The sequence below is a fragment of the Hibiscus syriacus genome, unplaced genomic scaffold (genome assembly GCF_006381635.1).
Source record: "Hibiscus syriacus cultivar Baekdansim isolate YM2019G1 unplaced genomic scaffold, ASM638163v2 tig00112079_pilon, whole genome shotgun sequence".
NCBI lineage: Eukaryota > Viridiplantae > Streptophyta > Magnoliopsida > Malvales > Malvaceae > Hibiscus > Hibiscus syriacus.
In genome coordinates, this window is record NW_024063250.1 from 355,329 (window position 1) to 499,507 (window position 144,179).

General features: G+C 34.5%; 5 protein-coding genes, 1 long non-coding RNA gene and 5 pseudogenes across 6 annotated transcripts; 4 read left to right on the top strand and 7 right to left on the bottom strand.

Annotated features, from left to right (window-relative positions):
• The first annotated feature begins 14,473 nt into the window (after positions 1–14,473).
• Positions 14,474–16,498, top strand: LOC120174403 (probable WRKY transcription factor 13). The gene is made up of 3 exons (XM_039181265.1): positions 14,474–14,860; positions 15,171–15,392; positions 16,268–16,498. Exons 1-3 carry the CDS (start codon positions 14,553–14,555, stop codon positions 16,440–16,442), a joined length of 705 nt encoding a protein of 234 aa, XP_039037196.1. The 5' UTR covers positions 14,474–14,552; the 3' UTR covers positions 16,443–16,498.
• A 3,704-nt stretch (positions 16,499–20,202) lies between these two features.
• LOC120174419 lies at positions 20,203–24,440 on the bottom strand (annotated as a pseudogene).
• A 352-nt stretch (positions 24,441–24,792) lies between these two features.
• LOC120174411 lies at positions 24,793–31,770 on the bottom strand (annotated as a pseudogene).
• A 28,258-nt stretch (positions 31,771–60,028) lies between these two features.
• On the top strand, positions 60,029–64,621 carry LOC120174400 (ribonucleoside-diphosphate reductase large subunit). The gene is made up of 17 exons (XM_039181264.1): positions 60,029–60,349; positions 60,426–60,487; positions 60,579–60,666; positions 61,117–61,380; positions 61,486–61,726; positions 61,803–61,879; positions 62,002–62,172; positions 62,246–62,338; positions 62,433–62,582; positions 62,673–62,759; positions 62,873–63,037; positions 63,124–63,243; positions 63,327–63,529; positions 63,611–63,760; positions 63,857–64,004; positions 64,103–64,186; positions 64,266–64,621. Exons 1-17 carry the CDS (start codon positions 60,122–60,124, stop codon positions 64,353–64,355), a joined length of 2,421 nt encoding a protein of 806 aa, XP_039037195.1. The 5' UTR covers positions 60,029–60,121; the 3' UTR covers positions 64,356–64,621.
• Positions 64,622–69,868: 5,247 nt separating this feature from the next.
• On the bottom strand, positions 69,869–88,678 carry LOC120174420 (annotated as a pseudogene).
• A 152-nt stretch (positions 88,679–88,830) lies between these two features.
• Positions 88,831–92,491, bottom strand: LOC120174421 (annotated as a pseudogene).
• Positions 92,285–93,856, bottom strand: LOC120174422 (WD repeat domain-containing protein 83-like). The gene is made up of 6 exons (XM_039181275.1): positions 93,726–93,856; positions 93,406–93,508; positions 92,758–92,865; positions 92,579–92,661; positions 92,398–92,505; positions 92,285–92,312 (listed from the first exon to the last, which is right to left on the bottom strand). The coding sequence occupies exons 1-6, from the start codon at positions 93,854–93,856 to the stop codon at positions 92,285–92,287; spliced, it is 561 nt and encodes a 186-aa protein (XP_039037206.1).
• A 459-nt stretch (positions 93,857–94,315) lies between these two features.
• Positions 94,316–94,702, top strand: LOC120174424 (egg cell-secreted protein 1.4-like). Its single transcript, XM_039181276.1, has one exon. The coding sequence runs from the start codon at positions 94,316–94,318 to the stop codon at positions 94,700–94,702; it is 387 nt and encodes a 128-aa protein (XP_039037207.1).
• A 1,449-nt stretch (positions 94,703–96,151) lies between these two features.
• LOC120174410 lies at positions 96,152–98,219 on the bottom strand. Its single transcript, XR_005521171.1, has 2 exons — positions 98,114–98,219; positions 96,152–96,567 (listed from the first exon to the last, which is right to left on the bottom strand). It is a non-coding gene; the product is annotated as an uncharacterized LOC120174410 (long non-coding RNA).
• Positions 98,220–99,017: 798 nt separating this feature from the next.
• Positions 99,018–106,813, bottom strand: LOC120174399. The gene is made up of 3 exons (XM_039181263.1): positions 106,399–106,813; positions 103,965–105,453; positions 99,018–100,332 (listed from the first exon to the last, which is right to left on the bottom strand). The coding sequence occupies exons 1-3, from the start codon at positions 106,769–106,771 to the stop codon at positions 99,174–99,176; spliced, it is 3,021 nt and encodes a 1,006-aa protein (XP_039037194.1). The 5' UTR covers positions 106,772–106,813; the 3' UTR covers positions 99,018–99,173.
• A 22,282-nt stretch (positions 106,814–129,095) lies between these two features.
• LOC120174406 lies at positions 129,096–131,148 on the top strand (annotated as a pseudogene).
• Positions 131,149–144,179: the final 13,031 nt, after the last annotated feature.

Here is a 144,179-nt window from a genome sequence, read left to right on the forward strand (position 1 = left end):
AGAATTTGCGGATATGCCTCATCTCGGTGACTATGGATATTACTCATCAATAAATAATTGTGAGTTATCTTTAGGCATGGAGTTTTCAAGCAAAGAAGAAGCGGTGATGGCTATAAAAAATTACAATATCCGTAATTATGTTCATTCCAGAGTTAACCGATCCACACCAAAAAAATGTATGCTACTGTGCCCGACGCGAAAACAGATGCAATTGGATGGTTCACATATCAAAAATGAAGAGAAAAAACAACATATGGGAACTAACAGTATACAACGATCCTCACATATTGTGCTGGAAGGGTCAACCAAGATCATCCCAACTTGGACTCTGAAATGATATGCCAAGCCATCATGCCCATGGTAAAAACAAGCTCTCATGTAGCTGTTGCAGTGTTGATTTCAGTTATATAATCGCAGTATGAGTACACTGTCTCCTATAAAAAAGCTTGGTTGGCAAAACAAAATGCCATTATCAAACTTCATGGCGAATGGGATGCATCTTACAACGAACTTCCAGGTTGGTTTAGGCTGGTGCAGACGTTGAATCCTGTGACAATTGTGGACTTCGAAACCTCCTATGCATACCATAATGATCGAGTTCTTCGCGATCGATGCCAATTCTACCGGGTTTTTTGGAGTTACCCACAGTGCGTTAATACTATCAAATACTGCAAGCATGTGGTCCAGATCGACGGGACTTTCTTGTATGGAAAATACAATCAAGTTTTATTAATGGCAGTTGTCCAAGATGACAATCGTAACATTCTTCCAGTTGCTTTTGCTCTTGTCGAAGGAGAAGATACAGATTCTTGGGCTTTTTTCCTCCGAAATTTACGTGCACATGTTATCACGAGGGAAAACATCTGTGTCATTTCAGATCGCGGAGCTGGGATCAAAGCAACAATGGAGTCTTTGGATCCAATGTGGCAACCACCCTTTGTCCAACATATGTATTGTCTCCGACACATTGCTGCGAACTACCATGGAAGGTACAAGAAGAATGACGAGCGTAATTAATTGTGTGCATGGGTAAGTGAAATTGATATAGTTTGTTTTCTTTCGATCGTTTTAATTTTGTAAAGAAAGCAAGTTAGTAAGTTATACATTTTTTGATCAGGTTACGAACTACTTCCTCGAATGTTTGAATCAATGCTTCAAGATTTGTGGGCGAAGAACGAGGAAGGATACGATTACATCAGCCTCATCGATAAAGAAATGTAGATGAACGCATATGATGGTGGATATCGATATGGACATATGACGACCAACTTGGCAGAGGCAATCAATTCAAACTTAAAGAGTGCACGTCACTTACCAGTAGCGGCTTTGGTAAAGACTACATATTTTCGTTTGGGGCGCTTTTTGCGAAGCTCGGGAGACAATCTCAAACCTAGATGCAAGGCGGTCATGTCTATCACCCTAGATTAGTTGCAGATCTACAGAAAAAAATTTATGCATCAAATGAAATGTCTGTAACAAGCTTCTCTAGAAGGCATGAAATGTTTCATGTCATAGAGTTGCCGCGACCTCTTTAAGGGATTGAAGATATGTCGTTAAGAGTAAATCTAAGGGACAGAACGTGCGACTGCGGGTTTTTTCAAGCTCTGAAGTATCCATGCTCTCATGTGAAAGTAGCTTGCTTGCATACACGTTAAGACTATAATCATTTTTGGATCCGTATACCTACTATCTGAAGTTTTTAAGGTATACAAATTTGAGTTTCCCCCTATAGGTAATGACAAAGACCTGATGAGGTTCAAGATTGGCTTCCAATTGTACCAAATCCGAGTTTATTGAGGGAGCGTGGTCGTCCAAAATCCAATCAAATTCATTGCGATATGGATATTCGAGAAAGATCTAGATAAGACAGAAGATGTGGGCATTGTAGAAACCCAGAACACACTAGAAAAACATGTCCACTTCTGTTGCCATAAAGTAACAATTGATGAGGAAATGATGTATTTGTTTATCAAATAATAATTCTTGTACTTTAATTTGCATTTACTTCAAGTTAATGTCATTCGATAATCGCTAATGAAGATTAAAAAAATGATACAATAATATGAGATTGGACATTTGCTTTATATATGATTATAATAAAAGAGATCATAAGTGACAAACTTAATAAAGTTATCGAACACAATCATTAAATTTTATCAAACTAATAACAATTTGGTATTTCAAAATAATTTTAAATACAACAAACTTACAATAAGTATTAAATGGTAAAGGATAACCAAATTACAATAACTGATATTAAATGGTAATAAACAAAATTAACTGAAATACATTAAAAAAAGTCCAACAAATTTAACAAAATAAAATAAGTATTAAATGAGAAATAATAAAAAATTACAATTAAAAAGTCTAATAAACTAAATACAAATATAATAAAAATTAAATCTATCGATGTCTGCAACGCGAATGTATTCCGCAGGGCGGTGGCTGTCGTCTCGAGGAGGATTTCTTCGTATCACTGGTTGTGACTCCTTGTTGTCATCATCGTCGTCGTCGTCCTGAGTAGGTACATTAGGTTGATGAGGAGCTGATGACGATGAAGCACCTCCATAGAATAAGGACCCTGGAGGTGTATGACTGATTATCCATCAGCCTGCGAAAACTGGGAAAACTCATAAAACCCAAACATCACTGAGTGTGAAAACTGTACAGGAGGTGTCTGTGCTACGGCCATGGGTGATGAGGCTGAACCCGCCAAATATTCAGTATATGAACCCCAAGTCAGATCTACAAACAAAGACTCATAATAGCCTCCAGGAGGGGTCATCTATGACGGTGGCGGCGGCGGGGTCATAAAACCAAGTGAATGCGGCAGCGGCATCTGGTAATGGAAAGGCGGTGACAGCATCATATATGGTTGCGGTATGTAAGTCACTGAATACGGTGGCTTCTGTGAAGGTCCTGCTGGTGAAGCTGAGGATGAACCGGAAGCACCTGCTCTCCGTTCACGAGTCGGGGGACGATGTTGTTGTGTCGGTAAACGTCTCTGTCGACGTCGCGAAAGGTCTGCCCACGTGCATCCTCGGGAAGCAGAAACAGTTTCCCGTTACTGTTGAACCACTCATAATAACCATCAGTAACTATCAAGAGGTCAAGTAAAATGGGCTCTCTACGGGGAAGGCACCGATATCGATCCTCCCACAATACGACCCACTAATGATGCCTCACCAGCCAATCTGTATTTGTCTTGCTGCGTCTATATGTGCTATGCAACTTGTCCATATTGCGAGGTGCTTCCGGAATTAGTTGAAAACAACCAAATTTCGGAGCACGCGATCAGTGGAGTGCCACTCGACGGTCACATAACAGATCAAGGGAACCATCTCCATCCAAACATCTGATGGGACCCTCAACTCAGGTGGGATCACCGCCTTCACATCATCAGTAGAATATGTCACCCATTCAAACTAAAACAAATATATATAATTTTTATCAAAATAATAATCTAATTATATAACTATAATCTAAAATCGATTTTTAAACATTAAAATTCATACATGTATGCCAGCCTTCTGATCGATTAGCACCCTAATTTTTTCTAAATCATCAGGTAGCTCTTGTTGATTTTTCCTATCAGTAGACCACCTATTCAAGGAAAAAAATTATTATACGCTTTATAAAATTATTAATATACGAAATCAGTTTTATAATTACCTCAGGAGTAATGGAAATACGAATGGGTTCTTCACAACGGGACATAAAAAGGGCAATCGATAGCATGCCCAAGACTGAAGCAGCAGGAGACATCCGCCGATAGCATTACGCCTATAGTCAGTGGCTCGACACATCTCCCTGTAAAGCAAAGCCAAAAATGCAGAGCCCCAACTGAATGATTCGGCCAGATGAAAGTCGCTCAGATGTCGCAACCACATGCAGTGAACTTGGTTGCACGATTTGTCCGGCATTAGCAACCCTCATATCAGCTGCAGTATGCATGCTCGTGCATACATTTTAACTCATCCTCAGACGCGTCCTCGCTCAACTCCTGAAAATTGGCATCTAACCAATTTAAAGGTATCTGACCATCGTTAAAACTTTTCGGGACACTCCTAGATTTTCCCGGCACAAAGTAGTCCAGGAACCCTGCGCGATCCCTGATATAATATCCCCATCCACCGGAAGCCCCAGGTGCATAGAAACATCCTCAAGTGTTATCGTGCACTCTCCGCACGAAAGATGGAATGTGTGGGTCTCCAGCCTCCACCGCTCTACTAAGGAATAGATAAGGTCTGGTTCTATCTTACAGTGACCCTGATATCTACCTATGTAACCAAATCCAGCCTCTACTAAATACGGCAAGACACGGCTAGGTATCACTAACTTAAGGTTCCTAATAAAAGGATCTAATACATGGTCCTTCTCCTAAAAATAAATAATTACAAAAATTAATTCTTAATCTAATAATCATGCATTAAATAAATCAACAAATTATTACTAATAATTTAAATTAAATTAAAACGTTAAAATGTTACTGTATCAGCAAAGTGTCGAGATATATGATTTTCATCCAAGCGAAGTAGACTGCCTTCCATTATATATCTGCAAAAAAATTATATAAGTAAAATATTAAATAAATTAAAATACTTAAATAAATTAAATACAAAATATTAAAAATATAATAAAATATACCTTAAACAGCGAATATAAGAGTATTTGAGAGAAGTTGAGATAATTTGAGATAATTTGGTGTGCTGAAAGTGATTGATGATGGGGGTATTTATAGGGAGGATTGGGGTGTGAAGCGTCGGGGTATGGGGGTAATTAAAAATATAGTGTGGGGCAGGGGGGCGCCTTTCTGATGCGTGAAAGATACACAGGTAAGGCGCGGCCCCTGATCCGCTATGCCCACGTGTATCCCATGTCAGTATATAGCGTGGTGCAGGGGGCGCGCCTTACCCACGTGGCTCCAAATCAGCATATAGCGCGGTTCAGGAGGTGCACTTTACTACTAAGGGTGTTAGATCAAAAATATAATCTGACAGGTGTTAGATCGGTAAATATACCGGTCACTGGTGATTTTTCGAGAAAAACGCCATTAATTGAAAGAGTAAATTAATAAAATTCTAAAATATAAAGATTTAATTAAATGAAAAATGTTCATCAACTTAATTATTTTTTTTAAAAGGTGAATGAATTTTCAAACCTTTAGTTTTATAATACATAAATTTTAAAAGAGAATATAACCTCAGTGACCAAAAATGCCTTATAATATACGATTTTAACCAACTTTTTTTGGATTTGCCAAAATGACCAACTAAATCGCAATGCGATCGATAATTCGCAACGCGATCTCCGGTATCGCAAATTAGTTTCCAGATTCGCAACGCGATTCTGACTATCGCATTGCGATTTCCCAAATTCGCGTTGCGATTTTCCTAATTCGCAATGCGCATACATAAATCGCAATGCGATTACGTAAATCGCAATACGAATCTGTAAATCGCAACGAGATTCTGACTATCGCAATACTGAATTTCAAATTCGCAACTCGATTTCTGAATTCGCAACAGGTTTTAGTTTCGCAACACAAATGTTTTGGGTATATAACTACACAGCAACTCATAACCTAAATCCCTAAATCGCAACTCATTCCATCTCCATCTATCACTCTCTCCGGCGACATCCGTTCCTATATCCAACGACATCCTTCCCCATCCGGCAACAGGTTTTAGTTTCGCAGCTCGTTTGTTTAGTAAATTAATTTACAATAATGAAATCATCTAATGTTGATCATGTTTGGATAGATTTGTGTTTTGGTGGGTAATGGGAGAATGTTCATGGTGTTTTACAATATATGCCTTTACCCATGAATCTTCAACTAAAATTGTCATTAAAAAGTTAACTTATGAAACTCTAATATTACGTGTTGCAAATAAATTGAATTTAGAGCCCCTAAGTGGATTTAGGCTATCTTATCAGAGAAATGATAAAGTTTATTTGTTAACCGACAATGAAGATGTTGAACGATTCATTGCTTACATTAGTGTTTCAAGTGATGATGTTACATTGTATGTTGTTGAACCTAGAAGAAGTGAAGTTGGGTCAGTAGCGGGTAGTAATCAACTAAGTTTTTCAACCCCAGTTTATGGTGCTCAAAATTTAATGGTTCCACCACAATTTCATCACCAAGCAAATTTTGTTTCACCACATTTCCAATACCAAACGCAATCTCAAAACCCACAACCTTTCCCTAATCCAAATCTCAATCAACTTTCAGCACCAAATTCCGGTTTTCGTATTGACCAGTTAGACGATGATGAGCCAACAGAAAAAATTGTGAGTACTAGTCAGTATTCGAAATTTGATCTTGGTCAATACCCGGACTTTGATCTTGGTCAATACTCAGATTTTGATGATTTTTCAGAAGAAGAAACAGACCATGTGTGTAATGATTTTGATATTGGTCAATACCCGAATTTTGATGATGAAACAGCCGTTGCCGAGAAAGATGTTGTTGATGATAATAAGGAGGAAGTTACGACTGTAAATGAATATATTGAACATCCATTATGTAATTCATATAACACTGAAGAAGAAAAAGAAGAAGAAGAAATCCCCAAAGAAAAGTCCCAAAAGAAAATGCCACGGGAGTATAACTGGAATATGCCAGAATTACTTCAGATACCAGAAGAAGTATTGGTAAAGATAGCAGTTGATTGTTACACAAAAATTATTCGTATCAAGAAAGATGATTGTTTTGATACAAAGGAAGACTTGAAGATAGCTTTGTATACGAAATGTGTGGAAGATGGCTATCATCTAAAAGTTAACAAATCAAGCAAAGATCATTTCGAAACAAGGTGTATGATTGAAAAAATGTACGTGGCGTATGATTGCAAAGAGGATAAAAGATTGCGAAATGTTTCAAGTTAGGACTTTTATTGATAAACATACATGTTCAAGAACCCAAGTTTTTCCTCACCATAGACAGGCAAACAAAAAGGTGTTGGGTGGTTTTCTGGCTGAGTTAATGTTTTTGAATGGCATGGTATATCGGGACATGAAATTATGACTGACATGAATGCTCGGTTCAAGATTAGTATCTCATATTCTCAAGCTTGGAGAGCCAAATGTTATGCCTTGGAATTGTTGAGGGGGTCGCCAGAAGCATCGTTTGCCCAACTGTCGGCTTATTGTCACAATTTAAAGCTGAAAAATCCTGGGTCGGTAACTCATATCAAAACAGATAGAGATGGACGCTTTGAGTTGTTGTTTATCGCCATTGGTGTTACGGTTAGTAAATCAATATAATTTTGTTGACTCATTTTTGTTAGTTACATGCATTTCACATTTAAATGATTATATTTCTTGTGTATATGATTTTGTAGATTCGTTCGTTTATTAATTACATGCGCCCAGTTATTATAGTTGACGGAGTACATTTAAAAGTCGATACCTTAGAGTAAACTTATTAGCAGTAGCCATGGATGCTAACAATGGGATACTGCCAATAGCTTACGGGGTTGGCAAATCTGAAACCTCTGATTCATGGACATGGTTTATGGGGCATCTTAGGGATTGCATAGGTCCTATTAGCAATCTGACAATCATATCCGATAGGGCAAACTCAATTGACAACGTTGTTAGAAGGTGTTTCCCATATGTTTTTCATGGACTTTGTGGTGTTCATTTGTATAGAAATCTAAAATCAAGGTCTGCTGGTATAAAAAATCACAAATTGACATACTGGAAGGCTGTAAAAGCTTATCTGGAAGTGGATTTAATAAGCATATAAACTGTTTAAGACGTGTTTTGCCTCAGTCTGCTCAAACACTAGAAGATGTCAGGTTTGAAAGATGGTCAATAGTACATCAACTTGGAGCAAGATATGGTTTCATGACGTCTAATAGTGCAGAATCAATCAACGCTCTAATTCATCATTCTCGGAAATTACCCATTACTATGTTAATGGAGTTTTTTCGAGCCTCTATTCAACAATGGTACTACAAGAAAAGAAACCATGCAGGTATTATTTCTTTAAATTCGTAACTTATCATATATTTTACTAAGTATTATTTATTTAAATTTACAGGAACATTGGAACATCATGTTACACCATGGACAGAAAAAAAATAACGAAACGTGTTGTGAAGTCAACGTCATGGAGAATTGAACCATGTTCAAACACTTTGTTTGAAGTACTGGATAATAACTTAAATGGGCTTGTCGATCTAAATGCAAAGACGTGTAGTTGTATGAAATGGCAAACATCTGGTTATCCGTGTGGCCATGTTATAAAAGTTTCTCTTCATCTAAACCAAGATGATTCAAGCGCATACGCTATGGATTGCTACACTACAGAAGTATATCGACAGACTTATGGCGAGATTGTCTACCCTATTCCACATCCTTCTGAGTGGGACATACCAGATGACTTACAAACAGTTTTGCCACCAACCATGGACAGAAGGCTACCTGGCCGACCAAAAAGTCACGATCGTATACCGTCTAAGGGTGAAGAGAAGAAGAGATCGACATGTAGTCGGTGCAAGGAAAGTTGTCATACAAGGTTGACATGTGGATCACCAGTGCCATCACAATCATCTTTTCCTCTACCAAAATATGGATCCTCATCAAAATCCCAATCACACCGGCTTCACCTTTTGGGACTGTTAACTTAGGTGATTTTTAAATGCAAACATTGTATTATGTGTATATTATGTGTGAACTTTTAACATTTTCAGTTAGGCATGTATTAGTAACTTGAGTTTGAACATTGCTATGATATGTTAAGTTGTTATCACTTATTAGACATTCATTTGACTATCGCAACGCGGAAATCGCAACGCGAATATGACTATTGCAACACGGAAATGACTATCGCAACGAGAGAATCGCAATGCGAAATGAAAATCCCAATGCAACATGAAAATCGCAATGCGAAATGAAAAGCGCAACGAGTGAATCGCAATGCAAAAATGAAAATCGCAACGCGAAACTAATTTTGCGTTGCGATTTTCATTTTCGCATTGCGATTCACTCGTTTCGCTTTTCATTTCGCATTGTGATTCTCTCGTTGCGATAGTCTGTTTTGCATTCAACATAATACAGATTGAAATCAACAAATCAACTATTACATTTCAATCAATTAAACAAGCACAAATATTATGTACACATCAATTAAACAAATCAACATTTACCAATCATCTTTTACAAATCAATTAAACAATCAAAAAATAATAATGAAATCAACTTTTGCACCCATACATCCATTTCACGAAGCTCACTTCAGGATTAACCTACAGAAACCAAACATTGAATCAACAACACTTTCTACACATCTAAAACCTACAAACAGCAAATTATTGAATTCTAGCTACTTAACCAAACATTTTCAAACCAAAAAGAGTATATATGTTTAACAACACTTGCATTTGACTTACAAATTGTTTATGGACACTTAAATAACGCGGATGCAGGTAGACAGCGTCTCGCATATATCGCTCTAGCCATAAAATGTCGAAACCACAAGCCTACTACACCTCTATCTCTATCGGTGTGAGGTAGAAAATGTGTACTTCCTGTCGTCAAACGCTCCAAGCACATGCATACGAGAGGACCACAATCCCCTCTGGCTTCCTTCGTTTGTTGTGGCGTTGGTCTCGTCTCTGATAACTGTAACATTGAACTTCTTTGGCTTCTTGTTTCCAGACTTAGTCCAATAATTAATTGCATCCAAGAATTTAGCCAAATGAGAGCTCCATCCCTTAATAGTATCTCTCAAATCAGACAATGATATGTAATTTATCATGTGTCATATACTATTGTCTTTAGGGATGGGAGCTGAAGCTCGACAAGAAGCCAATGAGTACGGTCCAAAACAGGGATAAACACCTGCATCGAAATGTAATAATTCAAATTGCGCACTTATTTATGAACACCTTTAAAATATTTAAACAAATATACTAACCTTATCGACCTCCCACCATGCAGGATAAAGTTTAGCTTGTCCATTAGCCAACACATATGATTCCTGTCGTTGATTCTTCAAGTGAACTACGTGAAAAGACGTCGGCATAATTGTATATCGTTTTATATTTTTCTTCAATTTCCTTACAATTAGAAGACGTGTCACCCATGCATCAATATGTTGTTTTACAAAAAAAGAAATATATTAGTGAATTACATAAATTTAAAAAAAATTAATCAAACTGAAATATAAGACTTACCCCACATCGAAATAGCCGTTGTCTTCAACCCCTAATAATACACCCCACCAAGATCGTTCAATCAACAAATGTATATCATCGTTGAGTTTGTATATGTCAGCGTAACACCTTTGGCTCCGCTCATGTAGATAAAAATCAACTGCGGTCTTAGCCCAAAGGGTATTATCCAGAATTGTTTCCGGTAGTTGTTTCCTCTCCACTTCATCTGCCGGAATGGTACTGGCCGGTAACTTATACGAAAGCCAACAGTCATCCATCATGTTCGGCACGTGAGGGGGCTTCTCAATAATTCGATATATTACGCCGTGTGAATCGGCCTCTAGAATGTTGGGAGGGACCTCTTCAACGATGACAGTGGCCTCTTGAACGGTGGGAGGGGACTCTTGAGGGATGATAGGGGCCTCTTGAACGATAGGGGAGGCCTCTGAACGATGACAGGTGAGTCGGGCTTTTTCTTACGGATTCTTCGCACTATTGGGGTGAACAGAGACGTAATGGCACTTGCACGCCGTCTGATGCGTGAACTCCGTCTTGCAAGAAAAACCCAACGTAGAGCATCCACCTTAGCGGGCCACTAAAAATAAATTAATACATAAATCAGTAAATAAACAGACATGATATTAAACAGTGAAAACAAATACAAATATATTTCAAACTTGCATGGTATTCACCCAAGTCATTATTATATCATTGTTCACAAAATGCATCAAATAACATTCCAGAAGTAAGCACTTATATAAATATTTAAAAGGACAACATATAGTTTAGTGCAGGTTCAATGACAACATAAAGAGTAGTAGTTTATTCTTGAAACTTAAATTTTCAACACTGTGAAGTTAGTATTTGTCTTTTGGTTGAAGTAATGCAATTCATTCAAGTTTCAATTTGCAGAAGGAGAATAGAATCTGAAACTTAAAATCGCAACGCGAAAATGACTATCGCAACGAGAGAATCGCAATGCGAAATGAAAATCGCAACAACAAAATCGCAACGCGAAAATGACTATCGCAATGCGAATTTGACTATCGCAACGAGAGAATCGCAATGCGATTTTTATTTCGCATTGCGATTCTTTCGTTGCGATAGTCAAATTCGCATTGCGATAGTTATTTTCGCATTGCGATAGTCATTTTCGCATTGCGATTCTCTCGTTGCGATAGTCATTTTCGCGTTGCGATAGTCATTTTCGCAATGCGATAGTAAAATGTTCTTCTTCTGCAAATTGAAACTTGAATGGATTGCATTACTTCAACCAAAAGACAAGCAAAAACAAATACTAACTTCACAGGGTTAAAGAATAAACAGTTAAAAAGTATTGGCAGCAACCGAATGAATTTACTAAGCAATCTAAGTGAAATTACGAGTAAATTTATCATCAAGTTAAATATGAAAAATATTAAACTTACCTCGTTGCGTAGAGTATGAACCTCATTCTGCAACGATGCTACAATCTCACGTAGAGCTGTTACCTCACCACGTAAAGTAGACACCTCAACATGCCATGCACCATTGTCATCGAGTAAAGTACTGACCTCCTCACGCAAGGCATTAACCTCATTACGTAACTCCCCTAACTCATCCCGTGGAGGTAGAGGTGGAGGTGGAGAACAGGGAGATAAACGTCGTGGCATCTTTGACGGTCGCCTATCATGAGGTGATGGTGGAGAAGAGGCTCGATGATGTGACAGAATAGGTGATGACTCTCGTTGTGGAGGTGTATATTCGGGTCGATCAGGTGATGGCTCTGGGTGAGGTGATGGCTCTCGAAGTGGTGGCTGCTCATCATCCGTGCTATCAAAAAAACACTTATTAGCTTGTCACCAATCAGTGGCAAGCTCAGCTTCCGTGGATGTCAGCCTCTGTAATGGAGTGTTGGCCTCCTAACAATATAAAAGCTCAAACAAAGTTAAACGTGTACTAGTAATAACTTGTTTATAAACATATGGTAGTATTTGTGTTAACTTACATTATTTATTGTAGTATACGGTAGTAAATCTTCCCGTTGCTACAAGGACCGTTTCCTCTTCCAAGAAATAGCCCTAGGAATGTCATTAGAAGTTTTTAATGCATATGTCTGCATGGTGGGAAAGGCCTCAAATATCCAAATCTACAAACAATATAATAACAAACATTAGTAATTGTTAAAGAATTAATTATAATTTTGGAAACATTATATAAAAATTATTACCTTAAAGGCCCAAATAAAGCCTGAAAAAGTGTATTTGGAACCATAGCCACGCAAACTTTTTCGATCATCAAAGGCAGACGACAACTTATTCCATGTAGCTCTCCATAGATACGAACCCCACGGAAACAGGTTCCATGCATTTAGGTCCTCTACCATTTTAATTAGATCATTAGGAATAGGTTGTCGGGCCTCTCTGCCTAAAAAGTCGGCTTGCAAAAGTATTAGAAGGCATACTCGGACAACATCGACGTCATCCATCCGAGTAAAACCATTTTTCTTATTCAATAATCTCGTCAAGTCTTCCACGTGTAAATTCGGATTCTCCGTTGACAGCTCAGGAAAAACCCGGGAAAACCATGATAGGCGGGTAATATGTCTAGTGTACCGATCTACATCATCGTGTCCGAAGCGTAGACCGGTGATTAAGCAAAACTCCTCCCGCCCAAAACACGTATACGCCGGTGGAAAATCAAACCATATCTCTTCATCACGACGTTGTATAGTCTCTGGTAGATCGCTAGTCATGGTTTGAAGAAACACATGGGTCAACATAGCATCTCCACCCGGATGTTGTACTTTCAGCCATGGCCCGAAGCAAGTATCCTCAAATATTTTTCTTTGTGCAGGTGAAAGCTTCGACGCAATTGTTTTGGCCAGGCTTACTTTATTTCTTAAGGTCAATTGAGCCGAATAAAAGTTATGCAAAAACAATAAACATACCAATTTAGATATACCAAAACCTACACTGTGAAGATATAACAAGAACAATAAACATAAAGAGTAGTAGTTTATTCTTCAAACTTAAATTTGCAACACTGTGAATTTAGTATTAGTTTTTGTTTTTTGGTTGAAGTAATGCAATTCATTCAAGTTTCAATTTGCAGAAGAAGAATAGTTTAGCAAAACTTTAAATCGCAACACGAAAATGAAAATCGCAACACGAAAATGACTATCGCAACGCGAATTTGACTATCGTAACGCAAGAATCGCAACGCTAAATGAAAATCGCAACGACAGAATCGCATTGCGATAGTCATTCTCGGTTTCAAATACTAAAATTGAAAGAAACTTGAATGGATTGCATTACTTCAACCAAAAGACAAAACAAAGACAAATACTAACTTCACAGGGTTAAAGACTAAACAGTTTAGCAGTATTGGCAGCAATCGAACGAATATAATAAGCAATCTAAGTGAAATGGTTAATCTATTATTGAAAACACCAGTAAACTTATCAATTTCAATATAAAAAACCTAATAATAATGCAAAAATTTCAAAATAAAAATAATTAAAAAAACTAACACTCGGTGGTTGATTTGGTTGATTTTCCATTTCTGACCGTGAATGATTTCACCGGAGATGGAGACTGATATCGTCGTGGGGACTGATTTCGTCGGAGATGGGGATGGATGTCGCCTTAGAGAGTGAGAGATGGAGATGAGACTGAGTTGTGATTTAGGGTTTTAGGTTATGAGTTGCAATTACGGGATATACTGTGGACGGTTCAGTGTTCCAATATATTAATATATTCGTGTTTGGAATTTGAAAAAAAAATGCGCGTTAATACGAATGGCGCTATGTAAATCGCATTGCGATTTACGTAATCGCATTGCGATTTACGTATTCGCATTGCGATTTTCCAAATTCGCGTTGCGATTTACGTATTCGCATTGCGAATTAGGAAAATCGCAACCCGAATTTGGGAAATCGCAATGCGATAGTCAGAATCGCGTTACGAATCTGGAAACTAATTTGCGATACCGGAGATCGCGTTGCGAATTATCGATCGCATTGCGATTTAGTTGGTCATTTTGGCAAATCCAAAAAAAGTTGGTTAAAATCGTATATTATAAGGCATTTTTTGTCACTGAGGTTATTTTCTCATTTTAAAAAGGTAAGAAAAAAAATAAAAACCAGACTAGATTTGTGGTTGGTCACATTAAAGGTATCTGGTTACTAGTTTCATTTCCTAAGAATACTTATATATATATATATATACTGGCTGTGCATCTGCCCTTGAAGTTTTGAGAGAGACCACCCTTCGTCCAGTTGTTTCAATCTAGACTGTTTCTATTTGTGGTCGATCATTTGAAATCCCCACCTCTACCCCAAATCTATTCTCCTATAAAAACGATTCAAACCCTAAATAAATCAGTTACTCATCACCTTCAACCAGCATGTCTTCTAGCTCAGAAGCCATGCTAAACCAGGGCTTGTTTGAGGAACAAGAGATGCCTACACACATGGGTTTCTTTACTGCTTTTCCTCAGAACTTGACTTCATGTCCTCCATTAATGGCTTGCCATCAGTCTCTCAAAGCCTTCAATATCACAGCAGCTGCTGCTGATGCACTTCCTAATTCTTATCCTAATCTATCTGAAACCCTAATCTCATCTCTTACCTCTCAAAAGCATAGGCAGCACCTTGCTTCTGAGTTTGGAGGTCCCCAAGTCCTTTCTTTGCAGAGATCCAGTGCAAATTTCTGGTAAGAAAGTGGTGATAATTATAATGTATTATTTGTTCAAAATTTATTTAATTGGTCATTAATAATATAACTGCTCGAATCTGAGACATATATATAAGAACAAGAACGAACAACACTTTCTTTTCACTATTGAGATGATCGTACTTTTATATGAATAATCATGCAAATATTACTCAGTATTGTGTTTTTCTTCTTTCCTTCCTTTGCATGTAAAATGGAATAGTAAATATTTACCAAGTCTTGACAGATGAAATTTTCTCTTCAGGTATCTTGGTAAATAATGTATGGATTTGTTTTGATATGGTTTTAGGACATGGGGAGAGGTAAACGAGTGTTTGGGAAGCAAGAAAATGGGTGTAGAACAAGGTCACCTGGGAGTTTCAGCCATGAAAATGAAAAGGATAAAAGCAAGAAGGAAGGTAAGAGAACCCAGGTTTTGCTTCAAGACCATGAGCGATGTGGATGTACTGGATGATGGATACAAGTGGAGGAAGTACGGCCAGAAAGTGGTGAAGAACACCCAGCATCCCAGGTAATATTATATTAATCACACACTTTCAAAAAAAAAAACCTTGAAATTTTCTCTCTTTTTGTTTTTATGCTTTTAAACAATAATACAAAATCTTGATGAAAAGTTACAATGTTCACATCAAGTTTTTAGCCTTAGTTGTACCCCATACACATGCCATGTTTTTTTTTTCTGTCTTGTAATTATACTTGTGATGATGATTTTTTGAGGGCTTTACAGGCCTGATACTGCATGAGATCTGAAAGGGTAATTATGAGGATATTAATCATGAAAATTACAATCAATTTTAAGAACGAAAAAGCATAAATTATTGTCTTCAAAAGATACAAAATCACAATGTGAAGATGAAAAAGGGATAAATAATGCATACAACAATTGATCAATTATAATGCACCATAAAAAGGAAGCTACAGAATCTTTTAGTATGCCAATAACTAGGAATATGTATATATATATATATATATCAAATTAACAATGCCAGAATATCATACCTTGTACATATAGAATAAAGGTTCGGTATTTATTTGAACTTGCATTGTATGTTAATACCTTGAGGAAAGATAGAAAGAGATCCAGCTCTCTCGTCTAGATAGCTCATCCTCTCTTTTTCCTCTTATAAAGAATTATTGGCTAACAACCTTCTTTGCACCGACAGTGTCTCTCTCGTGTCTCTCCGCTCAAATTAAAAGGGTGAACCGTCAACCATCAATGATACAAACTTGTTTCTATCAATAAAATACAATCATGACATGAAACAAATCAAAACGTAATTTCCCATGCAATCTTTTAAACTCACTCATAACTCTATATTAGTAAATTTTACGTTTTGAAATGTGGAATTAGGACTGATATATGATCACATGCAAATGCAAATGCAGGAGCTACTATCGGTGTACCCAAGATAACTGTCGGGTGAAGAAACGAGTGGAGAGATTAGCAGAGGATCCACGGATGGTAATTACGACATACGAAGGCCGACACGTACATTCTCCCTCGCATGATCTCGACGACTCCCAACCTCCTAATTCTCAACTTAACAGTTTGTTCTGGTAGTCATCACGCCTTTAACATCTATCGACCGATCTATCTATCTATCCGCCACATATATAAGTAATCTGCTTGAAAATATTCTTCCTTCTGCACTAATCTGAATCAACTGTTTCATATAGTTTGGAGAAGCATTCAAAATAAACCCTTTCTTTTTGATCATGCTTCTTTCTACCATCTTCTTGCTCTTTATGCTCCATGCTACTATAAAAGAGAACAGTGACTTTATTTTTTTCTTCTGTAAATTTTGCTGAATATATAATGTTGCATGTCTAAGTTTCGCTGGTTTTGTTAAGTATATTTGAGAACAACAAGGTTTATGTTGTATCGTTGCTTATTGGTTTTTGCGAATTGGATGAGATGATTTATGTTAAGCTTATAACTGGCAACAAATGTTTAAGTTGGGTTAAATGCTCACTTAGGGTGTAAAATAACCGAAAAACAATGGGGAAATTTCGATGGACGAAATCAGAATTAAATATTGAGATTAAACATAAATAGTAATAGGAACTAATAAAATGAGAAAATGATCATTGCTAAATTTAATTTCAAACTGTATACACTTACACGTCAAAACAGAGCACGTTTCCTTTTTATGTCACGAAAGTAGTTATTATTTTTTTTTTAACAATTCCTACGAAGGGAAAGTAGTTATTACCATCGCAGGCGTTATCCAATTGGCAAAGCAAGGGCTCTTGGGATTATGAGTTGGTCTTATGTCCTAGGTTCGAACCGCGCTGACTGGGAATCCTGGAAAAAAACGTGGGACAGAGTAGTGGGTTCTTTGAGCTCCTCCGGAGGTTGTCTTGTAGGGTCGGGTTCTTTAGGCCGACTTTGGGAGGTCCTACGTTATCAAAAAAAAGAAAAAGAAAGAAAGTAGTTATTATTTTTATTATTCATTGTTTGAGTAATCAAATCCATTGGGAATTCTTTCTTATGGCTCTCTGTGTCTTTCTCAAGCGTTTGCACTTTTTGTGTTGGAAAATTTTTAATTTCTTTTGTTTTACAAATTGATTTAGTTCATCGCCTAGGTCCGCGATTTGTTTCACAACTAGTTTCTAACATCATTAGTATTTGTATTCAACCGCAAAAATCAACCCTATAATACAGGTAGCGATAAGTCAGGTAAGGTCGAATTTTCAATCAATCTGATTCAATTTAAAAACTATATCTTCTCCTGTCGAATCTGATTTAATATGTATATGAAAAGTTATCATTCGACCCAAAATTTCTGCTAAAATTTTGAGATAAAAATACACATCTTACCCAAACCGACACAGGTATAAAGTTATTTTTCTTATTTTTATTCGACAAAGTAAGGACCTAACATGAAAGTAATTATAGAGAAGTATTATGACAATTATCTCTAAATATATATAAAAAATTATATTATAATCTCAAGTTGGACAAACCCTTTAAAATCAAATCAGTTCAAAAACTCGTTAAATTCATATCAAATTGGCATCCATATCCTACATCCAAAAACGAAAGAGGTATATCACAAATTTTCCCATTTTGAAGATTCATTTATTGGATTTGAGTAGGTTTGAAAATGGGCCCCATCTGGATTTGGATCTAACTAGACCCAGATCCATACCCATTTTCACATTTGGATCCATACCCGCCTAGGATGCGGGTTTAAAAAATTGAGATCCAGATTCATATCCAACGGATTCGGGTCTAAAACAGGTCTAAAACATGTATGTTAAAAACAACCATTCGACTTATTTTTTAACGTAATAAAATTATTATTGACTAATTTCACATAACATCTCTAGTAGAGGAAAATTTAATTTCAATACAACTAGTAACATAATAAAAAACTATAAACTAAAGTCTAAAAAAAACTCCAACACAAATACATAAATATCTTTTGAATAATACAAACATTAAAAAAATGTAATCATGAAATATTCTATTGTCATAAATAAATAAAAATTACATTAGAGAATAATGAAAAATATAAAATCGAAGCAAAGGAAGAGAAATAATATAACTACTAATAAGTATAAAAATCAACTCTATAAGAATTCAAGTGTCTCTCTATATTTATATATATTTTAAAACTAAAGGCGAATTTTTTTATATACGGGTAAACGGTCCAGACTAATATTTAATATCAGATCCAGGCCTAATTTGTACTTTAATTAGAGGATCTAGATCCGTCGGGTCTAAAATTTTAAATACATCCCTTATAAAACGGATATAGATCTATGGATTCGGATGATTGGATTCGGATGATCCATAATTCATTGTCATCCCTTGATATGAGAACCGCTAAAAGGATACAAGGAGTTCTTGTTAGAAGAAAAAAAAAGTCCAATCAATCAGAGAATTCCCCCATCTTATTCCTCCATATATACCTAACGTAAAATACATCAGTATTTACTGAGATGCTTTTAAGTGTTCCAATTTGTTAGTCCAAGTACCAAATCAAAGGTCAAAATATATCTAAATTAATGGACAAAATGGACAAAGGCTTGTATTATAAGTAGGGGTGTTCAAAAAATCTGATTCGAATTATTTGATCAGTCGATCCGATGACCGGATTAAAAATTATCAGTATTTATAATAAAAAGACTTGAATTTAATGGTCAGGTACTTGACCTGTATTTTTTTCCGGGGTTTTCGGATCGAATCCGGGTCATGAAATTTCATGTAAACGGGTACCCGACTACCCGGTTATCTTTCATTTGATTTCAACAAAACTATCGTATTATTCCCACCCAAACGAATATTCCATATTTTTAGATTTTGAAATTAAAATCAATATTCTACGAAATACTGAATTGTAGTGAATAGTCAGTTCATGAATTAAACTTCTGAGTAGTTATTCTTCAAATGTGTCCAAAATTATTCAATGCTACATTTCCGTATATAGTTTCTTAGTTTTCTATTTTCTTCAAATAGAAATCTCTGTCCAAAATTCATTTCTAAGGCATTGTTTGATTCTGTTCAAATAGGGAAATGAATTACCATGGTTGAGATCTTTATGTCGGGATGCTCTGGAAATTCTTTGTTCATCGTTGGAACACAAAGGTCTCTTGTTTCGTGGGTTGTGATTGTCAATCGGTGTAATTATCAAAGCCTACCAGTCATTCGACGAAATGTCTGACCATTTTTCTCGCTTATTTTCCCGCCTTTTTAATTATAGTCTTTCGCCTTTTCAACATAAAAGAATAGACCCAGATATGAGATGACTATTTAGCTTCTATATCGTTGTTCCCAAACAGAATGATCATTAAAAATCCATATTAGGAGCTTTCTGGGTTTTATGCTTTTGGCTTTGTTGTGAGAGAGAGAGTGAAGAAGAAATCAGAGGGTAAATGAGTAAATCATGAGTCGAGACTAGTGGAGTGGGTACCCAATTACCCAAATTAACGGGTACCTAGGTTCTACGGGTACCTGGGTACCTGACTTTTACGGGTCGGGTCACGGGTTGAATTTTTAGTATCCGAAAATTTCAAGTACCGAACATTTCAGGTACTCGAAAATGTGAGTATCCGGATATGAACACCCTTATTATATGCCAGAATAAAGAAATAAATTACTATAACAAATCTTATTAGTGGGCGAAAATACTGCCGACTTTAGAAGGGATTTGCTCCCTCCGCCAACAGCGCTCTTTCACCTGAATAAATTACGGGAACAAGAAAATGAATTAACCATCACGAGTTTAACAATAATTTGGATCCTCGTATGTGTCAAAATAACTCAGTTTGTATGTATCTTTTCCTTTGTTAAACCTGTAATTGATTCTTCTTTTTTAAACCTTCTCGTCCGTTTTAGTGGAATCCAATAAGTTGTCCTGTTTTTGTGACTTGCTGCTTGGAGCTGGATAAATCCGGCGCTCTTTTCCTCCAGGCTTGGAGGAGGCATTACCGTACAAGATCATTCCTGCTACTGCAATGACCATACCCAGAAGATTGAGACCTTTACCAAAGAAAGTGAAACCTAAAATCAGGACGAGAATAGTCTTCATATGACCAAGCACTTGGAACGATACGGCAATGGTTGAAGGTTGAGGTTGGTCCCCACGGCAATGGTGCAAGACAGGATTATGAAAAACTGCAAGAAGAGAGCATCACATATTATTTACAGCAGTCATGATTACCAGCATGCAAAATCTATTAATAATCCATATGTCAACTTGCACTAGCACATGAACTTCAGAATGGAGAGTTCATGTTCATGGTTCTCCAGTTATGAAAATAGTACAGGACAACATTAAAAGTAAGTAAGATGGTTAAATCTTCCATGTCTTCTTGATCATGAAACCTAGTTAATGACCAGATGCAAGGATGGAAATTAGTTCTCCGTACGCTCGATACAGATGAAGTATTTCTGATAAAATACCAATACAACTTGAGTTAAAATGATGTATCATAACCAACTAAATTCTAGTAAACTCTGATAAGAACCGTACCATAGATATGGCAGTGTAGTTATACGCATAAACCTTTTTCTCTGTTAACCAGTAGTCCACAAAAGGACCAGAAAGCAGCAGGCTTGCAGCTTGTACCAGAGCAGTATGTCTCAATAAATCAAAAGATCCTAAAGAATGCTTGCGTTGAAGATAATGTACATACTGCAAAATGATAAATAAAATCAAAAAACAAAAAAGGACCCAAAATATCAATACAAGTACAAGATTAAGGAATGGTCGGTGCTTCATTTATGGAATGGATCAGGCCATGACAAACAAATAGAGAACCTTGTTCAATTATAACATTAGTTGAAATTACTATCTGAAATCTTCCAACTTAGGTTACTTACATACTGCTGGAGGGCTGTGCTCCAGACTGCTATAACAGCAGCTACAAAGCCCTTGATATTGACACTCACATCTGTAACAGTACAGACAGCAACTCCAAGGAGTACTAGTACTATGCTAAGCTTTGTATCCCTTGAGTAATGGACCTTGTCGAAAACAACTTCCAGAAAGCAAGATACTGGAATCATGCTAAGCTTTGCTATCTGAGAATAATTCCAAAGAAAACAATGCAAAAATAACTTCCAAAATGATCGAATATAGAAGATTGTGATAATCTGTCACTAAAACTGACCTGATAAAAGCCCACAGAATTCCACATCAAACTCACATTCATTCCAACAATAGAAAAGTTTGCAAACAAGACAAACTTGAGAAGATAGGGTAATGGAAGAGAAGAGGCCTGAATATAACCAAACCGTCTAAGAAGAACAGTCAACAATGTCGTAGTGGCAAAATGCAAACCCGTTAACGTTGTAGCTGCGGCACAGTAACAAATGGGACAGAAAATCAAAGTATTTCTTAGGTGAAAATTGTTAACTTTTGACTTGCACCATCAGAATTAACATAGTCATAACAAATCATATTTTTCAAAAAGATACTTTTTAATATTTAAGGAATTTAAGACAATGGTAGATAACTTTTTAATATTTTTCAGAATTAACATAGTGACCCCTCGACAACTTCTCATACACAAGCTGAAGAAAACAATGCAGATCAAAGTTAACTCCATTGTCTATCTACCATTAAAATATTCTGTTCACTTCTTAACCCTCATCTATTCGTAAAAGCTCTCAAAGGAATATGCCAAAGCACATTAGAAATGCTAAAGTCTGGTTTGCAATCTTCCAATCAACTTCTTATGCATGTGTATCCACTATATTTGTACAATATTTGTTTAAAATATATTTCGGTTCATTATGCATAATTGCATTGACAAAAAAGCAACACATTACAACATCTAACTTCAACCACCAATATTAGTCCAGACAGTTCTCAAGTAATATCAAGCACTATACTTCTCTACATAAATTCTATCTCTAACATTATTTTATTGTCTTATATAGAAAGGTTTGACTTACATATTCTTACATTGTTCACTTGTCTGTTCATGTCTATAAGAGTTACAAGGCCTTTCAAAAAGTTAGGCCTGCTTCAATTGGAAAGAATTTTTAATTTTTCATCTCAACTTTAACTCCAAATAAGATCCATGTGGAAAAAAAAGAAAACAAGTAAAACTCTAGAACCCTTGTTTTCTTCTTCTTCTTTTTTGGGAAAATTGAGAATATTATTTTGGATGATATGTAAAGGTAGACTTTTCACAAATATGGAGCGTGTCCGTCGCCACCTTGCAGATGATCCGAGTTGTGTGATTTGTGGTTCGACAGTGGAAGATGCGTCCCACATATTTCGTGAGTGTACCGTTGCAAGAGCAGTTTGGTCAAAGGTTTAGAGAGACTTGATGAATTCATGTCTGGTAATGTCACTGTCTGGATCAGGTGGAATTTGCAGCACCATGAGTACTTCCCGGAAAATAGTGAGGACTGTGATCTACTTTTTGGTTCTATTATTTGGTGCCTTTGGACCCGGAGAAATAAGGTAATTTTCGAGGCGGAGTTTAGAGAGAGCGAGAACATACTTCAAAAAAGTTTCCGCTTGCAGCAGGAAATTCGATCGGCTTTGTCAACCAGGAGTGATTTGCAGATTGTCCAGCAGCAGAAGGTATGTCGATATGGCAAATGGAAGACAAAGATGATACTCTTTTGAGATAAGTCGATAACCCATTTTCATCAAAAACGCTTCATTATGCGTATGAATTCGCTTCAAACCAATACCTCCACTTCCAACGGGTTGACAAAGTTCCTCCCAATTCACCAGATGAACCCGCCGCTTCTCCAACGAATCGCCCCACACAAAGTTGTGGATTATCCGCTCGATATCATCGCAAATTTTCTTCGACAGGTAGCTAGTTTGCATGGCACAAGATGGAATTGCTGCAAGAACAGCCTTTGCCAATATAACTCTCCCTGCAAATGACAACAGATGCGTTTTCCAACCAGCCAAACGATCACGGACTCTATCTACAATATATCCATACGTGGCATAATTAACCCGATTATGCAAAAGCGGAACCCCCAAATACCTTCCAAGATCATCAATCCGAGTAAATTTAAATCCTGTGCTTATGAGCTGTGTAGTATTTTCATCCACATTACCCGAAAAGCAGATATTTGTCTTTGCCAAACTCACCTTATGTCCAGAAGCGATGAAGAACTTTTGAAGAATTTGATTAATGACGGTAAGTTGGGAGACTGAAGCTTCCGCAAACAACACTAAGTCATCTGCAAAGAATAAATGAGACAAGTATCATCTCCCAAATAATTTATCTCGTCTATATGATTAATTTCTTCCTTGAGCCCGCATACAAAGCTGGGAACAAAAAAATCATCTCCCAAATAGGTATTTTGTTGCAGTATGGAAGGTTTAATCTTCTCAAACCTTTCCTGATAATCTTCCACTAAGGTCTTTTGCATTAATTTATTAAACTCCTCAATGAAATCAGTGACAGTTCCTTCACAAAACTTGTTATTAACTTCAAACTAATGCCATGTAACTAATATAACTACCAACCCGGGTTTCTACCCTACTCATAAGATACACACACGTCATCCCTAATCTTTGCTCCTCTGGAATACCAAAAAGATTAAAATGTTTTTGGAATTTCTTCAGGCACCCCTAAGGTCACAGTCATCAAAGGTCTGTAATTCCACTTTTGATCCAAGTATTACGGTTCTTGTACCACGAAAAGAGGGATTTTGAAATTTTCAGGTGTCCCACTGGTGGTAGTATTTTTCATTGTATTGCCCAGGTTGTTTTCCAGCTTCAGATTCTATTGGTTTTGAGATGAATTTCGAGGTTGTGATGCTTTTGTATTGGTGACTTGGTAAGGTGACATATTAGGTTTAGTTGATAATATCTTAGTTAGGTTCATTAGATTGGTAAGATTACTTTTCCTTATCGTATATTACTGTGATCTGCATAGATTTCTTCTTCCCTTATGACTTGGTTAAGGAAGCATTGTTTAACTGATTAGTAATTTTCTGAGACCTCTCCGTCCTCATTTGTTCTAGCCGTCATAATCGACAATATTCTTTCCATATGAATTTTCCCTCATTTTCGTTTCTACTGTCTACTTTACTGCACTTCTCACCATTTAGGAGTTTCTGATTCATCCTTGGTCTATGCTAGCTTGACTTTGAATATCCTCCATTTACTCGGAGCTTCTGGTAATTGGCAGTGATAAGATACTTGTCATCAAGAGCTATTTCATCACTGGATTAAGATGTAGGCAGTGATATTAACTACATATATTATAAATTACACCGATACGTTATATCTAGATAGAATAGAAATATTATGTATTTGTCCCGTCTCCAAAAATGAAATTGGCAGGCTCTTTAAGCATATTACAGACCAAACCAAAAATGAAAGTAAACAAATAACATTTATGTCATTGTGAACGGATCCAGAATAAAAATAAAATTCTGAACTCAGTCGTGACCATGATCCGAGACAATTATCCTAAATAAATGTATGCATTGCAGCATAAATTAGGCAAAAAGAAATAAAAAACCCATATTGAAATATCCTTGCCACCGATTGTGAATGAAGGGCGTTGCTATTCAATCATCCTTTAAACCTTGCTTCGTACTCATGGGGTTGCTGCAACAGTTGATTAACTAACATAATTACTCCCTTACGCTAAGACAATCAACGCACGAATAGCAAACATACTACCAAGAGAAATTAGAGACGATGTTCATTCACTTCAGTCTAGATCAAGTAGACCATAAAAACAGAAAGTACTAGACTGGAAAGCAAATGCTGAATATTTATTACCATATACAAGGCTGATATCGATCGGCCTGCAAACCATCTCATGTGCATTGCACGTTGAGCTTTACCTGCTGCTTCTGTGGAATCAAATCGAAGATACACACAACCAGCACTGTTTCTGTAGGGGGAATTAAAATTAAATACATGTATATGTTAAAACTGCAGCCGAGAAAAAGAAGGAAATCCTTTCCTCATAACAACTTTCAGTTATTAGTAGAATATGAATAGGGAAATCAGACATTAAAATGGTAGAGCAGAAAAGCCTTCTTTCCTCGGTACAAAAATAAGATGTCATTCCTCATTGATTCTCAGCTACATATACTAGTCAAGTTTGGTGAATGACAATTGGAAGTAGGTGAATTTCTTCTACTTTGAGTTCAAGAAAGTTCAAATGCCACCAGACCGTATAATCTACATAATTTCTTAAAACGGTACTAACATATTAATAGATGTAAAAACTGTGACTACTTGCATCGGAGAGTCCTAAGTTTCCAGTCTAAGGAGAATCCTGATTGAAGGATATAGATTTCAGTGTCAATTTCATTTCCCAGTCTATCCATACATGATTTATGCATAAAACAAATGTATTTAGAAATATTAGATATTCTAATGCAAAATCCTGCAACAGAGAAATGCTGTGTACAGATATGTCACTCAACTCGATAGTTCCTTCCGATGTAACCATCCAAAATACATCCTTGCTTATCGATTTATAGGTTAACAGGGTTATTAAGTAAAACAAACCAAGAATAGGTTGACAGATAGTTCCCTTGTTCAACACAGATAGAACATTTGCTCTTTAATAAACAATAACAAATGGCTATAAAATATAATTATCCAGATTTGGGGAGCACAACGTTCAGCCAACAAAAATAAAAACAATTGCTGAAATAAGTTTATCCCATGCAATAGAAAGTGTGATCCTTACTTGTCCACGTAAATATGCTTCACCCTGCCATACTTGCTGCATTCTTCTTCAACATCCTCTTTAATATCCAAATCAAAATCTGGTTCCGTCTGCGATAAAACTTACACAAAATTAATTACCTTTTACAAGGGAATAGAAAAGAAAGAACACAATTACAATGAAATAGAATGTTTAGAACAGGAAAATTCAAACCTCGGTTGCAGGATCAAACATATTCTTCAACAGCAAACACTCGCTGGGTTGTCCAATAGGAATGGCATTAGTAGACATGATTGGTGGTAGAACTGGTGCTGGATATGCTCTCTGGACATTGACAGGTAATGTAACAGTTTGTTGAGTTGGAGCAGACCCATTAACAAGGGGTACTCCAAGGGAGCCCGTAATGCTGCAAAACTATTAACATTAGATATATGACATGATTAAAAACTGGAAATGACCATCTGAAAGGGCAAACGAACCTTGTTGCAATACCAGAGCGATCCAATTTCTGCATAAGCATTGCTCTTGATTGAGCATTCAAAGCCTGGATAAAAGATACACGGGCCAAAAAAAATACCCTCATGCCTCAGCAATACTATTAATTTTTTTTTTGGAAAGACTCAGCACTACTATTAGAATGAGACAAACTGGGAACAAACCTATAAAACCAATATTCATTAAATAATACTATAACAATATGCATTTCAACTTACCAATCCACCACCCTCATCATCATCAAAATCTGCAGATTTTGAAGTAGTATCTTGAGTAACAACATGATCTGTAACAGATGAAACCTATATGCAATTTTAACCATAAAGTCATTAGTATAATAAAAAGCGAGTTGTAGTTTTTTTCTTTTTCTTTTTGCAGTTATAGTAACTAAAGATAAAAACACACAACTGACACTGGAAGTAGACTAACATAATCCTCAATTTCATGAATCTACCAAGCCTACCTTAATGGTTCGACCAGCAATCTCCAGTTTCCCATTCAAGGCACTTTGAGCTGCTTTTGCATGTTCAAGTTGAGCAAACTGTAAAAACCAAAATGCGAACAAGTACATGCATAATTATTACTATACGAGAAAATGAACATAAGCCAAGTCTTCAACTATATCTAACCTGAACAAACCCAAAACCTTTGCACTGGCCAGTCTCAAGGTCAAGTGGTAGTTGCACAAGCTCCACAGGTCCAAAAGGTTCAAATATCTGAGCCATTAACATAAGATAATAAAAGGGTTTGAGGTGAAATCATGTACCTTAAATGATTAAACACTAGAACTAGGTAATATCAACATGGAAAAGGTTAAAAGAATGAACATTTCAAAAACTTCTATGGGGCTCATTCCAATTTTTCCCCTAAGAAACTACTATTAAAATGCGCTTCATCCACATTTTTTCTTGTAACAGGAAGTCAAATCCAGTCAGCAATTTGAAAGAGGGTCCAGAGAACATCAAAACATAAATGCAGCCATTCATAAACCAAATCAAAGAATGGTGATTTCTATTTTGCTGTTGAGCTAATAGTCGGATTACCTGTCTAAGCTGCATTTCTGTCATGTTAAAGTGCAAATTCCCTACATATAATTTTCTATCAACAGCGCCATATGGTCCAGCAACACCACCTGCAACTGCACCAGCAGCATTGGACTGAACAAGGTTCTTTTCAGCCTCGGAAGGTTTAACCATCACAGGTTGACCAAGAAGCAGTTGACCAGACAATGCTATTGCCATTGGCACAGACATCACATCGTAAAACTCAATATACCTGCAATTTTATCAGCGCCTTAATTAGTTTATCTAAATATACAAGAAAAAATTGCAAACATTTACAAAGCATATAGAAAAGAGAAGTGGGGTAAGGAAAAATGCAGTGCAGAGAACTGTGCTTAGTGTCTTTTGTTGAATTTGATGTCTCGTGCAATAACAGGTTAGCTAAGCATAACAATATTAGAAATGCAAAATAGACTTCATAATCATACACCAAGTCCAAGATAACTAAACAATGGGCGTTATTATATTAAAAAACCCTATCAATTATTTTTTTTGAAAAATACCCCCCAAACCAGATTAGTTAGAAAAATACCCCCAAACTGCCCACGTAAGACTACCTCGCACCCTATAAAACTCGTTTAATGGACCTCCCGTTTTATAGGGTGCGAGACCCATCAACTTTTTCAGATAAAGTCGTTAATTTTGGTTAAAGTCAATAATAAATGCATGAAACTCGCTTTTCGTCTCCCTTTTCGCGGAAAGTGAGGTCATCCTAAGTGGGTAGTTTGGGGGAATTTTTCTAACAAATCTGGTTTGGGGGTTATTTCTCCAAAAAAAAAAATTAATGATGGTTTTTTATATAATAACGCCTAAACTGATAAGTTAGCTAAGGAAGGGGTTGGGTGACAGGCTGATGTTTTATAAGATGTTCCTGAATGTTTAGAGGACAGTCGTTTCTGATGTATTGCAAAGGTTTATTGTTGTATTTATGATATATCAATAAAATGAGGTACTCTTTTCCTCCTTCCACTAGTTGTTCCCTTCCTTTTGGTAAGGGTCAATTACGAAGGGGGGTTTTAATGAGACCTACTTTTATCAAATATATTTATATATATATATAATAACGCCTAAACAATGATTATCAAACAACACAAAAGAACTTGAATAGGAGGTCAAAAGATTGGCATGTCTCAATTTCAAAAGATGGTAAAAGAAGAGGAAGATACCACTTTTACCTTAAGATTATACACAAGGAACAAAGATATCAGAATCAGAATGAACCCAAAAAACAACCAAAATAAATAATGAAGAAAACATCCCAACCCCTCTAATTTATTCTCAACCAAAAAAAAAATGAAAAGAACATATTAAAAGAAAAAGGCTAGCAATAAGTCTTAAGTCACTAACAAAACCACTTTTAGATTAAGCTGTATGGAGTATCTTTAAATCCCTATCAGAACCACAAACAAGTTGAATAGAATAAGGAAACCATATTTATAAGCTGCATTTAATGCTAAGAAAAATCAAAGAGAGGTGACAACATGACAGAAAGAAAAAAAATTCAGGTTCCTGTCCTGTAATTTGTGAACCCAACATGAATGGATTAAAAAAAACATGAGAGCACTCCCATCAATCCTCATCGTTATCGCATTGCTAGTGCAATTAAGAATAGAGGTAACCTGGATTATGAAAACAAAGATTCATTTCAAATGATTGCAAAAGTCTAGCTTTGTTCAACATGAATGAACATACCCAACTCCCTTTGATCGTCTTGAATTCCTATCCATGATCAGCCGTACATCCCTCACCTAAAAATGATAAAGGAAAACAATCATGAGATCAAACATATAAGATGATTACCTAAAAAAATAAACAAAATATGCAGGGAGATTCCAGACTTCCAAGCTTCCTGAAGAGACGCCAATCAAGGAGAGTCAGCAAGATTATTTTGTTTAACATGTGCTTTTAACTCACCCACATATATAGAATGTTGAGACACAAGAAAGTCATAATACTACTCGAAACTGAAGGCAGGGGATCATATACTGCAAGAGGAAGCAGATGTATCTCAATAATATGCATTCACAACATTCTAAACATTGTTTATGCATTAACTTATAGTTAGTATCAGAAAGACAAACAAATTTAAAGAAATGTAGCAGATTATGCAAATTGATACAGTGATGTTCTAGGAATTGCACTAATGAGTTTTTTTTAAAACCAAGTGTTTCAAATGTACACAAATTTTCAAAACATTCCATCAAGTTTTTTTCTAGATTAATTAATGTAGAATTTAGCATCCTTGAAAGCAGTGGTTGATAAACCACAGTAAAACCAATGTTACCAAGGGCGAAAGTTGCATCTAGGTGCTAGAACCCTTACATTGCCTCAGGTACAATGCTCAAAAGAAAAATCAAAGAACGCTCACCTGAGTGACGTAATCTGCAATAAGTATGTGTCTCTTTGCACGTGTGTGTATAATAAGCTTAAGAATTAAGATATATGATTATGTTAATAACTCTAAAGCGTGGTCAAGTTTGTCTACAAAATATGCAATTTATTGGTAAATATAAATGATTTCCTCACAGTCTTGTGTCTGTTTTTGAATGATTAAATATAAAAAAATAGAGAGTTTGATATTATCCCCTTTTATACAAATAAATGTATACCTAATGAAAAAAGATAGTAAAAGAAAAGATAACTTCAATTGGGCAGCCTTTCTTATGCATATTGCCTTCTAAAAAAGCACACCTAAACGCACCAAGCATGCACCTGATCAATACATATTGCTTGAAAGGGTTTGAGGTGCTTTTCTTATCTACTCCTAAGGTGCACTGCACGGTGTAGCATAAGACAGACTACAACATTCAAAAAGACACAAAATAACCAAGTTAAACATGACTAACCTTGCCAGCTTTTGAGAAGAACTCATAGACATCTCTCTCAGTTGCTTTTAGAGGCATCTGTCATCAACAAATTCAAGCATAACAATAATTAATTAAATAAAGCCAACGAAAAATGAGGGGGTGCAAATTTATACACATAAAAAAATTATGCCTAATAATCGTCTGAAAATGAAAGCAAGAAGTACAATGTGATCTACCTGGTAAGCAAAAACTGTTCTCTGGTCCCTCTCAGGATCAGCTTCAGGCTCCACTGCATCTTTCTTATCCTTAAATCTCCTGAAACATACGAGTTATGAGATAATTCAGAATATTACTAAAATCAAGCTCTAGAAAACAGATCTGCACAAATTTACAAGACAATGCCATCGGCATCATATTAAAAAGCCCATACAAAAGGAATAACAGTTCTATAACTGTAAATAACCTATTTCGTGAATATAAATTACACAAACAAATGAATTCAGAAACAACGTAAAATACCATGAACATCCCTAAGAGGTGAACAGTGAGCACTCCAACCATGTTTCAGTCCTAAGATCATGACCGATGCAAATTTGCAAATACATGTTTAATTGAACTTAACAGTCATCTCTACAATCAGCAGAAACGTTCCAAAACTTCTATATAGGTTCCGATAATTCATTTTGAACAAATAATTTTTTTGGATACCTGCTTTCCCTGCTGTCGGTTTCACGCTCACTTTCGTGCCTCCTCAACCTGCTACTGCTTCTCTCCCTCCTATCTCTCTCCCGCTCCCTCTCTAGCTCACGATCACTCCCGTGCCTCCTCGACCTACTACTGCTTCTCTCTCTCCGATCTCTCTCTATCTCACGATCAATTTCGTGCCTTCTCGACCTACTACTGCTTCTCTCTCTCCTCTCCCTCTCTTTCTCTTTATCTCTATCTCTTCTTTCCCTCTCTCTGCTATTCCTCTCTAAATCCTTATTTCTATTTCTCTCCCTTTCCCTGTCTCTGTCGCGGTTGCTTCTGTGCCGATCCTTATCCCGATCTCGCCTCTTCTCGTCGTCCTCAACGCGGCTGAACATTGATTTTTGCTGCTGCTCTTCCCATCATCATCCTCTTCCTCTCTATCGCCATCTCTCTTCCTGTAGCTTCTCTCGCTCTTATCCTCCGCTCCTCCTCCGTCTTTCTTCTTCGAATCTTCCTGTTCCTCGACGGTTTTTTCCAAATACTCGTACTCGTCGAAATCCATTTTTTTAATTCGAAGACTTATCCTCTTCTTCAAGGTAATAAAGTGGGAAGTTAGGGTTTTGTTGGGGTTTCACCTTTCGATTGGAAGGGTTTGATTTAATTTTGGTCCTCGAAATCTGGTAGTGGGGGACGTGGATGAACTTTGGAAAAACTATTAAAAACATATATAAATTATATTTTTTTAAATATTTTAATATTTTTAATTAATATAAAGATTTAAAATTATCATATTTTTTCACCTAAATAATTATAATATTTTTTATCAAAATAGATATCTAAACTACTTATTTTTTCACATAATTTTTTAAAATTTTTGTATCGATTAAAAAAATAGATCTTTAGGGCTATATATTTTAGAGAAAATAACCTCAGTGACAAAAAATGTCTTATAATATACGATTTTAACCAACTTTTTTTAGATTTGCCAAAATGACCAACTAAATCGCAATGCGATCGATAATTTGCAACGCGATCTCCGGTATCGCAAATCAGTTTCTAGATTCGCAACGCGATTCTGACTATCGCATTGCGATTTTCCAAATTCGTGTTGTGATTTTCCGACTATCGCAATGCGAATATGTAAATCGCAATGCGATTATGACTATCGCAACGCGATTCTGACTGTCGCAACACTGAATTTCAAATTCACAATAGGTTTTTGTTTCGCAACACAAATGTTTTGGGTATATAACTACGCAGCAGAAGCAACTCATAACCTAAATCCCTAAATCGTAACTCATTCCATCTCCATCTATCACTCTCTCTGGCGACATCCGTTCTTATATCCAACGACATCCTTCCCCATCCGGCAACAGGTTTTAGTTTCGCAGCTCGTTTGTTTAGTAAATTAATTTACAATAATGAAATCATCTAATGTTGATCATGTTTGGATATATTTGTGTTTTGGAGGGCCGTGGGAGAAACAATATATGCCTTTACCCATGAATCTTCAACTAAAACTGTCATTAAAAAAGTTAACTTATGAAACTCTAATGTTACGTGTTGTAAATAAATTGAATTTAGAGCCCTTAAGTGGATTTAGGCTATCTTATCAGAGAAAAGGTAAATTTTATTTGTTAACCGACAATGAAGATGTTGAACGATTCATTGCTTACATTAGTGTTTCACAAAATGATGTTACATTGTATGTTGTTGAACCTAGAAGTAGTGAAGTTAGGTCAGTAGCGGGTAGTAATCAACTAAGTTTTTCAACCCCAGTTTATGGTGCTCAAAATTTAATGGTTCCACCACAATTTCATCACCAAGCAAATTTTGTTTCACCACATTTCCAATACCAAACACAATCTCAAAACCCATAACCTTTCCCTAATCCAAATCCCAATCAACTTTCAGCACCAAATTCCAAGTTTTCGTATTAACCAGTTAGACGATGATGAGCCAACAGAAAAAATTGTGAGTACTAGTCGGTATTCGAAATTTGATCTTGGTCAATACCCGGACTTTGATCTTGGTCAATACTCGGATTTTGATGATGTTTCAGAAGAAGAAACAGACTCTGCGTGTAATGATTTTGATATTGTTCAATACCCGAATTTTGATGATGAAATAGCCGCTGTCGAGGAAGATGTTGTTGATGATAATGAGGAGGAAGTTACGACTGTGAAATAACATGTTGAACATCCATTCTGTAATTCATATAACTCTGAAGAAGAAAAATAATAAAAAGAAATCCCCGAAGAAAATACCAAGGGGTATAACTGGAATATGCCAGAATTACTTCAGATACCGGAAGAAGAGTTGGTAAAAATAACAGTTGATTGTTACATAAAAATTATTCGTATCAAGAAAGATGATTGTTTTGATACAAAGGAAGACTTGAAGATAGTTTTGTATACGAAATGTGTGGAAGATGGCTATCAACTAAAAGTTAACAAATCAAGCAAAGATCGTTCTGAAACAAGGTGTATGATTGACAAAAACTGTACGTGGCGTATGATTGCAAAGAGGATAAAAGATTGCGAAATGTTTCAAGTTAGGACTTTTATTGATAAATATACATGTTCAATAACCCAAGTTTTTCCTCACCATAGACAGGCAAACAAAAAGGTATTGGGTGGTTTTCTGGCTGAGTTAATGTTTTTGAATGACAGGGTATATCGGGGACATGAAATTATGACTGACATGAATGCTCGGTTCAAGATTAGTATCTCATATTCTCAAGCTTAGAGAGCCAAATGTTATGCCTTGGAATTGTTGAGGGGGTCGCCAGAAGCATCGTTTGCCCAACTGTCGGCTTATTGTCACAATTTAAAGCTAAAAAATCCTGGGTCGGTAACTCATATCAAAACAATAGAGATGGACGCTTTGAGTTACTTTTTATCGCCATTGATTTTGCGGTTAGTAAATCAATATAATTTTGTTGACTCATTTTTGTTAGTTACATGCATTTCACATTTAAATGATTATATTTCTTGTGTATATGATTTTGTAGATTCGTTCGTTTATTACTTGCATGCGCCCAGTTATTATAGTTGACAGAGCACATTTAAAAGGTCGATACATTGGAGTAAACTTATTAGCAGTAGCCATGGATGCTAACAATGGGATACTGCCAATAGCTTACGGGGTTGGCAAATCTGAAACCTCTGATTCATGGACATGGTTTATGGGGCATCTTAGGGATTGCATAGGTCCTATTAGCAATCTGACAACCATATCCGATAGGGCAAACTCAATTGACAATGCTGTTAGAAGGTGTTTCCCAGATGCTTTTCATGGACTTTGTGGTGTTCATTTATATAGAAATCTAAAATCAAGGTCTGTTGGTATAAAAAATCACAAATGGACATACTGGAAGGCTGTAAAAGCTTATCGGGAAGTGGATTTTAATAAGCATATAAATTGTTTAAGACGTGTTTTGCCTCAGTGTGCTCAAACACTAGAAGATGTCGGGTTTGAAAGATGGTCAAGAGTACATCAACTTGGAGCAAGATATGGTTTCATGACGTCTAATAGTACAGAATCAATCAACGCTCTAAGTCGTTATTCCTAAAAATTACCCATTACTATGTTAATGGAGTTTTTTCGAGCCTCTATTCAACAGTGGTACTACAAGAAAAGAAACCATGCATGTATTATTTCTTTAAATTCGTAACTTATCATATATTTTACTAAGTATTATTTATTTAAATTTACAGGAACATTGGAACATCGTGTTACACCATGTACTGAAAAAAAAGATAACGAAACGTGTTTTAAAGTCAACGTCATGGAGAGTTGAACCATGTTCAAACACTTTGTTTAAAGTACTTGATAATAACTTAAATGGGCTTGTCGATCTAAATGCAAAGACGTGTAGTTGTATGAAATGACAAACATCTGGTTATCAGTGTGGGTATGTTATAAAAGTTGTTCTTCATCTAAACCAAGATGATTCAAGCGCATACGCTATGGATTGCTACACTACAGAAGTATATCGACAGACTTATGCCGAGATTATCTACCCAATTCCACATCCTTCTGAGTGGGACATACCAGATGACTTACAAACAGTTTTGCCACCAGCCATGGACAGAAGGCTACCTGGCCGACCAAAAAGTCACGATCGTATACCGTCTAAGGGTGAAGAGAAGAAGAGATCGACATGTAGTCGGTGCAAGAAAAGTGGTCATACAAGGTTGACATGTGGATCACCAGTGCCATCACAATCATCTTTTCCTCTACCAAAATATGGATCCTCATCAAAATCCAAAGCTCATATGGTGTCAAGAAAAAGGCAATCAAAATCACAATCAAAATCCCAATCACAACCGGTTTCACCTTTTGGGACTATTAACTTAGGTGATTTTTAAATGCAAACGTTGTATTATGTGTAAACTTTTAACATTTTCAGTTAGGCATATATTAGTAACTTGAGTTTGAACATTGCTATGATCTGTTTAGTTGTTATCACTTATTACACATTCATTTGAATATCGCAACGCGAATTTGACTATTATGTGTATTTTATGTGTAAACTTTTAACATTTTCAGTTTGGCATGTATTAGTAACTTGAGTTTGAACATTGCTATGATATGTTCAGTTGTTATCACTTATTACACATTCATTTGAATATCGCAACGCGAATTTGATTATCGCAACTCAAAAATCGAAACGCGAATTTGACTATCGCAACACGAATATGGCTATCGCAACGCGAATTTGTCTATCGCAACGCGAATTTGACTATCGCAACGCGATTTGACTATCAACGCGAATTTGTCTATCGCAATACGAATTTGACTATCGCAATGGCTATTTGACTATCGCAACGCGAATTTGACTATCACAACGGGAATTTGAGTATCGCAACGCGAATTTGATTATCGCAACGTGTATTTGACTATCGCAACGAGAAAATCGCAAAGCGTATTAGACTATCGCAACGCGAATTGACTTTCGCATTGCGATTTTGTCTTTCGCATTGCGATTTTGAGTTTAGCGTTGCGAAAGTGTACCTCCAACATGTCTTTTGCCTTCAATATGATGCAGATTGAAATCAACAAATCAACTTTTACATTTCAATCAATTAAACAAGCACAAATAAGAATTATTTACACATCAATATTAAACAAATCAACTTTTACAAATCAGTTTTTATAAATAAATTAAACAAGCAAAAAATGATAATAATTCTTATTTTCCTCATCAATTAAATAAATCAGACTTTTAAGAATCAATTAAACAATCAAAAAAAGTTTACCCCAGACAGTTGTTTATGCACCCATACATCAATTTCACGCAGCTCACTTCAGGATTAACATGCAGAAACCAAACATTTGCTCAAATAACACTTTCTACACATCTAAAACCAACAAACAACAAATTATTATTGAATTATAGGTACTTAACAACACTTGCATTTGACTTACAAATTGTTTATGGACACTTTCATAACACGAATACAGGTAGGCAGCGTCTCGAATATATCACTCTAGCCATAAAATGCTGAAACCACAAGCCTACTGCACCTCTATCTCTATCGGTGGGAGGTAGAAACTGTGTACTTCCTGTCGTCAAACGCTCCAAGCACATGCATATGAGAGGACCACAATCCCCTCTGGCTTCCTGCGTTTGTTGTGGCGCGGTCTCGTCTCTGATAATTGTAACATTGAACTTCTTTGGCTTCTTATTTCCAGAATAAGTCCAATAATTAATCGAATCCAAGAATTTAGCCAAATAAGAGCTCCATACCTTAATAATATCTCTCAAATCAGTAATGATATGTAATTTATCATGCTGTCATATACTATTGTCTTCAGGGATCGGAGCTGAAGCTCGACAAGAAGCCAATGAGTACGTTCCAAAACAGGGATAAACACCTGCAATCATAAGTAATAATTCAAATTGCGCACTTATTTATGAACACCTTTAAAATATTTAAAAATAATAATAACCTTATCGACCTCCCACCATGCAGGATAAAGTTTAGCTTGTCCATTAGCCAACACATATGATTCCTGTCGTTGATTCTTCAAGTGAACTACGTGAAAAGACGTCGGCATAATTGTATATCGCGTATTTTTTATTTTTATTTTTCTTCAATTTCCTTACTATTAGAAGACGTGACACCCATGCATCAATATGTTGTTTTACAAAAAAATACATATATTAGTGAATTACATAAATTTTAAAAAAAATAATCAAAATGAAATAAAAGAAGAAATATAAGACTTACCCCCCATCGAAATAGTCATTGTCTTCAACCCCTAATAACACACCCCACCAAGACCGTTCAATCAACAAATGCATATCATCGTTGAGTTTGTATATGTCAGCGTAACACTCTTGGCTCCGCTCATGTAGATAAAAATCAATTGCGGTCTTAGCCCAAAGGGTATTATCCAGAATTGTTTCCGGTAGTTGTTTCCTCTCCACTTCATCTGCCAGAATGGTACTGGCCGGTAACTTATACGAAAGCCAACAGTCATCCATCATGTCCGACACGTGAGGGGGTTTCTCAATAATTCGATATATTATACCGTGTGAATCGGGCTCTAGAATGTTGGTAGGGACCTCTTCAACGATGACAGTGGCCTCTTGAACGGTGGGAGGGGACTCTTGAGGGATGATAGGGGCCTCTTGAACGATAGGGGAGGCCTCTTGAACGATGACAGGTGAGTCAGGCTTTTTCTTACGGATTCTTGCACTATTGGGGTGAACAGAGACTTAATGGCACGTGCACGCCGTTTGATGCGTGAACTCGTCTTGTAAGAAAAACCCGACGTAGAGCATCCACCTTAGCGGGCCGCTAAAAATAAATTAATACATAAATCAGTAAATAAACAGACATGATATTAAACAGGGAAAACAAAGACAAATATATTTCAAACTTGCACGGTATTCACCCAAGTCATTATTCTATCATTGTTCACAAAATGCATCAGATAACATTCCAGAAGTAATCACTTATATAAACATTTAAAAGGACAACATATAGGTTTAGTGCATGTTCAATGACAACATAAAGAGTAGTAGTTTATTCTTGAAACTTAAATTTTCAACACTGTGAAGTTAGTATTTGTCTTTTGGTTGAAGTAATGCAATTCATTCAAGTTTCAATTTGCATAAGAAGAATATAATCTGAAACTTAAAATCGCAACACGAATGACTATCGCAACGCGAAAATGACTATCGCAATGCGATTTTCATTTCGCATTGCGATTCTTTCGTTGTGATAGTCAAATTCGCGTTGCGATAGTCATTTTCGCGTTGCGATAGTCATTTTTGCGTTGCGAAAGTAAACTATTATTCTTCTGCAAATTAAAACTTGAATGGATTGCATTACTTCAACCAAAAGACAACAAAAAACAAATACTAACTTCACAGGGTTAAAGAATAAACAGTTTAGCAGTATTGGCAGCAACCGAATGAATTTACTAAGCGGTTACCTCACCACGTAAAGTAGACACCTCAACACGCCATGCACCATTGTCATCGCGTAAAGTACCAACCTCCTCACGCAAGGCATTGACCTCATCACGTAACTCCCCTAACTCATCCCGTGGAGGTAGAGGTGGAGAACAGGGAGATAAACGTCGTGGCATCTTTCCCGGTCGCCTATCATGAGGTGATGGTGGAGAAGAGGCTCGATGATGTGACAGAATATGTGATGACTCTCGTTGTGGAGGTGTATAGTCGGGTCGATCAGGTGATGGCTCTGGGTGAGGTGATGGCTCTCAAAGTGGAGGCTGCTCATCATCTGTGCCATCAGAAAAACGCTTACTAGCTTGCCACCAATCAGTGGCAAGCTCAGCTTCAGTGGGTGTCATCCTCTGTAATGGAGTGTTGGACTCCTAACAATATAAAAGCTCAAACAAAGTTAACCGTGTACTAGTAATAACTTGTTTATAAACATATGGTAGTATTTGTGTTAACTTACATTATTTATTGTCGTATACGGTAGTAAATCTTCCCATTGCTGCAAGGTCCATTTCCTCTTCCAGGAAATAGCCCTAGGAATTTCATTAGAAGTTTTTAATGCATATGTCTGCATGGCGGGAAAGGCCTCAAATATCCAAATCTACAAACAATATAATAACAAACATTAATAATTGTTAAATAATAATTAATTATAATTTTGTAAACATTATATAAAAATTCTTACCTTAAAGGCCCAAATAAAGCCTGACAAAGTGTATTTGGAACTATCGCCACGCAAACTTTTTCGATCATCAAAGGCAGGCGACAACTTATTCCATGTAGATTTCCATAGATACGAACCCCACGGAAACAGGTTCCATGCATTTAGGTCTTCTACCAATTTAATTAGATCATTAGGAATAGGTTGTTGGCCTCTCTGCCTAAAAAGTCGGCATGCAAAAGTATTAGAAGGCATACTCGAACAACATCGACGTCATCCATCCGAGTAAAACCATCTTTCCGGCTTCTCCATTGACAGCTCAGGAAAAACCCGGGATAACCATGATAGGCGGGTAATATGTCTAGTGTACCAACCTACATCATCATGCCCGAAGCGTAGACCGGTGATTAAGCAAAACTCTTCCCGCCCAAAACACGTATACGCCAGTGGAAAACCAAACCATATCTCTTCATCACGACGTTGTATAGTCTCTGGTAGATCGCTAGTCATGGTTTGAAGAAAAGATGGGTCAACATAGTATCTCAACCCGGATGTTGTACTTTCAGCCATGGCCCGAAGCAAGTATCCTCAAATATTTTTCTTTGTGCAGGTGAAAGCTTCGATGCAATTGTTTTGGCCAGGCTTAATTTATTTCTTAAGGTCAATTGAGCCGAATAAAAGTTCTACAAAAACAATAAACATACCAAGTTAGATATACCAAAAACTACACTGTGAAGATATACCAAGAACAATAAACATAAAGAGTAGTAGTTTATTCTTCAAACTTAAATTTGCAACACTGTGAATTTAGTATTTGTCTTTGTTTTTTTGTTTAAGTAATGCAATTCATTCAATTTTCAATTTGCAGAAGAAGAATAGTTTCTGAAACTTAAATTCGCAACACGAAAATGAAAATCGCAACACGAAAATGACTATCGCAACGCGAAACTAAAATCGCATTGCGATTCTATCGTTGCGATTTTCATTTCGCGTTGCGATTCTCAGTTTCAAATACTAAAATTGAAACTTGAATGGATTGCATTACTTCAACCAAAAGACAAAACAAAGACAAATACTAAATTCACAGGGTTTAAAGACTAAACAGTTTAGCAGTATTGACAGCAATCGAATGAATTTAATAAGCAATCTAAATGAAATGGTTAATATATTATTGAAATTACCAGTAAACTTATCATCAATTTCAATATGAAAAACCTAATAATAATGCAAAAATTTCAAAATAAAAATAATTAAAAAAACTAACCATCGGTGGTTGATTTGGTTGATTTTCCATTTTTGACCGTGAATGATTGTGAAGGTGGCTATGAGAGATGGAGATAGACGGATTTCGTCGGAGATGGGGACTGATTTCGTCGGAGATGGGGACGGATGTCGCCTTAGAGAGTGAGAGATGGAGATGGGACTGAGTTGTGATTTAGGGTTTTAGGTTATGAGTTGCGATTACGGGATATACTGTGGACGGTTCAGTGTTCCGATATATTAATATTCGTGTTTGGAATTTGAAAAAAAACATGCGTTGCGATAATAATGGCGCTTTGAAAATCGCATTGCGATAGTCAGCTTCGCGTTGCGACAGTCAGAATCGCGTTGCGATAGTCAGAATCGTGTTGCGATAGTCATACTCGCATTGCGATTTACATATTCGCATTGCGATAGTCGGAAAATCGCAACGCGAATTTGGAAAATCGCAATGCGATAGTCAGAATCGCGTTGCGAATCTGGAAACTGATTTGCGATACCGGAGATCGCGTTGCGAATTATCGATCGCATTGCGATTTAGTTGGTCATTTTGGCAAATCCAAAAAAAGTTGGTTAAAATCGTATATTATAAGGCATTTTTGGTCACTGAGGTTATTTTCTCTATATTTTATTACCGAGTTAGTTATGAATTTTGACAAAATGCATAAAATCAATAGAAAAGAAAAGACAAATTTTATGATCGACAAGGTCATATATATGATCGACAACTTATTCCAAGACTTGATATAGATAATACATATTGTGTTTATGCGTTACGGCAAATGTTATCTACTGTATGAGATATATCGAGCTAGAATGATTCATTGATTAATTAAAAAGTGTCCATCGATTTTTGATCATCGTCCCTTAATTAATTAAAGAAAATAGAATCGAAAAAGAGGAAACATTTTCCACTCATCCTCATCAACACCGTTTAACCATCACAACCTATACCATTAATGTCATACGATCATCGATGCAATATGTTCTAGAGTTTCGATGCAAGGTTTTTACATATTAGTATTATTAGACCTGGCATACGATGTATGTACATCAAAATTGATAATAAAAACTTAAACACCCCTAACATACTGTAGACACATTTTTTATGACCGAAATAAACATATATTTATATGCATTATATATATATATTATATAAATATTATTATTATTTTATTAAAATAACACGTGTTACATTTGTTACAGACCCAACAAAGTAGCCTACTACACGCCTTGATCCAACAGTGGCCCAGTACAGTAGCTCACGTAAGGATTAGGGTTTCCAGAAACCCTAGCCAAACATCTCAGCGCTGCATGTTCAACGAGAGATTCCCACAGCCGCACGCATCTAAACAGCACCGGATTTCTCGGCTACCATCAACGCCACGACGACCATTTCGCTCAACAAACAACAGCCAACACGCATTAGATTTCTAGTTAGATTAGGATTCTAAAAATATAATTTTATGAACTATAAATAAATGTAATCCCAATTGTTTTGGGTACACACGATTACCAGAGAATACTACACAAGAATATCACAAAACTATACTATAAAATACAGAGAAGCAAGCCCAATCTTTGTACAACATTTGAAAGGAAATAAAGGTAGCATTTTTACCTTATTTTGTTCGTTCTTGGTTGCTTGCGTGTCCGATTGCACTTCATTTTGCTTGAAAACCCCAAAAAGTAAGGTTTGGCCGATGAATAAGGGGTGTTTTATTTCGAGATATTTTCTTAGATCTTCACACCCTGGAGGCCCTTTTTTAAAAGAATCCTTTTGATTTTCGAAAAATAGAGAAAAACGTTTTGAAAAACAAAAAAAACGAATTTTGCCGCCGATGAACGATGGCCGGCGAGACGGCGGAGTCACTGGATTTGGGTTCACAAGAACCCCGCGACGGCGTGTTCATCCTTTTGGATGAACACTTGAGAGAAAACATGAGAGGGGAGGGGTGCCTCGGTTGAGAAGAGAAGGGAAATGAAATTTAAAAAAAAATTGGCTTATATACTAAGCTCGACTGACCCGTGTTGACTCGACCCAAACAGCCTAAGACTCGCGTGTTTTGCTTTAAAAAGGGGAAACTATGTGTTTAATCCCTCAGGTTTTAAACTCCTATTTTTTGAACCCCAATTCGAATTTCCCCTAGATTTTTATTCGAAGTTAACTCTCAAATCTAATTTTTATTGCAATTCCATCCTCTTGTTATTAATATATATATATATATTTATTTATTTATTATTTACTATTCTTATTTATTTTATTTATTTTTCTTCTTATTTATTTTATTTATTTTTCTTCTTACTATATTTTTTTGTATATATATACACATTTTTTATTTTACTTATTATTGATATTTTTCTTTCTAATATTTTAATATCTATACATATATATATATATTCGTTTTATTTGTTATTTGTTATTTATTTTATTTTTATTTTCTTTATTTATCCCCTTTTATTTTGTATTATTTTTATATATTTATTATTATTTTCTCTCTTGATTTTATCTTATTTTATTTATGTATATGTTTTTATATTTGTCTCTATTTTTTTATTTATTTCATTTTCTCCATATTTATTTTAATTATGCCATTTAATTTTTTTATCTTTATTATTTGTTTCATTTTTTCTTCTTTATTTTATTTTCTTTATTTTTATTTATTTTACCCGTCTTTTTCCTAACATTTTTATGACTTTATAAGGGTATTTCTGTAAATTCATCAGAGGTAAGTAATTAAGATCAATTTTTACCTTTTAATTTAAAGTTACAACTTTCTTAATTCAAGACAACTGGAAATTGCGTAGTACCGAAAGGGCAGTTCAAGGGTTCTAACCCGTCCTTGGCTGTAACCGACTCCCGAATCCGACATGTCACTGGTAAGACGCAGATAAAGTAAGAAACAAGGTATCCGATCAACCCGTTTTATTTTTAAAATAAATTATTGGTGGCGACTCCTAATCCATTTTTCTAAGTTGAAGCCCAATTCTGGGTCCAACCGAAAGAAGGTTTCGATACATACGTTGTGCTGAAATCTATAACCTTTAGAGATAACAATCATCTTTTTAATCATTGAAGTAGATTTATTATTGCTATTAAACCATAAATTTAAATACTTATTAATATGAATTATTTTATTATTTTATTATATACTATTTAAACATGAATGATTTAAATGCAAATTATATAAACATTAAGGGTCTGTTTGGTTCACTGAAAACGTTTTCCGGAAAATGAAATCTGGAAAATGTTTTACAGAAATGTAAATCATTTTCCAGAAAACATTTTCCTGTGTTTGGATGGTACATTGTAAAATGTTTTACATTGTTTGGGTAATTTTCCTGAAAATTGTTTTCAGAATCTGTTTTTAAGGAAGAAGCTGTACATATTGGATAAATTTTATTATTTATTATTTTTAAAGGTTCATTTTTTATATATAATTATATTTTATAAAAATCTATATTTTAGATAATATTAATAATTGATTAAAAATATATTATAAAAGTTTATAAATCCTAAGAATGTTTACTTAATATTACACCAAATTAAAACAACAATAGTACATAACCAATTGAATTAAGAACAGGTACTCTGTCCGAATAGGCAAATATCATTAATCTAAAGATTTTTCGAACCAGTGAAAAACCGGTTGATTCATTAAAGACTAATAAAAACTGATTGGCAGGGAAGTAAAAGTTTCCTTTCATTAAAAAACAATGACATTATCAAGATCACAACTTAGAAACGATACAACTTAGAAACAATAAGGGTATCTTTACATCAAACTTCTAATACAATTTGGTCAAAAGGGTTGTGGAAGTCTGAGGAAATGAGTGATCAATCATTACAACTATGGCTAATGCTAATATCCGGTAGAACATGAAATTCAACAAACCATGGGTTCCTGAACGTGCTATAAAGTCACCCAGCTTTAGATGAATCAGTTGACTGTTGTTGCAAGTTCTTCCTGAGAAAATAAGACAATTTGGTGCTTGCAGCACGTCCTTGTTCTAGGTAGTAAAAATAATCATCCATTGGAAGAAGGATTCGAATAAAGAATATATTAGAATCAAATATTGCATCAAATATTATTTAAGCCCAACTAATACTTCAAGAGGCCAAAAATAAACATCATAGTTGTTACAACACCCAAATTCCATGCAAGAAAGACTTCAAAGGCAAGCAACTTCATTTCATTGAAGCTGGTATTATCAATTCCCAAGTTCTTGGTCCAGAATGAAAGCCAATGAAAGTGATACATTCAGTTTATCTGATAGTAGCCTTAAATCTCCAAAAACATGAAATCTTTGCAATTACATGTGACTGCAGCCACAAAGTAAACTTAAAATAAAAAGGAAAGACCAATAGACATCAATGAATACCTGACATTATACCGTGAGTAACAGAGGTAATAATCCCATTTTGAATAGGTTCACCTTACACACTTGGTGATCCTTCAGGAATGACTGAATGGACCGAGTTTGGGAAGACTAAATATGCAAATGCCTTCATTTTCTGTTATTATGAAAGACATCAATGTCAGCAAATAGGATCTAAACAAAATTTACAAGAAACCAAGGTAACTAAATTCATTCCTATATAAAGCATCACTGAGTTGTAAACATCTGCAGTCAAAGTATAGTTTTCCACAAATAGCTAACAAATATGGAAGCCTAATCTTTGGAAAACCGAAACTCATGGCACAAATAATGAAACTGTAAAACAATCCTAAGGGAAATGCATAAAGGATACAACACCATCATCGTTGGCAACCTGCAACAAAACATAAAAACTTGATCTATGAACAACTCAGCCATAAACAAGATATACTTTTCCACAAATAGCTAACAAATAACCTACCTGTATTATAACTGATGTTGTAGTATTTGTATTAACAGTCAAAATACAAGTACTCTGCAGGGTTCTCTTCAATATCATTTCATATTCCTTTTCTAGTTTCCCTAAACACCAATGTACATATTTTAGAATTTCCCAGTTTACCAAACTTCAAACGCAATAATAATTAAAAGGGGTGTTAAGAAATCACCTATTTGTCCGGTTTTAGGCTTCCAAATAACTTCAATGCAAGCTTTCTTGGGGTTTTCATTCTTTTCTAGTTCCAGCTTTCGGCCCATAAACAACAGCTTTCCCGTCGGTGAAATTGAAAATGGAAAATTAGGGAAAGATGAAACAAGAGAAGAAGGTCAAGGAAGTTGAAAAGGGAGAAGAAGAAACGAGACATACCTGAGAAGACGACCGTCCGTCTCGCCGGTGAGAAGGATTCTAAACAGTCGATCGATTTTCCTATGTGGAGCAAGGGACAAGAGAAAGAAATTATCGTGTTCTCTGTGTGGAGCAAGGGACGCGAGAAATTTGGAATTCTCCAAATGGTAAGTCGAAATACTGTGTTGTACTCTCAGTTTTCCATTGACCGAATTTCATTTTCCGTTGACCTGGGTGTTTTACGCAAACCGAACACCTAAAAACGGGGAAAACATTTTCCGTAAATTGTTTTCCCCGTTCCAAACAGACCCTAATTATTTAAATTAATTAAGATATCAAGCATGACCCAACATATTTCAGTGGTTAAATGAATCGTTATTGTTCCTAGAGGTCATGGGTTCGAGCACCAACGGCTGTAGCAGGGAGATTGAGCATTCATTGTCAAATGGTTGAGAGTATTTAGAACATATATCACTTTGTAATCATCCTAGCTTTAATCAAACAAAAAAATTAATTAAGAAATCAAACAATATAAGGGTAAAATATACAAATGGTCACCAAACTATTCATTAAGTTCCAATTTCGTCATTTTTCATTAAAATTTTGATGACATATTGAGTTAGATATTAATCTATTGTCTAAGATATGATAACATATGATCTTAGAATCTCAAACATGTAACACCCCCAACCCGTATCCGACCCGGATACGAGTCCGAAATGTCACATTGACTTTTCAAATATTTATTCGTATAAAATAGTGAGTAATTTAAAAACTTTGATAACATTTAACTTATTCAAAACGTTTACAAAATATATCAGAGTTCATACAATTTGTATCTTTAGACTACATGCCAACTACACTCTATAAACAGTACATATATTTTCTGATCTGACATTTGGTAAGGAGACTGACTTGTCTTGCTCCGCATTACTCTTTACTCTTCTCGGAACCTACGTGTGAAACAATCACACGCTAAGTCGAAGACTTAGTGAGGCATAAAGAAAACACATCTAATGGAATTCATACCCACTAATCATGCATGACTGTTTTATGCTATCAAATTATACAACTCATTTACATATACATCAACATATATTCATGCATATTATGTAACAGATACCATTACCCCTATCACAGATATATCATATCATGCACACATCATATCACAAATCATATGCATATATCACATACATTGTTCTCATATCACCAATATCCATACCTGTAAGCATATTACTTTAACATTCATGAATTTGTATTAATGAGTTTATTGGCCCATGATATCATATTGAGAACCTAAGGTATCTGAGTATTGTGAGGTTGTGCACTATGCTGTCACCACAGCTCGTATAAATGCACCGAAGTGCCGCGTAGAATTACACCGTAGTGCCATATAATGATGTCCATAAGGACCACATAGAATTCCTTAAGAATCATATACATATGCTAGAGATCATATATGTGTCTCACCAGACTTCACACATGTTCCAAATAATATATATATATCCCGAAGGACCGCGTAGAATATTGTCCCGAAGGACCGCGTAGACCCTCTACTCTTGGCATGCCAACTATACCCCTAGCTCTCAAGACACATAACATAGGCATTTTCTTTTATACTTATCATTTCACATAACACATAGTTCAATTACTCATAGAACATTTTCATATGAGTCACATTTACATGTCACATAGCTTATATACTTTCTCACGTAGTTACATAGATCCATATCATATAACATATATCACAAAGTGCACATAATCACACATATCATATCATATAGCTTAGATTATTTCTCAGATATTCATATAAACATACATATCATATCTTGTTCACATATGATCATATATGCTTCATATAACACATAGAACACTTTCTCCTAGCTTATATCAATTTTCAGAGTTCTTTCATATTACCTGATGACATATATCATATAGATATATAATAACGGATATCATATTATCTACCTTATGCTATTTCTTTGTATTTCCATAGATTATAAATTATGTTGTATTTCTAAACATATATCATTTAATAGTATTTTTATTTAGGTACTAATTTAATCTCTTTACTTAATTCAATTTCATATATTCATTATAATCTTTTCATATAGCTCCATTATACTAATTCTCATAATAAATCATACCACTAGGTACTTGTCCAACTCATGTTTCCATTATGCATATACTGTTACCCATGTTTATCTAGTTCATATCACTTCTTATAAACTCACTTTCATCATATTTTATCTCATAACCATGTATCCACATAGTCTTATATTTCACTATCATATTACATATACTTGTTCTCCTATGACCCTTAATAAACATATATTTCTATTTCCCTACATCTCTCGACTTATCTTCTATATTCCTATAATTTCATAACTTATTTTATATCATTTCCCTTTTTATTCACATAAACCATCTATTTATTTAGTTCAATTTCTCATGACTTCCACAATACTCTTTAATAAAACTTTGTAGCTCTTCACTATAATACATAAACCATAGTTTCCTTTAATTTATCAATCTTCCCTATATTACTTATGTATCCTTATTTATGCCTTCGAATTCATACTATTCTCTTAGAGTCTCCTAACATTTCTCGTATAATCACTTATACCATATCATATAACTTATACTTGATTATCTTATTCTCTCATGTTCATTTCATTTCATTTCTTATGACTCTATCATATAACTTATCTCATGTTCTTCCATTATTACATATTAAAGTCTTACATACATCATATAGCATATACAAAGCATATCATTATCTTTAGTCATGCATACATACAATCAATGTAATACAGATAATCACATATAATTATAACCACACATAATCATATCCATAACTTCATGCATATTACTCTAGGAAATAGACTCATCGCAAGTCTTATTTCCATTAAACACTACATATCACTAGTATGCACTCACCTGGCCTCACTAGTCAATTTCAATCTCTTATCTTTCCCTTGATCGATCTTACTTGCCAAATGTTCCGGAATTGCTTTACGCGCAGAATCTACATAAATGTACATTTTGAGGCAATCATTAGATACCTACACCTTGTAATTAGATACTAGCAACTTAAACGAACTTATTAAACCTATATTCACAATTTCCCTTAGGGGGAATCGGTTCCCTACTAAGGGGGTATCGATTCCCTCATGACATTCTGGAAATTTTTGTTCGTTTGAAGGGGTATCGGTTCCCCTTGAATGGGTACCGATTCCCCTTGCCCAGAAATCATATTTTTAGCTCGAAAATCACTTCATTTTCAGCTCAACACTTCATATATCATCCCATTTTTCATTCTTAACTCTAGTACACATACTTAAACCAATCTATATTCATTTATTTCATCTTAAACCTCAAAATCCTATCTTCCATATGAGATTCAAGAATCATACCAAATTTTCAATGTGTTCTAATTCCAATTCTAACACTTCATACTTCTTAATTAGATTGATGACAAGTCAAATTCATCCATAAAACTTCAACAACCATACCATATCAAAATTTCATCTTAAAACTCATATTGCAAATTTCTTCATAATTCCTTTATCTTATTGTTTAAATCCCATATAAGCTTTCCTTAAGCTTATTTAATACCCAAAGAATCAAAACTAAGCTTAAAACTCAAGAATTAACCAACTGAAATTAAACTTACCTTTGCCTTGCTCTCCCACGTATGAAGAAGAAGAAAGGAGAAGAGAACTCTGGATGTTTCTCACATTTCCCACGTTTATATTACCTTTAAAAGAAATATAAAAATCTTTCTGGTCAAATGACCATTTAACCCTTAATTTCCTTTAATAATTACTAATTAACCTTCATCATATATATATCCAATAATCATTGAACTATTTCATTCTTCTACTTTAGTCATCAAATTTTGAAACTTTACAATTTGATCACTAACTCGGTATTGAGGATGTTACAAATCTCCCCTCCTTATAAGAAAATTCATCCTCGAATTTTCACTGAACATCTTAGTAAGAACATATCTTCTAATGTTCTTATGTTGCTTCCCTAATTTATTCTTTCTTGTCATCATCAGAAACTTACTTTTCAATCCTTAAGTTTTCCAACTATCTTTTTCGTTTATACATTCCTCTTCTGTTGCTTATCATATAAACAATAACCAGTAATACCAATCCATTGTTGTCTTTTCTCTCATTCGACTATGCATTTTTCCTTTGACCTTTCTAAAATTCCATATAATGTCACTCATCACGTTGACAGTACATCCATCTCCTCACTCTATATCATAAATCCATCTATTTCTTCATAACTCTCTAATTACCTTATAACCATACCAAACTTGTATTTCATCATCATTTGACCAAAACACAACTTTAAATCTTCTTCAATGTGATTAAACATATACTTTAAGGAGCCAAACAATATTTTCACATCACCTTGCACACTTGTCTTATTTCTATATCAAAATTGTCCTCTGTACTTCCATATTTATCGTATCTGATCCTTTAAATCAATCCCTTTCATTTCTTTATTCCTTCTTCCTTATACATAAATCATATATTTCCTTTCATATTCACATACTCTTGTCTTATCACTTATACTCATCTTTATGTACCAATCTTCATTGCATCCTCATTACTCTAATAATCCATTTCTTATACATAACTTCATTCTTTATTATTTCTTATACTTGTATTTTTTTCTTCCTGAAGGTTCCATGCAAATACTTATCTCAGTTTCTACATCATAGCTATCTACTCAGAACATACAACTATATTCAAATTCACATCATAATCAATTAATTCCACCTTATCTTTCCTCCAATCTTATAACTCCAGCACCTTTACTCTGACAGCTAGATAATAACATTCGTTCAATCTAGGGCACAAGCCCTATTATACCAATCATATACATCATTTCCAATCTAAATTATCTCAACATTCGCTTACTCAACTTATCAATTTCACATCTATTCTCATACATCCTGAAATTTCTTTTGCTCAAACTCAACATTCTGACTTCATGTGTCCTATAATCTGATCATCGATATACACATTCTCAAACTCTTCTTATCCATCCTCAGCTTTACTTAAATATACAAATTCTTACTTCCTTTTCCTTTACTATACCACATTACTATGATCCAAATATGCAACTATATCCAGATCCATTGCAGATCTGGTTATCATATCCTGACAATATCTTATAATCTTATAATTCCATTACATTTTTATCACATACTCTAGTTAGCCAATGCTAACTCTTTCCATCTTAACTGCAAACCCTTATCATAAACATACTCTTGTTTTTGCGCAATACTATCACTTCGTTTCAAACTCATAAGCTCTAACTTTATACATCTTATACACTTGTCACTGATGCACTTATCCTTGAGTTCTTCTATACGTACTCATCACATCATGAGATCTTTTTAACATTCTTATGGTGACACCTGTTCACCATATTCTATCTTATCCACATAATAGCAAAACTACTCTATATCGTTTTTCCGATTCCAAACAATGAAAACTTTCTATCATTATTCAGATATGATTTCAGCTTTCTGAAATCAACTTTTGATCTTACTAGGCATTTCCTGAGGTGTCCGCTCTTCATCCTGCCTGGCCAGGGCAGGTGAATAGCTATCACAATCAGGAATATCACCTTTCACTTACTTCGAAATTATCACGATCGGATTTCTACTGTATTAAACTATTCTTATTCTATTAGCAAGACAACATATTCCTTACACTATCAGATCAGAAATTTTTCAATCTATGTTGGCATGTACACCTTTTATGAAACTTTGAACTTCGGTTTATGCCGAGAATCGGCTAAACCTTAGCTCTGATACCATTAAATGTAACACCCCCAACCCGTATCCGACCCGGATACGAGTCCGAAGTGTCACATTGACTTTTCAAACATTTATTCGTATAAAATAGTGAGTAATTTAAAAACTTTGATAACATTTAACTTATTCAAAACGTTTACAAAATATATCAGAGTTCATACAATTTGTATCTTTAGACTACATGCCAACTACACTCTATAAACGGTACATATATTTTCTAATCTGACATTTGGTAAGGAGACTAACTTGTCTTGCTCCGCATTACTCTTTACTCTTCTCGGAACCTACGTGTGAAACAATCACACGCTAAGTCGAAGACTTAGTGAGGCATAAAGAAAACACATTTAATGGAATTCATACCCACTAATCATGCATGACTGTTTTATGCTATCAAATTATACAACTCATTTACATATACATCAACATATATTCGTGCATATTATGTAACAGATACCATTACCCCTATCACAGATATATCATATCATGCACACATCATATCACAAATCATATGCATATATCACATACATTGTTCTCATATCACCAATATCCATACCTGTAAGCATATTACTTTAACATTCATGAATTTGTATTAATGAGTTTATTGGCCCATGATATCATATTGAGAACCTAAGGTATCTGAGTATTGTGAGGTTGTGCACTATGCTGTCACCACAGCTCGTATAAATACACCGAAGTGCCGCGTAGAATTGCACCGTAGTGCCATATAATGATGTCCATAAGGACCACATAGAATTCCTTAAGAATCATATACATATGCTAGGGATCATATATGTGTCTCACCAGACTTCACACATGTTCCAAAGAATATATATATATCCCGAAGGACCGCGTAGAATATTGTCCCGAAGGACCGCGTAGACCCTATACTCTTGGCATGCCAACTATACCCTTAGCTCTCAAGACACATAACATGGGCATTTTCTTTTATACTTATCATTTCACATAACACATAGTTCAATTACTCATAGAACATTTTCATATGAGTCACATTTACATGTCACATAGCTTATATACTTTCTCACGTAGTTACATAGATCCATATCATATAACATATATCACAAAGTGCACATAATCACACATATCATATCATATAGCTTAGATCATTTCTCAGATATTCATATAAACATACATATCATATCTTGTTCACATATGATCATATATGCTTCATATAACACATAGAACACTTTCTCCTAGCTTATATCAATTTTCAGAGTTCTTTCATATTACCTGATGACATATATCATATAGATATATAATAACGGATATCATATTATATACCTTATGCTCTATTTCTTTGTATTCCCATAGATTATAAATTATGCTGTATTTCTAAACATATATCATTTAATAGTATTTTTACCTTAGGTACTAATTTAATCTCTTTACTTAATTCAATTTCATATATTCATTATAATCTTTTCATATAGCTCCATTATACTAATTCTCATAATAAATCATACCACTAGGTACTTGTCCAACTCATGTTTCCATTATGCATATACTGTTACCCATGTTTATCTAGTTCATATCACTTCTTATAAACTCACTTTCATCATATTTTATCTCATAACCATGTATCCACATAGTCTTATATTTCACTATCATATTACATATACTTGTTCTCCTATGACCCTTAATAAACATATATTTCTATTTCCCTACATCTCTCGACTTATCTTCTATATTCCTATAATTTCATAACTTATTTTATATCATTTCCCTTTTTATTCACATAAACCATCTATTTATTTAGTTCAATTTCTCATGACTTCCACAATACTCTTTAATAAAACTTTGTAGCTCTTCACTATAATACATAAACCATAGTTTCCTTTAATTTATCAATCTTCCCTATATTACTTATGTATCCTTATTTATGCCTTCGAATTCATACTATTCTCTTAGAGTCTCCTAACATTTCTCGTATAATCACTTATACCATATCATATAACTTATACTTGATTATCTTATTCTCTCATGTTCATTTCATTTCTTATGACTCTATCATATAACTTATCTCATGTTCTTCCATTATTACATATTAAAGTCTTACATACATCATATAGCATATACAAAGCATATCATTATCTTTAGTCATGCATACATACAATCAATGTAATACAGATAATCACATATAATTATAACCACACATAATCATGTCCATAACTTCATGCATATTACTCTAGGAAATAGACTCATCGCAAGTCTTATTTCCATTAAACACTACATATCACTAGTATGCACTCACCTGGCCTCACTAGTCAATTTCAATCTCTTATCTTTCCCTTGATCGATCTTACTTGCCAAATGTTCCGGAATTGCTTTACGCGCAGAATCTACATAAATGTACATTTTGAGGCAATCATTAGATACCTACACCTTGTAATTAGATACTGGCAACTTAAACGAACTTATTAAACCTATATTCACAATTTCCCTTAGGGGGAATCGGTTCCCTACTAAGGGGGTATCGATTCCCTCATGACATTCTGGAAATTTTTGTTCGTTTGAAGGGGAATCGGTTCCCCTTGAATGGGTACCGATTCCCCTTGCCCAGAAATCATATTTTTAGCTCGAAAATCACTTCATTTTCAGCTCAACACTTCATATATCATCCCTTTTTTCATTCTTAACTCTAGTACACATACTTAAACCAATCTATATTCATTTATTTCATCTTAAACCTCAAAATCCTATCTTCCATATGAGATTCAAGAATCATACCAAAATTTCAATGTGTTCTAATTCCAATTCTAACACTTCATACTTCTTAATTAGATTGATGACAAGTCAAATTCATCCATAAAACTTCAACAACCATACCATATCAAAATTTCATCTTAAAACTCATATTGTAAATTTCTTCATAATTCCTTTATCTTATTGTTTAAATCCCATATAAGCTTTCCTTAAGCTTATTTAATACCCAAAGAATCAAAACTAAGCTTAAAACTTAAGAATTAACCAACTGAAATTAAACTTACTTTTGCCTTGCTCTCCCACGTATGAAGAAGAAGAAAGGAGAAGAGAACTCTGGATGTTTCTCACATTTCCCACGTTTATATTACCTTTAAAAGAAATATAAAAATCTTTCTGGTCAAATGACCATTTAACCCTTAATTTCCTTTAATAATTACTAATTAACCTTCATCATATATATCCAATAATCATTGAACTATTTCATTCTTCTACTTTAGTCATCAAATTCTGAAACTTTACAATTTGATCACTAACTCGGTATTGAGGATGTTACAAAACAACTATCACAAGTTTGAAACATAATGAATAGTCGGGTGACCATTTTATAACTTTAATACTCAAAAGACCCGACAAAGCAACGTTGTATAGATAAATGAAGTTTTTCCATTAAATACAAATACACAAATATTTAAACTCATATATTCAATTAATTTTAATATAAAAAATAATTTTTCGATTATTTTCGTTTTGTAAGCAAAATGGTTAGAGTATTTATAGACAAACGAGAGAGTATTTAAGTGTGATTTTTGTTTTGTAAGGAAAATGGTTAGAATATAATTGTGATGATGAGGTGTTTAAAAAAACTGAAAAGTATAAAGCTTTTGGGATAAATTAGATATAAATCATTGTTTAATGACCTATTTAATGTTTTAACAATAGTTTAAGGATAAAACTAAATATTAACTTTTTTATTAATGGTGTCACATCATCAATTTAATAGAGATAATGGCAGAGTGGCCATTTTATTACAAATCAACAGTGTTAGTGATTAATTTGTTACTTTTGAAACTTCAATAACCAATAAATTTAACAAAACAACATCCAATCATCATTACTACATTTTAATTTAAATTATATGTAAATTACAAATTTGATAACCAAACTTTCATACGATTCCTATTTTACTCATCGTACTTTCAAAATTTTCAATTTGCTCACTCAAATTTTAAATTGCTCATGTTTTGGTCACTCAACTGTTAAATAGCTAACGATGTTATGACATGGAAATCTTTATAAAAATGGCGTCGTTTTATATCCTACAAAAAAATAAGGGTAAATTACAAATTTGATAATTGGACTTTCATATAATTCCTATTTTACTCACGTACTTTCAAAATTTTCATTTTTCTCACTCAACTTTATAGATTGAGTTTTTTTGGTCACTATATCGGGATTACACGAATGGACAACCGACGAAGGCAGCGACGGTGAAAGGGCAAATCAAATGGGTTTTGGTTGGAAAGAGGATAGTACTTCAGCGGTGGCGACGATGAGACGAACAGACGGTCGGGGTGTCTAAAAATCGATGAAAACTGATGGGAAGTTTTGGTTTTCAACGAACCTTTGACGGCTTCTTTACGACGAACAGCTGGGAGCCTTGACGATCGACCACTAGGTTTTGATCTTGTTGGCCTAACACACACACCAGTACTGGCAGTGACGATCACCATCCAACCTCGATTGATATCAATGGTGAATCATCGAATGATTTCCTATGATTTTCTGATGAATGAAGTACTTTCATCAATGGTAAAAGACACGGCTTCGATCGGGAGGCGACGCTGTGCTTATAGAGGCGAGCCATCGATGGTTGGAGATGGGATCGGCAATGAGGGTAGTGGTGGATGATTTTCGACGATTAGAAGTTTAACAACAGTGTAACACATATAACCAGTATATGTCTCGAAGTACGAGCTAAAGATGTTACATTAATATTACAGTCATTGAACATAAATGTTTAAAATTTTGTTTCATTTTAAAACATTTGTTTCTCAACTTTAAAACTATTTCATTAATTGCGTAAAATCACAAAAAAATCATTTAAAATGGATATGATTTTAGGCAACAATTAGACAGTTTAATGTTGTTCCATAAACTATTTAAAATTGCCTAAGTACTGCTTAATTTGAAAACCATTATATATATATATATATTTACGCGTAAAATTCAAATATACTAAAGCAAACCAAAACAAAATAGTTATAGTTTACTATTACATACCACGATAAAATAAAATTGATAAAGTAAACTAACAAATATAATATATATGCCACTAAAGTCAAAAGAAACATCAAATATGTCTTACTAATACTAATAAAACAAATAATCTCCAAAAAGATGCTCAAGAGGTTCCTCATTGCATGTCATTTTCTCCACTAAAATATACGCATGAAAAACATCACACGCTAAATAAAACTTTGTGAAGCATTAATAACTTAAGGTGAGATAAAACAATTTAACATAGCATAAATACAATAAAACCTTTAAAAGAACTCAAATAAAATCTTAAAAGTTCAAACCGACTATTCAAGACAATTTTTTTATCATAAAACCTGAAAATCAATATCATCTCATGATTTTATTAAAATCATGATAAACATTATCAAATAAAATAATCATTTCATATTTCTTTCCATTTAGACACGTTTCATACTTTCATGTTTCGTTTAAGTAGCCCAAAGTATATTTAAGTGAATGCAAGGTACGTGAGTCAAACGTAATGTGCTTGCTAAGCACTTCATGGTGCTATCATCATAATCAGAATATGCAATCAAGTGCAATCATATCATTTTCACCAACGATGTCATTCATAATGTACACGAATGTACCATATCAGAATCATAATTACTCAACACAATGGCATGCCAAGTGTACCTATGACTCTCAATGCAACATACAATGGGCTTTTTAGATTATATTATAATCGTTAATAATCAACAATTCAATATCAGAATCATTTTCAATTTATCATCATAAAACATAAAATTGGGCAGTTAATATCCTAAACCATTCATAAAACTTTATAAACATTATGGAAATAATCCATAATTAATGAGAAATCATACTTTCAAAATAATATGAGGTTGACAAATCTTTCTCAATCAAAATAATTAATTAAATAAACTACACTCACATTTGCATCACTACCGAACTTTTTATACAATACTCTTACTAACATGCCTTTAATGTCACTCGAATCATTATTTTTATCGTGGTATGATAACATCACATAATAACACAAAGTATTCGAAATATATGTTAGTGTTATACTAACATAAATTACCTTTAATAATATAAAAGTCAATAATGTAAAATCGATGCTAAATTGATATCAACCTAAATCATATTTCCATCATAAATTCAAACTTCCCAAAATAACCATTCAATCTCATAAATATTTAACATTAACCCTTCAACTTTTACCAACTTTGCATTCAAGTTACTAATTATGATTCCTTCTTAGAATTCATATCAACATTTCCATTTAAACCACAATGGTTATTCACATTATGATCATTTCACATTAACTACTAAAATTTCTAGCACCTTAATAAAATACTCAATTCAATACTTTAACATTCAAAAACTTGCAATGCCATCCTCTGTTTCCGTAGACTTTTCAAATTTAACCACCCACTTTATAAACTTGTAATTCATTCTCAATCCAATATTTAAACTTAAAAATCAACATACTAATATAAATATCAAACATTGAAATTTCATACTAAAATAACATCATCACATTTGAAAACTCACAATTAAGTCCCAATTTTTTAGACTACTTTGATCCCAAATCATTTATTTAACTTAAAATTCTAACAATATGTAATTAAATTCAACATTGAGTACTCCAATTTACACATTTATGCATCAATCTCCCACAATTCTCAAAACTTACAAAATAACCCTTTTGCTATCTCAAGGTTCCAAATTGATCTCCAAATCATATAGGATGCATCCAATATCAATTCTAGACCATAGAAAATCTTTCAATATTTCCCCTTAATTTTCCCTTTATGGCTGAATACCCTAAGTAATTTAGGGCTTGATTTCCATTCAATTTCAAGCATGAATACAACTTCCTTACATCAAATTAATGTTATTCTAACCATCACCATATCAAATTAAATCAAAATCCACTTATTCTCCATAAACCCTAACTTGGTCGAACACTATATAGGCATCTACACATCATTTTAATCATCACACGTGTTTTAGAATTAATCTACAACATCGATAACTTAATAATCTTTCATCAACTCTTCAAAATCAACAAACCCTTCATAAACCCTAATTTCCACATTCATCATATAAGCATGTTCACCATGTAATTTTTATACCAAATGATAGATAATTTCATGTACATTAATTCTCTATCTAATAGCTTAATCCAAAAATCAATCATATAGCTTCAAAAATCAAAACGAATTTTACCTCAGAGAGCTATGAAGTTTCGACCAAGAGAGCTTGAAGATGGGAAATTCTTAATTATTCTAATAATTTTCGTATAATACATTTATATTAAAACCAATATAATTGAATTTAAAAATTTAATTAATGAGAAATCCCAAAATTGCCATAAATGAATCTTGATAATTACCAAATGCCATTGCAATATATTCCATTAAAATATTCATTAGACAAATATGAACTAATTTGTCTTTGAATTTCTACTTTGGCCATGCAATTTTTGAAAATTATATTTTAGTCACTAAATTTTTAATATTTGGCCAAATCTGAATGATTAACTTCAATTCCAATCCTTGCTAAATTTAATTTATATAAAATATGTAAATAATATTTCCAACCCTTACCTAACATCCTTCAAATTTTCGTGAAATTCTGGTTTGATCCGATTATTTGATTTCTATACAAACTTTATCGTTTTTTAACTTTTAATACAAATCATGTATCAAAATTCTGATTCCTACGAAAATTATTGTTTTAGGACAAACTATTTATTTACGGGCTAAAATATGTAACTTTTTAAAATTATAATTTTGGTCCCTAAATATTTACAAAGTTTATACTTTAACCACCAAACATTTAAAACTTACGTTTTAATCACTAACAAAAAATTTGAGGTATTACCGACAGAGTGAGCAAAATTGAAAATTTTAAAAGTACAACGAGTTAAATAAGAATCATATGAAAGTTCAATTATAAAAATTGTAATTTACCCTTATTATTATTATGTGGAAATTCAATGTGAAATCTTTAATATTAAAATATTTCACATCAATGAGCTGTTAGTGATATAACGGTGGAGTGACTTAAAAAAGTTCAATCCATAAAGTTAAGTGAGCAAATTGAAAATTTTGAAAGTACGATGAATAAAATAGGAATCGTATGAAAGTTAAGTTACCAAATTTGTAGTTTAACCTTAATTTAAACCTTTGAAACTTCCTTGGCACTCTTTACACTTTTAAATTAATACGTGGACCCCACTTGCCAGCTATTATACGTTGACCCTTCCCATTTACCCGCCACAACAGCTCAAACAAAACAAAAACGGGCATCCTCTTAAAGGAAAAACAAAGGAAAAATTGGCATTCAATTTCAATTAAAGTTCATCGCTCCCGTCCTCATCCATTATTGGCGGGAAACTTTCAAAAAAATTCTAATCAAGAGGGAATCCTAATCCCTAATTTCAAAAACTTTGTAAGTTTCCCCCAACCCCCGCCTGTTATTATATAAACTAGGCTATGGGTTCCTTTTCTCCTCAAGCCTCAAACCTGTTCGACCAAATTCCTTAGAGATAGTGCGCCTGAAAACTAACAAAAACAAATCTACCTCAATAAATATGTATGTGATTAAGAGAGATGGGAGGCAAGAGGCAGTTCATTTTGATAAGATCACCGCCAGGTTGAAGAAGCTGAGCTACGGGCTTAGCATTGACCACTGCGATCCTGTGCTCGTCTCTCAGAAGGTTTGTGCTGGTGTTTACAAAGGGGTTACTACTAGCCAGCTTGATGAATTGGCTGCTGAAACTGCCGCTGCCATGACCGCTAACCACCCCGATTATGCATCCGTAAGGGTTCTTTTTCTTTTGATGTTTAAATTCCGAAACATGGTTAATTTTTACTGGTTAAAATGTGTGATTGCAGTTGGCGGCTAGGATTGTTGTTTCGAATTTGCATAAAAATACCAAGAAATCGTTCTCTGAGACGTAAGTGCTTTTGATTTCTAGTTACAATGCTTCTTTCTTTGTTGGGAGGTAGACAACTCATATTTTGAGAATGGGTGGGTTGTAAATGTAGGATTAAAATCATGTACAACCATTTCAATGAGAGATCTGGACTGAAGGCTCCTTTGATTGCTGATGATGTTTACGAGATCATCATGAAGGTACTATGATCATCTTTATTTTTTCTTATTTTCCCTTACCTATGGTTTAACTTTTACATTTTAATTACGTCAAAATTGCGCGATTTCAAATTTTGGCATGTTTGTAGGATTGAAATACAGGAAGTTAAAAGTAATCCAATTTTAATGTGAACATCATTTGTATCTAGCTTATGACGTTTGAATCTAAGTGTGCAAACTAAAAACATCACGACCTTACAAAATCCATATCATCCCAAATCTTTATGCACAACAATGTGGAAGCAAATTTATGAAAGGCAGAATGTGTTATCTTTTGGTTGTTTGTTTGGTGTTTATTTTTATTCTCACTCAATAGTTAATATCTTCTTGTAGTTAATATCTGCAATATTCCATTTCTTTTTTTGTTTCCTTTTACCTGTAATGCATTTTTTTATGTTTTGATTCTTTTTTGTGTAACTATTTTGGTTTTAGAATGCTGCTCGGTTGGATAGTGAGATCATATATGATCGGGACTTTGATTATGATTACTTTGGCTTCAAAACTCTTGAGAGGTCCTATCTTCTGAAAGTTCAGGGGAAGGTTATAGAAAGGCCTCAGCACATGTTGATGAGAGTTGCTGTTGGAATTCATAAGGATGACATTGGTTCTGCTATGAAAACTTATCACATGATGTCTCAAAGATGGTTTACTCATGCGTCTCCCACACTTTTCAATGCTGGAACTCCAAGGCCTCAAGTATGTTGTGTAGAAATATGAGATTGAGTTCTTGAACTTAAGTCATTTTTTATTCATTTCTTTTTGCTTACATGCTTAATTCTCCTTGGATTGTGTTTCTGGCAGTTGAGTAGCTGCTTCCTCTTGTGCATGAAGGATGATAGTATTGAAGGAATATATGAAACTTTGAAGGAGTGTGCTGTTATCAGCAAATCAGCTGGAGGTATTGGTGTTTCAGTTCACAACATTCGGGCCATGGGCAGTTATATTCGTGGAACAAATGGAACCTCTAATGGAATTGTCCCAATGCTGCGGGTGTTCAATGATACTGCTCGTTATGTTGATCAAGGAGGGGGGAAAAGAAAGGGTATGCTTTGTTCTTTATAATGTTTTATAACAATGGTTGGTTTCCCTTTTGTTAAAAATGTCGTCCATATGTTTAGGTGCTTTTGCTGTATACTTGGAGCCATGGCATGCTGACATTTTTGAGTTTCTGGATCTTAGGAAGAACCATGGAAAGGTACTTTTACATTGCCTGTATTTGTTTGCATTAAGTTCTAAAATTCTTATTCCAAGTTGCTGCAATAATGTAAAGTATTATATTATATTATATCAAATAAGGTCTAAATTTTGTATCTGCAGGAAGAGCACCGTGCCCGTGATCTTTTCTATGCCCTTTGGGTGCCTGATCTTTTCATGCAAAGGGTCCAGAGCAATGGGCAATGGTCATTATTCTGCCCTAATGAGGCTCCAGGTCTGGCAGATTGTTGGGGTGAAGAATTTGAAAAGCTTTACATTCATTATGAAAGAGAGGTTAATACTGTTGTACTTTTGTTATTCTTTTTTCCAACAGAAAAAATTACTAAAACTTCTGTTTAATATCTAGGGCAAGGCAAAGAAGGTTGTCCAAGCACAGAGCCTGTGGTTTGAGATCCTGAAATCACAGATAGAAACTGGGACCCCTTACATGCTATTTAAGGTGATTTGTCCAAACCAACTTTATATTTATTGTGTATTTATGTTAAATGAGTACTATGATCTCAACCCTTTGTTTCACCTCACTTTTATTTCAGGACACTTGCAATAGAAAAAGCAACCAGCAAAATCTTGGCACCATTAAATCTTCAAATTTGTGTACTGAGATAATAGAATACACAAGTCCAACTGAAACAGCTGTTTGCAATCTGGCATCTATTGCACTGCCTAGATATGTGAGAGAAAAGGCAAGTGATACATAATCCTATGTTGTGGATAGTTGCTGCCTAGGGTCTGCTTATTTACACAATTAGCCTTATTACTTATTTTCTCTTCAGGGCGTTCCACTGGAGTCCCATCCATCTAAGCTTGTTGGGAGTAGAGGTTCTCAGAATAGGTTTTTTGACTTTGACAAATTGGCAGAGGTTTGATTCTTTACCTTGCAAATGTAGTCCATCCATCTTTGAGATGGGATGCATCAATATTGCTGTTAATATTATTATAATTGTGATTTCCTTTTCTTGGGATGTCGTGTCAGGTTACTGAAATTGTAACCAGAAATCTTAACAAAATCATTGATGTTAATTACTACCCTGTTGAAACTGCCAAAAGATCAAATTTGCGTCATAGACCCATTGGTATTGGAGTTCAGGGGCTTGCAGACACATTTATCTTACTTGGGATGGCATTTGATTCACCTGAGGTATATTTGATCTACAAATACATTGATTTGGTATACCTTTAACCCAAATCTGATTTATCTGATATTATATTGGTTTTGAATTTCAGGCTCAGCAGCTGAACAAGGAGATATTTGAGACCATATACTACCATGCTCTGAAAGCTTCTTCTAGTATAGCAGAGAAAGAAGGGCCATATGAGACATATAATGGGAGTCCTGTCAGTAAGGTTGGTGATTTTTATAGTTCTTTAAAATGCATTTAAAGAGTTTGGATTTGGTTATTGAATTTGATTTGTCTCTTCAATTTCAGGGCATTCTTCAACCAGACATGTGGGGTGTTAATCCTTCAGATCGGTGGGATTGGGCTGCTCTTAGGGACATGATAGCTAAGAATGGAGTGAGAAATTCACTTTTGTTAGCACCTATGCCGACTGCTTCCACTAGCCAGATTCTTGGAAACAATGAATGCTTTGAGCCATATACTTCCAACATATATAGTCGTAGAGTTTTGAGGTATGCTCTGATTTCCCATTGATCATCCCTTTCATCTATTTGCTGTCAATTGCTTAAAACATTTTGTATCTTTATTGCCAGCGGGGAGTTTGTTGTAGTAAACAAACATCTTCTTCATGATTTAACTGAGATGGGTCTTTGGTCTCCTGTTATTAAAAACAAAATAATACATGTGGACGGTTCGGTTCAGAATATTCCAGATATACCTCATGAACTGAAAGCAATATACAGGTACCTTCAATGGCCTTTCTCTGCATTCTTTTCTTTCATTTACCGTTTAAAGTAAACAGTGAAACTTAATTTTTATATTTCATTTTAATTTACCAGGACTGTTTGGGAAATCAAGCAAAAAACACTTGTTGACATGGCTGTTGATCGTGGATGCTTCATAGACCAGAGTCAAAGCTTAAACATACATATGGACCAACCAAATTTTGGAAAGCTAACTTCCTTGCACTTCTATGCCTGGTCTAAGGTAATAAAATTTGGTCTTTATCATGATCAAACAAAGGTAATAAATTTTGCATGAAAGATTGGTGATTCACTGTTTATATAATGTCCTTGACTATATAGGGTCTGAAGACAGGAATGTATTATCTAAGATCTCGTGCTGCAGCCGATGCAATCAAATTCACCGTTGATACATCCATGCTTGAGGTAACGAATATAGATTTGTAACAAAGTCAAACCAGCATTGCAATATCAAATAATTTGTGAATTGTTTCTGGTGATATAGGAAAAGCCCAAGGTAGACGATGAAACAAAAATGGCACAAATGGTGTGTTCCCTAACGAACCGTGAGGAGTGCATGGCTTGTGGGAGCTAAGCAACTTTCAAAGAAGCAATTTGGATGTGAATTTCATAAATCTGAACAAAGGGCTTTAAGTTGATGTATAGTATAGATTTGCAATGATTTGGATCTTGAATGCCAATTATATGGGAAAACTTGCTTAATCTATAAGCTAGTAGGAATATGAATTTCAACAAATTCCCTCGTTTCAAATGGATGATAATCTTAATTTGTACCCTTTTAATTTCACTTGTATTGTTTAGAGTGCTTTTTTTGCCAAATAAAATATTGGGTTAGTATTACTATTGCCTTGATTAAGTCCAATTAATTTATTAAAATTTAGTTTGGTATATTTATCAACATATATTTGAATATTCTCATAAATAATTGAAGGAAGATTATCAATTGGAGTTAATGATTTTAAACAGATAAATATGTTTTAGATATAAAATACAAAAATATATTGCATGTTTTTTTGGGTATAACCATCTATTTTTTATTTATTGATAAATTAATTTGGATTTAGTATTGTAGAGACAAGGATTACGATTGTTCTTGGATGATTAATCGTACCATTTAGTTTAAATGATTGGTTAATATTATAATGGTTATGAGATTTTTCTAATTGTAAAACTATTAAGAAATGGTTAACCGTTAACGGTTAATCATTATCAATGATTTGGTTACATGTGAACCTATGGTTAACTTATTACAATTATTTACTAAATTTTTTATAATTCGTACTACAAAAAATATATATAACTTAACATATACTTAAAACAATGTAAGTAAATAAAATAAAAAAGTGTAACATTTAATGTATACTTACATCGGTATAATTATGTACATTTTCAAATATTTTAGTACCTAACAATAAATATATAATTATATTGGTGTAAGAATATTTCTATATTTTCAAATAAATAAAAATTAAAAATGATAAAAATATATACATATTAAATTATTTGTATACAAGTTTTATTATATATATATAAATTATAAATAAAAGAAAATTATATTAATTCATTTGTGTAAAAATATAATAAATTAGAAATATAATTATAAATTTAATTTCTTATCGGTTAACCGTTGGTTGACGGTTTATCAAAACTTGTAACCGTAATCTTAACCGTTAACCAACATTTTTAGCGGTTCAGTTAACCGAAATCATTTAATATTAACGACTCAGTTAATTAATCTGTTAAATGTAACAATTATACTAGTTAACGATTATGGTTAACGGTTCTGGGTTTTTTTGAACAACCCTAGCAAGGACGAGTCTCCCAATCCAGTTTACTCAATTCACAATCACTAGGATTCGAACCATTGATATTACTTATGGGATCTAGTGCCTCATCCCATTAGATAAACTGATTGTTGGTATTTTGTTTTAATTTATAATATTATCAGGTGATAATTTTGTTGGTAATAAATACTATTTCAGAACATTTTTTTCATATTTTAAATCTAAACAATTATTTCCCCCTAAATTTTGAATAAACCCTTAAAATATATTATTTAAAAGACCGAACATTTAAAAAAAATTGAACTGCTAATAAAATGTGACTTTGTTTTACATAATTAAAACGTCTTTTTTAAATTTAATCGTAATTATATTATTCATAAATATAAAGAAAATTGAATAAAATATTCTAATTAGATAAAAAATTATTTTAAATTTTAATAAAACCAATGTATAAAATATTAAGAAAATTAAATAATAAATAAACTATTCTTAACACACCTAACTTAATAATGTTGACTAAAATTGTGCATACAACACAAAACACGATCCTAAATATTATCTCTAAAATTGTGCACCTTTTTACCCTTGTAACTGGACAAAGCTTCCAAGGGTTCACCATGAACGAACCACTGTGGCTGTAATTGTTATGGAATACGGTTATCGGATAGAGCAAAACTGTAACTGATAATTTGAGAAAATAAAAAGAAGATAAAAAAGACACAAATTTTACATGGAAAACCCCTAAATAATTTAGGGTAAAAACATCGTGCAAATATAGAAGAATTTCACTATGAGAAAATAGGAATTACAACTTCTCTCTATCTAACAAGGAGAAAACAATAACAATTCTCTCTTGATAAAAAATGAAAAACAACTCTAAAAAAACTCTCTAAATTCTCTAGTATTGGGAGAAAACTATAATGATTTGAGATGATTTTGAAGCTAAATGAGTTAGGATATTTATAGTTGAAGCTTAATGACTCATCTTGTAAATACCCTAAAGTGTAAGGACTAAATTTACAATTTTCCCCTTATCCAATTTCAACAAAATCAACTAATTTGTTTTAAAATTTCGGTGTGCACCGAAAGCCACCGAAAACTTTGGCCAACTTGTTGCTTTTCAACAATTATTGCTTGACTTTTCAACAATCTCTCACTTGAAGATTTGATTGGAAAAATCATATCTTCACGCCATTCTTTCTACCTTGTACCATTCATGTTTCTTACGTTTCTCACAGGCCACAAGAGGATCGACACCAAGTAAATTTATCAGCATTGATCGCATTCGTCATGAAATCTGCTATGTTGTCTTTGGTATGGATTTTCTGCATATCTACCGTCTCTTTTTCCACATTTTCACGAATGAAATGGTACTGAACTCGTATGTGCGTTGTCCTTGAATGAAATACTGGATTCCTTGGTAAATGTAAGATGCTTTGATTGTCACAAAACAGAGAGACATACTCTTGATTGTGCCCAAGCTCATTCACTAGCATCTTCAACCATATTGCTTCTTTACTGGCTTATGTAGCTGCTACATATTCTGCCTCTGTTGTGAACGTAGCCACAACTGACTGTAATTTTGAAACCCAACTTATAGCTACACCAGCAACTTTGAACACATATCCTGTAGTAGATTTGCTTTTATCCAAATCCCCTGCATAGTCAGAATCGACATACCCATTGATAAGTAAGTTTGATCATCCATAACATAATGCAACATTTGAGGTCCCTTTGATGTATCCCAGGATCCTCTTTACTGTATTCCAATGCTCTTTTCCTGGATTCACCATGTATCGACTAACCACTCCCACTTCTTGTGCAATGTTTGGTCTTGTGCATATTATAGCGAACATTAAACTTCCCACTGCTGATGCTTACGGTACTCGAGACATCTCCATCCTCTCTTCTTCACTACTAGGACTCATATTGGAGAATAATTTGAAGTTAATAGAAGAAGGGTAGAAATTGACTTACAATCTTGCATGTTGAATCGTTACAAGATCTTCTTCAAGTAATTCTTTTGTGAAAGCCAAATCTTTCTATTACTTCTGTCTCGGTAAATTTGCATCCCTAGAATCTTGTTTGCTGATCCCAAGTCCTTCATTTCAAATTCCCTAGCCAATTGTGCCTTCAATTATTCAATATGATCTTTATCGGGTCCTGTAACCAACATGTCATCCACATACAACAACAATATAACAAAATCGTTATCACCAAACCTCTTGAAATAAGCACAAGGTATGCGTTAAGTCTGTTGTATCCAAGGCACATAATGAAGGAATCAAATCTCTTATACCAACATCTTGACGCCTGCTTTAGACCGTACAAAGATTTGTTCAACTTGTAAACCAAATTCTTCTTTTCTTTTTCTTCAAAACCTTTAGGCTGGAGCATATAAATCTCTTCTTCAAGATTTCCATGAAGAAAGGTTGTTTTAACATCTAGCTGCTCTAAATGTAAGTTCAATATAGCACACATTGCCAAGACTACTCGAACTATTGTCAGTCGAACCACAGGAGAAAAGATTTCATTGAAATCAATACATTCTTTTTGAGCATATCCTTTGACTACCAATCTTGCACGATACCTCTCCACTTGATCTTCACCATTTCGCTTGATTTTGAAGACCCATTTGTTACCAATTGGCTTCCTTCCTTGTGGTAGTGACACAAGGTCCCATGTATTATTTTTATGAAGGACTTCAATTTCTTCTTGCATTGCCATCATCCACAGTGAAACATCTAAGCTGTTTATTGCCTCCTGGTATGTTGATGGCTCACCGTCCTTTGTTGAAAGGTTGTATGCAATATTTCCTTCTATAACATAATCTGAGTGCCAATTGGGACGTCTTTTCACATGATCTGATTGACGAGTTGTTGGAGCTTCAGAACTCTCTGGTTCTTGTTCATCATGTGTTTGTTCTACTTCAGAAGAATCTTCTTATTCAAACTCATTTTCCACATGTATCTGTGTAGTCTTTGACTTTCCAGCACTGCCATATTCTTCTTTTCTTTGTAGTTTATCTTCTATAAAGATAACATCCCTGTTGATGATCACTTTGCGGGTAGTAGGATCCTACAAGCGATCCTCTTTAATCCATCAATACAGTTTTGGTGAGATGATCCCATATCATTCTAGCTATCTTATTCTCTTTGATGTTTGACAATACTTCATCTGCTAATGCTAGATGAAATTTTTCCATAGCATTCTCGTCCATTTCGATCCATTTGTTGTCATCTTTGAAATTTACCGGTCTTTCACTGATAGCTGCTAAACAATCGTTTTTCCTCAGGATGGCCTTCATCTTCAATTTTCACAATGAGAAATTTCTCTCATTGAACTTTTCAATATCAAATTTCGTTATCATAGCTTCCATTACGAATAGCTCCAACTATTTCACTATCGTGAATAGTTCTATGGAACCTTCAAAGAATGTGTAATACCTTCTTACTTATGTTGGAGGATCTACCTTTTGGTGGTAACCACAAAGACAATAAGTACATATTACACACTCAAATCTAGCTCTTGATATTAATTGTTGCGGAATATGGCTATCGAATAGAGCAAAATCGCAACTGATAATTTGAGAAAATAAAAAGAAGACACAAATTTTACGTGAAAAACCCCTAAATAATGTAGGGTAAAAACCACGGGCAAATGTAGAAGAATTTCACTATGAGAAAATAAGAATTACAACTTCTCTCTATCTAACAAGGAGAAAACAATAACAATTCTCTCTTGATAAAAAATGAGAAAACAACTCTCAAGAAACTCTCTAAATTCTCTAGTATTGGGAGAAAGCTAGAATGATTTGGGATGATTTTAAAGCTAAATGGGTTAGGGTATTTATAGTTGAAGCTTAAGGACTCATCTTGTAAATATCCTAAAGTGTAAGGGCTAAATCTGTAATTTTTCGCTTACTCAATTTCAACAAAATCAGCTAAATTTTTTCACAATTTCAGTGTGCACCGAAAGCCACCGAAAACTTTGGCCAACTTGTTGCTTTTCAACAATTGTTGCTTGACTTTTCAATAGTAATCATCTTCCGTCTAGGAAACTAAGAATAAGGAAACAATGAAAGATAGTGATAATGGACTGATATTGCATTGAACTGATCAACAGACATGCCTGGTATCACAGATTGCATACTGAAACAGATCGTTAGAGAAGTCATTGGAGCGACGACCGGTGTGAAACAATCAATACTAGTCTATGCAGCCCTTTCTTTCTTTCAAAATTCTTTTTACTACCCATGCACTAAGGATTTCTACGCAAAGATAAGTCGCCCCACTTTTTGTTTTTTGTTAATCCCAAAGTAACTCAACCAGCCTTAAAAGAGATTTGGTTAAGGCTTGCTTCTGCTTGTTGAGGTTGCTCTTAAGCATCACCAGCTTCACGGCGTTGGGATATCTCGAGAAGGTCACCGCCTATTTCTCGGTCATCTACTTTTCTCGTCGGTTTCCATCTAAATCACCTACGTAAGTTTCAGAGTTGTTACCCCAGTTAAGCCCTCTTTCATTTTTCAGGTACATAAGCATGAAAATTGTTTCTCGAATGCTTCATCCTGGAGCAGAATACTTCTCGAAAGTTGTTCAAACATCCCCGGTCGTACACTCGGGGCCTTTCTAGTCCTCTGTACCGAAATGTCTCATATGTGGTCTGAAGAAATAAATGCAGTATCAGAAATTGCTTATAACAGGAAGGGATATAAAGTACGTAGCCAAAACTATGCTATATTTTACACATATGCTGCATGTTCAAACATGGACATAAAATATGATCCTTCGAATATATGAAAATATTCGTGTCTGACATTTACTTCGAGTCTAGACAACGTAAGCCAACTTAACTAATTGTTCAAATATCCCATAGAAGGATGCTCACCTGGTTTGTGCCAATAAGATACAAGTGGAAGCAGGTATGTCCTCTAACAAACCAAGGAAAATGAAGCAATAAACCATTAGTACCACCGAAAGTGGCGACTCTTTTATTGCCTTCCAGACTGTTCCATGTTCATCGGTAAGGAATTTTATGCTCAAGGCAGACATTACGAAGATGAAGATGCAGAGGACGGTTGAAGACGAAATGAACAGAAGAACGAGCAATAGTTTCGCTGCATATAGATAGAAAGTAGGTTACTCTTTTACTACTGTAAAAAATTACACTTCTGAAATAGTCAACTATTTAGAAACAGGAGAAAGGTTGACAAACATACCAATCGGATGCACTGGCCTACCCAAGGACAATGGTGATCAAATCTCTCCACACAGTTATCACATACAGAGCAATGTGAGCATCAAGGTGGACGATACAACTGGCATGTGATACAATACCTCACCTTAACACGAAAACCATTGACAATAACTAGTTTTGTGGGTGGAATTTGTGGGGTTGGTGTTTGCCTCCCGACATCAATTGAAGCCAAGGAACCGTAACATATTTCTTTTGTTGGCGGATGTAAATTGCGAGGAACAATTCCGGGGTCTCTGGTGAAGGTAAGAACAGCTGTAGTAATACCTATTATAATCAATTAAAGAATAACAGTTGAAAATTTGTGTTTCCAAGTCCTATTCCTACATGATCTTATGAATAAAAGGTCACAGCATTTGCATACAAAATGAACTTGCTGGAAAACTGGACAGCAATCTTCAATTTGTAGTTGTATCATACAAGATCTCATTTTCCTTAAAAACATTAAGAGGATATATTAAAAACAACCCTACCTATTTTAATTTTTCAAGCAGAAACCTAGAGGTAAATTGATGTGCAAGGTTTTCATGACATTTAAAGAACACAAAGGGTTTTATCAGAGGAACTAACATAGAAAGTGAAAACTACTGTCACCATTAGAGTTGCAGAGCCAGCCATATTTCCTGACGTTTCATCGAAGAGGTTCACTGTTAGTGCAAAAGATGATAACAGGAACAATGATAAGCAGTAAGATAACTATCAGTGACTTGGCATCTGGACCAAATATCAACCTCCCCTTGAAAATAAATTTCTGCAAGATGAAGCCAAAATAAGATATATATGGCAGAAAAAGTCCATAAATCATGGTAATGATGGTAAATATAACAAACTCGGGACCGTAACAGAAGGGTTTCTAGATATTGGTGTTGGGGGAAAACGGGTTATTTCCCACACGAACGTAGTTTAAAATTGACCTAAAATGTCAAGATTAAAACCACCAAAGGTTGCACAGCGGATAAACCTGTCAAACTATTGAATATTGAAACACAATGGAAAAGAACCGAATAAAAACAATAAATGATAGAACACACCAAATTTACGAGGTTCGACGAGAATATCGTCTACTCCTCGGACACCACACCGGATGATAACTTCACTATATCGCCAATATTACAACAAATGGAATTCTTTAGAATTCCCAAAGTGGGAGAATGAAGAATACAAAAGGAAGAGAGAACTTGTTTTTGGGATGATTTCTAATGGAAATACTTAGGCCTATTTATAGTTGAGTTTTAAGAACAACATGTTCAAAGTTCGACCACCTACCAAAGAATTTTCCATTGTGTACAAGTTAGCCACCAAATATGAAATTCACATGTTCAAAGTTTGGCCACCAACTAAGATGAAATTTCCAATAAGTTGGCCACCAACCAAGATGAAATTTCCAACTTGTCAACTTAATTTCTAGACAAATCTAACAAATCTCCACCTTGGCTTGAAATTACCAAGCCTACTCAACTTCTTCAACTCCCCAAATTTATAGTGCCTCAATTGCGCTCACAAGCGCCACACCCGAAGGTGTTCATACTTTCAGGATGTTAATCAAGTTCAAACAATGATTGAACTTGATTACTGTTACCACCTTGGTCATCATATCTGCAGGATTTTCTGATGTCGCAATTTTCTGAAGTAGAATCTTTCCTTCTTCAAAGATCTCCCGCACAAAGTGATACCTCACGTCGATATGCTTAGTCCTTGAATGCTTCCTTTACAGCCTCTGAAACTGCCATGTATTATGCCTTTGTAGTAGACAAAGCCACCGTAGATTGCAATGTAGACTTCCAACTTACTGGGGCTTTAGCAAGAGTAAACAAATACCCAGTAGTTGATCGACGCTTATCTAAATCACCAGCATAATCGGAATCAACATATCCAACCACATACTGATCAAATGCTTCATCCTGTTCAAAAACTAAACCAACATCCACAGTTTGTTGGAGATACCGTAGAATCCATTTCACAGCTTGCCAATGTCCTTCTCCAGGATCATGCATGTACCTGCTCACAACTCCAACTGCTTGTGAAATGTCAGGACGCGTACACACCATTGCATACATCAAGCTCCCAACTGCATTAGCATATGGAACTTTTTCCATATACACTCGTTCTTCGTTAGTTTTAGGAGATAATTGAGAACTAAGTTTCAAATGAGAAGCCAATGGGATACTTACATGTTTGGTATTTTCATTCATGCCAAAACATTGTAATACCTTTCTCAGATACTGCTTCTGTGTTAATCAAAGCTTCCCTCTCTGTCTATCTCTGCTTATCTCCATACCAAGAATCTTCTTGGCCTCACCTAGATCTTTCATCTCAAACTATCGATTCAACTGAGCCTTTAATTTGTCATCTCATTTTGACTCTTCAAAGCGATCAACATATCATCAACGTACAAGAAAAGATAAATGAAAGATCCATCTTTGAGCTTTTGCAAATACACAGAATGATCATATTTTCTTCTAGTATACTTTTGCCTCCTCATAAAGCTATCAAGTCGCTTGTACCACTGCCTCAGAGATTGCTTTAATCCATATAGCGATTTGTTCAGCTTACAAACCCATTTCTCACAACCACCATCTTTGTATCCTTCTGGCTGAGTCATATAGATATCCTCTTCTAAATCACCGTGCAAGAAAGTCGTCTTTACATCAAGTTGAGGTAGCTCCTAATTCAACTGTGCTACCAAGGCCAACAATATTCTAATGGAGGAATGCTTCACAACAGGGGAAAATACTTTATTGTAGTCGATTCCCTCTTTTTGAGCGTAGCCTTTAGCTACCAAATGTGCCTTATAGCGAACATCTTTCTTGCTATGAGATCCATCTTTCTTTACAAATACCCACTTGCATCCAATGGCTCTTTTACCTTTCGGTAATTGTGCCAGTTTCCAAGTGTTGTTCTTCTAGAGAGATTGCATTTCTTCATCCATGGCACTTTTCCACTTATCACTTTCCAAGCTTTGTATTGCTTCTTAGTAAGTGATAGGGATATCATCATCAACAACTGGAAGAACATAGGCCACCATATCAACAAATCGAGCAGGTCTACGAATTTCTCTCCTTGGCCTTGTAACTGCAAGTAGTTCTGGTGTCTTCAATGGTTCTTGGGTTTGAACCTCTTCATCTTCTGATTCTTCTATTGGAGTTGAAGAATCAGCTGCATCAACTTCTGGGATCATCGTCTGCTGAAACTCCACCTGTTTGGAGTATGCTCCACCTGTTGCGGAGTACTACTTGTCTGGACAACTTCACTTGTTATATTCTTTACTAGGGAAGATTCATCAAAGGTAACATCTCTGCTACAAATTGTCTTCTTGGTGTCTAAACACCAAAGGCGGAATCCCTTCACTTCATGGGTGATTCCCATAAAGAGAGCCTTCTTTGCTCTCGGATCAAGCTTGGATTCCTTCACATGATAATAAGCAGTGAATCCAAATACATGTAAGGAATCATAATCAGTAGCAGGTTTTCCAGACCATACCTCCAATGGTGTTTTTCCTCCTATCACTGATGACGACAGTCAATTGATGAGATGGCCATCATATGTCACAGCCTCAACCCAAAATGCCTTGCCTAACCTAGCATTAGACAACATACATCGAACTTTCTCCAATAGTGTTCGATTCATACGCTCTGCCACCCCATTCTGTTGTGGTGTATGTCTAACAGTGAAGTGTCGAACAATACCATACTCATGGCAAACGTCAAAGAATGAGTCACTTTTATATTCCCCTCCATTGTTCGTCCTAAGACGTTTGATCTTTCTACCAGTCTGGTTCTCGATCATATTTTTCCATTTCAGGAAAATTTGAAGCACTTCATCTTTAGACTTCATCGGATACACCCAAACTCTTCTGGAAAAGTCATCTACAAAAGTTACAAAATAATGGTTTCCTCCCAAAGACGATGTCTTTGAAGGACCCCATACATCTGAGTGAATATAATCTACAATACCTTTTGTATTATATACAGTGGTGCCAAACTTCACTCTCTTCTGCTTTCCCAGAACACAATGCTCGCAAAAGTTCAATTTGCAAGCCTTTGCACATTTCAACAATCATTTCTTTGCCAGAATTTGCAAGGATTTCTCTCCATCATGTCCCAACCGCATATGCCACAACTGGGTTACGTCCAAATCATCACCTCCGGAAGCTGCTGCAACTGCTCCAATAATTGTACTACCTTGGTAGTAATACAAATTATTTTTCCTGATGCCCTTCATCATCACAAGTGCGCCATATGTGACTTTTAAAACTCCATCTCTCATAGTGACTATTGAGCATTTGGATTCCAATGCTCCCAATGAGATGAGATTTTTCTTCAAATTGGGTACGTATCGGACATCCGTCAGAACTTTGGTTGATCCATCTTGATTCTTCAATCGAATTGAACCTATCCCAACAGTTTTACAGGCATTGTCATTGCCCATATAAACAACTCATGCATTTAGTTCCACTAAATCGGAGAACCACTCTCGATTAGGGGACATATGATAGGTGCAACCCGAATCTAATATCCACTCATCGGAATGGAATGTTTCTTGATGAAGTAACCAATGATATGTCAGAATCATGTGCATCATGCATCTGAACAGCTTTTCCTTTCTTCTTCAGCTTCGGACAATCTTTCTTCCAATGACCTTTCTCATTACAAAAGGCACATTCATCTTTTCCCAGTATGGACTTCGACTTTGATCTCCCTCTCCACTTTGGCTTTTGACTTTTCGAGCGACCTCTTGCCACCATGGCCTTCGTTGCTTCGTACTTGCTCTCCTTTTTGGTTTTCTTCCTGAGTTCATAACTATACAAAGCAACAGTTACATCTTTAAGGGTAACATTATCCTTACCATGAAGTAACATTGTCTCAAGGTGCTCAAATTCATCTGGAAGAGATGACAACAACATCAAAGCCAAATCTTCATCTTTGAAGGTTTCATCCATGCCCAATAAGTCTTCCACTAGCTCATTGAACGCAGTGATGTGTTCATTCATACTGGTGCTGGTTGATAATCAAATCTGAACAATCTTTTTTTCATGTGGAGATGATTCTGAGAGCTTTTCTTCAGGAATTTTTCCTCCAAAGCTTTCCACATCTTACTTGCAGAAGTCTCGTTCTTGTAGCCATACTTCTGCTCCCTGGAAAGACAAGATTGAATCGTGATGCACGCCAAACGATTGATTGTTCCCCATTCTTTCTCCTCCATATTCTGGTTTTTCTTCCTCAATGACGATGTCTAGACCTTGTTGGAATAAAGTAATTATAACACGATCTTTAAACTTATCAAACTATTATAAAATAGTCTTTAAATTTATCAAAATTTAATGTTATTTTAACATTGCGGGGGCATTTTATTATTATTTGGGAAGTTCAATACCTATTTTGTTACATTTGAAAGGTTATTGGCAAAAAATATTTTTACATAGTTGAATGACCTCCGGTGTATACCATTTTAAAAGATTCTTTTAATAACTTTGGTCTAATTCTGGTTTTAGTGTATATTACTTTAAAAATTGAGATTTAACGTCTCTACTTTAATTTGTCATAAATTCGCCTATTTACTTAGTAGGTCCAAATGGATAACATAGTTAGTTGCTGCAGGGGTGTGGCTGAGCCGGCGCGAACTGCGCGATGGAACAGGGCCCCACAAAAATAAGGCCCCCAAAATACTGCTATAAAGAAACAAACATTTGACCTTTGGGAACATGAAAAAACATAACCTTTTTAATATATTTGGTATAATACAGCTGTATTAATACTTTGCTATTGTTACTAATGCTTTGCATGTGATTTCAACGGCCCAGTTACTAATGCTTTGCTAGTGTTCCAGCTTTTCAACTGCTCTGCATGTGATTTCCATCTTTTCAACTGCTCTGCATGTGATTTCCAGCTTTTTCAATTATAATATTGCTTAACAAAGGAAAAAAATGCATGTTTCCTTCTTATTATAAATGCATGTTTCCTTCTTATTATTCCACACACTTCGATTCTTCTTTCTTAATTCCTACATATTTCCAAATTCAATCTCTTTAATAATTTCAATTTTGAGAAATTAATATTCCATTTCCAGGAGAAATTAAAGAGATGGTATTACTTCTTTTCAATTTAACGGTTCAACCTTTTTTCTTAGTTTAAATTTTGTACTTCTTAGTTCTTATTATTGTATTTAAATTGAAGATTTGATGATGTTAAATTGGAAGTTGAACTCAGAACTCTGGTGTTATCTTATCTCACTCTGATTTGTTTTTGATTTGTGTTGATTTTGTGGCTGTTTTTGCTTTGTGTTGATTTTGTTTAATATGATTCGAAAATATCAATCTGGATATAAAAGAGTCAAAAACTAAAAGTAGAACAATTAATTCTGTCTCAAAAAGGTGCTTTGGATATTTTTTTTATAAAGGATACCCAAGTAGAGGAAAATGATGTTAATTCTCACTCTCAGGAATTAAATGGAACTAATGTCGATGGTGAGAATGTTGAAAAAGAGGAAATTGTGGATGGTGTTGTTAATAAGGAGAATGCCAATATTTCCCATAATTCTGAACAAAATGTGGACCATAATTCTGATCATACTAACCGCAATGCTGAACAAATGAATTTGTTTATGTTGACATATATGATCCAAGAAAATGGGATTCTCTTGAGTCTAAATTGATTGACATTTTGGTTGTAAATGGCCCCAAAAGAGACTTGAGCATTGTGAAAGGCCCCAAAGACAAATTTTCTCATAGATTTTCTTCAACCTTTTATACAAGATATTTGTCGAATGGTGAAACTTGTGATAGGGAATGGCTTGTTTATTCGAAAGAACTCGACAAAGTGTTTTGTTTTTGTTGTAAGATTTTAAAAAGGGTCATGGTCCTAGGAAAGGTAATTTAATAAATGAATGATATAATAATTGGATGCATCTTAGTACCAGACTTACAGAACATGAAACAAGTATTGACCATGTACTAAACATGGCAACTTGGTGTGAACTTAGGCATAGGCTGCAACAAAATGAAACAATTGATAAAGTTGCTCAAGAACATTCAAGAAAGAAAAAGAGTATTGAAAAGTGTAATTATTAGAATTATTGTTATTGTGAAGTATCTTGCTAAAAATAACCTAGCATTTCAGGGGGGGGGGAAATGGAAAATTATATCAAAAGAGCAATGGATTTTTTTTGGGTTTGATAGAAATATTGGCTGAGTTTGATCCTGTAATGATCGAACATGTTCACGTATTACTAGTGGTAAGATTCATTACCATTATCTAAGTAATGACATTCAAACGAGTTGATACTTTTGCTTTCCTCCAAGATTAAATCTATTATTATCAATAGAATAAAAGAAGCTAGATATTTTTCTGTGATGTTGGATTGCACACCAGATGCTAGTCACCAGGAACAAATGACTCTAATTGTGTTGATGGCTCTTCTAATACTTTTAAAATTGAAGAATTTTTTATCGAGTTCTTACAAGTTAATGATACAACTGGCCAAGGACTTTTTAAAGTGTTAGAAGATGTGCTTAAATCTCATGATCTTGATATAGATAATATTATAGGTCAAGGATATGATAATGGGTCTAATATGAAAGGTAAACATCAAGGTGTGCAAAAAAGACTATTAGATTTGAATCCTAGAGCTTTTTATACTCCATGTGGTTGTCATAGTCTTAATTTGGTTTTGTGTGACATTGCAAACACTTCAAATAAAGCAATGGATTTTTTTGGATTAGTTCAACGCATATATACTATATTTGCTAGTTCAACAAAGAGGTGGGATATTTTAAAACATTATGTGAAAGAGTATACTCCCAAATCACTGCCAGCCACACGTTGGGAAAGTCGAATTGATAGTATCACAACAATAAGATTTCAAATTGTTGAATTAAGGGAAGCCTTACTTGAAGTAGCTACCGTTGATATTGATTCTAAAACTTAGAGTGAAGCAAAAATCTTTAGCAACTAATGAGCTTGGTATTTTTGAGTTTTTACTATCTACAATCATTTGGTATGATATTTTATCTGTTGTGAACAAGGTTAGCAAATATCTACAATTAGAAAATATGGTGATTGATATTGCTATGTGTGAGATAAAAGGATTGATTTCCTTTTTTAGAAATTATAGAGATGTTGGATTTTCAAATGCCATGGACCTTGCAAAAAAATTAGCCATTGAAATTGGAGTCAACCCTATCTTTCCTCAAAGGCGTATAATACATAAAAAAGACAATTTGATGAGGTTGATAGTGATGAGACATCATTATCTCCAGAGGAATCATTTAGAATTCAATATTTTATCTACATTGTTGATCAAGCTATTTCATCATTGGAAAAAAGGTTTGAACAATATGAATTATATGGGAGTGTTTTTGGATTTTGTTTACTTCTGAAAATTTGCAATCAATGGATGACATTAAACTCCAATCATGTTATAGTCACTTTGAAAATGCTCTTAGGAGAGGTGAGTTTTTTTATTGTCATGGAAATGATCCTTTTACTGAGTTAAATTTGCTTAGAGAGATGTTACCTAAGGAAAAGATGGGAGCAATAGATATATTAAGGTTCTTGAAACGCTTCAATTGCTTTCCAAATGTCATAATTGCATACATAATTTTATTGATCATACCTGTTACTGTTGCTTCTGCACAGAGGAGTTTTTCAAAGCTAAAGTTGCTCAAGTCATTCTTAAGGACAACCATGACGCAAGAAAGACTAAATGGGCTTTCTTTAATATCTATTGAGAGTGATATTTTGGAAGACGTTGATATTGAAACTTTTATAGATGATTTTGTTTCAAAGAATGTAATACGAGTATCACGTTTTAAGTGAATTTGTAAGTTGTATTTTTTTATGGATGTGATGTAATTGATGATTTGAAATTACTATTTTAAGTTAATGAAATTAGTCATTTATTATTTTAGAAAAATAATTTCTAGACCTAAGGGCCCCTTTACAAGAATTTGCTCAGGGCCTCCAACAACCTAGCCACGACCCTGAGTTGCTGTCATTAAAGTGATATGTTTTTTAACAACTTTAAATATTTAGTTGACATGTTGGTTGATGATTAATTTATTGACCTTTCATGTAGTTATAATTATGTTACAGAATAACGATAAAAAGAAAATTTTATGTCACAGCTCTGATGACAGCAATGGATGATATTATTCGTTTCGACTTACTGGCAAAATATAAAACTAGAGGCCCAAATTATACTAAATTGAAGTAAAAGGATTCAATTTTAAATTTTAATATAGTAAAGAGACTTAAAACTTAATTAGACCAACAATTTATGATATATTTGTACTCTACATATGTTTAAAATTTATGTATACTAAAAAAAAAGGAGAGAGAGAGAAAATTTTTTGTATATTACGCAGGACCAAACACTGCTAATTTGGTAGGAGTATTGATTTCCTCATATTTTAGTACAAGGGTTAATAATAATTAATTACATTTCGTATTTTTTTACTTTGTTGTAATTAATTTGAAGAATCTTTTTTACTCAATTTAATTTCAAATTTAAATTTATAATAAATTATTTTAAATTACATATTATAATTAAATTTATTTTCTTATATATATTTACGTTATGAAACGAAACATATTATTACCAAATATGTATATAATATATGGGTAAAGTACACAAATGGTTTTTCGATTATAAGAAGATATTTTGTTGAATCTCATGACTATTAAAAATTATGAAATGGTTCGTTGATTGTAGGCCATTTCTTTGTTGAATCTCTAACCATTAAAAGTTATAATGGTCATCTGACCATTCATATGATCCAAACTCGTCTTTTTCTGTTAAAAAAATGACAACAATCTAAGATGAACGTTTAACCTGCTGATTATGATATGATAAATTTTGATCACAAAATCTTAAACGACTATCATATCTCACTTAATACGTCCAATTCATACTATCATAATTTTTTTAACGAAAATGACGAGTTTGAAACATATGAATAGTCAGACGACCATTTTATAACTTATAATAGTTAAGAGACTCAATAAAGTAATACCCTAAAATCGAGAAACCATTTTATAATCTTTAATAGTTAGGAGACTCAATAAAACATTATTCTATAATCGCAATGATCATTTGCATAATTTACCCATAATAATATACTATAGTAGTTTGGTTATGCATGAGGAAGAGGGATGTAACTAGGGTGAGCATGAGTTGAGTTTTGGCCAACCAGACCTGACCCGAAAATTTTACGTCTTTCACCTATCCGACCCAACTTGAAATAATAAAAATATTATTTTTATTTAATAAAAACAATGATTTAATTGAAAAATAATATATAGAGGATATTATTGTAACTATTTCTAAATATATAAGGTAAAATTATATTTTTTAGGTCGGGTCGGGAATTTCTCACCCTAAACTCGACCCAACTCGATCCGAATCTAATTTTTTTTAAAAGAACACGACATGCAATCGAATCAAATCAAAATCCGTCGAGTTCGGATCTCATGTCCATCCCAAGATGTACCGTGATATTGGGTAAGTCGGAATCAACTAGTCACTAGAGCAAGGATATTTATTTTTTATAAAAAAAATGTTTCATTGAATGACTGAAATAGCCCAGTCCCAAAGTCGGTTTTAAAAAGCTAGTAAGGGTAATTTGGGAAATGATGAGTAAAATAATACAAGGTGGTAAAGCAACTGCAAAGTACGTTGACATCGTGTTGGATGGGCAAAGGAGAAATTGAATTTCATTGATGCCGAAAAGGTTGGTCTTCTATGGGAAGTAATCAAATGTCAGTAGTCAATAATATGTTTTCCATAAAATTTGTCTTATATTTATATATTAATAAAAATTACAAACATCTTATTATTTATTTTTTAAATATTATTTAAATTTAAGTTCTCAAAAATAAAAGTCCTACTTGTAATTCACAATAATTTATCAATCTTTATTCAGTTTCACCTACTTCATTTGCAGGAGATGGAGTGGGTACATTCATAGCTAAAATTTCCATCTGATCTGATCTGAAGGGAAAAAGAAACCCAAAATTGTCTCTGCCAACATCCATAACTGGGTATACAAAAAAGGGTAATAATATAACATTCATAACTTAAATTTATAAGCGTCTACATTGGACTTACTCCAAAATAGAATAGAATAGAAGAAACGTTGTTTTTTGAGTGGACCTACTATCTCTAAATCCCCCAAACCCCCCCAAGACCCTAAAAAAGATTTAAATATAATAAATGAATTAATAGAAAAAAAACTCTGTAAAAAAAAAAACCAAGGAACAAAGGTGTCATCCCCTCACCTCCACTATTATATCTACACAACCACCATGGCCGATGCTGATGCTTTATTCTAATGTAATCTTTTAATCATCGCAATTCAGTCCGCAAACCTCTAGTACAGGCCCATCTTTCGACACGATGGGTTTATTCGCACCCACATAAGAGTCAAGATTGAGTTCTTAGAGAATCGTCTTCTTCTCAACTCAAACCTTCCCCGCTGCGTAATAACTTCTCATTTCTTTTGGGTAAACTACCCTATTGGTCACCGGTTTCGTTTGTTCTTCGATTTATAAATCTCATTGTCATGTTCGACATCTACTCCTTTGGAAAATTGTTTCTAGACTCACGACTATCTCACTGCTTGCGATACTTGTCTTCGTGCTGTGATTTTTAGCTTATTATCCTTAATATTAATCCTTTTTACTTGAATCTATGAAAGCTTTTTTAGCTTTTCCATGTTAGATTTCATAATCTGAAAGCTTATTTTATCGTTAATAATCTTAGCTTCTCAAACTATTTAAAAAAAAAATGTCTTTAAATTAGCTTTAATTAAGGTAAATAGCTTGATTTAGTTGAAAAGTTGTTTTAATGAAGTAGATATGCCTATAATTAAGTGATTAGGATTGAGAAGTATTGAGTATTTAGATCTGCAGTGGATCTCATCACTTCTGGATCATATCTTTTCATTCTCCTACACTTTTGGATCTCATCAACACTTGATCAGGTTTTTCCACTCTTGACTTCTACATCTTCCTCTTTTTCCTCCCTTACCGATCAGATCTCTAAATTTCCATTGATGAAAAAATTATCCAGTGAATCACCCATGACGTTTGGCTCAGGAGGATCGAGTGTCGTGGGTTAGATCCTTTGCTTCCCATTCACACTTTTCTTTATTACTTTATTTTCCCCTTTGTTTATATAGATCTTGCGTTTTTATTAATCTTTCGTAGATTTCGTTTTGGGTTTTTATTTATTTTGTTTTCTTATCGATTCTTGCACATATATCAGTTATTATTTATGGGTTTGGACAATTTATGTGGTTAAGATAAGAAATTTAGGGGGTTACCTTTGTTTTTTATTGTTTTACTGTTTATTTTGTTTCAAGATTTGAGTTACTTCTAATTTTTCATTTGTTCAAACTTTGAATTGATTTCATTGTTATTTTCGCTGTACAGTTTAATCTTTTTTGCTTAGCTCGGATATTTATTGAACAATTTAATTATAGTTTCTAGATGTTGGCCTAAAGTTAAATAAGATAGTGTTAATTTTGTCTTAAAATCCTATTAAGTAACCAACTAAGCTTCTTAGTACCCCTCAATTCTCTAGCGTTTTATTAGTGCATCTTCTGTCTTCTTTGGATTCCTTTGTCATAGTTCCTCATAGCTTCAGTTATAGATGATTACTTGAGGTCATGTCATTCTTTTAGATCCCATAGGGCGTATAGGAGGAGGGCTCGACAGAGTGGTGTCAAGGAGACTAGACTTAGAGTTGCTCGTTGAATGTAGGCACATTAAATGTTAGGCTGCTGAAGATGGCCGACGTACTTAATAATAGAAACATAGATTTTACATGTATTCAGGAGACCAGGTGGAAGAGGCTCGCGCCAGAGAGTGTAATGGGTACAAGTTGTGGTATTCAGGCGTAGATAACGCTATAAATGGGGTGGGTATCTTGGTATCCTCTAGGCTCAAGGAAAATGTAGTTGAAGTTTGTAGATATCGGGATAGGATCATGATGATTAAGGTTATTATAGAAGCGAAAGTGGTGAATATCCTTTCAATGTACGCCCCACACGTTGGCCTAGGGGAGGGGGAAAACGTTGCTTCTGGGATCAGTTAGATGATGTACTTAGGAGCATTTCGGAGGATCAAAGAGTTTTCATAGGACTTCAATGGCCATATAGTAGTGCAACCGACGGGTATGGCGGTGTTCATGGGGTTTTGGTTTGGTAGTAGAACAAGGAGGGGTACGTTGCTTGAATTTGCTACTGCTCACGATTTGGTGGTCACTAACTCCTTCTTTAACAAGAGAGATGCAAACTTGATTACGTTTCATAGCGGGGACATTGTACCTAAATCGACTACATCCTGGTTCGAAATCGGGATCAATAGGCTGCATGACTGTTATTTTGTTTCAAGATTTGAGTTACTTCTAATTTTTCATTTGTTCAACTTTTGAATTGATTTCATTGTTATATTTCGCTGTACAGTTTTAATCTTTTTTGCTTAGCTCGGATTTATTGAACATTTAATTTATAGTTTTAGATGTTGGCCTAAAGTTAATAAGATAGTGTTAATTTTGTCTTAAAATCCTATTAAGTAACCAACTAAGCTTCTTAGTACCCCTCAATTCTCTAGCGTTTTATTAGTGCATCTTCTGTCTTCTTTGGATTCCTTTGTCATAGTTCCTTAGCTTCAGTTATAGATGATTACTTGAGGTCATGTCATTCTTTTAGATCCATAGGGCGTATAGGGGAGGGCTCGACAGAGTGGTGTCAAGGAGACTAGACTTAGAGTTTGCTCGTTGAATGTAGGCACATTAAATGTTAGGCTGCTGAAGATGGCCGACGTACTTAATAATAGAAACATAGATTTTACATGTATTCAGGAGACTAGGTGGAAAGAGGCTCGCGCCAGAGAGTGTAATGGGTACAAGTTGTGGTATTCAGGCGTAGATAACGCTATAAATGGGGTGGGTATCTTGGTATCCTCTAGGCTCAAGGAAATGTAGTTGAAGTTTGTAGATATCGGGATAGGATCATGATGATTAAGGTTATTATAGAAGCGAAAGTGGTGAATGTCCTTTCAATGTACGCCCCACACGTTGGCCTAGACTTCAATGGCCATATAAGTAGTGCAACCGACGGGTATGGCGGTGTTCATGGGGGTTTTGGTTTTGGTAGTAGGAACAAGGAGGGGCGTACGTTGCTTGAATTTGCTACTGCTCACGATTTGGTGGTCACTAACTCCTTCTTTAACAAGAGAGATGCAAACTGATTACGTTTCATAGCGGGGACATTGTACCTAAATCGACTACATCCTGGTTCGAAATCGGATCAATAGGCTTGCATTGACTGTAAGGTGTTCCTGAAGAGGCATGTGCATCACAACACAGATTATGGTTTTGTTGTTTCATGTACGCCACGGGTGGAGCACTCATTGGAGGGTTAAACTTGGTAAACCTAGGATCATTTGGAAGAACTTACATGGAGCGACAACTGATGACTTTAGGAGTAAGGTTTTGTCTAATACAGGTTTTGGAACTACAAACTCAATAATGCAGATATGTTATGGAAAATATGACAAATTTCATCAGAGATGGGCAAAACACCCTTGGGTTGTCGACAGGAAAGGCCAAGGAACATAGAAGTGTGGTGGTGGAACGACGAAGACCAAACTAAGGTGAAGACAAAGCAAACTTGCTTCAATGAGTTTCTACAATGCAATGACGACGAAGAAAGGTCGAGAGCTAAACAAGATACAGGAGGCAAAACCGGAAGCCAGAAAATGGTGGCTAAAGCAAATGATAAGCATACGAGGAAATGTACGAGATTAGACACCAATGAAGAACAAAACGACATCTTCAGACTTGCAAAATCCAGGGAGAATAGGAAAAAGATCTAGGTAGCATTAGGTTTTATTAACAACAATGGTGTTCTTTTAGTGAAAGATCATGATATTAAGAGGGTTGAGGTAGTTACTTCTTTGGCTTATTTAATGACGATGCCTCTCCTTGTAGAGATAATACCGTTGATGGGTCATCCGACCATCATACTATGGCCAATGACTGCCTCTACAAGTAGGATTGGGTTTGAGGAAGTCAAAATGGCTCTTAGAAAGATGGGAAGGGACAAAGCTGTCGGTCCAGATCAAATTCCTATCACTGTGTGGTTGGCCCTATGAGAAGAGGAAAGTGGTTGACCAACATCTTTAATATTATTTTAGAGACTGCCAAGATGTCAGAGGAGTGGAGAGAGTCTACGGTGATACCAATATATAAGAATAAAGGAGATCCCCAACGTTGTGGCAACTACAGGTATTAAACTACTCAACCATACCATGAAGCTATGAGAAAGGGTGATAGAGGCTAGGTTGAGACATGTTTACTAGGGTTTTGGAAAACCAATTTGGCTTTATGCCAGGCAAGTTTACTACGGAGACGATTCATCTACTTCGATGACTTATGGATAAATATAGGGAAAAATATAGACATCTTCACATGGCGTTCATTGACCTCTAGAAGACGTATGATAGCGTTCCCCGCGATACAATCTGGAAGCCCTTGGAAACGAGACGATCCCAACTGCTTATATCCGGGCGATTCGTGATATGTACTGTAGATCTACTACATACGTCAGGACTACAATTGGCGACACCGAGACATTCCCGGTGGAAATCACTCCACAGGGGTCGGTTCTTAGCCCTTACATCTTCGCCTTGATTATGGACGACATCTATTGTGCGCACCCAGACGGTGTACCATAGTGTATGCTTTTCGCTGATGACATTATCCTAGTTTGCCGAAACAAAAACTGAGCTGAATATAGACTGGCTACTTGGAAGACTGTTTGGAAGAAAATGTCTAAGGATCAATATTGAAAGACAGTATTTATGTTCAAACTTCAGTGGGAACCAAAACGATGAAAATGTTGAAGTATGCATAGAAGGACACGTTCTCCCCTCAAAGGATTGTTTCAAGTACCTAGGGTCTATGATATAAAAATGGGGTGTAGATGATGACGTTACACACCATATAAAGGTAGATGACTAGTAGGGGCTGCTACTGGAGTTTTGTGGACAAGAAGGTGCCTCTAAAACTTAAGGGAAAATTTTATAGAATGACAATAAGACTAGCGCTGGTGTATGGGTTAGGAGGGTAGAGTCGATATAGTCGACGGTGCCAGAAAGAGAGGACGACCAAGGCGGAAGTGGGAAGACTGCTTGAGATCTGATTTGATGGATTTAACCCTTACCGAGAACATGACCTCTGATAGGAAAGTATGAAGACTTAAGATCAGGTAGCCGAGTAGTGTGGGTCACATCCAAAGGGTGTATCATCTCTGTCTTCTTTTAATGCCTTTGTAGTAATTTTCATGACTTCTACATTTTATACGTTTCTCTTATTGGAATTTATGAAGGCTTAGAACTAGGGTATCAGAGTAGGGTTGCCTTAGTTTAGGTTTTAACCCATTGGCTTTATTCTTCTCGTAGCTGGCTATCGTTGACTCTGTGTATCATTCTCTTCATGTTCCTCTTTTAAATTTAGCCGGGTCTTACGTTTCTGTCTACATGCAGAGATTTTTTACGCATGGATTTATTTGCAGGGATTACTTCCCATTACAGACGCGCATATGATGACTGCATATAAAGACTGTTCAACTATGTATTTATTTTATTTATACATGCATTGCATTTTATCTATATTTTAATTTTATGACTGCCGGAGGTCTTTCATGGAAGCTGCTCTCAACCTGGTGTTGAGGGCAGCCTATTATTCTACCTCCCCTTACCCCATTGCATATGGGAATATGGTTTGTTATTGTTGTATAAGAGTTAAGATTGAGGCCAGCAGAATGGGCCATACCAAATAATGGTTGGCATCCGGTCTTGCTTACCGAGCAAACCCTTGAGGAAGGGGCCCAAAAGGCGAAGAATAACCGACCAAACAATACCCCCCATGAATCATACCCGTTGTTGAAGGCATCCGAGATCCTGACCACAACACCGATTATGTTTATGATCAATAGGTGGTGGGTGGATGAGCAAGGATGTCCACTTGAAGAGGTAAAGCTCGGAAAATTCACCATCATCAGCTGCTTTAGAGGTTATAGTGAAGCTTGTACTGACACCAACCAGAACCTTTAATAAACCCTGAAAGAGGGCAAAAAGATGTGATGAAACACCTCCGATCACCCATAACTGCTTATTCGCCACCAGTCACCAATTGCACATCACCCCACTGCATCTCGAGAATACCGGTGGTAGCAATCGATGTGAAGTGCCATGAATATAAGATTGGCATAGTTACTTATCTGCAAGTCAAATCCAGGATTTCCATGTTAGACAAGCCATAAGTAATTAGTAATCCACAAACTATAACTTGGAAAGATATAATCCAAAATCATATTAATCATGACATGGTTGACCAATCAGTAACACATCTACAACTTCAATTATGACACTGCATTAGCATATGGGCACATTTCAAGTTTCAAACGGTTTTCATTGTTGTAATATCAACTCAAATGATTATCAGGAATAAATCTCTCTGAAAGCTAGATCTCAATGTTAGAACAGAGCATAGAACAGACAGGTAATTCTTACAGCCGGAACAATAACTTCCCAGTAAGGGACAGATAGCTGGAAAGTACAGTAAACAGCAATGAATAGAGGTCCATGGATACACAACCGAGTTTATGTAGGAAAATCGTTCCAACCATTTCAATCCACCCCCATATCCATATACCAAATGGGACAGTGTCTACTAAGAAAATTTTAACAGATCCAAGAGCCCAACGAAGAACTTGGTGCAGACGATCTGAGAGATTATAGGTGCCGAACCCTAAAAGCAGGTCATTTAGGTATGCAGTACACAGATCGCCAGCCATGACAGTGCATCTTGAATCCTGTTAGGATATCCTCAGTAACAGACCCATATATCCAGCCAACCTGGTTTGCAAGTGGAAAATTTGATGATTATGAGATACTATCAATTACAACTAGCTGATATTAAAGTATTTAGATTGTTTTTCTGGTTTACTCACTTCCTTCCCCATTCTGTTTTATCTTCATAACCGCAACTTATGACTAGGATTGCTTCTCTCAATAATGATGCAGCGCTTGCAGTTTGAGGAACTCCACCATCCTCCAGAAGAGCGGAAGCCACAAACACAGGAAACTGACCAAACTTCTTCTCTAGTTTTATTTGTGATGCCTCAGATGACTTCAGAGAGTTCTACTCTGACAGTGTTACACACAGAATCCAGTTTAGCTATAATAAAAATTTAAAATAAATATAAAAATCTTATAAACGCATAACAGGATTAATGGAACATTCAGTTTCCCCCTTGTAAAGTGGGCCCTTACCCGAAATTCCTCCATCGATGTTTTCAAGAGCATGTATCTGCTTTGAAGCTTCCCTTTGCTTAGACTTCTTTATCCTCCCTTTTTGTTTTGTTTTCTTGTTCTTTCTAGAACAACAGCAGAGGCAGCAGCACCATCTTGGCAAACAGTTGCAAGTCTTGCCAGGAGGCTTCTTGGTGACAGGTGCATCATAACCGTAAAGTGCTTGCCTTCTGAAAACACACCCTGTTCCAACATATAAAGGTCCTTGTATGCCATCTAATCCTTTCATGTTGATCTGATTTAGATTTATGAGATTAGGTTTTGAAAGATAAAAATAACAGATAATAAATAGGGAATAAATGAAATAACCTTACATCGAAAAACACAACATTTCGGTTTGAGTATCTATCATGTCAATCAATTCCGTCAAATCTTTGAGGAAACTGCACATAACATACTTTCTTCCCTGATGCGGGTCCATCATAAAACACATCGCTTCTCTAAGTGCTTTGCTATTGTTAATATAGTGATCACAGTCAACGTTCAGAAGATAAGGAGCATTTGAGAGGACTGCCGAGACTCGTATCTTCCACACAAACAATTGAAGTCATAAGTTTGAAACCATGTTTACCAAAAGAGTATGAAAGGAAAGAATGTGTGCCTTACCAAAGCATTCATGGCCCCAGCCTTTTTATGGTGCTCAAACCCTGGCCTCTTCTCAAGGGAAACATAAACTAGGTAACTCATTTCCTTCCAGATCGCGCACACCACTGTGACCAAGGAAAACCTGCCAGGAGACAAATATTAGTTATAGTGTTGCAAATAAGAACATCAATAAACTCATCAGATATAATAGTTGCCTTAAATCAAAATAGCAAGCAGCTCAAAGTCGCTACAAATTCTGTCTCAGGATTACAGTAAGTAAACAATAATTTGTCTTGTAACAAAAAAATTCAAAAAGTACTCAAAATAAATAAGGATGAGGCAAAAATCTACTCATGAAGTAGGTGGCAAAAATGAATCATGAATTACTTTCACAAATCACAAATAAAATAAACCTATTTTACAATCGAACATCAATGCAAAAGTCTCTCCTACATCCACAGCCACAAGAGACAAAACAAAGAAATAGTTAACAAGATTGATTCATTTCATCAAAAAAGCATCTATCCTAAGGTAGTGTTTTCCTGAACAATACGCAATTGCTCTGCATTACAAATAATAATAATGCAAGTCAAAAGCAACAGAATCTCACCTGAATCACGCCAGGATGGTCACGAACACAGTGTCCAGGCCACGGAGTTCCATCCTGCATATTCCAACCATCCTCAGGAACCTTCTGCGCTGTGGAAACCAATCCATTTATCCTAACTTTAAATTCTTCATACTCTCTCTGTCCATCAGATGATATACTAGAATAAATTATCCTTTACAATATCAAAAGAGAAATCATAATGCTAAATTCCATCTCAGATTGATTAGAAACTGCAGATGATTTAGAGCTTTAAACATAATACTTGGATAGAACACATTTTACAATGCATGACAAGAATCACACCTTCATTGCTCGTCTTTCCCTTACAAAAGCTGGATGGACTTTGTTTTTTAGGTAGTCTATCTTCTGAGAGAAATACCACTCGGGTGCACGGGGCTCGATATTGAACTTTTTACAGAAAGGAACCCATTTCCTAGCAAATTCAGAAGTCTCTGAGAGAGCTTCAAATGTGAGCATGGCAGCACCATCATCTGATACATAGCATGCGACTTTATCGACAGGATAATCAACAGCAAGGATGGACAGAACAGTGTTTGCAGTGATCAGTGGAGGTTCTTTCATTGGATCAACTGTACTCACAAAAATGTCAACACTAGCTAACTCTGATAACTTACCTTCTTTCTCATACCTGTGCATAAAGGTAAAATTAGCACGTGTCACCTTATTCATATAGCATGTAGGTACATTAAACAAGGAGGCAGAAATCTGAATTCATGACAAATAATCATATAAAAACATAAAGCACCACTAGTGGTAGGCACCACTACAAACCTCAGAGATAGTCGATCAAGGTATGTTTCACGCTATATTGGGTACCATTTTGGGATTGATCCAGAATCCACAAGACAGCAAACCATATTTCACAAATTACAGATGTCAACCACAAGCCATAAGCGTCCCTGACTGGATGCAGAAGTCGGTAGTGAAAAAAGAGGCCAAGAATTGCAAGACGGAGTATGATAATCATTCTGTATGGATTTATCTTGCTTGAAGGTATCGGTAGCTTCCTTGAAAGTGGTTGCCTGCCTTCATCCATCCTGAAAACACTTTTTCAAATGACGAACGAATTATTACAGTCACTCGCTGCAGGCCACAACCAGCTGTTGTTGCAGATGACAATTAAAATATCTAGTTGTATTTTGCACCTCTATTGTATTTTATTTATATTGAAGGCAAAGTTGTATTTCTCAAGCTTACTCGTATATCCTTTGGCATGATCATGACCAACCATAGTATTAATATTATTCCACCTATATTGTATTCCAATGAATCAAATTACCAAATCGCTTAATAGCTATTTTCTTTTTATAATCAATTCCCAACATAAAGTAAATCCATTTAATGAACCAAATGTGTCGTTAGGCTTTACAAACAGTGAACATAACATGCGTAAAAAAAGGCTGGTTAGGCAAAACAACGAGAAGATTTCAATGTTTCTTACAGTGAAAGCAAAAGCAAGTATTTGTACGATATGATCCAAACACTGATGAATAGGTAAATTATCCTGAAAATTCAGCAGTACAAGAAGAAGCATTCGGAGAATAAATGAGCTCGTAATTTTGAAATGACAGATGCATCTACCAGATCCCAGAAGAAGATTGAGCCATCCGCAGATCCACCAATTACATGCGCGTCACTGTTGGTTAGGCAGCAATCCATTTTGTAGGACTATTGCAGAATAACAAAAAGCAAATTACCGCAATTCATGAGAGTAGAAAACTAAAGCGCTTGGCTGAAACATATCCTTTATATTCAGAACCCTTTGGATTGATAATCAATACTTGAAGGGGGATAAACTAGCTAAAATTAAAGGCACGATAAAAAGATTGCAAGATAGGATAAGGCCTGCATTCTAACTTTGCAAGCATGTCCTTTATTCCTGCAATAGTTCACCAGTGGACCTGCCATAGGAGAAACCCAGATTCAGGGGCATTCAAAGCTAGGTAAAATTTTGCAGAAAGAATCAAATTACATTGAAGGCTTTACCTGTCTAAAAGTCGTATACGTGAATCCAAGCAACTGGCTAATATACAGTTACCGTCATTTGACATCGAGAAACAGTTGACAGGTTGCCCTAAGTCATCTGATATTTCTCTACAGTAAAAAGCAAGGAAATCATTTAATGGATATTCAGTGTCATAATTCAAGTTAGAACGTAAAGGAAAACTCTACAGAATCACTTCTGCCACGCACCGACCAAGTCTTGGTTAAACAAACAGACATAACAGTGTCCAAAAACGAGTCAATTATCTGCATATAGTAGCGAACTTTAATTTGATAAGCTATTATACACAATAAAACGCATTCGTAATATATATAACAATATAAAGTAGACAAATTTAGAACCTGTATGGGTTCAGTGCTGTGAGACCTGCAGTCCCAAGCACGCAATGACCTATCATAACCTGTAGATACTACCACAGATGCATACTCGTTAAGCTGTACCGCATTCACCTAGGAAATATATTAACACAAAAGTGGAAACATCAGAAAACAATTGACAAAGACTTCAAATGTAGGTTTGCTCAAATTATTAGTTTTATTACTACCTTTTTTTTCATAAGCCAAAATTTAAATTTAAATTTAAAAACGAGTTGTAATAAATTTTTTGAAGAACTAAACAATACGCATTTCACTTTCATCAATTTCCAATTATAAACAATAATTATTACGGAAGCTACACGTTTAGTATTAAAATATTATTTTTGTTCTATTTTGATAATCAAACTTTACTTTTTTCATGACCATACCTAGCATTCTTGGTGATCAATTAATAGAATTATTGACATTACATTTTTTATTTTATTTTTTTCAATGATGAAGTCGCGTTAGCTTTTGATGAAACGTCAAGATCAACGTTAGTTATGATTTTAAAAAACAAAAACAAAATGTGGGTACCAAAAAAGATCAACACTAATAATTTTGGTACTAAAAGTGTAGTTTACCCTATTTATTAATCTACATAATAAACATGGAAGTAGCAGAAGGAAAAACCTCGCCATCATGGCCGCGAAACTTGCGAATAACACGATCGGTGGAAACATCCCAATAGAAAATATGTCGGTCTCCGACGCAAGAGCACAGCTTGGAGTTATCTCTACAGGAAAGGACATATTTGTTAAAGTTTAGAACGAAACCTAAGAAAGGGATCGGGCCGGAATGATGATGAAGACTAAGAAAGGGATCGGGCCGGAATGAGGATGAAGACGAGTGCTGGGTGACGTGGACATCGCGAACTTCGCGGCCGTGAGATTTGTAAGTTTTGATGTGGATGCCGCGGTGAGGGTTCCAAAGACGGATAGTGCGGTCTTTACCGCAGCTCAGGCAATAGTTGCCGTCGCTGTTGAATCTCGCCGCTAATACTGCACCTTCGTGGCCTTTTAGCACGTTGGCTTCTTTCCTGGGTCATTTTTCTCTTATTTTTCCCCTTGCCAACCCCGGCCATGGTTTCGATTTTAGTATTGTGCCTTCCAGAACTTGAGCCAAATTTGTTCCCCTAAATAGTAAGGAGTGACGGAAGGAGGGAGACTTCGAACGGATTCTGAGCTTGAGAGAGTTTTAAACTTTATTTGAAGAAGGAGAAAAATGAATAAATTGATATTTTTCTAAAATTAAAGAGTCGAATAATTTTTACTAATCAAAATGATGGAAGTTGACTGCTCAATGATTAAATTGTAAATTGTAATAAATAGATAACGTAAATAATTGTAAGATAACTGGCAACCACTCTTGGTCTTCTTCATGCAGGCAGCAGTTACTCAGTTAAACAAACCCCATCATCTTCCCTTAATTAATTCATATTGATCTTCACTTTAACTCCTTACTTATAGTCTTCTCGTTACTCTCTAATATTCTCCTATAAATGATCTCCCACCCTCACTTCACCTTCAACGTGTTTGCATATATGGCTCTCAAAACTGTGTTTCTGGTTGTGGTCCTCGTGTGTTTCTTATCTAACGCAACTGCAGCAAGGGGACAATCCAGGTCCGAGTACAGCAGGCCAGGCCATAACATTGCATCCAGGCTCCAGGCTAGTGGAGGCCTTGCCGAGTGCTGGACTGCACTCAATGAGCTGAAATCATGCACCAGTGAGATTGTTCTCTACTTGGTTAATGGACAAACCGATATAGGACCCGAATGTTGCCGTGCTGTCGAGATTATTACTCGAAACTGCTGGCCTTCCATGCTTACTTCCCTTGGTTTCACTCCTGAGGAAGGCAACGTTCTTAGAGGCTACTGTGATGCATCTTCTGCTCCTGCTGCTGACCCTCCACATGCTACTGTTCACTAGCCTTTAATTAAAGGTCTCATTGAGCAGATTGTTGTGCTATTTTGGGGCATTACAACGAGGCATCTTTATGGTGGATTCAATAATTTGAATTAATAAAAGAGTAGTTTATACTGCAAAGACCTTGCTTCTTGTTTTCATCGGGAACTTAAGATTTATGAGCTCTATCAAAAGAATATGAAGAAAAAAAATCCATCTAGTATAATTTGACTATGAACTGTTAATTAGTATTTCGACTTAATTTTTACGGCTTATGTTATGTGGTCAGACTCGGATACGAGTACAGATGCATACATGAAAGATCTTCTGCAAAACTGGTCCAAAAACACAGTAGTTGATGAACTAAAATTGCTTGTTCTAAACCAAGAAAGGTACTTGCATCAGAATTGAAGTTTTCTTCCCCTGGATGGACCTCATTTGTAAATTGAACACATTTCATAGGCACCAAGAGTAGCCTGACACTTGCATCCCCAATGCATATTTGAGCAGACTACTAGGATCATTCAAGTATGGAAAGAAGCTTTTAAAACAGAGTATACCAAATGACACATTCCATAAGAAGTCATCTTGGCTTGATCCGTTTGAAGATCTGAAGTGCATAAATAGAGCGATAATGATAAACCAGAACATAAATTTAAGGATACATATATAGCTAAAATGAATTAATCAAATGATGTTAAGCATCAAATGGAGGGAGGGCATTGGAATCATCACCCTCATCGTCGTCTCTGCCTACTTTTGTGCTTAATCCAAGATGTGCCATGATAAGGGCAACGTGAGTTAGCAGCTCCCCACCCCAATGCCTCAACTGTTGAGCATGTTCACTCCATGAACAACGCCTAGCGGCATGCGTCATCATCTCCATCCACACCTCGCTGATTATTTCCCATTTCTTATTAACACCACATTGCGTATACTTTCCAACTCCTGCAATTTCCGTGCAATTAAGGCTCCCTCAAGCAGTGCCAGTGCTCCAACTTTGTGGACTGGTGGTTGATAGGAATCAGACTGGTGTGGGTAGGCAACAGAGAGAAGCAGGTCCCTGGTAAATTGTTTCCGTCTTTTACAGAAGTTTTCCTTCGTTTCCTTATTCACGAAGCTCTGTGCTTCATGGTGAACCGTACGGTTTATCTCATCAGTGAACCCTTTACACAGCATATCACGCCCAGCTCAGGTACATCATATAATCAGATGGGGACTTACTCGATGATGATCATGATCATCGTAATAAGTAAGGTTCGTAGCTATGCGCCAAAGGAAGATGCTACGAACAAAATACGTTGGATCCATTCTGGGGAAGACGGATAAGAAATTCCCTTCGGATTCTGCCAAATTAAGATCTTTTTGAAGCATTTCGTTCTACTTCTGCTCCAAAACATGGTCCCCTTTCTCATTTAACAACCTCTCCAGATCATCCATTCTGAAATTATTGCACCTTTTGCGCTTATTTTGCAAATAAGCATCGATGAAGTTCTTTAAAGCATGATCAACCGGAATCCAGTTGGTGTAACCATACTTCTGCAGAAGGTTGCCAGTGTCAAAAAGCCTTATGGCTCCAGCGAAGCTACTTGTTTTGCCCTTGACACAATACTTGATTAGATCATGTTGCGCCATCGATTTTATTCCGGACTTGGCCTTAATACTCTTTAATCTAGAGGCAACAAATCTAACATACATCTTATCTACTTCCTTTTGAGGAATGGGCAGCAGGATCATTGCCTAGGTCGAGATAGGATGCATGAGAAACGAATAAACATCCAGAGAAATGGCTCCCATCAGCAGTAAGTAAGATACGCAGACGTCGATTGTCGAATACTTATGCCTAGCCACCACTGATGTCAAAGCAACCCATGAACAAATTGTGGAACCTAGGCCTGTAAACGAACCGAACGCACACGAACGGAGATATGCTCATGTTCTTTCATTTAATAAATAAACGAACACGAACATAAACGAACAATTTTTTTTTGTTCATGTTCGTTTATTAAGGAATATAACTTGTTTATGTTCGTTCATTTAATAAATAAACGAACATAAACAAACACGAACATAAACAAACACGAACATAAATGAACACAAACATAAACGGACATAAACGTTGGAGACACTACCTAGGGGTGTAAACGAGCCGAGTCGAGCTCGAGTATTGCTGAGCTCGACTCGAACTCGAAAACTCGCGAGCTTAAAATATCAAGCTCTACTTGAACTCAAAATATAATATTGAAACTCGACTCGAACTCGAAAAGGCTCGAACTCAAAAAAAATTAAGAGCTCGATTAAAACTCGAGACTCGAGTTCAATTCAAGCTCGATTCAAGCCCGATTCTGAGCTCGATTCAAGCTCGACATTGCCCCAAGCACAAAGATGCTTAAACCTATTCTCCCCCATCTTTTTTTTATATAAGTTACCAACCCCGAGCTGCTTGTTTGCTACTGATGTGGGATTGCATAACGTTCCTCCACTTTCTTTCTTCCTCTCTCCTTCAACAACAATCGAGATGAACACAGATTGTGTTTCATGTGATTGCCGACCTTAATCCTTGGGATCAAACAAACATGTCCTTAGCTTCGTGCTATGTAGAAGTTGAAAATTGGGAGATGAGAGAAGTAGGTTGGTTTATTGTTCACACCAACTCATACATCAAAAACCATTCTTTCTCGGCTGGCTAAACTTCCATATCCAGATGGCGCACAAAATTGGTTTGATGAAACGCGTTAAAGAACTTCTCAACCTATGGAATAAGGCCTCACCATTATTGGGTTCTTGAGTTCAAAGTAAGCTGACTTGAGTTGCTGGTTGATCACTATTTACTTGTAAATTCGAATACTCCATTATATATGAAAGAAAAGAAGATTATTTGAGTAGAAGAACCAGTGCTTAATTCTTAACATCCCTTACGGAATCCATCACCTTTGGACTTGGTTTCGAAAGCAACTGGTTTCTGGGACTCCTCTTTGCTCATCGGATAACAAGCTGGTGGTGCAGTCACATAGGGTTCCGGCACAGTGGATGTTGACGGTGCTGGATATGCAGCTTATAGATCATTCAAAAAGAACTAAACCATGTTAATATTGTTGGGTTTTCCAAATAAAATTGGGTTAATTATGGAGTTGGTCATCAGAATATAAGATTAATTAATATTTTTAAGATACTTACAAATTGGTCACCAAAATTGATTTAAGAAGATTGGTTAAACATAAATGAATGAACATAAACGAACATAACCGAACGAACATAACCAAACGTTCACGAACGTAAATGAACAAACGAGACCTATGTTCATGTTCGTTCATTTAATTAAACGAATACAAAATCTTGTTCATGTCCGTTCATTTAATAAATAAACGCACTTCCCGCCGCACGGTTCATGAACGGTTCGCTGAACTTTCAGTTCATTTACAGGCCTAGCGGAACCGAAACAGAAGCCTCGAAGAGCTAAACTCACTTTAAGGTTTCGGTATTGTATGGGGTTCTTGGTGAAGAACAGATCATAGACAGAACTTAGTTCAACATCTATAAAGTCGTTTTAATACGTTGTTATACACATTTATATTCTTTTTCTTTAACTAAAAAACAATATATTAATTAATTAAAATAGTCTTATGAAATACAATACAAATTTATTCAATGACTTCAATTATTGAAAGAAGTATTATCCTTCCTAGAGTTCAAACAAGTGTATCACCTCAAATGTTACCTCAAATACAAAATATTCTATTCGCCTCAAATTGGTAGTCACCAATTCTTTTACATTCATCAAAACAAATTCTTAATATTTGTCTTGGTGTATTTCGTAATCCTAAAACGTGACTTACATCTTCAAAGCCCTTTTTACTTGCATGATATAAATTATGGAGGCATATTATCAAAGTTTTCGTCAATCACTTTAAGAGTATTTCATTCTTCTATTCTTTTTCTAGACTACTTTGTCCTTCCACGCTTTTCGCTACTTATACGTATGAGTAGTCCACTAACCAAAATTCATTGTTCGACGCAGTTTTAGAGGTAAAATTTTGCTTTTTTTTTTCTCTTAAAGAAAACATGGAACTACAACCACCGACTCAACTGAATCAAATAAGTTCGATTCGATCTCCGATAGCTTATTGGATAGTCAGATCGATCAATTTTGATATGTTTAGCTAAATGAACCGAATAGGATCTTATCTTATGTAGGGATAGACTGAGGGGAACAGACAGATGATGACAACCTTCCTAAAATTTTAAAATTACCATATATTTTATTTTATTTTATATATTTTTATTGAAAACTATTCTGTCCTGCTGAAATTTTATAAATTAATTCCCTCCGAAAATTTCAAAAGTTCATCGCCTACTATAAAATCCTGCTTCTAAAATCTTGTATCGGTCCGTGTAGTCCTATCCACCATAGCTTGAATGTTATACAAAAGCCAATACAAGTGCAACAAAAAGTTAGCAGAATGCATGAAGAATGATAATGCGAAACCAACACGATTCAAGCCTCTATTCTTGACTCGCTGGATTTTTTCAAGCTACCTAAGATTCCATTAATCAGCTTATCTCTATCATTCTCCACCGAGTCTGCAACAAAAGTATACTTCTTCTGCACCCTTTGCTTCTTCACGCACTCCTCCAAACTATTTTCCGTCTTCAAGGCTTCTCCAGCAGCACCAGATGGCTTGACATTGTATTCGGAACGATCAACCAAAGCATCCGAGTCCTCCGAATTATCCGTGTCATCCTTACCTTCCTTAATACTGTACCACGAATCAAGGATTTGCAGCAAGGAGCTGTCTTCCTCATTCCTTCCAGGCTTCTGTTCTAGCCCCGATGGATCTGCAGTTGAGATGTCCCTTTCGGAATCAGAAAATTCATAATCCGAGAGAGAGGGAGAGTCGGGATGTTTTGTCTCAGTGTCCTCGGGTCTTTTGCTCCCTGATACTGACTGCATCCCGTTTCTGGTTGGATCCGTGTCGGAAACGGGTCCTAGTTCATCCCACACAGTGTCAAAATCATCATCTTTTGTTGTTGCAACATTAGGCAATTCGCCTAATGCTTGACTTGTATTTTCAGCTGTTTTCGGGCCAAAATTGTCTGGAATCATGCCTGCAGGAATTATGAAGCATGACTCTATTTTAATTCCAGGTATTTTCTCTAGCAGGTACTCCAACCTTCTGTAGCCAAGCCTTTGTACATAAAGAGGATAACCGTACCTCTCAAGGAACAGTTTCCTGAAGTTGCCCATATGATATCCTTCAGGGTGTTCCTTTAGTATCTCTTTAACTAGGTTGCGACAGTCGGACAATACTTCACATTTGGAACGGTCTGAAGATTTTGTATCCGGGATGGTAGATGAAACTTCAGTATGAGGAATATTCTGCAACATTTTCTCTCCTTTGTGTTCTGTCTGCAAGTTTGCCTGTGATGAAGTACGCAGAAAGATTGATCTCAACCCATTTGTAGCATGAGAATGATCCAAACTGAGACTCCTCCCAACAGCCTTAGTGACCTTAAACGGTGACTCTTGCGAGGGGCATTCTTCGATCCATTTCTTATCAGATATCAACAAATCCACCAAATGAAGAAGATCAGTTTTACTGAGAGATCTAAGCACCAATGGCCCTTCCTTGAGCAGATTTTCTGCCATCTCTTCCCTGCAAAAGTTTAACAGCCACTGAGACATGACTTCGTTAAAGCTCCTTCACCTTTTATAGTTCGAACACAAATTTCCAATTCAACATATTCATTCAAACGGGACTTGGAGGTGAATCATTCATTTATTTCCCTTATACCTAAGAAGGACAATCCGGAGGAGATGGAGGACTTTAGGCCTATTAGCCTTGTGGGAGGTTTATACAAAATTTTGTCAAAGGTCCTAGCTAGAAGATTCAGTTTGTGCATTAATGAGATAATCAGTCCATCTCAATTTGCGTTTATTAAAGGGAGGAATATTTTGGACTGTTCGTTTATAGCAAATGAAGGAATTGATTATTGGAGGAAGAGAGGATTGGAGGGGGTAGTCTTTAAGGTGGATTTCAAGAGAGCCTATGATTCGGTAGATTGGTTGGTTTTGTTGAAAATTATGGGTAAAATGGGGTTTGGTGAAAAATGGTGCTCTTGGATGTATCAATGTATGTCAACTGCTTCTTTTTCAGTTTTACTAAATGGAACTCCTACAGACAGAATTCACACTGAAAGAGGACTTAGACAGGGTTGCTCGCTATCCCCCTTGTTATTCAATTTGGGTGGTGAATTGCTTCATTTGTTGTTGACTAAAGCTGTGAATTTGGGATTGTTTTCGGGCTTTGAATTAGGAGTTCAAGAAAGTTCTTTCAAGGTATCGCACTTGCAGTTTGCGGATGACCTTATTATTTTTTCCAAAGCTTCAATCCGGGATTTGAAGAATATTAGAAGGGTGTTACTGATTTATGAGTTATTGGTGGGGCTGAAGATTAATTTAGTTAAGAGCAGAATTTTTGGAATAAATGTTGAGGAGGAGGTGTTAGCTGGTTGGTCTAATGAAATTGGCTACTCAGTGGGTAATTTTCCAGCAGAGTATCTAGGATTGCCTTTGGGGTCTAAGAGAAACTCTGTTGCAATGTGGGAGCCAATTATACAGAGATTTCATAATAAGTTGACTGGTTGGAAGGTAAATTCTCTAGCGTTAGCAGGTAGGGTGGTGTTCGTTAAAGCAGTGATGTGCTCCCTTCCCACTTATTTCCTTTCTATTTTTAGAATTCCAAAAACTGTGCTGCAGAAATTAAATTCGATCATGGCTGTTTTTTATGGGGGGTTCGATAGATAGAAGAAACATACATTGGGTGAACTGGAATTTGGTCAATAAGCCGAGAAGGTTGGGGGGTCTTGGGATCCCGAATTTAGCTATTCTGAACAGAGCACTGATGGGAAAGTGGGTTTGGAAGTTTGCCTCTGAAAAGGATTCTTGGTGGAAGAGAGTGGTTTGCTGTGTGAACAATTTGGATCTGAATTCCAAAATGTTGGGGAATACTTTGACAGCTCGAGCCTCTTGGATTTGGAGAGGAGTGATTAATAACTTCTTTTCTAGTGGCGAGTTTGGAGATTGCTTTAGGAGAAATATGTGTTTGAAAGCTGGAAACGGTCATTCGATGGAGTTTTGGCACGATGTTTGGTTGGGAGAAATCCCTCTTAAAGTCTTGTTCCCTAGATTGTATGCACTTTCAAATAATAAAGTGGGTAAGGTGGTGGAGTTTAGGGTGAATAATGTGGTAGGATGGGTGTGGGATATTCAAATGAGAAGAAATCTAGCGGATTGGGAGATTGAACAATGGTTGCAACTGATTTCTATGTTGAACAACATCTCACTATCTCTTGATGAGGACGATTACTGGATTTGGTTAGGGAATGGAGAGGGTTGTTTTTCAACTAAGTCTTGTATCAACAATTTTTTTGATACGGCTGGTAATCAGGGGTTTCAGGATAAGTGGGTCAAACATATTTGGGTCGGGATAGCTCCTCCACGTGTTGAAACTTTCATATGGCAAGTTGCTCATCAGAGAGTGGCGGTTAAAGAGGAATTGTTGAAGCGAGGAGTGGCTGGGATTGAAGACTCTTTATGTTTGTTGTGTGGCAGGTTTGTGGAATTTGTTTCTCATCTGTTTCTGCACTGTGAGGTAGTTTGGGGTTTGTGGGCTAGATTTACGAATTTGTGGAATGTTTCTTTGGTGATTCCTAATAACATCTTAGACTTTATTATTATGTGGGATGAGATATTACAGAATTCCAGTATTTGGAAATTTATCCTAAGGGCGGTGTTGTGGACTATATGGAAATGTAGGAATGAAGTTATCTTCATGAAAGGAAAGCTGGATGTGGTGAGGATGTTCTTTATTGCTCGATTTCGAATAGTCTCTTGGTTTATTGCTAGTTTTGATGCTGTGCAGATTCCTTTCGACTCTCTAGTGGGTGACTTAACTCTTGTTGATTCGGTTGGGAGACAGAAAAAAAGTGGATCCCAACCTTCATGTTGGGTTCCTCCTCCAGACGGGTTCATAAAGATTAATGTTGATGGGGCGATGGTGAGTGGTTGGAATAAAGGTGGTATAGGTGGACTCATAAGGGACAGCAGAGGTGTGTTGATTCACTGGTTCTCTAATAAGGTTGGGGGGTCCTCCGATTTTGGCAGAATTATTGGCGATAAAGAGGGGTTGTACATGTTGTCTAATTCAGGTGTTGACCTTAATAAGAGGATTATTTTAGAATCGGATTCAAGTAATGCTTTGAAGTGGATCAAGAATCCGGAACTAAGCTCCCCTATGTTTCTATCCTTGGTGAAGGAGATCGTTTCTATCCTTGGTGAAGGAGATCGTTTCTATAATGGAAGGGAAGGATATTATGTTAAGGCAAATCTTGAGAGCTGCTAACTGGGAAGCGGACAGACTAGCTAAGGATGGTATTGGATGATCGTTAGGCTTTGTTTTTGGTGTGTTAGGGTGTTAGTCTCCCTGGCATTTCTGCAGGGATTTTGTTTTCAGTCTTATGTAATCAGTGTTAAGGTTTCAGCAGTAAGAGGTGGTTAAGTCTTATGTAATTGGGTTAAGGCTTTTAAAGTATGATGTAAGGGATGACAGTGTATTATTCTCCTGATTAATAAAAGTAGTAGGCACTCTTTTCCCTCTTCCTTTGTCCTTCATGTTACTATTGCAATATGGAGGGCAAGTCGAGGGTTTTTAACGAGGCCTAATATTCTAAAAAAAAAACATATTCATTCAGATAGTGCATATGGCTTCCAACAAGGAATAACACATGCACAAAATGCGCTATTTGATCATCTTACATATTCAATCATGAGAGTTATTGACTCCTTGTGAAAGAGAAAACATAAAAACGGTCATTCTTGCTATTCTACTATCTTTCGCATATAAACAAACACCCTTCATCCGCCAACACACAAAAAATGCATGTTCTAACTACAGGATGCATTCAACATCAACAGTAAATAGATGCCCCTCTAGAACAGAACTAAAAGCTCAAACAAAAATTTGGCAAGTTCCTAACTATAGATATCAATTTTCTGTCAAATAAATGTGAGAAAACACGCAAAACACGACATAAAGAAAGCAACCATGATATATTACAGAAGTCGGGTAAATATGTGTGAATATAAAACAAAAAGTTAATGCCATTCTAGATTCCATAATGCGAGGAGTACATATAAAATTGTGTTAGCTAAAGAGACAAGAAGCGAAGTAACAGATTTTTATCAGCAAGGCACTTCGTAAAAACTAGAAGGTAAGAATTAGCAAACCTGGTCCTAGACAGCGTGACAAAAAGCGATCCCCTAGTTGAGTCTATTAAGATTTCCATGTTTTCCCAGAAGGATCCCCGAGTAAAGATTTCATGCTTTAAAGAGTTAGTGTCTGTTGGGTTGAACTTTTCTTGGGATTGATCACTTGATGTCTCAGAGTCATTGCTGCTTCTCCAAAATTTACACAAGCTGGCGATCCAGTTAAATAAACCTGACCTCTTACCAGAGTGGTTTTCACTTGCTTCATCAGCTGCTTTAGTGTCAATAGTAGAGTCATTACTTGGTGAAGAAATGGTAACTGGACATGGAACTTCACACGACTTTTCCTCACACTCTTTCTTAATTCCTTCCATCTCAGAGCTAATCCCAGTGCATTTTTTCAAAGTATGGTTATTTTGTTTCTCAGAGCTATCTTCAGAATCACCATGTTTTTCTGGAAGATTATGATCTTTTTCAGCAGGGTTACCATCGCTAACACCAAACCATCTTCGCCAAACTTTCCTTATGAAGCTTGCATCAGATGCAGAATCTTGTTCCAGCATGCGATCCTGAAGACTCTGGGGTACCTGATCATTAGATGCTTCAGCAATCTTCTGATCAACTGGAAGGGGCTGTTGGACTTCCTCTTGAGGTGTCTCTGCATCTACTTTTACACAGCTACCATTTTCTGGAGGGATTTCTTGTATCTTTCTAAGAGAAACTCCAGCCTTAACCTCAGGGGAATGACGCAACCTGGAATTTTCATTTAAAGCACCATCTACTGTCCTTTCATCACCGCTTGACCTACAAGAAACAGTGAACTCATCTCCAGTTCTACAGACAGGTCCAGCAGATAAACAAGGACTGCTCTTAGATAGTTCACCAGCTTTTGGGGTAATTCCATGTATAATAAACATACCATCACGTTCTGACTTAAGCCTCAAAATGTGTGGCATTGATAAAAGAAAGCGGGAGAACCTCTTATAACCATAAAAGTCTTTATCAAGGTCAACCTTGCTTTTTCTCAGCTCAGAACGAAGGTCTGTAATGGAAACTCCCTTTGGGTATGAGTTCAGAATCTGCCGTATCTGCTTCATGACTGCCTTTGGAACTGGCCGAGGTATAGAATCTGAACAGCTCTCAGACGATTCTTCAGTCTGTTTGCATGCTGGTTGTTCAACTAAAAATGGATCATCAAGAGGCACCTTGTAATGGCCATACCAAGAACCATAAGGACCATCAGGAGGTTGGTTATAGTGCTTTCCAGTCAGGTTCTCTCCTGTGAGCAGCAAATTCCAATTCCACATGATACTGGCAGCACTGCAAAGAACACTTGGAGCTGATTCTGATGTAGCAAGCAGAACATTGTAGTTGTTCATCCGTAATCTATGCAATACGCTAGCAAAGTCCCTGTCACCAGAGATCAAAAAAAGATGGGCAGGAGGAGGATTTTGAGAAACCCAACACAAAAGATCAACTAGAAGCGATCTATCAGCACTGTTTTTTCCACCTGCATTCGTTGAACATTTTCATGATAAATAACATGAACGGAGACGATACAAATTTAGAAAGGAAGGAGAAAATAACAGATAAGAACTGAATCAGTATTCTCTCACAAAGAAATTGTGTAATGGTGACACTTCATGGTAGTCACACCCCCCTTTTTTTTCCAGCTACGGCTTCCAGCAGAAAAAGAACAGCGTTTTTCTATGATATATTGAATTAGCTAAATCATTGATTTTAAAACTTAGACAGGTGAAACCAACTTGCTGCAAAAGGCACACTCAATTTACTAGGGTTCTAGTATCACTCAAGGGACAAAAAATTAATTTTCAAGAGCAATCAAGTCTAGGACTAATTTAGCAAAATCATTGCAAATACATACACGTAAAAATTAAATTTGTAGCATAAAACCAGAACTTAATGGAAGTCCCAGATCACAGTATCACAAACTAAACAGAATGGAAGTATCATTCTCAAATGTATGATTTTCTCTCTTTCCCCCCTCTTACTCAAACTTGAAACAAGCCTAGAAATGCGTCTTTCATAGATTCTTTTAAATGAACAGGGAGAGGGATGTTAAATTGATTAAAGTAATTGGTAAAATTTTAAATATAACACAGTTTAATTTGCACTAGACATTGATAAGGCAAGAATAATATCATAAAAGAGCATAGACAAAAAATACACAACCAATATTGCACTAAATTACTGCAGGAAAATAACCAATCAAGTGGCCGCGCTATTCTCCCTAGAGTTCCTCCGTTCGAGTAGCTACATCTATAGTGTATATGTTGTCAATACTTAAGAAATATTCTAATCAGAAACTACCTCGTACCGCGTACTAATAAAAAAGTAATGCAGGAAAAGCCCAACATTGCACTAAATTCGTGAGTTCAAACAATCACTAAATTCTCAAAAAAAAACCCAATTTGCCAACTTAAGTGAAAATTACCATTGGGAACATGGGAAAGATTAACTCCAGTGGCAGAAAGCGCCTCCTGGTTAGTTCGAGAGAGTTGGGAAATATCCCCGAAAGCCGTAATCTGAACAGGGCCCTTAATTCCATTGGTCCTGACGGCGGAAGTAATCAACTGAGCAATCTTAAAGGCATTGAAACCCGCAGGGGGAGAGCAGTTCTCAAAATCCCACCAAACCGAAACCTTAACGTGCCGTGAAGCTTCCTCATGGCGCCAAGACGAGGAATGGGGATGCGAAGGCTGGGTTTGGGAAGTGGAGAAATGAGAAATGAAGATTGACAGTGAATGTGAAGGTGGAGAAGATGAAGAGGAAATGAGGGTTCTGAGATGGTAGGGTTTAAGGTTCATTGCTTATGGCAAAAATGGGATTTTAGGAGGAGATCCTGAGGACTTTAAACCCTTCGATTTCCTTTTCTGAAAAAAGGAAAGGAAAATCATTCGCGGTGTGTTTGGGCTTCGTGTTGGGAAACTCAAAGCTGTCTGTTTGCTGGGTTTCAGCTTGAGCCCGAAGTACTAAAAGAATTAAACTTAACTCGTATGACAAAAAATTAAGAAAACTTATGATGAGGTATTTTCTTTTTATCTTGAATAATTTGATACTACCTGTCACGGGCCTAGATTGTTGCTAGCAAGCTGGTGCGGCCTTAGTCGTTTTCAAGGTCGAAAATCGGCTAAGTAACCCAAACTTCCACTAAGCAAGAAAGCTTAGAACGTTGGAAAAACAAAGGAAAAGGGGAAAATAGAAAGATTAGCGCACAAATGGAGAAGAGAGAGTTTAGAGTGAATGCTAACTTGTATTCCTCAACATGAAGTGAGCAAATGAGGTGGGGGTGAGCCTCCTTTTATAGTTGGAGCCCCTTATAATCAACGGTTAAGATTAAATTACATCAATGGTCAGAAGAGAGCCTTACTCTATATACAACTCTAAATTAAAGAATAATTAGTGGGAATTATCTCTAAGATAATTTCAAATAATTATCATGTCTTTTCTCTCTCCAAGGTGGATGGGCCAGCTCTGTTGGGTCTTTTAGAAGGCCTAAAACGTGGGAAAGATAGTCTCTGGTAGCCTTGAACGAACTGGGCTCGGTCTTGGGCTGGCGGTCCGTGACATTCTCCCCCACTAGTTCTAGCGATGCCCTCGTTGCGCGGCTAGAGTGAAATTGGTCTATCTTATCTCGGAATTGTCACAAGGCTTCGGAAGGTTCCCAACTTCCCTCACTCTCTGGAAGTCTCTTCCACTGAACAAGGTATTCATCCCTTGGTCGCTTTCCCACTCTATGAACGACTCTCTCTGCGTGGATAGCTTCTAATTCTCTCTCGTAAAAGACATTTACCTCGACTGGCGCTCGATTTGACTTGCCTCAATTTGGCTCATCCTCATCCTGATGGTACGACTTCAACAAACTCACATGGAACACATGATGAGCTCGGATGGTCGAAGGCAACTCCAATTTGTAGGCCATGGTGCCTACTCGCTTCAAAACTTTGAACGACCCCTCGTATCTTCGCACAAGGTCTTTATGATATGGGTTGCGCAAGATACCACTCAATTTGGCAAGGACTAGGTCGCCAACCTTAAAATTTATGTCTCAACACTTCTGATCCGCCCACTTCTTGGTTCGCTTACCGGACTTGTGCAAACAAGCTCGGGCTAGTTCATGTTGTTCTTGTCACTCATTGGCAAATTGGTATGATATTGGATTCGACCGTTTGAACCTGGTCACAACTGCATTTGGTGTGAGCGGCTGCTGCCCAGTAACAATCTCAAATGGAATCTGATTTGTCTCTTCACTCCTCTACAAATTGTAGGAAAACTGGGCTATGTCCAACAATTTTGGCCAATCACGTTGGGTGGCACTCACATAGTGCCTCAAGTAGGTCTCTACGAGTGCATTCACTCTCTCGGTTTGCACATCTATCTGTGGATGAACACTCGTCGAGAAGTTCAAGCTTGATCTCATCAACTTGAACAACTCCTTTCAGAACCTCCCAATAAACCTTGTGTCCCAATCATTGATAATCGTCTTTGGAACACCTCGGTACTTCACCACGTACTTGAGAAAAAGACGAGCGGCCTCCTCAGCTGGACATACTTTGGATGCTGGAATAAAGGTTCCATACTTGGAAAATCTATCAATCGCGACCATGATGTTAGAAAATCCCTCGGAAACAGGCAAACCGACAATGAAATCCATGGAAAGACTTTCCCATGGTCACTCAAGGATAGACAGAGGCTGCAACAATCCTGCTAGTCTCCTTTGCTATATCTTGTCTTATTGGCACACAAGACAAGTCTTCACATAGTCCTCGACATCATTGCCCATGTGCGGCCAATAATAGTGCTCTGCTATCAAGGCTAAAGTCCGGTGGATCCCCAGATGTCCCGCCCACTTGGAATCGTGGCATTCCTTCATGAGCTCATTTCGCAATCCTTCAAATTGTGGCACATAGAGGCGGTGTCCTCAAGCATAAAACAAGCCTCCATCGAGCCAAAACTTTTGAGTCTTGCCCTTATTGGCAAGCTCAATCAATGAAGTTACCATCGGATCATGTGACAACCCCTTCTTGATGCGCTCTCGCATCTGTCCCGTCGTTAAACTCACAAACTCAATGTTATACCTTCGACTTAAGGCATCAGCCATGGAATTCACCTTCCATGGTTTGTGCTCTAAGGAAAAATCAAAATCGGCAAGTAACTCTTGCTAACGAGCTTGCTTCGGTGACAACTTCTTCTGGGTTAAGAAGTAACTGTTGGCAACATTGTCTGTAAACACCACAAACTTTGACCCAAGCAAGTAATGTCGTCATGTGCGCAAACATTGCATAACCGTCGTCCTCTATTTCTCATGGACAGTGTATCTCCTCTCGGTCTCATTAAGCTTCCGATTTTCATAAGCAACCAAATGTCCCTCTTGTATCAGGACCCCACCAATGGCAACGTCGGACCAAAATTGGCTCGCTTATCATAGCAAGCTTGATTTCGTCAAAGAAACTTTGATACTTCAGGGCCTCAATCCCACGCCTTGTCTTTATTCAATAACTCGGTCAATGGGGTGCGATCTTTGAGTAACCTTTGACAAACCTCCGGTAATAGTTGGTCAACCCCAGGAATGACCTCAGCTCCGTCACCTTGGTTGGCACCTGCCATTCGTCAATGGCTCGAACCTTGTCCCTATCTATCTATATCTTGCCACCTCTAACAATGTGGCCAAGGAAATGAACCTCCCTTTTAGCAAATGAGCACTTCTCTTCTTTGACAAAGAGCTCATTCTCTCGCAATACCAGGAACACTTACTTCAAATGTTCAACATGCTCCTCCAATGTCTTGCTATAGATGACGATGTCGTCGAGGTAGACTACAATGAATCAATCCAAAAAGGGTTGCAATAACTTGTTCATCAGGGTGCAGAAAGTGATTGGAGCATTCGTGAGGCCGAAGGGCATCACAAGGTATTCATACGAACCGTACCTAGTCACACAGGTTGTCTTCGGTTCATCTCCCTCGACTATTCTTACTTGGTAATAGCTCGATCGCAAGTCTAACTTGGTGAACCACCTTGCACCACCAAGCTGATCGAACAAGTCCGCAATGAGAGGAATCGAGTACTTGTTATTCACTGTGAGCTTATTCAAAGCCCGGTAATCGATGAATGTCCGCAAAGAACCATTGTGCTTCTTTTGAAACAGCACCGGGGCACCATAGGAAGACTTGAATGGTTGAATGTATCCGACATCGAGGAGATCCTTCAACTGTCTGCGCATCTCCTCCAACTTAAGCGGAGCCATTCGGTAAGGGACTCGAGCGGGTGGCTCCGCATTCGGCACACGCTCAATATTGTGATATTCCTCCCTATTTGGAGGCAACTTCTTAGGCAACTCGACATGCATCACATCTTTGAATTCTGCCAAAACGTGACTTACCACGTTGGGAACTTCCTTGGTTGTGGTTGGCTCATCACACACTAAGACATCTAATAAGGTCAGTTCCACCTTGCGCACCGCCTTCGAGAACTGAATTACGGATAAAACTTTGGCCCCTAATCCGGGCCCTCGGCTCACTGGAACAATGAATTGTTGCTTTAGATCAAGGATGCACAAGTAATTGGCAAAAGGCACTGGGAAAACATTGATCCGGTCCAAAAAAACTTAACCCAAGCACAAAGTCGAAGTCATCAAGAGGAATCACCTTGATGGCTTCCCTTCCGGACCAACCTCCAACGGTTAACTTGATTCCCTTTACGACCCCCGCAATCGAAACTTCTTTGGCGTTGACAGTCTTGATAGAACCACTTGCCTTCTCCACATGAAGGCCAAGTCTCTTGGCAACTTGTTTGGACATGAACAACTCTGAGGCACCAGTGTCCACTAGTGCACTTAATTTCTGGCCAACAACGTTGATGTCGACAAACATCAACCCCTTCTTCTTTCGACCCTTTTTGACCTCCATGGTGCTAAGAATAGAGCCAAGCTTAAGAGTCTCACTCTCCTCCCCATCTTTCTCCTTGATCACCGAGAGTTTATTCTTCTGCGGACAGTCCTTTGCCAAATGCCCTTACAGTTGTAACACTGGATAATCTGCTTGTCTTTCTTATCCAAGTGCTTACCATTCGAGGGTTTTCCTATGCCACTCAAGTCTTTGTCGGATTTGGACACCTTGCCCCTATCTTCACTACTACCTCGAAACTTCGTCTTTGGTTTGGAGTCCACCTTCTTGACGCCAAGCTCAATGATTGACTCGGTCGTCATCAAGGCAACTGAGAGTTCCTTGACACATCGTAGCCTTAGCTCGTTCTTCGCCCATGGTTTCAGCCCATCCATAAAAGGTGAATAACCCGTATTCTTCACTCAAATTTGGGACTTGGAGTATTAGTTCGACAAACTTTTGAACATGCTCCCTCAGTGACCCTTCTTGTTTGAGACGCCTCAACTTGGATCGCGCCTCCTTTTCAACATACTCTGGGTAGAACTGTTCCTTGAACTCTACTTGAAACTCTGCCTAGGTCTCAATGGCAGAGTTCTCACGCTTCACATCGTTGCATCTGCATCGCTACCACATGAAGACAACCTTTGACAAGTAAACACTAGTGATACTTATTTTCTTGACATCCTCCGTGATGCCTGTGGCTGCAAAGTACTAGTCCAACCCCCAAAGGAAATTCTCAACATCCTAGGCGCACCTTATCCCTTTGAACTTCTATAGCTTAGGGATGTCACTCAAGGCTTTAGGTGCAACAGGGGTTACGCTATTTTCGAACGCAGCTTTGCACACCAATAACTCGGTCTTGAGCAATTCGACCTCCCTCTTCAGCTCTATCACCTCATAATCGAAACCCTTACTCTTGATTTCATCGATTTGTTTCCTTAAAGCCACCACCATGGCTTCTAAGAAATTACCTCGATCAATTGCCTTCACATCCAACTCATTGAGTGAATCCTGAACCTCCTCCCTGATACTCTCCAATGACTCCAGCTTATCGAGATCCAACGATCCCAACCTTTCAAGGTCTACGAACTCCAGCATGTCCAGCACTCTCTTAGCTTCTGTCATGGAACCCTCGAGCCAGGTAACCTTCTCCTGGATGGACGTGAGAACATCTTTCGAGTGTGTTCTATTCTTTCCAGCATTGCGGGTTTCATTCCCATCGGAACCCGTCGCTTCGCCATGTTGTAGTGCCATCTCGAACCAATGAAAATCAGCAAAAACAAGCTATGATACCACTTGTCACAGGCCTAAATTGCTGCTAGCAAGCTCGTGCGGCCTTAGTCGTTTTCAATGTCGAAAATCGGCTAAGTAACCCAAACTTCCACTAAGCAATAAAGCTTAGAACTTTGGAAAAATAAAGGAGAATGGGAAAATAGAGAGATTGGCGCACAAATGGGGAAGAGAGAGTTTAGAGTGAATGTTAACTTGTATTCCTAAATCTGAAGTGAGTAAATGAGGTGTGGTGTGCCTCCTTTTATACTTGGAGCATCCTACAATCAACGGTTAAGATTAAATTACATCAATGGTCAGAAGAGAGCCTTATACTACAACTCTAAATTAAAGAATAATTGGTGGGAATTATCTCTAAGATAATTTCAAATAATTATCATACATTTTCTCTCTCCAAGGTGGATGGGCCAGCTCTGTTGGGTCTTCTAGAAGTACCAAAACGTGGCAAAGATAGTCTCTGGTAGCCTTGAACGAATTGGGCTCGATCTTTGGCTGGAGTTCCGTGACACTACCGTACAATATCATCATTAAATTTCAAATCATGACGTATAAAAATAAAATTTAAACTAAATATTAAATGTAATTTTGAAGAAGAAAATTAATATCAAAACAGAATAAAAGCAATAATTTAAGTACTAAACATATAATTTACTCATAATTTAATTTGATATTTATATTCTAATATCTAATTTTTTGTAAAATTTTAATTGGTCCCTAAACATGATGTTACTTTTTGAATTGGTTAATGTTTGAGGATAATATTTTATATGATTCATTGTATGATTGTTTAACCATGTATGACATTTAATCACGTTCGATTAAATGGTTTTAGTTTTTTTATTATCTGATAATATTACTGATTCGATTTTTACATATCACATATATTCATATCGATTTCAAATTAAAATTTTCTTAATTTTATGGTATGTGTGTCGCAACAATTTTTCGGATGGGCCCGAAATTGGGCTTCGACTTGAATAAGTGGGTTAAAGTCGCCACCGATCATTTTAAAGAAATATTTAGGCTGATCGGACACCATCTTACCTGATCTGCGTTTTATCAGAAATGTGTCGGGTTCGGTAGTCGGTTATAGTCAAAGAATGATTAGCACCATTACACTGCCCCTTCAGTACCAACTAATTTGTCGGTTGTCTTAATTACGAAAATTTAAATTTAAAGATTCAATTCAAATTAATTACATTTGATCGATTGAAAATTCCCCTAAAAAGCCAAGAAGATTGTTAGATTGTAAAATAAAAATATATATATGAAAAAAGAAGAAGAAAAATATTAATATAATAATAATAAAATAAATAAAACAGATAAATAAAGATAAATAAAATTGAGTAAAAGGAAAATAATAAAATTAAAGAAAGAAAAAAATGAAATAAAAAAATAATGATAAAAAGGGTTAAATTTTGAAGAAAAAAAACATAGCAAAATGTTAAGAAAATAAATATTAACAAAAAACCGAAACATAAATAAATAAAAAGGATCAAATTGAATTAGATTGGAATTTATGGACTGAAAATAATGTTAAAAGTGAACTGCAAGAGAAAAAAATAAAATTAGGGGGTTAATTCGTAAAATATAAAAAATATAAACAATGATTAATTTGAATAAATTGAAAATTCAAAGGTAAAATTGAAATAGGTGACCAAAATAAATTATACTTCAAAATTATAGGAACTGTGAAAATAATTTAACTATTGGTTAATTATACAGTGGTCCCCTATAAATACCCCCAAATCATAAAAAAAATTATAATTCCCCTCATTTCTCATTTCTCACCCTCTCACATCCTCTCCCTTCTCTCTAACTCTCTCATTCTCTCTCTCATCCGGTGGAAACCCGGCCACCACTCCGGTGACCAACCACCGCCCAAATGGCGTAGATCTAAGGTGAAAGGTTCGATTTTTACCTATTAACATTTCGTATTATGGCGTTCTCGCTCCTCACGGTGGGGCCTTTCTTCACGCCAACAAATCTCCTTGTATCTTGATTTTTGCGAAGGATGCTTCCTTGTTTATTTATGTAACCTTGGTTGGCTTCGTTTTTTTGCTTTCTATATCTTGTTTTTTGTTTTGCTTGTGATATTGGTGTTTTGGTGATACTTGGTTGCTCGATTGTTGGTCGATTTCAACTATGTTTTTTGTGATGTTGTTTCGATGTTGGTTCTGTGGTTCCTTTGGTGGCTTGGTGGGGGGTATTTATATCCCCTCCACCGGTGGCCATTCCCGACTATCTCGGGATCGTTCCCTATCTTGCTGTTGTGGACTGTTCGTGGTTGACCCGCTAAAATGGGATGGGTCAATCTCGATTTAGCTGGGACTCACTGCATTGGTTAATTTGTAGTCAGTTTTCGGTCGAATTTCTTGTCTGGTTTCTGTTTTGGCTGGCAACGTTGTTTGCTTAGTGTTGAGAACCCTAACACATCTCGAGTCTCTTGTTTACCCGATTTACCCGCTAGGTATTCGGGCTACTCGGTCTTGGCCTACTAGACTTGGACCCTTGCTAGACTTGGAGTTGGACCTGAAAAGAAAAAAAACAAATTAAATAAATTAAAATAAAAAATAATATATATATATATATATATATATATATATATATATACTCTAAAATGTTTTCAAAATTTCAAAAACATTTACAAAACTATATATTAAAAATGTTTTCAAAAAACTATATTATATATATATATATATATATATTCAAAATGTTTTCAAAATCTATATAATATATATATTTTCAAAATGTTTTAAAAACTATATATTATATATATGTTACGAAAATGTTTTAAAAACTATAATATATATATATATATATATATATATCAAAATGTTTTAAAAATTATATAATATATATATATTCAAAATGTTTTAAAAACTATATAATATATGTATGTTTTCAAAATGTTTTAAAAAATATATAATATATATATTTTCAAAAAATGATTTTTTTAAAAAAAATATATATTATATGTTTTTCAAACCGTTTTCTAAACGAACCCTAGATAAAAATAAGTGTCTACAATGTGCAAACTTAATTTTTTTTATGTAGTTAATATTTCTATTTTCTTCCTTTAACTATCCATATGGTATCTTCAGACAGGAGTTTAATTTTTGTCAGTAAAAATCTTGTTTTGATATTTTTAATAATGTTTTTGGTTTGTTTAATAATATGATTGAAAAATTCCCGTCAGTAAATTCACTAAACAAATGAAATTTGTTTTGGAGTTGCTGGAATGAAACAAATTCCAATGCTGATTTCTCCTAACCTGCAAAAAAGTTTACATATTTTCCTACTTTTTTTAGCAGTGGTTTGCTTTGCTCTCATGTGTTCCCATACAGCGTGGTTTTTTGTGTCAATAAACAATCTTTTCAACTCAGTTGGTAAGAGGCTCTTAATCTTATGGTCGTGAGATCAAATCTCACGGTGGACAATTCATAATTCTGACTGCCGGAGGTCTCACACGAAAGCTGCTCTTAAGCAGCCTACTATCCTACCTCCCCTTACCTCATTACATATAGAAATAGAGTCAGCTAATATAATTTTAAACAACCTTTTCAGCATTATCTTGTTGATGTAATGTCCGGTTATGTAGCGTCATTCAATCCAATTTGAGTGTGCGGAGACAGTTTGGTGATCTCCTTTCTCAGTTGGTTCCAAAATCTATCTTCGAGCTTTTATTTGTCTGCTCCAAAAAACAAGGATTTTCTTCACATTTTAGTGTTCATTATATGTTATTTTATGGAATTTGATTCAGTAAGTTACGGTTTTTGATTCAAAACCACTCGATTTCTGGCCATTTCCATTATTTGAACCAAGAAATTTCGGCCCTTTTGGACGTTTTTCCCTTTCTCCCATCTTTGTTTCACCGAAACCCAATTTCTTTTCTTCTCTTATTGATTGGGCAATGGTTGGAGATTTACCTTTGGATGTGGAGATCTTCGTCGGCGGTCTCGGTTTCAACGATTGTGGATTTGAAACCATGAAAGAACTTGGACGTGCGTTTGGGTTATGGGAGTTGAAGAGATGGGAGGGGGAAATTAACCCTACCGTGCCCAAGGCAACAACAACAACGACGATGAACGGAGAATGAAGAAATTAGCCCTAATTGGTGTTTTTTTAAATATTTTTTAAATAAAAAAATAAGTTATATTTTTCCAGTTTTTTCAGTCGATGAGGAGGAGAGGGAAGAAGTTAGAGATATTTGTTTTTTACGTTTGGTGGGGTTGTTAAAATGGGTTAACTACAGTCTTAGTCCCTAAAATCTATAGGATTTTTGAAATTGAAAACTTCAAGAGTTTAGTGACCAAAATAGAAGAGAAAAAAATAGTTGAGTGATGAATGGTGTAATTTACCCAATTTATAAAAGCAAGAATTAACGTAACTTTGGTCAATGACGGGAAACGTTGGTCAAAAAGTTTCATTGGGTTCTTTTTTCGAGTTAGAGGGCCACATTGATCAAAGAAAACGATAGGAACCACATTGATTTTTTTTAAACTTCAGGGGCCAAAGATACATTTAAGCCAAAATATTAATGCCTAATTTTTTTTATTATATAGAAGGTTTTTAAATTTCAGTGATTAAAATAAAAATTAAAAATAATTCAGTGATAAAATATATAATTTCTTCAATGGTTAATTACACAGATGATCACTTATGTTTGTGTTTTGTCTACTTTTGGTCATTGATTTCAAAAAACATAGGATATAGTCATTTTTGTTTTTATTTAACTAAGTTATAACCAATTTTATTTTTATTTAATTAAGTTGTGGTCACCCCGAGTTAACTGTCATTAACAACAATTAATTTTTTTTATAAAAGCACACATTTAATACTTGTTATTTACATGCTCTCTCTGTTTAGTATCTTTATATGCTAGATTTTGTGATTGTTGTTCTTTAAAGGGTAAAATACATTCTTAAATATTAAACTTTTGACCATATTTTTGTTTTGATCATTGAGCTATAAAAAGTTAAAATTAAGTACTGAAGTTTTCTAATTCAATTTTAGTTATCAAACAGTTAATTAATGAGGTTTATGATTTGATTTTTTCTTTTGTCAAAAAAATTGAAATCCTTTCAATTATCATCTACCAACGTACGTGACATAGATGGTACACCAATGTTTACATTTTATCCCTAATTTATTCTCAATAATTTTGTTTTTCTCAAAATTCATTCAAAATCAGTGAAAATCAAGTCAAAATTTTAATATTCTAATGCTCAAATCTCTGTCGATAATGGTCTGATGAAGTTAGTTTCATAATTTTTTTATTGAAAGCATGTTTTTTACTATTTAAATGTTTGGTTGGCCATGTCTAAAACCATTACATCTTACAATGTTTTTACCCCTCTAAGAAAAAAATAGATAAGTGATAAAGTTTTGTGAATTTTATAAATATTTTGAAAAAAAGTAAATTGATAAAAAATAATAAAAACAAATTTATAAGTGTCTAGAGTGGTCAAAGATATAAGAGAATTTGATAAAATGATAGTTGATAAACAATATAATTAGACTTACTTTATCATATACATCAGCCGAATAAATCTTATAGTTAACTAACTAACATAATATATTTAAAAGTGTGACTAAATTATGACTAAATTGAAAGAATATATAAATAATAAGGACCAAATGTGTAATTATATCAAACTATTTAATTGTTGTTAACGGTAGTTAACTCTGAGTGACCACTTCTTAATTAAATAAAAATGAAAGTGATCATATCTGATGCTTTTTGAAATCAGTGACTAAAAGTGAACAAAACACAAACATAAGTGATCATTTGTGTAGTTAACCCTTTATTCAATGTTTTTATTATAACAATTATAAATGAAAGGAATATCTTGGTAGAAGTAAACAAATACGTTAACAATCTTTAGCCTGTCAAAGTCAAATGAGAAGATCATTTAAATTTTGACAACACAAGCAGACAAAACAACATATTTCTGATTTCATCAAAATGGGATTTAAAATTTTAAATTGTGAAACAAAATATCACCAAAAATATTGTAATTATCGCATGAAACTACTGTTTCAATATCACCAAAATCTTTGAATATAGAAAAACGTAGCTTTTATAACATTAACAAAATAATGTGGTCCAAACATGGACCATAACATTATTATCTTACCTAAAAAGAAGCAAAAACATTAAAAAATATGGTACCGAAGCCCCATTTTTCACATAAATTTTTTCAACAATAATCAAAAAATTAGATTTATTGAAGTTAATGTTTGAGATACAAAATGATTTGCACGAAATCTCCATTGATGTAATTTTGAGATACAAACTTTAATTTTATAATTGTAAGTCCACTCATTATTTAGTATGTTCTAAATATTCTTAATTATTTGACAATGAACGTTCAACCACTCTATTATAGTCGTAAGTGTTTGAACCTGTGACATCTAAGAACAAAAACGATTCTTTTAACGGTAATATGAATTTTTGTTTAACATAGTGTAAGATTTCTTTAAGAAATATGCCAGATGCCAAGATTATAGTTGAGATTTTAGAGATTATGACTTTTGTTTCACATAGTTTAAAATTTCTTTTAAGAAATATGTCAGAATTAAAATATAAAACAGAAATAAAAAATATTTGTTATTTCAAATTTCATATAAAATATAATTTTAAACCTGATATAAGATAATTTAAGAAATGATAAAATATACAGTGATAAAAATATTTATACATTTTACACTTAAAATATAGTGATAAAAATATTTATACACTTTTACAATTAATATTTATGTTTTAAGAAATACAAATATCAGGATTAAAATATTTGTAGAATTTGAATCTTGTATCATTTATTTTTCATCCTAAATTTATAATGATAAAAATATTTATACACTTTTACAATTAAAACTATAACAATTTTTTTATTTAATAAATAAGTTTAAGCCAAATTAAAAATAGAAGAATATCACCAGGTGTGGTATGATGCGACTAGTTCAATTTTTGGATAAATGATAAATCTATTAGAAAGAGTCCACCGATTGCTTTCGAAAGGTATACTTTTCTTAATTATGTAGGGAAAAAAACACTTTCAAAGATCAAAACTTGGGGGGAGTTTGTCTTGGGATTACAAGACATGCTATCCATTGAATTTGGGCATAAAAATCCATATCGATGGATTTCTACGTGTCTTTTAACTCATCCATATAATTTTTTTATATGTACGATAGAGTGAATATAAGATAATATTTTTTTAAAAATTTTTAATTATTTAATAATGAATGTTTATATTAGGAATGAGCACTGGTCGGGATTCGGGTTGACCCAAAAAATTTATATCCTCCACCTGACTCGAACCTGACCTGAAATAATATATTTATTAAAAATAGGGATTTAATTGAAAAAATAATATATAGAGGGATATTATTGTAATTATTCCTAATATATAAAGTAAAATTATTTTTTTGGTCGGGTCGGGTATTTTTCACCCGAATCCGATCTGACCCAACACAACCTCTAAAAACCCGACTCACCATAACCCAAATTCTTTTTCTTTAAAATCCAATCCATCGGGTTGAAACTCGTCGGAGTCGAGTCTCATGTCCATCCCTAGTTCATACACCTCTAATATATCCAATGCTTGAACCCAAGACTTTAAAAGATAATAATAATCTCTTAATCAATGAGATGGTTGGTTGATATTGATCTATGTATTTATTATTGAGTTGTCAAATTTTTAAGATTATAAAATGATTTAACCATAGTTATTATACCGGGTAATGATACGAGCATGAAAAATCAAATGGCAAAACTACAATTTGTCATCTTGGAACTATTATGTGAAATACATAATTTTTAATACAATACTTACATTATATAATTTCTCCTCGCACATAAATTAAAATATTTTAAATATTATCAACAAAGTTGGTTCAAATAATAAGCAGTTTGACATCGCTTAAGCAATGTTTCAAGTTCGAGTCATTGTGTATGCAGAAAATCTACGTTGGGAGACTCACCAACCGAAGCTAGGTGTGCGACCCGAATCTATCCAGATTAGTCAAGGCGAAACCTTGGAACTGAAGGATAAAAAAAATATTCTTGCAATTATTTCATGACGATTCATATTCGTTGAATCTTTGAAGAACTCATCATGTGGTGAGAGTCGTCATAAGTCATTTTGGACAAGATACAATCGAGTACCTTCAACTTTGGTCTACATTTAACATCAAGATAAAAGTTATCTTCGAAGATCAATTACGCGTGAGAAAATTAGAGTAGCCACAAGACCTATTATTGATACCTTCAAAAGAATACGTTATCATCAAACAAGAAGTTACCAAATGATGCTATGTATATTGCTATAATATTTAACGCAAGTGCATGTGTCGTATATCAAGTAATATATGTTCACTCATTATTTAGATGCATTGCCTAACATTTTTGTTTAAGTTATTCCTTCATATTTAAGTAATATGTTCTAAATATTCTTATTCATTGACAATGAACGTTTAACCACTCTATTGTAGTCGTTAGTGTTTGAACTTGTAACATCTAAAAACAAAAACGATTCTTTTAACGGTAATATGAATTTTTGTTTAACATAGTTTAAGATTTCTTTTAAGAAATATGCCAGATGCCAAGATTAATATATATATATATATATATATACATTGTTGAGAGTTTAGAGATTATGACTTTTGTTTCACATAGTTTAAAATTTCTTTTAAGAAATATGCCAGAATTAAAATATAAAACAGAAATAAAAAATATTTGTTATTTCAAATTCATATAAAATATAATTTTAAACCTGATATAAGATATAATTTAAGAAATGATAAAAATATACAGTGATAAAAATATTTATACATTTTTACACTTAAATATAGTGATAAAAATATTTATACCTTACAATTAATATTTATGTTTTAAGAAATACAAAAATCATAATTAAAATATTTGTAGAATTTGAATCTTGTATCATTTATTTTTCATCCTAAATTTATAATGATAAAAATATTTATACACTTTTACAATTAAAACTATAACAATTTTTTATTTAATAAATAAGTTTAAGCCAAATTAAAAATAGAAGAATATCATCAGGTGTGGTATGATGCGACTAGTTCAATTTTTGGATAAATCTAGGGGTGTAAAAAGCTGACCCGACCTGTAAAACTGACTGAAACCGACTCGAGTTGAAACTGGTGTTTACCTGAATCCGAGTTGGACCTGAAAATTGTGGATCCGAACCCGACTTGTATCTGACTGATAGGAACCCGAAACCAAGATTGACCTGGTAAATAACTGGTATTACCCGACCTGTTTTCAACCTGACTTGTTTTTAACCTCACATGTTTTTAACCTGATCTGATATTTACCTGACTTATATATTACCATGGACGAAATTATAAGATTTTAATAAAATTATGAGTTTTTTAGTTTATGATGTAATTAAAAAATTAATATAATCACTTTTTAAATGTTATAATAAAATATTTATTATGATAATTAAATTGATAAATAGATCTATTATATAAAATTATTTAAATGTATAATAGATAAAACATGATTAATAATGCAAAGGAAAATTAAAAATAGTTTAATTTATATAAATTATATAGTTTAATTTATATAAATTATATAGTTTAATTTATATAAAGAAAAAATAATATTAATAATGAAAATATTTATTATGTAATATATATTAACGTTTTACATTATTAATAAATAATTTTGGCAATATTAGTTTACATAGGCCCAATACATAAGCCCATTCTTTTATTATAAATATGCATTAGTGCTAGTCTATTATATTAGGGTTTAGGATTTAGTGTTTATGGTTTAGGATTAGGGTTTAGAGTTTAGGTTTTTATAATTATATATTTTATTACTTTATATAGTTTATGCATAGTGTTTCTATAAACTATAAAGTAATTTACTTTATATAGTTTATATATATATAGTTTATATATACTATACATGGTTTACATACATATTATATAAAATTATTTAATAAAATTACTAAAATTATTTAAATGTAAATTATATAAAACATGATTAATTAAGTGTTAAATAATTAGTTTTTTATTGGTTTTAGGGTTTATGATTTAAACCTAATCCTTTATTACTTTATTACCACAAGTGGATTTAAATTTGGGAGTTTGGATTTGTTTTGATCGGGTTTCCCTCGTGATTCGAATTTGATTTAGGAAATTTGAAATTTCGCGCCGAAATGAACAAGAATTGGAGCGTTTTGAATGGTTTTACTTTTTCCTCAATTAATTTTGCTTTTTCCCACTTAAATGCATTTTCATGCTTGAGTTGCTACCGTCACGTGGGGTCCATGTTTTATTCGTTTTTCATTTTTGGGTAAACTACATTATATGACACCAAACTTTAGACGTTGTATCGTTTATACTACTGAACTTTTAATTTTACCAATTATAACGCTGAACTTTGATTTTTGTTTCAATTATATCACTGAATCATTAGAAAACATTATAACATGGCTAATAGCTACCAACATGGCTAACATTTGTTAAAATAGACAACTAATCAAAACAACATCATTTTGATCTAGCTGGTTTATATATATATATATATACATGGTTTATACATACATATTATATAAAATTATTTAATAAAATAAAATTATTTAAATGTAAATTATATAAAACATGATTAATTAGGTGTAAATAATTAGTTGTCACATTGTATATTATATGTTCATAAATAGTAGTCCATGTCATATTATTTCATTTGCATAATTAGTTTTTAGTTGCATGTTAGGTTAATTCACATTAATAGTCAATTTATTTTGTTGTTATGAATAAGTAATAATAAAACCCAAAAATAAGTCCATTGCATTAGTGCTGTCCATTTACATTGTTTACATAGGCCCAATACATAAGCCCACTCTTTTATTACAAATATATGCATTAGTGCTAGTTTATTTACACTAGGTTTTATAATTTAGGGTTTAGTGTTTAGTGTGATGGTTTAAAGTTTAGGGTTTAGATTTTTTTAATAAACTATATACTTTATTACTTTATAGTTTATGCATAGTGTTTCTATAATATATATATATATATATATATATATATATATATATATCTATAGATTACTTATATTAGTTATACATACATATATATATATATAATATAATTATTATAAACTATATTTTATATAGTTTTATATATAGTTTATATACATACATACATATCTATAATATATATATATATATATATATATATATATATATATATAGAAAATTAAAAGTAATTAGAATGTATACATGATTAAATTGCATCGAATGAAAATTCAAGAAGATATTTACAGTTAAACCATGAAAAATGAAAGAAATAAAAATCAAAAACAAGTGGAAAAATTATATTGTTGGAGGAGCATGAGCCTAATTAAACCCAAAATATATTGTTGGACACTATAATTGGCTCCAACTTCCCAAAATTTATATTCCCTCTAAATTTCCCTCTAAATTCTCAATTTCCCTATATTCTCAAAATTCTCAATTTTCCTCTAAATTCCCAAATAAAATCAACTTTTTTCACACAAAAAATCTTTCTTTTAAAAATTTTCTCCACCATCACTTTGAATATATATATTATTAATATAATTATAGTTTAAACTACATACTTTTTATAGTTTATACATATATAGTTTACATATATAGTTTATATATAGTTCATATAAACATAATTTATATATATAGCTTATAATTATATAGTTTATAATATAAATAGTTTATATATAATTTATATATAAACTTGTATTATATATACTATATTTTCAATTTTTTAAATAAATGCTATTACTATATTTTTTATTATTTATTCACATTTACATTTATTTCAATTTAATCCTTTTGTGTTTTTTAATTTATTTCAATTTTAAGTTTTCACTTTTATATGTATTCAATTTAGTCATTTGCCTCATTGTTAGTTGTTATTTATATTTTTGTAACTAGCCCATAACTTTTTAAATGTGTTTAATTTAGTCAATTTTTATATTAATTTAAACCTCACATTTTAAATTTATTTCGATTTAGTCCATTACCTATGTGTGTTGTTAATTTATATTTTAAAATTTTATTTGTAATTTTACATTTCTTCAATTTTGTCCTTAAGTTATATTTTTTTTACAAATTGACCATGAATATTTATTTTTGTTTTAATTTACTCGAAATCATATACAATTACAACTGCAATTCAACAATCACGAAAGATGACAAAATAATTAATCCAAAATAGAAACGACCCGACCTGAACTCAATCTGTATCCGGTAAACATCTGACATGAATTTATCTGTCAATGATGTGACCCGATCTGAACGAGATCCGACTGAAGTCCACCCGAACCTGAATTAACCTGTTCTTTATCTGCTTCGGACATGAACTGTTTTGACCTGAACTGATATCGATCCGAACTGAAAATTACCTGACCTGAACCCGATCTGGATCTGGTATCAAATCAACCTGAGTTGACTAGTACCGATTTTACCCAACCTACCAAGATCCGACTAAAACCTGTCTGATTACCTGATTTTACAACCTTAGATAAATCTATTAGAAAGAGGCCACCGATTGCTTTCGAAAGGTATACTTTCTTAATTATGTAGGGAAAAAAACACTTTCAAAGATCAAACGTGGGGGAGTTTGTCTTGGGATTACAAGACATGCTATCCATTGAATTGGGCATAAAAATCCATATCGATGGATTTCTACGTGTCTCATCCATATAATTTTTTATGTATATGATAGAGTGAAACAAAATAATATTTTTTCAAAGACTTTCAATATTAATAATGAACGTTTATATTAGGGATGAGCACGGATTAAGATTCGGGTTGACCCAAAAATTATATCCTGACTCGAACCTGACCCGAAATAATATTTATTAAAAAAATAGGGATTTAATTGAAAAAAATAATATATAGAGGGATATTATTATATTATTCTTAAATAATAAGGTAAAATTATTTTTTTGTCAGGTCGGGTATTTTTTTCCCGAATCCGATCTGACCCAAACACAACCTCTAAAAAACCCGACTCACCATAACCAAATCTTTTTTTTTAAATCCAATCCAATCGGGTTGGAACTCTTCGAATTCGAGTCTCATGTCCATCCCTAGTTCATACACCTCTAATATATCCAATGCTTGAATCCAAGACTTTAAAGATAACAATTATCTCTTAATCAATGAGATGGTTGGTTGATACTGATCTATGTATTTATTATGAGTTGTCAAAATTTTAAGATTATAAAATGATTTAACCATAGTTATTATACCGGTAATTATACGAGTATGAAAAATCAAATGGCAAAACTACACTTTGTCATCTTGGAACTATTATGTGAAATTCATAAATTTTAATACAATACTTACATTATTATAATTTCTCCTCGCACATAAATTAAAATATATTAAATATTATCAACAAAGTTGTTCAAATAGTAAGCAACTTGATATCGCTTAAGCAATGTTTCAAGTTCGAGTCATTGTGTATGCAGAAAATCTACGTTGGGAGACTCACCAACCAAAGCTAGGTGTGTGACCCGAATATCCAGATAGTTAAGACGAAACCTTGGAATTGGAGGACAAAAAAAAATATATTACATTATTTCGTGACGATTCATATTCGTGAATCGTTATAGAACTCATCATGTGGTGAGAGTCGTCATAAGTCATTTTGGACAAGATACAGCCGAGTACCTTCAACTTTGGTCTACATTACATCAAGATAAAAGTTATTTTCGAAGATCAATTACGCGTGAGAAAATTAGAGTAGCCACATGACCTATTATTGATACCTTCAAAAGAATATGTTATCATCAAACAAGAAGTTACCAAATGATGCTATGTATATGCTACAACATTTAACGTAAGTGCACGTGTCGTACATCAAGTAATAAAGTGGATACACAAAGTGTATCGGATGTGAAACCACAAAGAACAAAGAATCACATATTAGAATTGTTAACTTTAAATATAAAAAGATAATGTTGTAATTGGTAACAACATAGTTATAACAAAGGTATAAAAACATGATAAAGTGTCAGGTTAATATAGTAGCAATCAAGAAAGCAAACAAACCACAGGTAAATACAGCTGTCATTTGGCAGTTGTCAGTACGATTATACTATGACAATACAACTATGAGACATACAATGATTAACACATTAATCATCTCTCACAAATTAAACACTTAACCCAATGAAATTAATTATCATCAATACCATAGGTTATACATTTAACGCAACATAGATAATCGTCATCATACGTCTCCATTTGATTTAATTTATGTCATAAATACCGATGTTGGAATTAAAGTATGCAATCTCGATAATTTTCATCTCTAAAATAATCAAGACCAACACATAAGAACGCATTTCATCGAACATTTTATGACAACAAATTACCAGTTATTAATTACATAATTAAAATCAGAATTTATATATATTTTTAAAATGGATGATTTTAACACCAGTTCAAGCCTACAATTAGAATACCATTCTCAGCTTTAAAAATCATCCAAAGCAATTCATTTGCTTCCTCAAAATTCTCCCTCAAATCCTTTTTCTCTCTCTCATGTTGCGGTTTAATAGAAAAGAGCAATACCACAGCTGTTCTTTTTTATATTCGACTGTAAGAATATACGGAAAGATCATCTTAGTCTTAGGGATTGTAACGATTATATATATCGAGGTAAAATTGTTTCTATACAATTACTCATACCACACATGATTTTTATTTACTGTTTATTCATTTTATTGTACAGTCGTACTAACAGTTTGATTTTGTAGTTTCTTTACCAACATTAAATACTTATTCTTTAGAATTTTTATTTATTTTTTCTTTTTCTTGGTTTCTTTCTTTCAAATTTTCCTCTACCCATTCTTTAGGATATATAAACATATGAGAGAGGGCTTACAGTGAAAATCCAAATATTGTAATCTTCTCTAAACACAAGTCAATTTGTCTTCTAGCACTGCCCCCCCCCCCCCCCCCCAACACCATTTAGACATATCAGATATATTTCAAGATTTGGTTGGCGTGAGTGAACATCGATAAGTTCATTTTTCAGACCCCAAAAAAAGTTACGAAAAAAATAAGAAGATGGTTAGATTTTGTCCCACAGATGAAGAGCTTATCGAATTCCTGCACCAAAGTATCTGGAAACACTGCCATGGCGTCTTCCCATTTCCTTTTCGAAACAGACATATATGATTTCGATCAAAAAGATCTTAACTGTCCGCCATTTTCCCTTTTTTATCTTCTTATGTTTTTTCTATGTTTTTTTAATCAGTTGCATGTCAGGAGATGGGTTTCGGCATATAAAAATAGTAGCTTAGTGCTATAATCTATGATTTAGACTCATGGATGGACGTAGGGCAGCCGGATAATCCCTTAAAAATTTTAAAGTATATATTTTTTAAATTCGTTTATTAATATAAAACCATGGTAGATCTACTATACAAGCTTAGTAGTTATATAATAAGGGCATGCATGTTTAATGGAAGCATTTATTCATCATAGCAGACCAATAAATTTTAAGTGGTTAACTTCGCTGCAGGGAGTGAAAATAGAGTGGGTTAAACAAGAAGGAAAGTATTACTACTACAAAAGGGAGAGCGATTCAAGGGAAGATGGGCGAGGAGGTGGAAGGCAACGAGTCATGTAAAGGCAATTTCATCAGCAAATAGCAGACCAATAAATTTTAAGTGGTTAACTTCGCTGCAGGGAGTGAAAATAGAGTGGGGTTAAACAAGAAGGAAAGTATTACTACTACAAAAGGGAGAGCGATTCAAGGGAAGTTATGGGTCGAGGATGGTGGAAGGCAACGAGTCATGTAAAGGCAATTTCATCAGCAAATGGAGGAGTGATGGGTTACAAAAGACCTCTAACTTTCTATAGGTTTAATCAAGATAACAAAACAGACCGAAAATATGCCACCAAAACTGACTGGATCATGCACGAATACGCCCTTCGCTCACTTTTTACGGTTCCTTTCTTCCTCTTTTTAGACGTTAAATTTTTTTTTATCGTCTGATTTATCGATGATGCATAAAATTATATGTAGTATTTATACATTTTTTATTTACCGTCTTACTTTCTTTTTCTGATGTTTTGTGAAGAACTGGAGACTGTGTAAGATTAAGTACAAAGGAAAGAGAAGCTCAAAGAAGACGTGACATCAATGGAGAATATCTGCAGCAACAACTCCATTTGCAGGAACATAACTCCCATGCAGTTGGAGTTTGCTTTTGAACATCCACTGCCATTGATGCAGCCGCCATCACCTGTAAAAAGCAACGCTAATTACGACAATGATTGTTGTCAAACTCGGACATGTTTTATGGTGAATTCGACACTCTATCTTCAGACCTTTGGTCACGGGATAATTGGCGTTAGTTGGTCCTTTCTATGTACTTGTAATAAGATCGTTCAACATCTACTAGGGTATTCGTTAAAACATGAAACATATCCAACCGGTGTTCCCCGCAACCCACAAGGATTCCAACTTTATATATCCCACCAAGAACATGATGGATTTGAGACGAAAAGTCTTTTATGATACTCCATTAAAATAAGTATTTTGTTCTCTAGAGGTTCCAAATTAGAGTATGTAGGTTTCAAATCTATTGATTTAAATTTGAATTAGGACTAAATTGATCAAATGTGTAGGTAATAAGGATCAAATATGAAATATATAATTTTTTTAATTATCACATAGTCCCTAAAATGTTAACGGAATAGAAAGTTTGATTGACAACACTTCAATTGTTATGTGATTTGATTGACAACACTTCAATTGTTATGTGATTTGATTGACAACACTTAAATAGTTAAGTGATTTAATTAATAAAATAGAAAGATTGATGATCAAAATAAAAGAAGTAATAGTTAACTGGTTATGAATATAGTTTATCCTTTATTTTATTCTTCGCGTTTATATTCTAAGGAGTACACAGAGACGGAGAAAGAAAAGATGGGAGTAACAAAGGAACAAGTCGAATCTTCATTGACTTCAAAATTGAAGCCTCTTCATCTGGTATCCTCCCCTTTCTCTCCACTTTTCTTTTTCGCGTTTTGTATATTCTGAATTAATGTTTAAGCAACCTCGTCCTGGGTTCTTTCTATGTTTCCCGTTTGTGTTTGATGTTAGGTTAAAAGTATGTAATTCTATTGATATTTCCTCAAATATAATAGCCCATGAGCGAAATCTTGCTATTTCTTTGCTTTTCTTTTTTTGAAGAATTAATGATTAAATGTGTTTTTTTTCTAGGACAAAACGCGTGATAATACTCTTTATGCAAAACGAATTTGTTTTGTTTTCTAATATCAAGAAAGTAGGTTGGGGAAAATGCAACGGGATTATGGGTAGAACTTCAATTTTTGGTAGAATACTTGGGGTACAACATATTTTTGAATTGATGAGAGCCATGCTGATTGCTTACTTTAATGGATTTTTTTCTCAGTTTTTTTATGTTACTCTTGAAATGTCTGAGAATAAAGCTTTGTGATGAAAATGGTTTGTAAATGATAATTTTACATTTACTTGGACCCAATTGTACCCTATATTGCCTTTGGTTTCACCGGAGAGTAGAATATCAAATGCTAATTTTCCATTTTCTTTTAATATAAAAAGGTTTGGCTGTGGCATTTGTAAGTCATTTTAAATATTCAAGGCTTTGACAAGGAGTAATTGTGCCTTTCTAGTCTCCAGTTGACATGTCTCCGAGCATAATTGTCTGAGTTTCAATGAGAATTAATCTTTTATGCTTGTCGCCTCCTATGACTCTGAAGATGTAAGATCAAATATTTGGAATTCTTTCATTTACCATACTTGCGTACGTTGGTAGAAGAACATGGAGGTTGTTTTCTGCCTATTTGAATGCATTTGATAACAAACTGAACAAAATTTGCTCCATGCTTTTTGAAATTTTATATCTCTCCAACTCCGACTTGGTTTCAGTTGATCATTATTTGGCCAACTGGCAAAGAAAGTTTGCTGGACATTTTCCAAATAGGTTTATACACACTGGTTGTTTTCTGGAAAAGATTAATTGCTTTTAATGGTGTTGTTGTTACCTCCTCTATGTTGTACCATCCTCTTTGAAGTGTCACCTGTCTTTTTTATTTTTCATTTTGTTCTTCTTGCTGCATGAGGGAAGCCTTCGATAACACATATTACTTATTTCTCATTCGTTATTATGCCTTGTACCCAAATGATTTTGAACTCCTTTCTTACGATTCTTTTGTAATGTTGGGTTGGCTTATGGTCATTGGCATTCTTTGTCCCTATTAATATGAGTATGAGATTACATGTTCGATTACACGAGACAACTTGTTTGCCTGGCAGCATTGCTTGACTCTGTTAATCATAGTTTTATTTGAGGTTTCCTGACGGTTCTTTATGCGTTGATGATTTCTATTTAAGGAAAAGAAAATTTTCTTTCATGTCGTTGTATGTTATACTTGAACAGGGAATGCCTTAAGATTAATTTCTTTTTGATTTTGATGACTGTTTGATATATATTATTTTGCGCAAACTCATCTTTGTATTGTTGTTTCAGGAAGTGACCTGATACGTCCGGAGGGTAAGCTACATTCTGAGCATTTTATTTTAACCTTTTCGCCCTAATCCATCAATTTTAAATATTATGCTGAGTTATCTGATCGGATCAGGTGCGGTGCAAGTTTTGTAATCGAGATTGTGTCGGAACAATTCGAGGGAAGAGACTTCTGGAGAGGCATCGGATAGTAAATGCTGCACTGGAAGAGGAATTGAAGCAAATCCATGCTCTCGATAAGAAAGCTCTCACCCTGAGCAGTGGAAACAGCAGCAAGGCGGAAAAATCGAAATCGGATGCTTAGGAAGATGGCCTATAATTCAGGCATTGAATAAAATAGGTCTGAAACATCATTTTGATTGTTACTTGACCTAGAATTGGCTACTTTGGGGAGTTGGTTCAGAATGTTATTCTATAAATTACCATGGAACGTTGGATTTATGGCTTGATTGTTACTTGTTGAAAGAGCTGATTTAGAATAAATATGATTTGTATTTTCTGAAAAATAATTTGGATGAAATTTGTGGTGTTCAAAGTAAAATACTGAGACTATTAAATTTTGAAGTGGTCAAACTTGCTAAACATTTATGGATTAGCATTTAATCGATATCATCAATAACATATTTGAAAATAGAAAATGAAAAGACAACTCTACACATGCCAAAGGGTAGCTAAAAGAATGGATAAATGTACATTTCGGTACCTGAATTTCGATTCAATGTTCCGTTTGGTGCTTAAAGACTCTTTTGGTCCAATTAAAATTTATGAAGTTGGTTTCTTGGTTCAAACGGGGTGTTTTATGTATATTTTGAATCAATAAATCAAATTTAAGTATCTAATTGGTTAAAAATGTTTAGAATCAATGATTTTTTTAATAATTAGGGTGATTATAAAATAGTATTGTTTAGAAATTCTTAGCCAATTAATAGGTACACACATCTTGTAGATGCAATTATTAGTGCCAAAACCCTCTAAAGACAACAAATTTTCCTTTTTTACTAAGGTCACTTAATAATTCATATCAAATAACTTTAAATCCTCTAAAACAACTTTTTTTTTTTACTAAGGTCACTCATAAGTTCATATCAATAAACATTGCACCGGAATAGAAGTTTCCAAAAGCATCATTAAGTGTTAGTTGGGGGGTTTTCATAATGTTGTGTTTTAGAAGGAGCTTCTATTCAAAGCAAATGTTTATTACTTTATTTATTAATTAATCTTTTGATTGAATAATATAAATATTTCAACAAAAGAAACTTGGAAGAGATACAAATTTAATTACTATAAATTTACAAATTTTTCGTCAAAAAATTTATGATTAAGTGATTAAATTATTAAAAATTTATTTCAATTATCTAAATAATATTGATCGTCATTAGGGCTTAATGCTTAGATAATTAAAAACAGTATCGTCTTAAAAGATGAGTGACTAATTTGAAAGGATTATTTTTAGGTGACAAAAACGTTAATGCCCTAAATTGTTACAAATTAAATGACCATATAGGTAATTTACACTTATTTTATTATTACTATTTTAAAACCCGTCCCGTATTATTCTAAAGCGGAGCTGAAAATTAGGGTGTTCAAACTGAATATCCGTATTGTTGGGTATAAGAAGTACCATGTGTTTGGTTGTCTAGGTAGTATATTTGTCGGCATGTGACTGAAACGGTAAAATTAGATAATTGTATTTTCAGGTCACGTATACTTGATTCATATATATATATATATATATATATATATTATTTTTAATTTAACTTTTTTAAAAATACATAGAAAATATATAAAAATTTAAAATTCATAATATACAATCCATACACAAAAATTATTGATTTGGAATTAGTTTTAAGGAAATATAATTTAAACTTAAAATCAATAGTGATTTTTTCTTTTAAACCCCATATTGACAAATTAATAATTTTTTTTTGAAAAATTCAAAACTTAAAAGTACATAATACAAACCTAAGAAAAATTTAGGGATTTAAATTTAATTTTAAGATAAAAATATTAAAAAACATAAAATAAAAATATAATTTAAATTATATACATATATATCGGGTACCCGATTATAAAAAAGTTCAGTCTAGACCAAGTCCAACTTACCTGAAAGAAATCACAGGTCGGATACCCGATCCGATCAAATAATTTTTTTCGAGAATTATCTATTTTTTTAAGTTCGGAGCAAGTCAACCGAATCAGATATTTTTTAACACCCCTACTGAAAACGGATAAATCTCGGGGTAATTATCTCTCCTCTCCTCTCCTCTACCTAAAAACAACTATTCAACAATACAAGATGGATCAGCCTATATGTATGTCACACACCGTTACATACCACTAAAACGACACACCAAAACACATTACTAATTAAATTGCCTTTATCAAGTAAATATTAAAAGAGTAAATTATACGTTTTGTACGTAAATTATCACTTTTAATTCGTTTTAATATTTAAACTTTATTTTTTTTAAAATCATTAACAACAATGCTTATGTGGTATGACATGCCATTTTTTTAATTACCTTTTCATAATTTTCTTTATCATCAGCAGTTTAATTAATTTTATTGAATTAATTAGGTAGTGACTGACCTATGAGGATAAAAAATAGAAATAATTCTACTCATACTATTAATTGAACTTGGGTCTCTTACATGAGATACAAATTACTCAACCATTAAATTAAGCTAGCTTTTTGGATAAATTTCATTACATTTTGTATTTAACTTATATAACAGAATCACCATAAAATCAATATTTTTCTATGATTATAAGATTCAAATATGGGATACTTTAAATTAATGGCCGAAAGCTGAGTCACTCAATTATAATGTGAATCTATTTTTATTATATCGAATTTAATACATACTTCTATCATTATTAAATTAAAGATTAATTTTTCATTTTATTAAAATAAAAATGAATAATTTATATATTTATAAAAAAAATTATACGAAACCAAAGTGATAGTTACAATAACGTGTAATTTACCCTAATTTTTAAATTATTTAAAATTAATAGATAGTTTAAAAATATTTCAAATGCATAATTAATATGATTTTAAAAATTAAATAAATATCTATAATATTATAAATATTTTTTTATAATGATTTCAAATAAATTTTATAAAAATTTATAAATCATTTAATTATTTTTTTTATTTTAAATAAAGTGAAAATTAATCTTTTAATTTAATAATGGTATAAGTATTAAGTTCAATATAATAAAAAATATTCACATTTTAGTTGAGTGAATAGACTTCGGTCATCAATTTAATGTTTTCCATATTTGAATCTTATAATTATCGAAAAATATTGATTTTGTGGTGATACCGTATATAAGTTAAATACAAAATGTGATAAAATTTATCTAAATAACTAATTTAGTTTAATGGTTGAATGACTTGTATCTTATCTAAGAGAACCCAATTCAACTCATATAGGAGCAAGAAAGATTTATATATTTTTATCCTCATATGTGGTGACATGTCATATTGTCATCACGTAATTGGTTGAATAAAATTAATTAAAAAATACTGACAGATAAAGAAAAAGATGATGTGGTAATTAAATAATAATAAAAATTGACATGTCATGCCACATAAGTATTACCATTAATGATCTTTAAAAAACTAAAGTTTAGATACTAAAATAAAAGTGATAATTTAGATACAAAATGTACAATTTACTCTTTTTATATTACTTAATAAGGGCAATTTAATTACTTGTGGGCTTTGATGTGTCGCTTTAGTAGTGTATATTACTGCGTGCGACGTGCGTTGTAGAATTTTCTATCAAACAAAAATACAAAATTTTATACTAAATAGTACAAATCTTTAAAATTTTTGAAGGAACAGATTTATAAAATTTCAAATAGAGCAAAATCAAATTTTTAATCAAAATATATAATAGTTTTAAATTTTCAAGAAAACGAATCTATGCACCCAACTCTCATCCCATCCATACAATACATTTTACATTTACAATGAAATATTAGTTGTCATTATAATATCATAAGTGAGCTACACAATTCTCATTTTAAGGCATGAATGGACACAAAACACTTTTCACATTGAGAGCTGATATAATATTATGTTAAAAGGAATAAACTCTTAAAATTTTAAGAGAATTTGAATTTATAAAATTTAGAAATACAAAAATAGATTATCAATAAAAATAAAAAATATCTAAAATATATAATAATTTAAATTTTTAAAAGAACAATTATCCTAACCGCCTTTTTTAGTCCATCCATGTGAATCCCCGCCGCTAAAGACCACACATGCTGAATTCGGATAAAATGGATTCACATCATGATTTCAAAACCTAACACTAAATATAATTTCCTATCAAATTTTAAAAATTTTAATTTTTCTCATACACTAGCTATTAAAATTAACTTGAATATGAAATTTAGGGGAAAATATAATAAAGAAGTATCACAATCACTCTCCAGCAACAAGCATGGAAAAAATGGAAATAAAGCACCAATTGTCTGCCCACCACCGGCTCCAGAGGGTCATCGTCTTTATCACAGTGACAACAGCGGGGCACCACATGTGATAACAGATAAAGTACAACCCCCAATTATCCATTTCCCCCAGATCAACCACACTTTTGAGTTCACAACGATTCGTTGTTCACGAATATTCAATATGCTCTCCTTTAAGGGTACTTTTAAAGTTTCTTACTCAACAAGGGTATTTTGGTTATTTAGGCCACCTAAGAGGTGTTTGGGTAATTTCATAATTTATGACCCCTTTACTAAGCTTAGTTGTATATTTTACAGTAATCTATAACCATTTGGTTGCAATGAGTGGTGTTCTGAATCTTTTGGTATCGAAGAAAATTGATAATCTATTAAGCAGTATGGGTACTCCAACAGTATTGATACATGTATTGATATATGTATCAGTACTCTAAGAACAATATTGATATGGGTATAAGTACTACAAGAACAATATCGATATTGTCATCCTGGGTATCGATACTGCAGGGGCAATATCGATACTCCCTTGGCAGTATCGATACTCCTAGTCAAAATCCCTAAATTTTACCCAAATTCATCCAGTATCGACACTGTTCATCTCAATATCGATATTTGAACCCTAAAATAATTATTTTAGGCTAAAAAAACTCTCAAAGTCCATCCTAAAGGCCATAGTTTGATTCTAAATCATGCACTGAAGTTTTAGGGAGTTAACTAGGGTCCTTATGTGTCAAAAAACACATTAATAACACATAAAACATCCTTTAATATTGAAATCAAATTTGAACCCTAATTTGCTGAACTACACAAAACTTAGTAAATACTTGAAATTTATAAAAGCTTAATATTTCAAAGGATTAGAAATACACTACCTTGATTTTAGAAACTCGAAATGAACATCTTTTAGTTAGAAATAACCTTCCTAAAGGTTTGGATGATGAAAACCCCTCTTTTCTTGCAAAAACAAAACCCAAAGCTTGAATTTCCCAAATGTGTGTTGGGTGGCATTTAAGATGAAAATGTAATAAGAAAAGGTTAAGACCTTACCTTGGAGCTATGGTTACTTGGAGAAAATGAAGGAAGAAGAAAGAAGATGGAGAGGAATGGGAAGCTCACGTAAAACTTGATATAAAACCCCAAATTTTAGCTTCAAATTCCAACAATGTTCTAATTGTTCTTTGGCCCTTTGCATTTTGTCATTTATTTAAAAAAATCCCCTTTTTATGACTAATTGGGCCCTAAAACAACCCCATTAAGCCCAACAACTTAATTTATAAATATCATAAGGCTCACTTACCTCTCGGGTAAACCCGAAACTATTAACATTGAATTTGGGGTGTTACATGTTATACTTTATGCAATAATTAAAAATGACATATTGAATTTCATATGCATAAAGCAATACATAATGTCATGCATTTAATACGTATACCAATTGTTAATGAAGGCATATGCATGAACATTTAACAATTTGCATTTGCATATTAAAGATATAAAAACATATATATGCAAATACACAAAAAGTAAAAGAATGAATTTCATCAAAATATTAAGATTCAAACAATTAAAATCAACTGATGAGTATTCAAACTAATTACCATATAATCATGCAATAGAAAATTATATTTCATTAATCACATTTTGCATGATTTAGATTTGCATTCATGTAAATCTATTAAAATTATCTTCTATGACTCCCTTACTTAGACATTCCAAGAAAATTTATAAAGATAAAACTCATGGAATACTAATATGTAAACAAAAATTGATACAAATTGATATTTGAAAAAAAAAATATTATCAATTTTAGGTATGGAGGATGAATTAGAAGGCATTTTATAGTTAAGAAAAATGTTTAAAATTTTCTTACATGTACATCATTTAAATCTACCAATTGAAAGAGATTTCAAAACATTATCAAGCTTGTCATCATAAGCTTAAAGTGATTCCAACTGTTAAAAATATTCAATATATTAATGATATCACTTGTTTTGAAAATGGTTTTCAATAAAAGCACAAATTAAGGTCAAAGTATTTTAAAGAATCATTTAAAACATAAAAAGATAATTTGACAAAAAGATTATGATGAACTAAAATTTGATAAAAACATTTAACTTTAAAGCATGTCCATCATAACACATTTTCAACATACATGAGATAACAAACACCATGTAATCATTCATGCTCAATACTCATGCACGCATAAAACAAAATAGGCAAGACAAAATAAAAAACATTAAGTTTAGATGTTATCCATCCTCATCTTGTGTGGCTAGAGCATTTGGATTTCTTCATATTTGTCACCATTGCTCCCACACACCTACAAGATACTTTATTTGATTTTAGTATCCAAATTGCTTTGGATCATTGAGTGTTAGTGCTAATGCCTCTTGTCCCGTAGGAACCAATACCTGCCTATTTTTAAAATGTTTTCTAAGTTTTAAAGGACAAATATGTTCCATGTGACTACGAAAATGACAATGTGAGCATTTTGTCATTTTTAAACATGATGAATTATTTTGAGAAACTGTTTCTTTTTTTAAACATTCAAGCTTAACTTTCAAATCAAGATTTTCTTTTGTTAAGTATTCTAGTTCCCTTAGGAACTCATACTTGTCTAATTTTGAAATGTTTCTATTTTTAATAGAACTAGTATGTATACCATGCCCATTATAATGGCAATGTAAGTATTTTTCCATTGTTAAGCTAGATGAATTATTTAAAAAGATTTCTTTTGTTAAACATTTAAACTAAATGTTTAAATAAAAATTTTCTTTTACAATTTTAGTTTTTGAAAGCTCTAAATTCTTTTTCAAAATTTCATTTTGATTTTCAAAATCCATTTTAGCTTTCAAAAGAAAATCATTTTCAACTTTAAATTTTGAAATCAATTATTGTATTTGGATTTCATGGTCTCAAACTCCAAAAATAATTCATCATATACATCTTATAACTCATTAAAAGAATATGAATTTAATTTATTTGAGTTAGAAGATATCTCTTGCTCTTCAAGAGCCATAAAACACAACATCTTTGGATTGAGGAGGAGATTTAAAATTGATGGTTCTTCTTTCTTTTCACCATGAAGTTCTTCATGCTTATCCTATAGCTCTTTGGCATTTGAACATAAAGAAATCCCTTTATATGCATCGATACCAAATGCACAAAATAAAATATGCATGGTCATGACATTTTGTTGGCACTTCTTCCGTTCTTGGTCACTCCACTCCATCTTCTTCTTCGGTGGAGAATAATAGTAATTTATGATCATCTCCCATGCTCCAAGATCAATGGATTAAATGAATAACTTCATTAAGTTCTTCCAATGACCATAGTTAGCTCCATTGAAGTATGGAAGCTTGTCGATCGGTAAGCAGTCCTCCATATAGAATCTCGTTTGAATATGAAATTGATAGAGCGCTTCTAGGATCTTCACAAGGTAACAACATGTGACACGCTCTGATACCAATTGTTGGGCTCGATCGATTAACTGAAAATCGCCAAAAAAAGGTGAGTTGGCCTTTAAAATCTTTGGTGTGGAAGCAATAAAAGATAGAAAAATTTGCACAACGATATATAGTGGTTCAAATTCTCAACCAAATCTACACCCACTACCTTAGCTCCACACTAAGGATTTTCTAACAAATTCACTAATTTGTTCTTTTTTTTAGGTTCAAGAGTAACCTTTATAGTTTCCTAGTTTTTCAAAGGCTAAACTAGAACCACTCCCATTTTACAAAGGATAAGAAATATAAAAAAGAAAGCCTCACAAAGGTATGTGTTTACAAGAATTGAGATCTCAAAAATAGTTGCAAAAGATAAGCAATTAAGCTAAAACACTTATGTACAAGAGAAAAAGAAAAAAAGAGTGAAAAAGTTTTTTTTCTTGATCTCTATTGCTTGGATAAGTGTTGTAACCTTCTTCAAGTGTCCTTAGAGTGTTTTTATTGTGTGGAATGAGTTGCTAGTCATTTATGACTGTTGTGGATGAGTTATAACCGTTGGAAACCTTTAAAAACATGTAATAAAGGCCACATGCACATGCATTTTCAGAACTTTGAAGAAAGTTTTTAAACTTTTGAGAAAATTTTAAAACTTTGATAAAACTTTTGAAACTCTTACTTAAAAATATGACAGTTGAAGAAAATCGGGTCGTTAAAACAGTTTATGGGTGCAAAGGTTCGAAACTTTTTGTAAAATTTTGAAACTTTTAATAAAAGTTTCGAAACTCCTACTAAGTTTTCAAACTATGAACAATACCTATTTTGAATAGTGTCATGAACATTGCCAAATAGTAACTGAATAATGTTTTCATATTTAAAAAACTTTAAGCACATTTTAAACACTTTAAATATATTTTAATTAACTCAAAAATATTTCATATATATAAAGCAATTAAGAACACATATTTTTCAAGTTATTTTGGACTTTAAATTATTTTTGAAATATTTGATTAAGTCCAAAATCTATTTTACAAATATTTGTCGTATCAAAATATAAATTCAACAATCTCCCCCTTTTTGTTATAACAAAACTTCTTTGAAAAGGAGAATTTAATAAAAAAAAATATTTAAACTCCCCCATTTTTTCTTTAAGAAATTTAGTTTTTCACTTAATTCTTCCCCTTTTTGTTATATAAAAAATAATTCAAAAATGGAGAAAAAATAAAAAAAAAAGGTTCAAGCATATAAATCATTTAAAAAAAAACTCTCCCTTAATGAAAGCATTCCATGAAAAGTTTTGGCACAAAAACACTTATGCACTTAAGAAGAATATTGAATTTCAATAAGATGAGAAAATATGTTAGTAACACATGGAATTCAATAAATCCAAGACTAGTTATGTAACACCCTAAACTCGATTGAGCCTAAAGTGCTACATTGGGCCACCAAGGTTACCCCTGATTTACAAAACTTGATTATTTTCTTTTTAAATGTATTGAATAGTATCATAAATATGACATAAATAACTGTTAAAAAATCATTTTACAAAATCAGAGCTCTGTGACACATAATTTAAAACAAAATAATACATCTTGAAGATTACAACTCAAATACATAAGTAAGTTCCTATGAATACATATGCCCAATAAAGCTACAGTATAATACTCTGTCGGAGATTATGGAAGTTCGCTACGATGGTGCTCTACAAAACGACCTAGACTAGAGACCTGCCAACGGAAAATATCCGAAGGCTGAGCTTACAAAGGTCAGGAGTATAATTGCTAATCTAAAGCAGCATACGAATTTTATAAACACAAGCATGTTAAGACATGACACTAAGCAGTAGGTACATGCATAATCTACGTCAAGTGCTACATACTTAGGCATTATTGCTCGGACGTAAGGGTCTCACGCTTCCCTTAGCCTCTACTAAGGCCCTCGCCGTGAGTACACCTCTAAAGGGTCTCTAACCCTAATGACTGAATATGCTACACATTATCTGAATCCAAACCTGACATGTTGTGCATTATCTGAATGCAACCTGACTAGTATTAGGTCTCACATACCTCTCAGAAACTAGTTACCGAGGGAACTTTAGTGTCACATAACATCGACATAATTCCCACAAACATACTGAATGATCTCTTATTCCTCACATAGCCATAAGTTATATCATGTAGGGGAACCCGGTGTCACATAACATCAGTATAATTCCCACACAAACTGAAGCATTGACTCGGTCTCACATAGCCTTCAAGTAAAGCTTTAACATATCTGACATACTAAACTGATGTAACTGTACATGCATGACTTACACAAAAAAACATGGGATATGTTTGGTGGTGTAGTCGGAGGAATTTACGTTCATCCCGGAGCAACACCCCAACCTACCTTGAATACAAAATAGCATAGAGGCAAAAATCAAAATTTACGTACATCAGAAGCTTACCTAATTAAAATGACATAACTAACCATGCAGATCTAAGGTTCATATGCCATATAATACTGACATCGCTAACTCACTCCTCTCGAGTGTTCGGGTATCGCACCATTGTTAGCCCCTGAAGTGCCTCACGCATTGACAATGTCCTACTAGGGAAACTAAAGCAACATGAGTATACCTTAACATATATCACTAAAGTGAAGTCAACATCATACTCGCTGTTACCTCTTTCGTTCTCTCATCTAGAACGTTAGGCGAAGACTTACTTTTTATCTGAGGAACTGGCTAGCCTGATATCTGGCTCGGGTTCGTTTCTGAGTGGCGGTACTCTAATCAATCTTATTGTATTTCCTTTCAGAACTTCTTGAACTGAAAAGGACGACTTACGTTTCCTGGGTTCACTGACATTCTTGAAGCTCATACTTTTATCTACCACTGAATCTGACATAATCATCGTACCACTTATCAGATGCCTCCTATAATGATCCTCGGTCCCAACTTTTCATATACATCCCAGATCGGAGATACTTCAGCGTATTATGTTTAGTATGGTTACACAGTTTCTCTATCACATATTTGTATACTACACCACCTCGCTTGTAAGCATATTATTTACAATGATTGGTATTTTATTTCACAAATGACACGAAAATCCAACTAAATATTAAATGTAACTGTTGTGTGTTTTGAGTGCTATAAAATTATACGCAAATAATGTGCAAGTATACACAATCGTTCAAGTAATACAGTGATGAGTGAGTATCGTCTCCACAGGGATTGGGTGAAATTACAAAAGTCTAACCAAAGCAAAACACTAATCTATCTATGTATAGTTAGTCTTAATATATACAAATGTCACGGCAAATAAAAAGTGTGTGAAAGTGGATATGGAGTGATGGTCTGATGGTGTAGTGAATGGAAATGCAGTGGCAAGAACAGATGTTTAGTGTTGAAAATGGTGTAATGTCGAGGCAATAAGAAATGGTAAAAACAGTAAATAAATAACAAATAAAATGATAACATCCTCACGTGACAAGCTTCCAATGGAATGAATGGAAGAGATAGATTTAAGGATGCTAAATTTATCTCTCATGTATATTTAAGTTTTTTGGACTTCATTTACTCGTCAGGGCTTTCCTAAAGTGTTCGCAAAGGAACCTAACAGAATAGGATGCCAAGGCATATGCTCTTACTCAACGATGTTGGCCAGTCTACCGTATTGATAAAGACACCCATTTTAGTCATTGAAATCCTATCCTAGTCTCTCTCGAGATCTAAGGGATTAGGTTATAGTATTCCTAGGCCAGTTCAAAGCCCCTTGAAAATACTATAGCCCATTGCTTATGAGGATCTTGTCTTGCGTTTCTCTCGAATACTACAAGTATTTTTAGTTTAGGTTTCTCTCGAACACCTAAACTTCATCTAAGAAATGGACACTCTCATGCCTCTTACAAGCTTAAATGGTGAAGTATTCACAAGCGAAGCAAGCAAATAACCAAGATAAACATAAATATACCATTAAAATAAAGTTTAAACAACCATAAAACCAACCACCACTAAATAAGTTAGTTCATGGTGGGATTCGAAATATCCAAACACAAAGTCATGAAAATATTCGTTCCAATAACTCACAAATAAATGAAAAAAGTAGCAAAGGGAAGTGAGAAAAAGCCTTCGATGCGCGCCACTGGAGGTCTCCTCGGTCACCACGAACCACCTTAGCTCGCTAGCTCCTCTCGACGCTTAGCTCGCCACTTCTTGAAGCTTTATCAATAGAGGAAAACCCAAGGAAGAAGAAAGGAAAAAGATGAATAAAAATCTTATTTTTCTACTCTATGCGTGTGTCTCTTGCGTCATATTCATTCTCTCCCTTGAGGTGTCATAAATAATAAAAAATATCTAGGGGTAATGATTAGGTTGTTGGGTGCAAAATACCCCTCATACCCCTAGAATCACATCATAAGCGTGAACCTTATCCTCCAGGTGGCAGTGGTTGTTTGGCAGGCAGTTACAGTAATCATTTCACGTGCAGCGCCAGCTGTCCTCATATATCTATATCTTTTTGTCGTTTTATGCGCCGTAAATGCCAAGGTATTTCAATATGCTTTAGCAACTTGTGATGCTGCGACATTACTTCCCAAAGAGTCATTTTTTCTACTATTCCCTGCATACCACAAACAACTACACCTTCCTCTCATATAATACCATTAAGAAATAAAATAACACTACCACCACAAATGTAACTATGTACAACTACATGATCCTAAAATGACTAAAATGGGCTTTTAAACAAACAATAACTTAAGTTAAAAAGGCTTTAAAATTAGCCTTTTTAGAAAGTTATCACACCCTCAAACTTAAGCTATTGCTTATCCTCAAGCAATGGATAGCAGTTACATAAATAGAATGCCATGGTAATTTTCAACAATAGAACAGTATGACAAAATTGAATTTCAACCCTCAGAAAAATAGGCTTCAACATGCTAGACATATCAAGAAATCAAGTACTTTTCCCTATGTTAAAATCCTTTGTGGTAATGTGTGTGCGTGATTGTATCCAATCTATACTTAGCAAATTTAGACAATTTCTACTCAAGTCCCCTAGTTTTTGTGTAGGCATTTACTTATTCATTAAGCACATTTTTACTCCCTTTTACTGAACTTTTTTTTATGCTGTTACGAAGGGAGTCAGCTCATCACACCTACTCTTCCACACTCTAGGTGAAATGGAGCATACCTTCCACCCTCGAGCTAGTTAAGTAGAGTCATCCCATGACTTCTTTCATTCACTCATATGCACAAGGCTGCAATTTATTAAAGAGAATTCCAGGCAATGCCACGGTAAAGAGGAGTGTCCCTCTACAGCTATGCCTAAGCATTTATTCACAGTTTCATATATAAGGGAGTTGTTTTTTTATTTTTCATTTAAGCACAATACTATATTTCAATGCCAAAACTAACTAGAGTTTCGTCATAAAAATTTTCAAAATTTTCTAAGTATAGAGAACATACAAATTGTGTAAAAAAAATTCACAAAGCATCAAGCCCTAGAGTGAGTTCTATCATTCTCAACAGTCATTTATATTCCAATTCTAGCCTAACAAAA

What these genes read in the sequence shown, in the direction of transcription:
- LOC120174422 (XM_039181275.1), bottom strand. Translation starts at nt 93,856, where the DNA reads ATGGCCGGGGTTGGCAAGGGGAAAAATAAGAGAAAAATGACCCAGGAA. An exon ending in ACAGCACTGAACCCATACAG is followed by an intron (nt 92,662 to 92,757) that starts GTTCTAAATTTG and finishes TACTATATGCAG; the next exon opens with ATAATTGACTCGTTTTTGGA. An exon ending in GGCAGAAGTGATTCTGTAGA is followed by an intron (nt 92,506 to 92,578) that starts GTTTTCCTTTAC and finishes TTTTTACTGTAG; the next exon opens with AGAAATATCAGATGACTTAG.
- LOC120174400 (XM_039181264.1), top strand. Translation starts at nt 60,122, where the DNA reads ATGTATGTGATTAAGAGAGATGGGAGGCAAGAGGCAGTTCATTTTGAT. An exon ending in TTAGGAAGAACCATGGAAAG is followed by an intron (nt 61,880 to 62,001) that starts GTACTTTTACAT and finishes TTGTATCTGCAG; the next exon opens with GAAGAGCACCGTGCCCGTGA. An exon ending in ACTTTGACAAATTGGCAGAG is followed by an intron (nt 62,760 to 62,872) that starts GTTTGATTCTTT and finishes ATGTCGTGTCAG; the next exon opens with GTTACTGAAATTGTAACCAG.
- LOC120174403 (XM_039181265.1), top strand. Translation starts at nt 14,553, where the DNA reads ATGTCTTCTAGCTCAGAAGCCATGCTAAACCAGGGCTTGTTTGAGGAA. An exon ending in AGATCCAGTGCAAATTTCTG is followed by an intron (nt 14,861 to 15,170) that starts GTAAGAAAGTGG and finishes ATATGGTTTTAG; the next exon opens with GACATGGGGAGAGGTAAACG. An exon ending in AAGAACACCCAGCATCCCAG is followed by an intron (nt 15,393 to 16,267) that starts GTAATATTATAT and finishes ATGCAAATGCAG; the next exon opens with GAGCTACTATCGGTGTACCC.
- LOC120174424 (XM_039181276.1), top strand. Translation starts at nt 94,316, where the DNA reads ATGGCTCTCAAAACTGTGTTTCTGGTTGTGGTCCTCGTGTGTTTCTTA.
- LOC120174399 (XM_039181263.1), bottom strand. Translation starts at nt 106,771, where the DNA reads ATGAACCTTAAACCCTACCATCTCAGAACCCTCATTTCCTCTTCATCT. An exon ending in TCTTTCCCATGTTCCCAATG is followed by an intron (nt 105,454 to 106,398) that starts GTAATTTTCACT and finishes CAACGAATGCAG; the next exon opens with GTGGAAAAAACAGTGCTGAT. An exon ending in GTCACGCTGTCTAGGACCAG is followed by an intron (nt 100,333 to 103,964) that starts GTTTGCTAATTC and finishes AAACTTTTGCAG; the next exon opens with GGAAGAGATGGCAGAAAATC.